The sequence below is a fragment of the Euprymna scolopes genome, chromosome 34 (assembly GCF_053919585.1).
Source record: "Euprymna scolopes isolate OS-2025 chromosome 34, ASM5391958v1, whole genome shotgun sequence".
NCBI classification, from domain to species: Eukaryota; Metazoa; Mollusca; class Cephalopoda; order Sepiida; family Sepiolidae; genus Euprymna; species Euprymna scolopes.
The window spans coordinates 890,312-1,027,811 of NC_136515.1; the positions used below are offsets into that span (position 1 = coordinate 890,312).

At 34.0% G+C, this 137,500-nt stretch overlaps 1 long non-coding RNA gene across 1 annotated transcript; it reads right to left on the minus strand.

Moving 5' to 3' along the window:
- Positions 1-45,113: 45,113 nt before the first annotated feature.
- LOC145259069 (uncharacterized) lies at positions 45,114-107,863 on the minus strand. The gene is made up of 3 exons (XR_013864115.1): positions 102,634-107,863; positions 57,519-57,717; positions 45,114-45,491 (listed from the first exon to the last, which is right to left on the minus strand). It is a non-coding gene; the product is annotated as an uncharacterized LOC145259069 (long non-coding RNA).
- Positions 107,864-137,500: the final 29,637 nt, after the last annotated feature.

Consider the following 137,500-nt stretch of genomic DNA (forward strand, 5'->3'; position numbering starts at 1 on the left):
ACAGTATGAACTAGGAATGCATCATCCTATGATCTGGAAAATTATAGATGCCTTTTAAAAAAATTCAGAGGAGATGAGATGCATTTCTCAAAAGGTTAATCGCTGGATATAACCCCTCTATGAAAACTTAAAAAATCAAATAAAAAGGCTAATGAACAAACAGAAAGAATCATAATGGAAGTTTAATAAATTATTGAACTTCCATTATGATTCTTTCTGTCTGTTCATTTGCATTTTTATTTGATTTTGATTTTTTTTAATTAATTTCCTGAAAGGTGTTGCAAATAATTACGAAATAAATAATTAATTAAAAAAAAAACAGTATTTTCGGTTTATGTTTAAAAAAAACTCTTGCCAAAATTCTTTTAAATTTGACTGAAAAATATTTTTTTCATTTTTGTATTCATTCTTTTTATTAATTCATAAATATGTTTTCGTGTTTAAAAAAAAAACAACTAAAAAGGTTTAAAGCTTAGAAAAGTTTAAAAATTGCTACGGTTTCTTTGAAATTTTTAAATATTTTATTCAAGAAAAAAAAACACTCTTTTTAAAAATATTAATAATAAGCAATGGAAAGTTACACATTTTTGAAAACATTTTTTATGAATTTAAATGAGAACATTTGAAAACTTGAAAATGTTGTGACATGATAAAATCATTTTTATTTACTTTGTTGTTGTTGTTGTTGTTGTTGTTGTTGTTGTTGTTGTTGTTGTTGTTGTTGTTGCTGCTGCTGTTGTTGTTGCTGCTGCTGCTGCTAAAGTCCGAATTTTCGCCAATAACCTGGCTTTATCAAGATGTCAGTCAGATTAAGTTTTTTTCTTCATAATGTTGTTATAAAGGGTCCAAGCCTCCCGAAGAGAAAATACGTCTTGTCTCGGTGCTGTTTGAGTCCGTGTGTGGTCGCTTAGTTCAAGTTTATTATTAATAATAAATTAATTCAAATATTTTTTTTAGAAATTATTATATTTAATGAGTCTTTTTTTTTTTTTTTACTTTAAACAATTTAGCTCGAGTTTAAATTTTAAAACACTTGGAAAATTACCGTATTTAATTTTCATTTTTTAATTCAGACAGTTTTTTCTTTTAATAATTTTTCTTTTAATTTTATTTAAAGAAAATAATATTCGTTTGTTGAATTCATTTTTAAAATATAAACAAAGCGTTTGACTATAACGACGAAGCGCTAATTTGACGCCGAATCGGCCACATGCCGAATCGGCCACATGCCGAATCGGCCACATGCCGAATCGGCGAAACGCCGAATTAGCTGTGCCGGATCGGCCAAGCCGAAACGGCAACGCCGACTCAGCAACGCCGAATCGGCCACACCGAAACATACCAAACCCTATTCAGTGACATGCAATGTGGCTTCCGTTCTGAGAGATCAACAGCCGATGTGCTGACGGTAATATCACACAGAATCACTAAATCTATTGACAATGGCTCTCGAAATTTCTAAAGCATTTGATAGGGTCTGGCACAAAGGGCTAATTCATAAGATTTCTAGCAACGAAATAGCTGGAGAAGTCTTCTCAACCGTAAAATCTCCTTTTTCTCTGAAAGGTCTACTAAAGTAGTCGTTGATGGGCAGAAATCCGAAACTTTAACTCTGGGAAATATCCTGAGCCAACTCTTTTCCTGATCTTTATAAACAACTTCCCCAATCACTAGGTGTATCAGAATCGGCCATTAAAAATGCCGTATATCAACTTACTATTTTTCGAAGCTTATAACTACTTGAAAAATGTAATTCAAACCCTAATTTTTTTTCAATTGAAGGAGTAAAGATCAAATTTTTTAAAAATAACAAGTTTAATAGCAAATTATGCAATATTTGTTTTTGTTTAATCGGTTTTCTTTTAAAATTTTTTTAAAGAAAATCAACGAAACTTTACTTAGTTCGATTATAAAAAATATATATAAATTCCAAAAAAACTCACTTACCTATAAAAAATGCTATTCAATGTTTACTTCCATTATTCATTGTTAAGAATTTATCCATATTTATACTTATATTCCATGTCATTTTTAAATAAAATACTTTTTTAAACAAGGATTAAAAAAAAAACGCGAACTCAGATTTATTGACTGTTCAAATAAAGGGAGAGAAATCTCTGATTTTTTCGCGATTATCTTACGGTGACTTATAAACGCCATGATTAATATCTCTTTTTATTGCGTGCTGTTTTGGGGCCTCCGTAGGTGAAAAAAGCACGCATTCACTTATAAGATTTGCCGTTAAAGAAAAAATCCAGTCGACCGATTTTTTTTTTTAATTCTCTTAATGAAATACACGAGTTTTTGATTATTATATGTTATTTCTACTTTATCGGGTGATTTTTTTTAAATATCTAAAAAAAAGAAAACATTGGATAAAATAGAAAAAATTGCCGTCAGCGTCCGGTATTTACTTTACGATATAAGCATAACATGAGCTCAATTAAAAAAAATCAACGTGGTTTTAAAAGAAAGGTTTTACACTTTGGACTTTACAGGTAAATTTCCAAAAAACACTTTTTTTTAATTAGAATATTTTATTTATTGATCTTTTATCTTCAATTTGTGATGTATAAAACTTTGATGAGTAAATTAATTATTTAAATTTTAATAGACATCTCAAAATGGGGGGGGTGAATTTTAATAGATATCTCAAAATGGAGGGGTGAATAATATTATATTCGGTTTATTGGAGAGAGTATAAAATTTCCCATTGACCCTGAAAATATCGTAAAAATTGAACGAATAGAAAAATTTTGATAGATTTTTAAAGTTTAAAAATTGAAAATATTTCACTCGTAAAATTCAATTGATTTCATACGTAAAAAAAAAATGGTTGGTTGAACGCGCGCCGGCATTTTGTAAACACTGTTTTTTTAATAAAAAAATAATATTTCTATTATTTTTTAAACAACTTTAATAGTTTATTTTGGAAGTATATTCCATACGGAAAATGAACAACCCGATTTAAAAAGAGAAATTATGAGTTTTTATATTTTATTCGCAGTTTTCTGTTAGGGGTGTCAAAAATTGCCCCCCAAATTCTGATACAGTTATCCAATCACATCTTTCGTTCATTCGTCTACAGCTATGCAGAAGATCCTACCATCTTTGACAACACTTTGAATACCGATGAAGATAAGGATCTCTTTGATTCTCTCGCATACGATCTGGAGTAAAAAAAAAAATGACTACTTAATTTTAATGCATCTAAAATCAAACCATCTTTTCACGACCAGCAATGATATCTCCACTCTGCCCCAGTTGAAATGAATGGATCTCGCACTGAAGAAGCACCCTGCTTCGACAAACTTCTGGTACTGACCTTTATCCCTGACCTGAAATGGAAGATCTACATCAGAAACGCTGAAAAAATGGTTGGATCGTTCTGGGTAGTAACCCAGAAATTATCTCCCGACGCAATCCTCTGCCTCGTCCTAAAATGCACTGCTGCCACATCTGGGGTGGAGCTCCTAAGAGCACCCTTTCACGCCTTGACAAGAATCAAAATCGTCTGCGAAATTTAATGAGCGATTACCTTTTCGCCTCCATACTTGTTCAAATGTTGTTATTATAATAATTGTTGTTATTATTATCATTATTGCTATTATTATCATGGTTGTTATTCTTATAATTATCATTATTCTTATTATTATAATTGCTGTTGTTGTTATTATTATTATAATTATTATCATCGCTGTTCTTATTATCATTATTATTATTATTATTATCATCATTATTATTATTATTATTATTATTATTATTATCATTATTATTATTATTATTATTATTATTATTATCATTATTATTATTATTATTATTATTAAGATTAATGTTATTCTTATTGTTGTTGTTATTATTAAAATTATTGTTATTATTATTGTAGTCATGAATAACATTATTGTTATTATTACCTTTGTTGTAAGTGGTATCATTATTGTTATCATTGTTGTTGTTGTTGTTGTTGTTGTTGTTGTAGGTGGTATAAGAACTATTATTATCATTGTTGTTTTAATAAATATCAATTTTATCATCACCAGTGTTGTTGTTTTTAGCATTATTATTATTATTATTATTATTATTATTATTATTATTATTATTATTATTATTATTGTTGTTGTTGTTGTTATTCTTATCGATTTTTTATTATCATTGTTGTTGTTATTAACATTATTGTTATTATTGTAATTGTTGTTGTTATAACATTATTTTAATATCATTGTTTTGGTTTAACAAATCTGTTATTATTATGATTGTTGTTGTTATTATAATAATTCTTTTATAATTATAATCGTTGTTTTTTATAATTTTGTTATTATTTTTATGATTATTGAAGTTATTTACACTACACTCATTGTTATAATTGTTGTTGTTTTTATCATTATTTTTGTTAATATTATCATTTTATTTTATTATCATTATTATTTTTTTACTTATAATTGTTATTTTTATAATTTTGTTATTATCATTTTTGTTATTGTTATAATTGTTGCTTTTGTTATTATAAATATTGATTTATTTTTTAATATTATTATCATTGATTTTATTATAATTGTAGTTGTTATTTTTGTAATTTTGTTTTATTATGATTATTGTTATTGTAATTATTTTATTTTATCATGTTGTTGTGATTAACAGTAAGGTTATTGTTACCATTATTGGTGTTATTATTGTAATTATTTTCATTCTTGTTTGAATTTATTATTATTGGTGTAATTACTATCATTACTGTTATGATAATTATTTTTATCATTGTTGTTGTTATTATCATCTTTTTTCAAATTATTATCATTATTGTTATTATATTATTGTTTTTATGATAATTACTGTTATAATTATCATTGCTGTTATAGTTATCATTATTGTTAGTAAAATAATTGTTATTATTATCATTAATTTTATCATAAGGATTATTTTGGTTATCATTTTTGTTATTTCATCATTTTTGTTATCATTATTGTTATTTTTATCATTATCGTTATTATAAAAATTATTATTGTCATTGTTGTTTTTAACATTTTTGTTATTATTAGCATTGATGTTGTTATTATTATTATTGTTATCATTATTGGTGTTCTTTTTATTTATTGTTATTATTATAATTTGTGTTATCAGCATTATTGTTTATATTTTTGTTATTATTATCGTTTTTGTTGTTGTTATTGTTATTATTATTATTGTTGTTGTTGCTGTTGTTGTTGTTGCTATTATTATAATTGGTGTTTTTAACATTATTGTTAAAATTTTGTTATCATTATCGTTGTCGTTGTTGTTATTATTATCATTAAAGTTATTATCGTTGTTTCTTTTAAATTTATTGTTATTATTACAATTGATTTTATTATTATTAATTATTATAATTATTGCTATTATTATAATTGTTGTTATTAACATTATTGTTAATATTATTGTTATTATTATCGTTATCCTTATTATTATTATTATTATCATTTTTATTTTTCATGGTTTTTGATATTCTTACTGTTGTTTATTATTTGGTTTACTTGTATTTATTCCACGATTTATTTGATCTTTTCTAAGCATTTCATTTTACATTTCGTTTGGTTCGTCCATAAATTATGACGAGGTCAAACGGATCCACGGTTTATATTCCCCGACAGAAATTCGCAGTCAGTAAGAAACGCGTAATTCGTGAGTCATTTTTGTAGAGAGCAAACTCGACCTGGCAGAGTGTAGGGTAAGTTGTCTGGCACAGGTTTTTATGGTTGAGGTCAAGGATTATTGTCTGGGGCACCAAGATAATAAAGGTGGGTAGCAAGTGTTTCAGGAGTTTACACCTCGCATGATCACACACACACACACACACACACACACACATATATATATATATATATATATATATATATATATATATATATATATATATATATATATATATATATTCGTGCGTGCCTGTGTGTATATATATGTGTATATATATGTGTGTGTATGTAGTAAGTTAGAAAAATATATATGGCAATTAAGCTACACAGAATATTCCGCGTTTCATCCACACTAGAATTCGTCAGGCATAAGCAGGTATAAGCCTGAAGAATTCTAGTGTGGATAAAACGCGGAATATTCTGTGTAGCTTAATTGCCATATATATTTTTCTAACTTACTACCTAGCTCTACCTATGTATTGAGCACTGTTGTGGTGGGTTTTTTTTTGGGGGGGGGCAGGACAGCAATCATCTGCAAAGATGAAACAATCATCATATTACCGACAATACCTTTCAAGAAATATGGAAATATGGTAATCATTGCAAACTTTTAAAAAATGAAAAGAATAGTTAACAGTCCTAAAACGGTAGAATCATTCTACGTTGAATTTATATGCAAAACTGATCCCCACTCTAAATATCTAAAATAAATGTTTTATTATTCTTGTTTGCATAAACTTAGGTTCTTCCTCGTTATTCAGAAAATTGAAATATTGCATTTCAAGTGAAATTAATAACATTTACGAAATTGTCATGTCGCAGTAATAAAAAATATCCAGAAATTACGGAAAACGATGAGTTAGAAAATTAATTATTAATGAAAATATATTTTGAAAACAATTAGTGAAAATTAGGTTTTGCTAAATTGGTTAAAGATTTTTAGTTTTCAGAAAATATTTACCTCCCTTTTGTTACAATTAGAACTCTCCGTTTTATTTTTTTTTTTGTCTTGTTTTTGTTGTTGATGTTTTTTTGTTGTTTGTTTGTTTGTTTTTTTCTTGGCAAAACTCAATTTTCGCTAATTGTCTTCAAAACTGTTTTCATAAATAATTAATTTTTAATGTATCGTTTTTTGTAATTTTTGGATATGTTTATTACTGTAGCATAACAATTCAGTAGACACCATGGATTTCATTTGTAATTCAATATTTCAGTTTTCGAATTTTGCTACAATAACGGGACAAGATCAAAGTGTAGTATCTGTTCTTCAGATGCTGCACTTCTATTTCTTGTTCTCTTTCGGTGGAGGAGAAATCCTTCACTACTAAGACAATTTTTATTTTTGTACCTTTTCTCCACGTTAAAAAACGACCCTGGTGTCTAACTCTGTCCCGTGGGGAGGCATTGTAAATAGGTACAATAACGTAGACGAACCTAAACGTTACAAAGAAACCACACGTAATTGCCTGAGAAAAACGCATATCTCGTTTTTAAGAGGCGAGCGACTGGTTTACTTAAGGGTATTAATCGACAATAATACAAAAAAAAAAAAAAATCGAGTACCTAAAATTATTCTTTCTCCCCTTAAAAATAACTAGGTAATCAGTGCGGGTTTGTATTACTGTACACATAGATTCGAAAAAGTTGTCAAAAAACAAATATATAACAAATAAATGTTATCAAAGGCAAGATAAGTTACTTTTCTACCAAACTGGATATATTTTTTGTGTTTTTATTCAAGGTAACATATTTATTCAGCTCGAAAAACATACAGTGTTTACCGATGTATTCGAAAATTCAAGATGGCGTCTCACACCCTCTTTAACACCGTAAGTATGAAAAAAGGTGTTATAAATAAAAAACTATACAAAATACTATAAAAACCCGCCGAATATATGTCAGCCTATGTCACGGTAACATATATTGAGCGAGTTTTTAACAGTATTTTATCCGGTTTTTTATTTATAACATCTTTTTCCATACTTACCGTGTTAAAGAGAAAATAAGACGCCATCTTGAATGTTCCATTACATCGGTAAACACTGTATGTATTTCGAGCTGAATAAACATGTTACACTGAATAAAAACACAAAAAATATATCCAGTTAGGTAGAAAAGTAACTTATCTTGCCTTTGATAACATTTATTTGTTATACATTTGTTTTTTGACAACTTTTTCGAATCTATGTGTACAGTAATACAAACCCATCATTGCAATCAACGATATGGGTTATTTAAAAAAAATACAATTAGGAAATTAGTCAGAAACGATTTTTACCTACTCGTCTGTGACCTAATTGCGTTAAAAGAAATATAATCTATTATATAACTGGCAATTGTACGTGTATCTGTGCGTATGTATATCCAGCTAAAAGTAAAAAACTATGAAACAAAGATTCACAAAGTTGGAATATTCTTAGTCAGCATTGCCCCATATGAATTATATCTAAAATTTAGAAAAAAATATTCATTCTTTGGAGGGTCAACTGGACAAGGTTTAGTAAAGATGTTCAGTGTTATTATGTACTAATTTGGAAAAACTGTCTCTCTTTGAGCGGAACGGTCTCTATTGATTTACTCTGTTAATTTTTGGTCTACGGACTTGAAACTTAATATATAGGGGATTCGGACCTGTGGAACAGATTCAATTTGGTTTTTAGCTGGTAAAATAGCGGTTATGGGGACAAGGTTAATAAAATTGGATCTTGGCAAGCAGAAATAAACTTAAAAAGCTTCTCTACGCATGCGTAAATATACATTTATGCGTTAAGGTCGGTTAAATTTTAGAGTTTTTGGTATCCTTCTAGTGATGATAACGATTAACGCTGGAGCGCTATATGCTTCGGTTTTGAATCTAGCTGATGGCACCCAAATCATATTTTTTAAAAAAACTTTGGAACTCTCTACGATATAATAATAAATAGAGTAATGGCTCTATAATAATAAATATGAAATCTGCATAAACTAAAATATCATATTAAAGCGTATTTTACGTCCGACCACGCTAGGAAGCCACTAATATATATTGGGTACAATATAATAATCAAGAGAAATTTGGTTCTATAATAATAAGTAAGAAAAGTGCATAAATTAAAATATATTTAATCGTATTTAATATACTGTTTCGGACAATGTCAAAACATCGTTTATTCACAACTCGCACAGCAGCCGTCGATTAGCGTAATTGTTAGGAGCCTTGACTGTCGTACAGGCGGCGGGGTTACGATCCTGACTTGAGGTAGTTTCATGGCTAGCCGCATTGATGAGCTGCGAAACAGTACTGTATGTGAATGACTATATATATATATATATATATATATATATATATATATATATATAGTCATTATATACTATATATATATATATATATATATATATATATAGTAGGGCGATAAATTTGTCGCCCAAAAGAAAACTTTATTTTTAAACTTTTATTGAAAAAATCAATTCAGGTACCTTGATTATGTAGTAGAGCTGACATCTAGTCAATGTAGCCGCCTTCGGCTTCAATCACCGCCTCGATACGGATCCGGAACTGGGAGCATGCTTTTACCACGCCCCTGTAATATCAAAGAAACTGCTGTTAATTTTATACGCTGTTTAACGTGGTAGTTACAAACAAAGTAAAGAAATAAATAAAAATCCGGGTCGGCACATACTCCCTAATTTGCATATGCGCTTTTTTAAGCTGCTGCTAATCTCTTTGTAAGCTAGCTATCCTTCGTTGCTGCTGATATTTTATCACACGCTCATATACACTATGTTACAGCCGGACCTTTCTACTTCTGCGGTAATAATGAGTCGAATTTAAGTTTAAAATGAAAAAGTCAAGTATCATTGTTCGATTTTGCTCTTAGCAGAAACAATAATTTTAAACGCGCCCCTGTCATATCAAAGCACCTACTGTTGATTTTATATGTCGGGCCTTTCTAATTGTGCGGTAACAAAACTTCTTAAATGCACTTCTGATGCTAGGCTGTATACGGTGTTAACTTTAGTCAAAATCATTAGTTCCTTCTTTATCGGACTTTTTTTTATTGCTGATTATCGATACTTATCGAAGACATTCCAATACAAAACCTATCTAAGAACACTTACAGGCACGTAAAGTACATTCGTGTAAAATTTCAAAAAAATATCGGCCCAACCGTTTATGAATCTATAGGGAATTAATTCACACACACGCACACACGCACGCACACACACACACACACACACACACACACACACACACACGCATGCACACACACGCATACAGACAAAGTTTCATTCAGGACTTTGCGTTGCAAGCGAAACAGTCGCATCTGCGAGTGATTTTTCCAAAATGGCGACTAGAAATGATAAAACGCTTATCTTTTGGCGATTGTGTTTTTTTTTCACCGGCAATCTCCCAAAAACCTCATTAGAAAAAAAAAAAAAATGTCTTTCTAACTTTTTTTTTTTTTTTTTTAATTAAACGAACAAAGTCAAATTAGTTAAACAATAAAACGTTTAATATAGCAATATACTTTTTTTATATACGAAGGTTGTTTAGAAAATATCTGAAGAAATTTGAATGTTTATACCATCATATCTTAACATAAAATTTGGTGTATATTTAGAATTACACTTAAAAAAGAAAATACAAATAAATCTTTATGATGTATGTACTCGTCCCAGAACGAAGATGTCATATTCCAAAAATCACGTGCATTTGGCTAGTAACTTTTCTATTTGGCTAGTAAATGAAAATCTTTAGTTGTCAAAGGTCAACTAAAGACAAATTTGCCTGTAGAGCCCTGCTTTTATATAATAGTATAGTATAGTATAGTATAGTATAGATAGATAGATAGATAGATAGATAGATAGATAGATAGATAGATAGATAGATAGATAGATTTAAAAAGAATCGGAATCAGATTCGGTAATTATATTTGTTGTTTAAAAGAATTCGGTAATTATATTGTAGTTTAAAAGAATTCGGTAATTATATTTAAATGTTTAAAAGAATAACGGGAAACTCGGAAATAGTAAAGTGAATAAAATATTAACAGAAATACAGACATATATGTTAGTTGAGTGGGAACTTCACCCAACTGAATGGCAAGTAATGTTACAACTCTTTCCCTCTTGGACTTGGTTCCAGACTGACTGGAAAGCAAGACCTGCTTACCGGAAATGACGTCAGGAATAGTCCATCGCCAGAATCTGTAGGGGCACCGCCCCCAAAATATCATAATTGGGAATTTGGAACAGAATCTGTAATTATATCGGAATCAGGGAAAATATCGGAATCGTCCCATCACTAAATATTGCATTAAATTTCCTTTCAATTTTATAACCGCTTTCTTTTCTCCCAACACCAGTGTCACGAAGGGGTTAGGGTTTGGGTTAGAGTTAGGGTTAGGATTGTCATCGTCTTGTCAAACACGAATCAAACAATGCATGTACTGTCGTACGTACGTAAGTCACCGACAACATGTGACAATCTCGACAAAAGTACGGATTTAGATAATCCCTAGTTTTGATTCGATAATCCCATTTTTATTATTTCAGTTAATATAAATTATTGTAAATCTTTTATCCTATTATCGATGCGATCAGATAGATGATTAACAAGTATTTTAGGTGGTGCGTGTTGAGTGTAATTGATACCGTTACGGATTATGGGATCAGGTGAAGCGAATTCGAATCATGTTGGATCTAATTTATTCAATTACGTCGAGGCAAGTTTGAAAATCAGTTTTATAAAAGTCAGCATGTAAAAGGGATGTTAAACCAAATATGATAAGGAAGATTACTCGCATCTGAGAGTATCTTGTACCTCTAAAATTCACCCATGCATGGAGTATTGTTGCCATATTTGGGCTGCTTCATCTGCCAGCAGTCTTTTGCTGTATATTTATATCCATTTCTACTAAACATTAGACTAATAAACAGGTTGTAAAAAATGGGGATTAGAACTGTAGTGATTGTAAATATTAACATTTATTTCTACTGACGGAGAACAATCCCTGCGAAGTGATTTGGTCACATGAGAATCAAACAACCTCTAGGGTGCTTTAATTACATCTGACCCACGAAAGACTAGTTTCGTAACCATATGATGTTAACAGCAGCCCAGTCCCAGAGAGTTTCCTGGCATCAAAGTAGAAAGGCGTTCTCTCTCCACGCTCCTACCTTTTTCCCCCGGACATACGAGCATTGACATTGTCCATACAATTCGAAGAAAAGTGGCCGCCAACGAACTTTCCTAATTTACTAGCACATCGCAATGCGCTGCCCGCTCGTAAGATACGCTTAAATATGATATTTTAATTCGTGCAGATTACGTATCTATTATTACAGAGACAATTTTCTATCGATTATTATATTGAACCTAATATATAGTATTGAGATCAAAACTATATATATATATATATATATATATATATAGAGAGAGAGAGAGAGAGAGAGAGAGAGAGAGAAATAAAAAGGAACAAACCGTATTATGTGTTCATCAACGTTTCGTCTTTATTTCGAGACTTCCTCTGGATGAATGAGATTAAGAAACAAAAAATACCAGTACAAAATATTTGAAAATGTTTCACGTGCACAGTGTGATGCAGTTCTATTTCAGAAAAACGGAAAAAGATGTTGGAAATTCAAAAAGGAGGGGGGAGGGTTGGCGCTGTTAAAGAGAGGGAAATCTTAGTGACGTCATATAGTCGTTAATGTAATTTTAAAAATATGAACGCAGTCAATATTCTTACTGGAAAAAAGATATATCTGTTGAAATTCAAATATAGGTTTGTAACAGAAATGAAATGAGTGTTTTTACAGGGGGTGTTTGAATGGTGTGAGTAGGTTAATCTGTGTCTACAGTTAAATAATGTTCTTTTAATAAAAGTTTACTTATTAATGGCGCTATGTTATAGAAACCTGCACGTTGTTTAATTGTGCTTGAATTTGCGATAAGCGCAGATTCAAGAAGTCTCCGGCGCGGTTTATTTGAAATAAATTTAACTACTTTTGCTTGTTTAAAGTCAAAGGTGTGATTATGTTGCAATGAATGAGAGAATAATGCACTTAAAGAATTGCTATTTTTATATCTCTTTTATGTTCACTGAGCTTTTTTTCCAATTTACGCTGGGTTTCACCAACGTATTTATGATAGCAATTTTGGCAAGGAATAGTGTATATACCTCCATTGAAAACTGGTTTGTTTTGGAGATGTTTCGTAGTTTTTAATATATGTCTTATGGTTAGTGATGTGGTTTGTACGATAGGAATTTCTTGTTTGTTTAGTGTGTTACAGCTTATTGCATTATTGCATCACACTGTGCACGTGAAACATTTTCAAATATTTTGTACTGGTATTTTTTTGTTTCTTAATCTGATTCATCCAGAGGAAGTCTCGAAATAAAGAAGAAACGTTGATGAACACATAATACGGTTTGTTCCTTTTTATTTCTCTATTTTGTCGGAATACTATTTCCATTATTTTCATCATATATATATATATATATATATATATATATATATATATATATATAACAGTAGCCGAATGCTAATGAAGCAAGACATGGCTTCTGTTGCTGGGTTCGAGTCTATCGACCTGTGTTAATCATTGCACTCTGCACTGATGATTCCCGAAAGGATAAAACACTAGAGTCTGCAGGTATTTAATAATTATTATAGTAAATAATTATATATATATGTGTGTGTGTGTGTGTGTGTGTGTGTGTGTGTGTGTGTGTGTGTGTGTGTGTGTGTGTGTGTGTGTGTGTGTGTGTGTGTGTGTGTGTGACTTGGGTGCTATCAGCTGGAATATATCATAAAATCAAATATGATCAAAATAGAAAAGATGCGAGTGCTTGTTTTAGTTGATGTAGCACAGTTGCCGTAGCAGGATCAGGGAAAGACTAAGAAAAACGTGAGAGGAAGTGATACGGATGGACTTGAGAGAAAGAGAGAAAAATAAAGGCCTGGCAGAGATAGCTTAGTTTGAAAGTCAATTATGCTACCAACTTGATTATGATTCGTTTTTTTTTTTCGTTTTTTTTTTCTTAATTTGCTAGACATACAAACATACACACAGATATAATATATAATTTAAGATATAATTAATCCGAATTCTTTGATGAATATTGATAATTCGTATTATTTGGATTTGAAAAAATTAGAAGGTGTGTTGATTGTCTCATTTTCCAGCAGAATTTCACACCGCCATTTTTAGAAGAGGAAGACCAAGGAAAACATGAGAAGAAAAAATAAGGATAGATTCGAGAGAAAGAGGGATGGATACAGACCTGGTCAGAGATAGATTGGTTTGATGTAAAATCGAATGTGATGAAGAAAGAAACAATGAAAGCGCTTCGTTTAGTTGATATAGCACAGTTTAGGTAGCAGAGTCTGTTGTCAGGGAAAGGACAAGAAAACACGGGAAGAAGTGATACAGATGGACTTGCAAGAAAGAGGGAAAAATACATACCTTGTCAGAGATAGGTTCTTATATTTCTGAATTTTTGAGATGAGGATTGACTATTCATATTGTTTGGGTTATTCGGACGACTGTTCTCATTTGGAGTGTTATTTTTAAAACGTTTCCGTCGATGTAACCTCTGACCTTTTCCGGGGTAATTTGGCGAACTCGAGAATCTTTCTGCCGAACTTGATGATTTGCATGGAGTTTCGAATGGAGCCGTTCATTAAATCCATAGCATGTTCTACGTAATTCAAAATTGTATCTTGAGTGTCGCCCGCACTGAGGTTTGAACTAGCAACCTTTAGAAGAGTGTAACTCACAATTGAGGGTAATTCTAGTATGGATTTTGGAAGCCTTAAATCTATTTTTGTTTTTAGATGTACATTCTTATTATTTATCATTATGCATCAACATTTATTACTACATATTATTATTATTATTATTATTATTATTATTACTACTACTACTACTACTACTACTACTATTAATACATATTATTATTATATGTGCATTTTCTATTTACTATGTATTACTATCTCTCTCTCTCTCTCTCTCTCTCTCTCTATATATATATATATATATATAGATAGATAGATAGATAGATAGATAGATAGATACGTATATATATCTATATATATATATATGTATATGTATATAAGAACAAGTAGTTAATAAAACATGTTAAAAACACATTGAAAAAGAGTTAAAAGCATATTTAATTTGAAAAAGGAAGCACAAAATAAGTGGATAGTCCTTAATTCGCAGAGTTTTGAAGAAATACTTTCCTTCTCATCAGAGGGTAGGAATTAGCAAAATGCGGGATCTGATTTTACATGCAAAAGTATTTGATGAAACTGCAAGTAAGTCAAAGATCTTACTTGATAACAAAAAGTGAAGCAGGGGGAATAGGGTGAAGAAAAATGTGATTTAACGTGAATGGATAGTCAGGTGAAAGGTAAAGTATCCAATGACGGAAAAATCCAAAAAAGTAATCCAAGAAAGTTAGTTAAATTTCTATTCGCATAAGTAAAATCCAAGGAAATCGCGTAATTGGATGATGGTCCAAAATAATCCAAAAGGCCGAAATCCATGGAATAATTCACAAATAGGTACAAGGAAAAGGGGAAAGAATTCCAATAATATTATTAAAAGAAAAATAAGATATGCGTTAGACTCGGCTGCCGAGGTAAGGCGTAATTAAGAAAAATGGATGAAGAAGAAGAGAGAAAAATGAGTGAAGAAGAAGAGAGAAAAAATGAGTGAAGAAGTAGAAGAGAAAAAAGAAAAAAGATTGAATGGTGATAGAATTAAATATAAAATAGAAAAGCAAATGTCAAAATGACCCAGACAAGACGACGTTAAAAGGCGCCAAAAATATAGGGCAAAAAAAGAGGTCAACTGAAGGGTACAGGTTATTACTTAAGAAATTATCAGCAGAAGTTATTAAAAGACACTAAAAAAATAAAGGGGAGAGTATGGCCGGTATCTGCAAATTCCGGATAAAGCAAGTAAGTATGTAAGTAAATGCATATAGTAAAATATAAGTAATTGTAAGTAAATATATACAGGATATGAAAGTGTAGGTAGATTGATATATTTGATAGATAGGAATATTTAAACACCAAAACGGATTTAAAAAAAAACGGCCAAACAAAGAAGAAATAAAGAATTAAAATAAAGGATTATTAAGTTAAAGTATTAAGAAAGTATGTAGAAAAAACGATAATGTTAAAGAAAAATTATATATATCTGAAAAGTTGAAGTAATAGTTATGTAATTTCAAAATTACCATAATTAAATTTGGACTTATGTTTACAGAAAGAGACCAGTTCGTTTTTAGAATTTATTATATTGTTACTTTGAGGGGAAGTAATTATAGTTATAGCTTCGGTTGTGCAGAGGCAAAATGATTTAGGGCCTGGAGTATAAGACTTAACTTTTTTATGATAGTCCATTTATATATATATATATATATATATATATTACTATAATAATTAAATACCTACAGACACTAGTGTTTCATTTTTTCATGAATCTTCAGTGCAGGGTGTCACGATTAATACCAGTCAAACGATTCGAACCCCGCAACACGAGAAATCTCTGGCTCGATTAGCGAAGAGCTAATCAATTCGGCTACCATTAACCGCGTGAAATAACGTTGAATTTAAACATTTTAATTTTAAATGTTCATTTACGTCAGTCAGACAGTGATCTAATCGTTATACGAGGATCTATGCATAAGAGCTAAATTGACCGACTTTAATTCAACTGAAAGTGCTCAATGATAAGAAACGAATTTCTTAAGGGGGCTGTCATAATTACTTTTTACTATGATAATTAAATATCTACAGACACTAGTGCTTTATCCTTTTGGGAATCTTCAGTGCGGGGTGTCAGAATTAATACCAGTCGAACGATTCGAACCACGCAACACGAGACATCTCTGGCTTGATTAGTGAAGACCTAATCAATTCGGCTACCATTAACCGCGTGAAATAGTGTTGAATTTAAGTATTTTAATTTTAAGAAATCAATGTAAGATTGTAATAATCGGAGCAAAGAAAAGTTATAACGAGTTGATCAGAGGACGCATTGAGTTGGAGAAAGTAGAGAACTGGTAGTTTCTGAGAAATCTACGGTCGTGTGTCGAACAAAAGGCAATCAACAGCTGTTCACATTGAACTTCACGTTGGACTTCACAAACAATTCCTTCGCAAACAATTCCTCCGCAAAAACTCCTTCCGCAAACGATTCCTCCGCAAAAAATTCCTCCGCAAACAATTCCTTCGCAAACAATTCCTTCACAAACAATTTCTTCACAAACAATTCCTTCACAAAACAATTCCTTCACAAACAATTTCTTGAAAGACAATTCCTTCACAAACAATTCCTTCACAAACAATTCATTCGCAAACAATTCCTTGAAAGACAATTCCGTCACAAACGATTCCTTCACAAAACAATTCCTTCGCAAACAATTCCTTGAAAGACAATTCCTTCACAAACAATTACTTCACAAAGCAATTCCTTCGCAAACAATTCCTTCAGAAAAACAATTCCTTCAAAAACAATTCCTTCACAAACAATTCCTTCAGAAAAACAATTCCTTCAAAAACAATTCCTTCAAAAAAACAATTCCTTCGCAAACAATTCCTTCAGAAAAACAATTCCTTCACAAACAATTCCTTGAAAGACAATTCCTTCACAAACAATTCCTTGAAAGACAATTCCTTCACAAACAATTCCTTGAAAGACAATTCCTTCGCAAACAATTCCTTCACAAACAATTCCTTCACAAACAATTCTTTCACAAACAATTCCTTCACAAACCATTCCTTCGCAAACAATTCCATCACAAACAATTCCTTCACAAACAATTCCTTCACAAACAATTCCTTCGCAAACAATTCATCCGCAAACAATTCCTTCACAAAACAATTCCTCCGCAAACAATTCCTTCACAGACAATTCCTTCACAAACAATTCCTTGAAAGACAATTCCTTCAGAAACAATTTCTTCAGAAACAATTCCTTCACAAAACAATTCCTCCGCAAACAATTCCTTCACAGACAATTCCTTCACAAACAATTCCTTGAAAGACAATTCCTTCAGAAACAATTTCTTCAGAAACAATTCCTTCACAAACAATTCCTTCATAAACAATTCCTTCACAAACAATTCCTTCACAAACAATTCCTTGAAAGACAATTCCTTCACAAACAATTCCTTCACAAACAATTCCTTCACAAACAATTCCTTCGCAAACAATTCCTTCGCAAATAATTCCTTGAAAGACAATTCCTTCACAAAACAATGCCTCCGCAAACAATTCCTTCACAGACAATTCCTTCACAAATAATTCCTTGAAAGACAATTCCTTCACAAAACAATTCCTTCACAAACAATTCCTTCGCAAACAATTCCTTCACAAACAATTCCTTAGCAAACAATTCCTTCGCAAACAATTCCTTCATAACCAATTTCTCCGCAAACAATTCTTCCGCAAACAATTCCTTCATAACCAATTCCTCCGCAAACAATTCCTCCGCAAACAATTCCTTCATAACCAATTCCTACGCAAACAATTCCTTCACAAACAATTCCTTTGAACAATTCCTTCACAAACAATTCCTTCACAAACAATTTCTGCAAACTAAAGCCACACTCAATTATTATGAAACTGCTTTTTAATTTCGATCTCCCTCTTGGTTGTTCACGGTCAGATAAGTGATGTTTTCTGTCAGCTTCCTGTTTCTTTTTTTGAATACTCACTTGAGCATCCCTTCGGATATAGGGAAGTTCCATGCCAGTCATCATCTGCACGGTTAGTAGTAGATGTCGACAAACGCTGGCAGGAGCTCGGCGAATACTCGGCGGATGGCGGCGATCAAGCTGGCGTTGGTGTTGTTAGTGGTCATGTTGGTGACTCGATGTATGACCAAACGAAGTAGTCCAGCGGGTCCAGGTCAGTGGAGAAGGGAGATATCAAATGAGAGAAGAGTACAAAGTCGTAGCACTCCTTCTGAAACCAAGTCTGTGTCTTTTTGGAATTGTGAGCTGGCGCAGAGTCCTGCTGCCACACTCGGGGTGTGCTAACGGTCACCTGATTCTTAAGTACATCCAGGTACACTTTGGTGTTAAGTTTCAAGCCAACTTCGGAAATGTGAGTTGGCAGGGTGTGACCCTCACTTAAAACCACACCAAAGACCATAACCAAGGCCGGAAATGTTGTTTTCATCACCCTGGGCACGCCCCTGTTACTCGTAGAAATCCAACAATGCATTTTCAGGGTGCTGTCAATGGTCCTGTTGTCATAACTTGAATCGGTAGAGAGCATGAGTTGTACAGTGGCACATCTCTGATCTCACTCGTTGAACATTGTGTCACTTTCAAACATGATAGAAGGCTCCTATCGCTCTTGGGATTTGTACACAACTTGCCAATTGGTAGATGGTCTGTAACAAAAAAACGAAAACCGGTTTTCATCAAACGGAAATGGAATAATGTCTTCTCTGTGGCGATAATTTTATCATTCCACCCTGTACTTGTGAACCCGTGCACGTCCCCCTCGGCAGCCGCCAATGTAAGAGATAACGACACGGCGAGTAAAGAAGATGAAAGAGGAGAAATGGGCGGTGTTTGTTGTCTAGCACACTGGTAAACATATCTTTTAGTCGCCTTTCAAAATGCAAATATTTGACAGACCGTTTCGTTGCTACATGAGCAACCATATTATAGTTATTCTACAACATGCATTATTTCGTTCTAGCTTGATTGATTTGGTATGGCACCATCCACATGAAACTAAGAACTTTAATGCCTACTGCAGAGAACCTGAACGCCTACTATACGCAGCCTTATGGATCTCTCTCTACAGGCGTTTGTTAGGAAAACATGGCATGAGGATACTTTCTTCAACGAGTAAACTCTAACGAAATAGCGCAGTATTCGAAACCCAAATAAGACCTCCTCGGTAAGGATACCTGTTAAGTTTTGAGACATTGTGTTGAACAAAGATGGCGGCGTAGTTCAGATCAGTAACCAAGATGGCGGCTAAGAATCAAATGCGGTCCGTGGCGTAGTAAACGGACAACTGATTGAATCCAAAGTTCGACAATTTTTATAATAATTTTGGGACGTTTTCATTGGTTGTTTAGCAAAGCCGTTGGTTATAAAAAGGATTGGCGAATCAATTCGTCTCATACCCCCATTAGGAGTCAAAAACATTTTACAATACCTTACACTGACTTATACAAGAATTAGTGCATCTTCTTCTAGCGATGTTGTCTATAATAACAACACCAAGTTTACTACTCCACCAGATTAGATGAATTCTCGTCCTGGAATCCGATAAAAGGAAGAGACCAAAAGAAAGAGAGACGTAGTTTACTGGTTAATAAATGAGAGGAAAATTAATATTCCTAACTTCTTTAATAACGCAACGTTTGAGAGATAAAAAAAAAAAAACTTTAATAGAATATTCGAATATCTATGCATCTCATATGGAGATCAAGGTTTGTCACCAGGAAGGGGGCCCTTGATTTCTGAGAACTTCAACTGAAGTAAAATGAAACAAATAAAAACAACTTTAGTAAAAGTTAGCGTCCACCATGATGATGGGTTAAACAGAACTGAAAGGGAAAAGAAAACGAAATACCGAAGTCTTATGTATGAGATGAAAAGAAACTGTAAGCTTGGGAAGATCTTCAGCATTCCAGTAATTAGGAGCAACTGGACTCATGAAAAAGAATTTCAAGAACTACCCGACGAATATACCCGGTTAACCAAGTACAAGAAAGATACAAACAATTTCACTTTTAAGGGATTGTTAGAATCTTTAAAAGATGTCTCGGTTGGAATGTATGAGCATTCTTTAGGATACTTCATCCACAGCTAGAACAAAAATAAGAAAATTGAAAAAAAAAACGAACTATTTAGTGGCGTAGTAAAAGGGGGGGGCAATTTATTGTAGGTAAATGATTAAGATATTTGACCACATTAATCAAGTACTTTCTCGTATTGACTTTTTACGATTTTCTTTTTTTTGCAAAACATTCGCCATTTTGTTTTATTTTTTGTGGATAGGCTTTGCGCATGCGTATCTGTGTGTAGTATTTTCTTTCTTTTATCGCGAACGGATCTTTGTATGCCTGTTTGAAAGTCAATGCACAGTGTTCACTCATTTCTAAGCATACTGTCTGGGTGTTCTGACTCGCTCTTATACTACGCCGGTTTGGTGGATGTGCAATGCGGACTCTTATCTGATGCAGACGAAAACTTTTGTATTTTTGTATTTATTTTTATTCACGTAACATCCTCTTAATGAATACTACCATTAAATAAAATTAATGTAGAAAATAATGAAATGTTATATTTTTAAAAAATATTTAAAATAAATGATTAGTTATTAGAACTGAAATAGAAATTAAAATATAGTTTCGAACATTAAAATATTACATATTCTAATCTAACCGTAATGAATTGTTGGATAGAACACCAGAAGGAACTCATCTGATATGAAAAAGGAGTTTAATTTCTGACATACATTAATATGAAAGCATATAATGTAACGGACCAGGATATAATACCCTAGCTTTTTTTTTTTTTTTTTTTTTACACAGTGATCACCACTTATCAAGGCCCGGAAGCCACTCAGGGATAAGGGTTATTGCAAGTACATTACGTTAGTGAGGAGATTTGCTGAAATGTTTACTTAAGGGGCGGTTCATTAGGAATTTGTTAACATTGGACTTGAATACAACCAAGTTGTAGTCCGGAGGGAAGCAGGCAGACGGAACAGAGTTCCACAGGCGTGCAGTTCTAAGAAAGAAGCTTTGTTCATGGAATCCGCGTTTCGATTTAGGCACAGATATGGAGTGGTTAGGGTTAGGGTTAGGGTTAGGGGATCAGAGCGTTGATGATGTAAGGATGATGTAAGCTCGCTACAAGAAAATAATGAAACGAATGGAATTGAAGGAAACAAAGACTCAATTGATGGATAAGATAAACGTCGTTTATTTACTGTTGAAAGAATGTTTTAGTTGTAACATGTGTTCATGTCCGCGCGTGTGTAACCAATGTTCGTTCCGGGGCTGGTGTTGTAGAAAGAGTAGGAAATGTGTGTTCATCTCAAGTTCGGGTTACTATCGTTTGTTCGCGCGTGGGAAGAGAAATGAGTGTTGTAATGAAAATGAGAATGATAGTCCAGCGTGTAGACAAAGACAAAGAATGGAGAGTTGACATCAGTTAGTAGTCAGCTACGCAGTGGTGTTCTCAGGGACCAGTAGTAGATAGAGAAAGAGAAAGAGTAGGAATGTGTACATACGGTCTGTTAGCTCGTGCCCCATACATAGTAGTAACTGGGCGTGAACGCGCACGAGCGTGCGCCTCCCTTTCGGGAGGCGGCTGGTTAACCCAACCTCTCTGGTCGAAAGTTGGTTCTAAAAGAAGGAGCCGCTTGTTGCTCTTTGTTTTATACTCGTTTCCGGTGGTCATTTGCGCATGTGTATATTTCCTTAGAAATCGGAAGTGACGTCGTCCATGTGTGCGTTCGTGTGCGCGTGTGTGAGTACATATGTGTGCGTTAGCGTGTGTGTATATACACGTGAATGTGAGTGTATGTACGCGAACGTGAATATATGTATGTGTGTGGACGTGGGCGCGTATGTTTGCGTGTGCGTATGTATATGACATAGCTTGAAATGTGAATGTGTGTTTTGTGCGGGACTAGAAAAGGCTCGCACAATAAGTAAGCACAGTGACAAAGCATTAGAAATAGATATGCATTAAGTTTGAATAAAATACACACTACCTTAATCTAATCAATTCTAAACAACAAATGTGTAGCAATTCGTTATTCAAAAAACAGGTTCGCTATATGCATTCAAAGGGAAATAACTCAATTGAAATTATTTAAATTTTTAAAATAGACGCTAGATCTAAAAGAACACCGGTTCGCCCACGCAAACAGATGCCTGCTTCGTCCCAAAGTCATGTAAATTCTGCGGGAACTATTTTTTGTCTTTTCGCACGTGGGTACAGTAAACAGGCTGAGAGCGTTGTAATTTCGTTTATACATATAGTACGCGGGAAAAATAAAATCAGTTTAGTAAGAAACCAGTCCTCCTAACTCTATCGCAAGATGTAAAAATTATGTACCAGGAAATACGTATGCTAAAGTGACTCCCGCCAATGGATAAATACCTTATCAAGAGATTTCTATTTACGCAAATAGCGATGAATTACTTTCTTTAAACCTTTCTTTTTTATCCATACATATGGATTTATACGTAGCTGTTTACATCAAAACGTTTCTAAGCCTGCTTTAATAAAAAAAATATAATAGATTTTAATTCCATGTTGAGGAATATCAACCTTCTTAATTTCGTAACAGATTACCAGATAAGACAGAGTTAATACTCCACACCACTAATAAAAGAAATTACTGTGTTAAATAAAACTATTTTTAATATATTTTTATTTTTAATAATTTAAAAAGGGGTGTTCCAAAAGTCTTGGCCACATTTTGACATTGAATATCTCGAGAACTATTAAGTATAAGGATCTGAAAAGAAATAAAAAAAAAAAAACATTAATAGCAAAATTACAAAAAAACTTAATGCATTTAGCTTTAAAATGGCAACACTTTCATCTTACTAGCATTCATAGTTAAGCAAATATGAGGACTTGAAATGTGTCCAAAACTTTCGGAATACCAAATATTTCTTTCTTAGAACTGCACGCCTGTAGAACTCTCTGCCGCTTGCCTGTCCCCCACCGACTTCAACTTGGATGTCTTCAAGTCCAACACAAACAAATTCCTGATGGACCGCCCCCCCTTAAGTAATGACACTTTATCAAATCTCCAATTCTAACTATTACTACGATACTATCCCATTGATTACTGTACACACAATAACCCTTATCCCCGAGTGGCTTCTGGGCCTTGATGATTGGTGACCTCCATGTAAAAAAAAAATACCTTGCATTTAGATTTTTTTTATTTTTCTGTTTTATTTATTTTTATTTATTTTTTATTTATTTTTTATGTATTTTTATTTATTTATTTATTTATTTATTTTTGTTCAAATACATTGTGTCCCAAAAGCCTTGTGAACATTTTGACATTGAATATCATCTCAAACTATTAAAAATATAAAAACGCATCTGGTACATTCAGAAAGCTTGTAATCTTCAAAGATGTTCAATGGGAGCACCATTAATGACACGACGCACAACAAGCTGATAGTCAAACTCTTGCCAAATGCGTACCAGCATTGTGTTGGTCAACCACATCTTCTGAAGTTGAGGGGGATCCTGTTCTCTTAGCTATGGACTTCTTTTCTGGTGGATGTTTTTTTTTGTAAAATGAACGGTGAATAAGTGTCCATGATTCAGTTTTTGAACATTCATTGATTTATAAAGTTTTTTTTTATTTAAAAAAAATTTTTTCTGATTGATTTAAAAAAAATTTTTGTTTTTTGATTTAAAAATTTTTTTTGTTTTTGATTTAAAATTTTTTTTTGTTTTTTATTCAAAAAAATTTTTTTCTGATTGATTTAAAAAAAAAATTTGTTTTTTGATTTAAAAATTTTTTTTGTTTTTTGATTTAAAAATTTTTTTTGTTTTTTATTTAGAAATTTTTTTTTTGTTTTTTGATTTAAAAATTTTTTTGTTTTTTGATTAAAAAATTTTTTTTTGAATAAAAAAAATTCAAAAGAAATTTCTTTTATTTTATTTATTTATTTTTAAAAAAAATTTTTATTTATGTATTTTATTTATTTTTGGATTTTATTTTTTGGGGGGGATTATTTTTTTTTTTTTCTTTTCAAATACATGGTGTTCCAAACGCCTTGTGAACATTTTGATATTGAATATCATCTCAAACTATTAAAAATATAAAAACGCATCTGGTACATTAAGAAAGCTTGTAATCTCCGGTTTTTCATGGAATGTTCAAAGATGTTCAATGGGAGTACCATTAATCACACGACACACATCAAGCTGATAGTCCAATTCTTGCCAAATGCGTACCAGGGGCATCTCGTCCTCTTAGCTAAGCATAAACACCCATAAACACCCATCTGCCATGAATTTACTTTATGGACGTCTTTTGTGGTGGCTGTTTTTCAAATGTTTTGTGAAATGTACGTTGAACAAGTGTCCATGATTCAGTTTTTGCAACTTCAATCACACAAAACGCTTCTTTTTTTTTTTTTTTTTTGGGCTGAGTGAACGTTATTACTGGATTTGAAAAGAAATTTTTAAAAAATAATTAATTAATTAATTAATTAATTAAAAAAAAAACTTAATGCATTTAGCTTTAAAATGGCACAGTTTTTGCAACTTCAATCACACAAAACGCTTCTTTTTTTTTTTTTTTTGGTTGAGTGAACGTTATTACTGGATTTGAAAAGAAATTAAAAAAATAGTAATAAATTAATTAATTAATTAATTAAAAAAAAAACTTAATGCATTTAGCTTTAAAATGGCACCACTTTCATCTTAGTATCATCCATAGTTAAGCAGATATGAAGACTTGAAATGTGTCCAAGACTTTTCGAATACCTTGTATATAAATGCCGTGTGCGAGTTGATTGCTATTTATTGGTGTTCTTCTTGAGTGTTGCATTTTATTAATTTATTTTTAATTATAAAGGAGTCTATATTTAAATGAATATTTAAATGTAATTCATAATACATCCCTTTATAGGTGGCTTTAAATGTTTACATAGAAATAGGGGAACGGTTTTTGTTTGTTCGGCTGCCATTAGATGTCATAGAGTGACATTACACCGGAAGTTTGTAATTTTTTGGAAGCGCATGGTCGAGTAGCAGTAAATCAAAACAAATAATGTTATACCTAGGAAAAGGAACATACTTTATAATATTTAAATTATTTAAAAAAAAAATAACTAGTAATAAGAACTTAAACAGAAGTTAAAATACTATTTTTAACATAAAAATATTACATTTCATTATTTAATTAACCGTAATGAACGATGGATTGAATACCGGAAGTAATACAGCGGATCTAAACAGAATTTCAATTATATAATTTAATTATAAACAAGGGAAAAAAATCCTGTGAAGTAGAAATGTATTAACTTTTAATCAAATATTAATTCTTGTATTTAATTTTATAAATAGTAGGTGCGTCTAAGTGTTTACATAGAACAGGGAAACTTTTTTACCTTACTGCTATAAACTTCGGAATAGCAACAATAAACCGGAAGATCTATCTTTCTAACTTCCTGTTAGTTGATCGATAAAAAAAAAACAGAAAAAGAAGTGAAAAAAGAAGAAATGAAACCCCGATTTCAAAATAACGTATAAGAGCGAATACCCCCTCCCCCTCCGTCTGAAGAGAAAAAAAAAGAAGAAAAAAGAACGCACGGAAGAGAAATTAACAAAGCCGTTATTAAGCGTGCAATCTTTTGTTATTTTTGTTTTTTTGTTTTGTTTTTTTTTTTGCTATTGACTGTTTTTCTTTCTTGTTATCTATTGTTGATTGCTTCAGCGACCTGAACTACGACATTAGTTAAAATATAAATATCTGAAAGATCAAAGAACGGCTTGTGTCATTATTTTTTCCTTTGTCGCTCTCGCAGCGAGTGTCGCTTCTGGTTGTTTTGTTTTGCTTTTTTTCTCTTTGTCTTCTCGCCAAAATAACGATACATCAACCTGTTGAGCGAAGAACTCCTGTGTGATACGTACAATAATTTTATCACATTTTCACACCGTGAAGTCCAGAATATTAGAACTTTCCTCTCCATTGATGAGAGTCCCGTTACGTTTATATAAACTTCTGTTTTTATGGAAATCGCTTCATCCACTTGATGCAAAAAAAACTAACAAAAATGAAAAGTGATTATTGTAAAGACAATAGATGCCTATTGACCTTAGTCTTAAAAAGACAGAGGTTACAGGTAGAAGAAAAACAGCGAGCAGGAAGAGAGTTCTACAACCTTGCAGTTATTAGAAAGAAGCTACTGGAATAGGAAGCTGTATTACAATGGGTTATTAAAACAACGACTTGATGAAGATTGCATTACCAACGAGCTAAATGGGCTGGGACAAAAGAAACAAGGAACAGATCAGACAATTCTGAGAAACATATGCCATTATAATATTTTAATATAATATTTTATCATTTATAATATTTTAAACATATATTAATCTATATTTATATATCTTTTTATTATTATTATTTATGTCTCTGAATTCTTCATTTTGATTGTGTTTGTCGTATAACATGTTTCTCTTTTTCTCACATCTTCTATGATATAAATCTGACCTGTCTGTCTGTCTGTCTGTCTGTCTGTATGTACGTATGTATGTATGTATGTATGTATGTATGTATGTATATATGTATGTATGTATGTTTGTATATCTCGCAAACACTTCCGACAGATGCGTCGGAACGTGACAACATTGGTATCATTTTAAAGTTTAGTCTCTCAGCCGAGTAATATAAAAAAAATCGGCCAAAAACATTAATTCCTTTACTCCCAACTGGGTAGTTTTCTACAAGGAAGGTCGGTTTTTCGTCGACATTTTTGCAAGTCATCGTTTCCTTTCGATTAACTACCCTTAATTCCAACGCTCGCGACGTCCAGTTTCGTGATGAACGCATTAGCTAAGACGTTAGTTTGTTTGGTTTTTTTTTTGCCTTCTTTTCCTCCTTCGTGTTGCGGGTTCAAACCTCTTTGCCTATTACCACTTTTTTTACACCTCTCTCAACCCAGGCTGGCACTGTTGTTTTAATTCTCTCCCCCCCCCACCTCTACACACCCGGGCATCCCGCCACTTTTTTAACACTTCACTCCACCCAGGATGCCTACCGAGGTTCCTTACTGCACCATCTCTCCATACCCTGGCAACGGCGAGTACCCCCCGCAAGTCTATTATATAAAGAAAAGTCGTCTGTGTGTTTGTGTGTGTTTGTTTGTATGTCTGCTAAAAACTTCTGTCGTCCGCATTCGACCGGATCGAAACTGGTACCATCGGAAAGAGCAATGCCTCGGGTGCATAATATGTGAAAATTAAAAAAATATAATAATTCTGTGGTAGTTAACTGGACCACTTTTTGGAGGGAGGTCCGTTTTCATGTCGCGTTTTTCGCACGTCACGCACGCATATCAACCTAAGACTGTTCAAAAAGCTTATATTGCAATGTCATAACGTTATAAGCATACGTGGTTGTGTGAACAAATGTAACTTTTTGTCTTCTTCCCTCCTTTCGCGTTTCATGTTTGAGCCCGGTCGCTGCGGTTAATTTTTTTTTTTTTTTTTTTTTTTTTGCAGCCGCACGGACACTCCCTGGTATTTTGATTGAAAGAAAATTTGTTTTGATTCGTTTATTTTTATTTATTTATTCTAACGCACAAGCAACAAGAAGTGCTCAATATCCGGAAAATAGCTACTTCTCTTCGTATCCCTTCTGCCGAAATATCTAGTAAGGAGATTGTTTTTTCTTTTTTGTTAGGGGGTAGGGCATTACACTTTCATGTTTTTATACGCTCTTTTATTTTTGAAATTGTCGTGGGGGTAACGATGGACTTGACATATAATGATGAAAAACTGTTCAATATTCTTAGTATAGCAGCCGTGTCCAAACGGAACTTCATGTCGACCCGGGCAACGCCGGGCATTCATGATAGTTTAATTACAAACATAAAAAAAACTTTTTCAATGAAAATATTTCTCTGAAATCGGCTCATCCAAAAGACACTTCTCCCGTTACAAAACACCAACGATAAACAAAAAAACAAAATAATGAGACCAAAAGGTCATTTTGAATAAATTCAGAAAATCATCTAATTCGTCCAAAATGTAATTATTTGTTTTTTATTAATTCATGTGCAGAAACGAGTTAAAACATTTTCATTTTTTAGACGCCGAAGGGTAAACTGAATTTGTCATAATTTTGGCTCAACTCTTCATTGAAGGAAAATCTGGCTTTTTATACATTTCATGTTGGATCAAAACGAAAAATGCGTCCGATTGGCTTAAAATGTTTTTTGTTTGTTTTTGTACTAATTCATGCGAATACATGCGTCAAACCAGTTGCGCAGAAACGTGTTTAAGCATTTTCATTTTGGAAGCCAAAGACTAAACTTCGCTAGCTAAAGATGATCGCCTCTAAAAGATGATAGGAAGCGATAGGTGATATGGGCAGAAGATTACATAACAGATATTAATTATTCAAGAGCACACCTAAAAAATGTGGAGTTTTTTCACGTTGTCTTTTTATAAATTCAGTGTGGATCAAAATGACAAATTTGATAACTTCAGGGAAATGCGTCTGATTGGCTTAAAATATTTTTTTAATTTTTTTCTATGTTTTATTTTTATTTTTATTCTTTTTTTTTACTAATTCAAGCGAGTGCATTTGTTTGTAGAAAAAGAGTTCAGGGAGAAATTTAAGGTCCGTGAATTATTCACGTGTCTGAAAATCATAATTAAAACTTCCTACTCAATTATACAAATTGCATTTGTCTTCGTTATAGAACTAAAGTTCAGTGAGAAATGTTAGGAGGATTAAAATGAATAAGTTTATACATTTGTTTTTGATAAGCAGATGATAATGAGAAAAGTTAATGCGTTGTGTGTATGTGTATTCGTTAATGCCCGTATGTGTATGCTTATGACTGTGTATGTGTGAGTTAAGCCCAACAAAGGGATGGGGGGGCTGAGGAAAGCTCTGTTCTGGATTTTGGCTCAATTGTCTTTTTATGGATTTCAGGTTGGGTCAAAACGTCAAATTTTATAAGTTAAGAAAGGTGCATCTGATTGGCTTAGAATGTTTTATTTATTTTTATTTATTTTTGTTATTTTTTTTACTAATTCATGCGAGTACATGCGCCGAACCAGTTGCGCAGAAACGAGTTCAAGCAATTTCATTTTGGACGCCGAATTATGCTTATAACGTTATGACATTGCAATATAAGCTTTTTAAACAGTCTTAGTTTGATATGCGTACGTGACGTGCGAAAAACGCGACATGAAAACGGACCTCCCTCCAAAAAGTGGTCCAGTTAACTACCACAGAATTATTATATTTTTTTAATTTTCACATATTATGCACCCGAGGCATTGCTCTTCGCTAGCCACAGATGATCGCCCCAACAAGATGACAGGAAACAATGGATGATATGGACATAAGATTACATAACATGAATTAATTATGCAAGAAGACAGCTCTATGGTTATACTCGAAGGCGCCCATGCTGTAGTCAGTTGGGAAGCAGACTCGTGTTAAATTTCATAGATTGGGTTGTTCTAGGAAAGAAACTTTGTTCATAGACGTTTTGATTAGTTGTTGGTAAAAAGACAGAAAGAAATAAAAGTTTGTAGCTAGACGAGTTCTTGTTGTGAGTGTTTTACAGTGATATCGGTGATTAGAGCTCAGTCGATCACCTATCATGAATATAGCCACACTGTAGAAAGAAACTATGGATAACTCTTTTGTGTGAAAGGAGGCTGTAAGGAAGAGAAGAAAATATCTCTCTTACTAGATTACGAAGTCGATTTTAGACTTTGTTAAGACAGGAGGAAAAGTGCTCCTGTAATGTCGCACGTATGTATATGCATGTGAAATGACGTCACCAAGAAAGAAAAATAGAGAAAAACAGAGAAAGAGAATGATCATGAGAGAGATGTGGATAATGTTCGTGATCACGCATGAGGCATGAAGAACGCTCGAGAAGACGATCACGCGAGGAACGTCACAACGCTAAAGAGAGAAAATAAATGTTGTTGCTACAAAGAACAAGTGAGTTAGAGTTATTTCCTATTCTTTGGTTTGGTTTTCTTTGCGACTGAAACTGGACACGACGTGTGTTGATTTCCAGATAACGTTATAATCCAAGCACCCCTCCTTTTGATATGATAGTAGTTCTCTATCTTAGTACGTATCTGGCTTTTATACAGGTAGAGGATTGTATTTGGCGTGAGGTAATTTCTGAAACGGTAGTATGGTCGAACTATTTTTCAGCAACCTGAAAAATGACCATCTTGCACTTATTCACTGATTCTGCATGTGTTCATAAATGGGTCCCGAATACCCTTACCGGCAGAGTCAGAGTATGGACTAAAGCTACAAGTGAGACGCTCATCCGACGGCGTCTTGATACAATAATGAAACTGGTGAAGGAACATGCACTGCAAATGGATGTAGTCTTTATCAAATCTAGCGCAAAAGCCACGAAGAGGGCTCGTTTTACTTGCTTCAAATCCACCCTTTGGTCATGAGTTAATCTCTGGTATACAGACAGCACACTACCTCTTAGCCTGAGTGGTAAAACACGCTAAACATTGTCAACCCCACATATTTCACACACCAGTTCCATCTGTTCCAACCATTCGGACACTGTGTGATCAGGTGAGATGCCATGAAATTCAGGGAAAAAACAAATATCAAATGCTTTGCCTGCCATTTATAAGCCGAAATAGCTTGAAAACTGGTCCTCTAGCCTCACTTTCTTTCTTACTTTGAGCTGGAACTTTCTTTAGGAAGGGACTTTCCTCTCCTCTCACCGTTTTTTCTGCTTGAGCAAAAGCACAGTCGCATATCCGTCCGAGTTCAGTCTTTTATTCCTCTGAAATCTTGGGAATTCTCGCGGTTAGTCTTGCCCTCTTTCCCATAAACCAACCACGCCTATCGCTTCCTTCTTCTTTTTCTTCTTCTTCTTCTTCTTCTTCTTCTTCTTCTTCTTCTTCTTCTCTCAGCCCCTGTATATTGGCAGCAATTAGAACAGACTTTCTGTCTTTTGGAGGTGAGTGCATTAGAGGAATTACTACTACAAAAAGACAAGAAAATTTAGGTTAATCTGCATTCAATTCGCTTGATCATAGAAAAAGTCAACACTGAAGCCGTGCTGAATAATTTAGATCAGTCCAAAGCCTTCGATAGGGTGGACCATTGTTACTTGGTTTTGGCCTGCAGTTTTGCTCATGGGTTCACCTCCTTTATGCCAATCCCGCGGTGTTGGTAGAAGTGAATGGAAGGAGATCGATGCCATTCAGTTATTATGATCCATTCGTAAGGATTGTCCATTATCACCGATGCTCTATATGCTTGCGTTGGAGCCTTTCCTGCATAGGCTGAGGATGAATCCGGCCCTACACAGTATCATTTTGCCTGCAATTTATAAGCTGAATAGCTTCAAATCTGCTGGGTCCTTCGGCTTCACTTTCTCACTTCGAGCCAGAACTTCTCTGCTTGAGCAAAAGCACAGGCGCCTATCCATCTGAGTTTGGTCTTTTATTACTCTCAAATCTCGGGAATTCTCGCGGCTAGTCTCACTCTCTTTCCCATAAAACCAACCACGTCTACCGCTTCTTCTTCTTCTTCTTCTTCTTCTTCTTCTTCTTCTTCTTCTTCTTCTTCTTCTTCTTCTCCCAGCCCCTGTGTGTTGATAACAAACAGAGCAGACTTTCTGTCTTTTGGAGGTGAGTGCCTTAGAAGAATTACTACTACAAAGGACAAAATATTTAACAATGCCCCCTCCATCGTTACAATCGAATTTCTAAATAATAATGTTACTATTTAGAAAAACATTTTAACATGGGGAGGGAATGTGCTTTGGTAACTATTCTGTGCCTTCTCTGTATGAATGAAGTTAAAGTTTTATTTTAATTATAAAAATTTGGTGGGGTATTAAATTGATTTGCTTTGCTGTAAAAAACAAAATAAAAAACAAAATGCAAATAATAATAATAATAATTCTGATTTCGTTTATGAAAGTCTCTCTGGAAAGGAATGAGATTCATTTCCAGAGAATTTCCCTTAATCCCAGCTTCAAACCAGGAGCTTCAAAGATCAAGGGTTTTTCTAAGGATGTTGGCGGTACCTATGATTGCAGAGGTTTGAAGGCCTCCTAAAATATCGGGGATTTGTAGTTTTTTCAATTGTCCTTCCAGACGACTTGGTACTACTCCTAGCGTACCAACTACGACCAGGATTATTTGTGTTTTAACCCCGTGTATACGTCTTATCTCCAAGGCCAATGGAGCATAATTGCTCCACTTCTCATTCTCCTTTTCTCTCACATTCCTGTCCCAGGGTACTGAGAAGTCTACAATCTGCCAGTTTTTGAAACTTTGTCAATGACGACCAAATCCGGACGATTATGTTCCAATTGCTTGGTCGTTATGACACTTTTGTCCCACCATACCTCTACCTTGCCATCCTCACTTGTTCTCACTTCATCAGACACCTCCTCAAACCATTTTCCAACATACTTCACTCCAACCCTTTTACACACTTCCCAATATATCCGGAGTCCGATGTGATCGTGTCTTTTGCGGTACTCTCTCTGGGCCAATCCATTACACCCTGCTGCAAGGCACGCAATTGACTCTGAGGTCTTACCACAAATCCGGCATTTTGCAGCAACTTCCTCTCCTAGAACCACTTTTTTGAACAATCGTGTTCCTAATGCCTGCTCGTGTGCTGCACAAATAAAAGCTTCATTACTCTTAGCCAGATACCCAGCTCTAAGCCATTGCCATGAACTTTCATCAGCCACTTCTGCTATATCCTGGAAGAACCTTCCATGCATTTTCTTCCTAGCCAGTTCCTCTGCCCTTTCTCTATCCATACGTTTCACATAATCAGCCTTGGTCTCACATACCTCCACTTCATTGGCCACAACCTTAAGCATCCACTCCTGACTTCTAACCACATGCTCCTTCAATGACATCTTCTCGGTTCTAACACAATCTTTTAAACTTTTCAATCCTCTCCCACCATCTTTCCTCTTTTGATACAGCCTTGCTACGCTACTTCAAATGTGAAATATACCAAACATTGCTAAAACTTTTCTTGTTTTGATATCCATGGCATGCAAATCCTTGTCAGACCGGCCCTGTCGGTGGGGCATTAGAATACGCCGACTGCCCCCCTGCAGAGGGTAAAAGTCCCTCAATGGGGGGTCCTGGATATGACCTTAAACTATATCCAGTGGTGAGGCCCTAGCTTGCGGGCTTTGTGGAGTGTGGAGCCACCCTTTAATTACCATTGCTCCCAGGTCCACTCTGACCCGGAGTGGTAGTAACTATGGGTTAAATAGAAACCGACTTGAAAACAACAAATATATTCTATTAAAAAAATTTTCTTCAAAATCTTTGGATTCGGCATTAAATAACCCGAAAAGGGTTGATATGCCGTAAAACAAAAATAACCAACCAATCTTATCAGACCATTCTAAAATTCACGCACTGTATTTCAAAACACTGACTGCCCATGCATTTACTGCTTTCATTAGTTTTCCTCCGTACAGTTTCGACTTTGCAATTAGTTTCACTCTTCTAAAATACTCCTTCCTGACTTTTTCCTTCATTTCTCTGTTCATGATGCCTACACCCTCCAGCACTCCCAAATACTTATACCCTGTATCTTCTATTTCTTTCCTGATTTCTCCATTTGGCAGCACTATTCCATTAGAATGAACCTTTACTCCTCTTTTCATCACTAGCACCGCACATTTACTAATCCCAAACTCCATCCCAATGTCTTCTAAGTATGTCCCCACAAGTTCTACCAGTCTCTCCATTTCCTTTTCATTTCTACCGAATCTTTTCAAATCATCCATAAACAGTAGATGGTTGAGGCGTCTGTCACCAGATCCAAAGTTATACCCCAGTTTTTCTCTCTTCAAGAGGATGCTCAGTGGCATCATTATCATTACAAAAAGAAGTAGCGATAAGGAATCTCCTTGAAATATCCCACGTTTAATGTCAACCTTCCATATCTCCTCTCTGTTTGCTGTCAGCACCGTTTTCCATTGAGCCATACTTGTCTCCAAAAGCCCTACCACATTCTCAGCAACCTTCATCTTCAATAGTGTTTCACGTATCCATGAATGAGAAACCATGTCATAAGCTTTTCTGTAATCGATCCATGCTACGCTCAGATTCCTGTTCTTCTTCTTTGCATCCTGCATTAATGCTTTATCAATTAGTAGTTGCTCTTTGGTACCTCTCGAGCCTTTCCGGCACCCCTTTTGTTTGTCAGGAAAAACACCATTACTCTCTAGATGTTCATAATTTTTTTCCGCAAATATTGCAGTCAACAGTTTCCACATCAATGGCAGACATGTAATTGGTCTATAATTATCGGCATATGTTCCTTTTGCAGGATCTTTCCTAATCAGTGTTGTTCTTCCCTTCACAAGCCAATCAGGGACATCTCCCGACTCTACAACCCTTTGCAGAGCAGCAGCTATAAGTGGATAAAGGCATGGAAACTGTTTAAACCAGAAGCCCATCACTCCATCTGGACCAGGTGCCTTCCAGTTTGTCATCCTTCATATGCCAGTCTTAACGTCATCGATGGTTATCTCAACGTTCTTCATCTGTTGCATTTCTGATAGTCTTTCTCTGACCTCTCCAACCAGCTAGGCTTCTCATTATATCTCCCTTCGACAGACCAAATCCCACTCCAGAACTTCCTTGCATCTTTTGCATTTGGAGTGTTGTTATTTCCTGTCTGTTTACTACCATTTAATTCTTTATACAGCTGAGACTGTTTGTTCCAGAAAAGGTTGTTCTGCCGAAATGCAACACTTTTTCCAACAAAGTTCCTAATTTTCATACCACTAGTGTGGACCAATAATAATAATAATAATAATAATAATAATAATAATAATAATAATAATAATAATGACAAATTTATAGATTAATACTCTCAGTTAAGTCCCCATTCCAAAATGAAATATTGAAACCCTAAAAAAAACTTGACGGAAAGAATAACTATCATTTTAGTATTTAGAAGGTAAGATCAGGTTTGAATATAAATTTAACGTAAAATAATCTGTAATTCTTTTTTGGGACGCCAGAACGCCAGGACGTTAGATTTCAATCGGCCACTTTGTTTCGCACAAAAAATATGCCAGTGAACCAAATTAAATTCCGCCATAAAACAAATTTCTACAGAAAAAAAATTATTGTATTATTTGTACATTTTTATCTCGCGAATAAACATAACATTACATTTAAAAACTATGTTTATTATTTTTTTAATTCCAACAACAAAGCTGAAGTCGATGTTTTGCTGAGAGTCGCAAATCTGATAGGCCCTGAACTGGCATCTAAGCTTCAGCCTTTGTCCCATCGACGCAATGTTGCATCCCTCTGCCTTTTCTACAAGTATTTTAATGCTGAATGCTCTGACGAACTGCAAACACTTGTACCCCCACACTGTAGAGATCTCTAGATGTAAAAGATCTTTCTACTCCAGTAGTTTCTTCCCCAGAACCGTTAGACTTTGGAATTCCATTCCAGGTCCCTGCTTCTCCAACTGTACTGATGTGCAGAAGTTCAAGTGCAACGTGAACCGACATCTTGCTGCCCAAATCCCTACATAGTACCCCAGTAGTTGTTGCCCCTGATAGTAGCCCCCTACACCTAAGTGGCAATGTGTCTTATTTGGGGTGAAAATGTAATAATAAAAAAAAAATTTAAATTAAAAAAAACTAACTTTTTTGATAAATCTCTGCGTGGCGTAACGAAATTTTTTTTTTCTTAAGAATAAAAATAAATAAAGTTTATTTTACAAGAAGCTTGATGCATTTATCTAGCCAATAAACATAAAATTAAGTATGAAAACCTACTTCTTTTTTTAAATCCAACTTGTATTCTAAAAGAAAAACACTATTCTCCATTTTTAGGTGATTAAATCTATAAACTTGTTCTGGCTGATAGTAAATTGAAGTTTCATGAGTAGCAGAAGAGTTGAAGGTAACATACGATCACCATTTTGCATGAACATTTACCAATGAGAATGCTGTGTTCAAAGTGGGTGCCGCGTTTGCTCACAGTCATTCTGCCCGGATGTGGCTCGAACACACAACTATAATTTACGGATATTTAAACAGAGTAAAACTGTTAGATGTAAGTTGAAACCGTGAGTTGGGAGTTCGAACTCATAGCGAACCCTTAGCAGTTTACTTACTCAGTTATCAATTGTTGCTACCTGACACGGACGTCTATTATTGTACCTATCGAAATAAATCTATTCTATATTATTTATATATGTGGGCATTGCTTTGCATTAAATAATACAAAATATTGTTTAAAACATAATGCGTCAAATACCCAGAACATTGTTTGCAACAGTTTCAACGTAACAAAAAATGGATGAAACATGGATCAACCATCAGCTGAATAAAACTAAACAAGTGAAAGCCGACAAAAGTATCCACGGACACATAGCTAAATATCCAATCAGTTAACTCCAAACGATAATCTGGGAAGTTAAAATCTGAAACTGAAATACATGTAAACAATACAAGTGGTGACTATAATACTCCCTATCCTAGGTTGAGCAGTTGGGAAGTGATATACAAATTACCATTAGCATATGAAGCGATGCTCTTTGTGTAAATTGAAACTGTGAGTTGGAAGTTTGAATTCATAGCGAAGCCTTAGCAGTTTACTTACTCAGTTATCAGTTGTTGCTACCCAACACGGACGTCTATTATTGTACCTATCGAAATATTCTGTATTATGTATATATGTGGGTATTGCTTTGAACTAAATAATACAAAATATTTTTTAAAACATAATGCGTCGAATACCCAGAATATTGTTTGCAACAATTTCAATATAACAAAAAAAAAAGGTTATATATCCGAAAATGGATGAAACATGGGTGAACCGTCAGCTGAATAAAACTAAACAATTGAAAGCGGACAAAAGTATCAGCGGACACACAACTAAATGCCCGATCAATTAACAATAATCTGGAAGGCCAAAAGCTGAAACTTAAATCCACGTAAACAATACAAGTGTGAAATGTTGCATAAAAAATTCCTTAAATTCTGAAACATCCAATAATTGCTGATATATTATTCAGTGATATCTTAAATATTTGATATTTCCAAATTGATATATCAATAAATGTTATAATTTGTTCAATTTTATTTACATAATCTATTTTTCGCATACTCTCTCTCTCTCTCTCTCTCTCTCTTTATATATATATAACGTAGATATATATATATATTCATCTATCTATTTATCTCTCTCTCTCTCTATATATATATATATATATATATATATATATATATATATATTTATATAAAGAGAGAGAGCGAGAGAGCCAGAAACGCGTTTCTTCTATGTTCGTTCATTTAGCATTAGTTCCAGATTTTTCTTTGTCGCCGAAGAGATTATACCGATTTTCCACAGTATATTATTACTGTTTTCGGTGTATCGAAACCAATGGTACGACCTTGAAATATGTATATATAGTGTCATAATAAATATTGTATATCTATATCTATATTTTTATAAAGTAATAGGGTTCGTGTGTTTCTGTCTGTGTGTACAGCTCTCCATCATCAACGAAATATAAAGGAGGTAAGAGGGTAGATCTCTCCTGGTAGAGAAACATTAGAACCCATTTTAGGATGTTTCTGTTATAGGAGACATAAGAATCTATGCCTAATTTCTTTATATACTAGTCTACAAACCACCCCCATATCGAATGACTTATGCTCATTTGCATATCACATTATATTAAATCTCTTTAACTAATTACCTCGACCTTATTACATATTGGAAATATTCTAATCATTTCAACTGTACTATTTACAAAATCTATTTAACATTTAATTATTTAATATATTTTCATTTAATTTTATATTCGATTTATTTCACTTTACGTATATTATCAAAACAATTCATTGGCGAGGAAAGCTTTATGTTTTGGGATTGTATTGAAAATGTAATGGAAATTTCAATTTCGTTCCGTTTTAATCTTTTATATTTTACTTGCCAATATAATTGAAAGAATACAATTCAACTATCGAAATTTTATATAAATAAACAAAAACAAATATTTTAAAATAAAACTTTATTAAAAAAGAAATAATTTTATTTTTAAATGAAAAAAATCAATTTAGTAAAATAATTGTATTAAACACCCCCAGCCTTGTCAGCAAACCTGTAAACCTATAAAAGTTAACATTTCGAATGTAAACAGTGATTTTTCGATTTTGTTAGCGCTTGCCGCAATTAAACACAATTAAAACGGAACTAACTTTATTTCCATTCTATTTTTTAAACAACCCCCAAAACATAACGCTCTCTTCCAGTTATAGCCAATTTTTTTTTAATTAAATAAAACAGGTCAAAATAAACAGATAAGCGCATTTTCTTTTACATTTTTCTTACAACCATTGTCATTTAACCAACTGCAGGATACCGTTACTTTTGTGGGGTTGTTTTGAAAATGGCACGGAGATTATAATTTCGTTCCAATTTAATCTTTCTGGTCGAGCCTATTTCGAAAGCCTGTCTTATCATAGATTTGAACTACAAATAATTTATTACATTTTGATTATTACTATCTTAAGACTTAAAGCTTATATTTATTTCATTTTTCTATTTATATATTGAATTAGTTATTTCCAGTCTTATTTAAACTTAGTGCTTTCTTTAAACCGGATGAACCTTTTATAAAAATATGAGTTTAACGTAAAGAACACGAACAAGGTTTTATTCAACTGAATTTCTTCCAGTTTACTAACAAAATATATAAATTTAAAATAATAAAATAAAAAGGTTATGTAATTTAAAAGAAATACACGTACTCACAAAAGCAGAACTTTTTTTACACATTTTTTTCTTTAAAACCATAACAATGAGACTAACAATTACCTAGATCTTAGTAATTATTTGTTTTAATAGAACTGTTTTAATTGTACTGTTTACTTAGTTAACCTAAGTTGGTATTACATTTATTTTACATTTACTTTTTTTTTTTAATTATTACTTTTAGACTGTGACGTTTACACCCGGAAGTAATGAGTCACACGTAGGTCGCTTTTATTCATTCCTTTTGGTCAAGATCAAAGTGTAGTATCTGTTCTTCAGATGCTGCACTTCATTTTCTTGTTCTCTTTCGGTGGAGGAGAAATCCTTCACGACTGAGATAATTTTTATTTTTGTACCTTTTCTCCACGTTAAAAAACGACCCTGGTGTCTAACTCTGTCCCGTGGGGAGGCATAGTAAATAGGTACAATATAATTGTTTATAATTGTACTATTCAGAAATATTATTTATAGTTCGTCCATTTCAGTTAGTATACATTTCCTTTACGCTTAATTAATTTACAATCATTAATATCGTTAAACAATTCCGTTTAAAACCGAAATTATGCCACCCAAACGAAGTAGAAACGAAAGTGAGGAAGAAAGAATGGAAAGATTGGAAGCTAATAGACTAAGAGTTGCTGCAATTCGCTCCAATGAAAACAATTCAGATAGAGAAAGACGTCTAGAACTTAACAGGATACGTCAAAGAGAAAGGAGAGCAAGACTGTCAGATTTGGAAAGAGAACCCCAACGTGAAGCTGACAGAACTAGACATGCTGTAAGGCGGTTAAATTCATCACAAGATGAAATTCAAGAAAGGCAAAGATATGCACTGGAAAGAGAAGCAATATTACGATCGAATGAATTATATGAGGTAAGTAGACGTACACAAGGTCAGTTGAGAGTGGCTCAACGACATCAGAATGAATCGGAAACCCAACGAAGCTTTCGCCTATACCAAGGGCAACGAGAGGCTGCATGGAGAGAGAGTATGACTTTGCCCCAGCAATTGACAGAAAACGAGGCAGCTAGACAACGAATGAATGCTTTGAGACACCATGAAATAGAACACTGCAATAGAAAAGGATTGCTCTACAACAAAAATGACTCTCTCACTACAGCTGATATAGGAAAAATGGACAAAGTATGTCAACATTGCTCAGCTGTAAAATTTAAAGGAGAAACCCCTGGTTGTTGTTGTTCTTCTGGCAAAGTTGTGCTTGTAGCTTTCCACCACTGCCTCAGTTGCTTCAAGATTTGCTCTCCGGCAATGATCCCATCTCTAAAGATTTTCTGCAAAATCTACGCAGTTATAACAATTGTTTTGCAATGACATCATTTGGTCACAAAATTGCGGCAGTACATGGGTGGAATCCTTCTTTTAGAATTCGAGGCCAGGTTTGCCACCAGATTGGGAGTCTTTTACCACCTGAAGATGAAACAGCAAAGTTTATTCAAGTCTACTTCTTGGATAGTCTGGAAGAGGAACTACATAATCGGGGACGTGACAGTAGACTCAATAGAGACATTCTCCAAAGTCTGACTGAATTTTTACATGAGAACAACAGCTTCATTTGTCAGCTGAAAACAACAAAGGAGAGGATTGAAGAAGAACACTTGGTAGAACATAAAGTTGTCATAAGGGAAGACCGAAGGCCGCAAGAAGAGCATCCACGGCGATTCAATGCTCCAACAATAACGTATGAGATTGGAATATTAATGGAGAATGAACCAACAGCTAACCGGGATATTGTCTTGCGTTTTAGAAATGATACATTAAAATGGATCTCCGAACTACATCCCCTCTACGATACTTTAATGTACCCGTTAATGTACCCCTATGGTTCTCCATCTTACAACATCTACATGAAGGCATCCAATGGGCGAAAAGTTACCCAACAGCAATTTTATTCGTACCATTTAATGACTCGGCCTGGAAACTATTTTCTCTGGTACCGAAGGCTATTTCAACAATGGCTGGTGGATGTGTACTGCAAGATTGAAACAGAACGTTTACAGTTCCTGAGGCGTGAGCAACAGACCCTGAGAGCTGACAATTATAGCAACTTGAGAGATTCAATTCTTAGGGAGGATGGGAATCCAGAACAGTTTGGTCAACGAGTTGTACTTCCGGCAACTTATACAGGAGGCCCTCGATACATGTTTGAGCGTCAAAGTGATGCCATGGCATATGTTCGGCGAATGGGCCGAGCCGACCTCTTCATCACGTTCACAACAAATCCAAAGTGGACAGAAATTACAGAAAATTGTCTTCAAGGACAAGACTCTCAGGATCGTCCAGATATTGTTGCCAGGGTTTTCAGGCAGAAGCTAAAAAAGTTACTTGAATTTATTAAAAAGGGAGGATTTGGCAGGTTGAGGGCTTTCTTGTACAGTATTGAATATCAAAAAAGAGGACTGCCGCATGCACACATCCTCACCTGGCAGGCCCCAGAGGACAAACTTCTACCAGAAAAAATGGATCTCTGCATATCTGCAGAGATCCCTGACAAAGAGGAAGATCCTGATCTTCATGCTAAAGTGATGGCACATATGGTGTATGGACCTTGTGGACCATTTAATCCAAATTGTCCATGTATGATTGACAACAAATGTTCCAAAAAATACCCAAAAGAATTTCTTCAGTGTACCGAGCAAGGCCAAGACTCTTACCCCAAGTACAGGCGAAGAAAACCAGAAGATGGAGGCCAGACTGGTACAATAAGGATGAAGAGAAATGGTCGGTATGTTAATCAAGAAATAACAAACCAGTGGATTGTTCCGTACAACAAGGTCCTCCTTCAGCAGTTCAACGCTCACATTAACGTAGAAATTTGCAGCTCGATCCAAAGCATCAAATATGTCCTCAAATACGCGAATAAAGGATGTGATCAAGCAGTGTTTGAACTACAAAGAACTGATGGAGCAGCTAACCAACAAGGCCAAGTACAAAGTCACATTGTGGATGAGATCCAGCAGTTCCAGAATGCAAGGTATGTCGGCAGTTCAGAGGCGGCCTGGAGGATATTGGAACATCCCATCCATGAACATTTCCCCCCAATTGTACAACTTTCTGTTCATCTTGAAAATGGGCAGCATGTCATGTTCTCAGCTGATACTGCTCTGGAACGAACCCAAGGTCCACCGCCTGCCACAACTTTGACAGCATTTTTTCAACTCTGCCATGAGGATGACTTTGCAAGGGGTCTCAAATACGTAGAAGTCCCTGAGTTTTACACTTGGAACAAATCGACAAAGAAATGGATGAGAAGAATGCGTGGGGTACAAGTTGAAGGTACTGAAAATGATGATGTATGGAAGGCACCATGCATTGGGAGAATCTACACGATTAGTCCAAAAGCAGGGGAGTGTTATTTCTTACGCCTGTTGCTCAATGAGGTTGCTGGTCCAACTTCATTTCAAAATTTGCGAGCATACAATGGTCAGGTGTTTGAAACATACAGAGCGGCGTTCCTTGCTCAAGGCCTTCTAGAAAATGACCATCACTTGCATCAAGCAGTAGGAGAGGCAAGTGCCACTCAATCACCTTCAAATTTGCGAAGCCTATTTGTGATAATTTTAACAGCCTGTGAGCCAAGAAATCCTCTTGAGATCTGGATGGCTTTTCGTGATGTAATATCTGAAGACATTCTTCACAGATACAGGCAAGAAGTTAACAATCCAGAAGCAGATTTTAATGAGGACATCTACAATAAAACTCTTTGTCTAATTGAAGAAAAAGTTCTCCTTATGTGCGGTCAACCATTGGCAAGCTATAGATTACCTGCACCAACGCAAGGGAGAGATGAAAGACTCGCGAGAGAGTATCAACGTGAAGTTACTTATAATCTTGAAGAACTTTCCCTACAAGCAGAAAATATGCAAGAAAAACTGACCGATTCTCAAAGAGAAGTTTACAATTCATTCATGGCAATGTTGGAAGCACAAGGTGAAATGAACAAAAACATGATGTTTCTTGATGCTCCAGGTGGTACGGGCAAGACTTTTGTGATCAATTTGATCCTTGCAAAGATTAGATCCATGAGAAAGATTGTGCTTGCAACAGCATCCAGTGGCATTGCTGCTACTCTACTACAAGGTGGCCGCACTCTTCACAGCACTTTTAAAGTACCCTTGGATACTCATCGAATGGATCAGCCAGTTTGCAAAATTACTGGTAACTCAGCCTTGGCAAATGTAATTAGAGACACCTCTGCAATCATTGTAGACGAAGCCCCAATGACGCACAAGAGTGCTTATGAAGCAATTGACCGAACACTTCAAGACATCACAGGAAACAAGAATCCCATGGGTGGCATTCCAACCTTATTTTGCGGTGATTTCCGTCAAATCCTCCCAGTGGTTAAAAATGGCACAAGGGCTAACATTGTCAATGCAAGTTTGAAACAATCCTATCTCTGGAGGCACGTTATAGTGAAGAGACTGACTACTAATATGAGAGCCTATATCTCTGATAACACAGCTGCAGCAGACTTCTCAAAATTGCTTCTCCAAATCGGTAATGGTCAGTTTCCTATCACTTCTTCACCTGACACAATTAAGATTCCAACTGCGCTTGGTAAATGTGTCGGTAATCAGAAGCAACTGAAAGACAAAGTGTACCCAGACCTGCAAAACAATGGAAAATCACCGGATTGGCTTGCTGAGAGGGCTATTATTTCGCCATTAAACAGCAATGTGAATCATTTGAACAATTCAATAATGGATGAATTTCCAGGAGACACAAAGCAATACAAGTCAGTTGATTCGGCTACTAATGAATATGAAGCTGTTCACTACCCTGTGGAGTTTTTAAACTCTTTGGAGATATCTGGAATGCCTCCACACATTTTAAATCTCAAAATTGGATCGCCAATCATGATTCTTCGATCCTTGGAACCGCCAAAAACAACAAACGGAACCAGATGTGTTATCACCAGATTGCACACCAATGTACTTGAGGCCACCATTTCCTGTGGTCCCTACAAAGGCGAAACCGTTCTACTGCCAAGGATCCCCTTAGTTCCATCGGACTCAGAACTTCCATTTAAATTCCGGAGACTCCAATTTTCTGTGAAGGTGTGTTTTGCAATGAGCATAAACAAAAGTCAAGGTCAGACATTTAACACCATTGGCGTAGACTTGACATCAGACTGCTTCAGTCACGGTATGTTCTACGTCTTCATCAGCCGGACAGGAAGTTCAGAAAAACTCTACATTCTGGCTCCAAATCAAAGCAGCAGAAATGTAGTTTACCCTGAGGCTCTTCAGTGAAAAGTTCGAGAAATGGATATGAGGAAAAACTGACATGATCTGATTGTGGTAAGTTTTTAGTATTGAATGTGCAAGATAAAATTTAAGCAAGAGTTGAAAATTACTTCAATGAAAAATTTACTATGTAACATCAAGTAACCTTCCTTTTTGATGAAAATGTTTTGTGAAGTTCCTGATTGAATTTCAGTCACTACAAGAGGTAGTTAAAATGTTAATCACCTTATGCAATCGTTGCTCTTACAACATCAACTTACTGGAAAGGTGCCCACAGATTTTGGTACCCGAGTGCGCAACAAAGCTCCGTGCGAAGCACGGGTATCTTTGCTAGTATATATATATATATATGTATATATATATATATATATATATATATATATATATGCGTAGCTTAATTGCCATATATATTTATAACTTACTACCTAGCTCTACCTACGTATTGAGCACTGTTGAAGTAAATACTTAAAGTTTCCGCATGAATTTATACTTTCGTATATTAATTTATGTTATTAAATAAAGTAATTATATATATATATATATATATATATATATATATATATATATATATATATATATATATATATGTATATGAACAAATGATTAATAAAACATGTTAAAAGACATCTTGAAAAAGAGTTAAAAACATATTTAATTTTAAAAAGGAAGCACAAGATAAGTGGATAGTCCTTAATCCGCGGAGTTTCGAAGAAATACTCTCCTTCTCATCAGAGGGCAGGAATTAGCAAAATGCGGGATCGGATTTTGCATGCAAAAATATTTAGTGAAACTACAATTAAGTCACAGATCTTACTTGGTTAAAAAAAAAGTGAAGTAAGGGGAGTAGGACGTAAAAGAAAAATGATAACAAGATTTCACATGAACGGATAGTCCGGTGAAGGGTAAAAAATCCAAGAATGTTGAAATCCAAACATGGTCGAATCAAAAATTTCCAATCCAACAGGTAAGTTCCAAATGGTCGAAAATGATCCAAAAGGCAGAATTCCTTGGAAAAAATAACAAATAGAATGAGTTCAAAATCATTAAAATCATTAAATTAATCATATATATATATATATATATATATATATATATATATATATATATATATATATATATATATATATATATATATATATATATATATATAAGTGGTTTTTGCTTTGATTTTTTTAAACGATAGTAATGTTTATGTCTCCGCCTCGGAAAACTGGTGTTTTTCTTAGAAAGTCGCCCATTTTTTATTTGGGCATATTATTTATTTATTTATTTATTATTTTTTAAAAATAGTATCAAATCAAAACAAAAACCACTTAAACAGATGAACGATAAAAACGAATCCTACCAACAGTCAAGCTACGCTGATGAGGAGTAGGGATCTGAAATACGCGTGTCCGTAGATTACTGTTTTTAAAAAATAATATATATATATATATATATATATATATATATATATATATATATATATATATATATATATATACGGGCTTTTTCAAGAGGGATGGTCATCCCTCTTGAAAAAGCCTCCATAAATATAAATCGGGCGAAACGTTGAGTGTTCAGGTCCTTCCACCTCCAATCTATATATATATATATATATATATATATATATATATATATATATATATATATATATATATATACATATATATATATATATATGTATGTATTACACAGTGATCACCACTTATCAAGGCCCGGAAGACACTCAGGGATAAAGGTTATTGCAAGTACATTACGTTAGTGTGGAGATTTGATGAAGCGTTTACTTAAGGGGGCGGTTCATTAGGAATTTGTTAACGTTGGACTTGAACACATCCAAGTTGTAGCCCGGTGGGAAGCAGGCAGACGGAACAGAGTTCCACAGGCGTGCAGTTCTAGGAAAGAAGCCTTGTTCATGGAATCCGCGTTTTGATTTAGGCACAGATATAGAGTGGGGGAAATTTTTCACAGCGGATTCAGCTAGACGGGTGTTTTTCGTGAAAGATTGGCGAGGGGACGACCAAAGATTGGAGTTCAGACGAGCACCTGCCATGGAAATAACGATAAAACAAGGATAGGCCGCAACGTCTCTTCTGTGGGAGAGAGGTTGCAGGGTAGAGAAAAGGGCATCCCCCACTAAGCCACGAAGTCTATTTTGTACTCTGTCAAGGCAGGATAGGCAACAGTATTCCATCCTTGGACGTACTTGGCTTTTATATAGATAGAGAATTGCATCAGTAGTGAGATATTTTCTGGGGCGGTAGAAGGATCCCACTATCTTTCCAGCGACCTTAGCAACAGACTTGATGTACGTGTTCCATTTCAGATCAGGAGTAAAGGTCAAACCCAGAAGCTTGTCAAAACACGGGGCCTCACCCAGACGAGAGCCATCCATCACAATTGATGCCAGATGGGGATCAGAGCGCTGATGATGTAAGGATAGGAGTTTGGTTTTAGATGCATTAAAGGTAACCAGCCACATCTTCCCCCACTGAACCACGCGCTCGAGATCAGAGGAGAGAGAATCAGAGAGAACTTTGTCATTTACAGCCTTTGATGTGTTGCCGTAGATGGTCGTGTCATCAGCATAGATGTCAACGAATGATTTATATATATATATATATATATATATATATATATATATATATATACTAGACCCACCCCGTGACCCGTTGGGTCAGTATGTTATATTAGCTTTGGAATTCATGTATGAGCGTGACACTTGTGACCTAAAAAAAAAGTTTTTTTTTGACATAACAGAAACATTTCTATGAAAGTATATTAAAATGAATATGCACAGGCGGATCACTCAAACATGAAAAAAAAATCCTACCTATTCATGTAAAGTTACATGTTTTTCCGAATAATCGCTCAAAAATCGAAAATTAAACATGATTTTCCTACGAATCGAACGCCGACGAAAGTCATTTAGCAACAAGAACGCACATGAACCTACCGATGAGAAATAGAAGAATGAAAAAGCCATATTGGAATCCTTCAACCAAGTTATAGAAACTTAAAATCTAAAAAAAAAAAAAATATATAAAACCTGAAACAAAAAAATGAAACCTAAATAAATAAAATAAAATAAAATAAAACTAATAAAACAGATTAGTAAATGTGTCAACAAATTCGCCGTTCCCACACAACTATTTTGTATATAGAAATGTAAACAAAGAATAAAAAAAGAAGGATGGAAGGAAGGAAAAGGGACGGATAGAGAGTATTAGTAGTAGTAGTAGTAGTAGTAGTAGTAGTAGTAGTAGTAGTAGTCTTGGCTTTACTACAATTGTTCTTATGTTTGTCAACGGGTAAAAGTTGTTTAGTTGTAAGAAAATAGCGACAGTATAGTTGTAATAAAGAATAGTTGCAAAACGCCCCCACTCTTCCCATGTTAAATAATAATTTCGAAATAATAACGTTAATATTTCAGTGCGCAGGTCAAAATCTGCAAAAGAAGCGATTTATGTTTATTTGTTTATGTTGTTATGGTTGATGTTTATGCGCGCATTCGCAACCGGGTGTCGTAAACCGGAAAGTAGTTACATCACTCGTTACAAGGTCATTTGAGGTGTATATATATATATATATATATACATATATATATATATATATATATTCGTTCAGCAGCGTGTCGTCTTTATTTCGAGATTCCTCTGGATGAAATAAAGACGAAACGTTGATGAACACATAACTCGGTTTGTTCCTTTTCATTTCACTCTCTCTCTCTCTCTCTCTATATATATATATATATATATATATATATATATATATATATATATATCGAACATTTTCTGTTTTTAAACGTGCGCATTTGTTTATATTTTGATATGTAAACAACATCTTCAAGTATTTTGTAAGCACTTCATATTACTTCGTGTTGTTCTCTCCGATTCAAAGTTTAACATTGATAAAATATTTACTATTTTTAAAGTGGTTGCATCGTTTGTTTATCAACAAATGCCAACGATATATATATATATGTGTGTGTGTGTGTGTGTGTGTGTGTGTGTGTGTGTGTGTGTGTGTGTGTCTATACGTATATATATATATATATATACATATATGTATGTATGTATGTATAGATATATGGATATATAGATATATATATATATGTATGTATAAGTATATATGTATGTGTGTGTATTTATATAGATATATAGATATATATATATGTATGTATATGTATATATGTGTGTGTGCATTAATATATATATATATATATATATATATATATATATATATATATATATATATATATATACATACACACACGTGTGTGTTATAATTGTTTGTGTGTTTTATATATATATGGGTTATAATGTCTGAATATGTCATCAATGTGTGCGTAATATTATGAGTATTATATGTGTGCATGTTTTATGCGTGTATTTTTTTTCTTTCATGCGAAGTTCTCAGAAATCAATGGACCCCCTTACCTGGGGCTAACACTTGAACTCTATATGAGATACATAGATATTCGAATACTCCATTAAAGTCTTTATCTCTCAAAATCTAAATTAGTAAAGAAATTGAGAACATAATTTTCCTCTCCCCAATTAACCATTTAAATATATTATAGTGTATCTTCTAAGAATTTATCTAGTTTGGTGGAGTATCCAGCTTCGGGCTATAACTATTATTATTATCGATAGTGAGGAGATCTTATTTGGGCTGCGAATACTGTGGGATTTTTAATATTTTGTCAGGTTTACTTGTAGGGAAAAGTATCCTAATGGCAGTTTCTGATAAATCCCTGTACAGTGAGGCCTTAGCCACTCGAGGAGAGAATCTAGTAGACATTCAAGTTCTCTCTTTTTTGTATGTAAGACTGTGTGTTATATAAATATGTGTGTTCTATTTCACGTGTTGCTTTTATACATGTGTGAGTTTCATATGTGTAAGCGTGTATGTTACATGTATATGTGCGTGTTTAGATATGTAAATATGCTTATGATTTGTGAGTGTTATACGTGTGCGTTATACGTGTGTGTTATGTGTGTGTGTATCTTATATGCATAATTTCATGTGTTATATGTGTGTGTGTTTTATGTGTGTGTGTTATATAATGTACATTATGTGTGGGTTCTATACGTGTTTTTTCTGTTGTTTTTTTTTACATGGAGTCACCACTTATCAAGGCCCGAAGGCCACTCAGGGATAAGGGTTATTGCGTGTACAGTCATGATTGAGGCTTTGGGGTTTGTGGAGCAGGTCGGTAGACTTGGTTCGAGCAGGACAGAGAGGGAAAATAAGAGAGAAAAAGACAAGAATTTTCTTTTTTTTTTTGTGTGTGTGTGGCACGTGATAAGGTAAAGCCGAAACAATTACCCACTAGTATGGCATCGAGAGGTCCTACCAGAAACTCCTGTATGGTCCAGAATCCATTCACCAAATGGCAATACAGCAGCCCCAGTACTTTGCATCTGCTGATAGGACAGCCTCCTTAGTGGTTAATCCAAGGTTCGGGTCCCTGACTATCAGGCGGGTAACGTCAGCCCAGATGAAACGTTTACCGTCAGCACCCTTACTAGTGACATGACCACAAGGATAGACATAGAAACAGACATTTTGCGACATCTCAGGCTACTCTTTACAAAGTACTACCGACCTAGAAAGCAGCTTTTTCTTCACCCTTTGTCAGAAAAATCACTCATTGGAAATGGGGACTGTGCGCGCGCGCACGCGCGTGTGTGTGTGTGTGCGCGCGCACGCGCGCGTGTGGGTGTGTGTGCGTGTGCGTGTGTGCCTACGCGATACATATACGCGTGTTATTTTACTTATCTTCTTCCTAAGAGGTTGGACGCAAGATCACGCGTGAGTTTGATGTACCTATTTACTATGCCTCCCCACGGGACAGAGTTAGACACCAGGGGCGTTTTTTAACGTGGAGAAAAGGTACAAAAATAAAAATTGTCTCAGTCGTGAAGGATTTCTCCTCCACCGAAAGAGAACAAGAAATAGAAGTGCAGCATCTGAAGAACAGATGGTATTTATTTGCTCCCCCACTGAGCAAATTAGGCACAAGGCCGTTTTTAATGTGAGGTAAAAACCAGCTCCCCTAAAAGTAGGCAAAAAGGGGGCACTCTGGTTACCAAAAATAATAATTGTCCCAGTATAGAGGGTTTCCCCTCCATTGACTGGCACAAATCATCCTAAGTGCAGCATCTGCCGGAACAGATGGTATTTATTTGCTCCCCCACCGAGAAAATTAGGCACAAGGCCAATTTTTAATGTGAGGAGTGAAGGGAGGGGGAAGGGAAAAAGGGGACCAGCTCCTGAGAGGTGGGAAATGGGAGCTGGTTAAAGGTCAGGCATGTGGGGTTGCCCCCACATCTGGTCTTTGCTAGTCATAGCTAGTCATAGCTTGCAGCATCTGCCGGAACAGATGGTATTTATTTGCTCCCCCACCGAGCAAATTAGGCACAAGGCCGATTTTTAATGTGAGGAATGAAGGGGAAATGGGGACCAACTCCCCGGGGAGTAGGGGAGCTGGATAGTGACAATTGGTATGAAGGGTTGCCCCTACATTGACCAAGGTCTTATATGTGGGGTTGCCCCCACATATGGTCTTTGCTTGCAGTATCTGCCGGAACAGATGGTATTTATTTGCTCCCCCACTGAGCAAATTAGGCACAAGGCCGTTTTTAATGTGAGGTAAAAACCAGCTCCCCTAAAAGTAGGCAAAAAGGGGGCACTCTGGTTACCAAAAATAATAATTGTCCCAGTATAGAGGGTTTCCCCTCCATTGACTGGTACAAATTATCTTAAGTGCAGTATCTGCCGGAACAGATGGTATTTATTTGCTCCCCCACCGAGGCCAATTTTTAATGTGAGGAGTGAGGGGAGGGGGAAGGGAAAAAGGGGACCAGCTCCCGAGAGGTGGGAAATGGGAGCTGGTTAAAGGTCAGGCATGTGGGGTTGCCCCCACATCTGGTCTTTGCTAGTCATAGCTAGTCATAGCTAGTCATAGCTTGCAGTATCTGCCGTAACAGATGGTATTTATTTGCTCCCCCACCGAGCAAATTAGGCACAAGGCCGATTTTTAATGTGAGGAGTGAAGGGAGGGGGAAGAGAAAAAGGGGACCAGCTCCTGAGAGGTGGGAAATGGGAGCTGGTTAAAGGTCAGGCATGTGGGGTTGCCCCCACATCTGGTCTTTGCTAGTCATAGCTAGTCCTAGCTAGTCATAGCTTGCAGTATCTGCCGGAACAGATGGTATTTATTTGCTCCCCCACTGAGCAAATTAGGCACAAGGCCGTTTTTAATGTGAGGTAAAAACCAGCTCCCCTAAAAGGGGTCACTCTGGTTACCAAAAATAATAATTGTCCCAGTATAGAGGGTTTCCCCTCCATTGACTGGTACAAATTATCTTAAGTGCAGTATCTGCCGGAACAGATGGTATTTATTTGCTCCCCCACTGAGCAAATTAGGCACAAGGCCGTTTTTAATGTGAGGTAAAAACCAGCTCCCCTAAAAGGGGTCACTCTGGTTACCAAAAATAATAATTGTCCCAGTATAGAGGGTTTCCCCTCCATTGACTGGTACAAAGTATCTTAAGTGCAGTATCTGCCGGAACAGATGGTGTTTATTTGCTCCCCCACTGAGCAAATTAGGCACAAGGCCGTTTTTAATGTGAGGTAAAAACCAGCTCCCCTAAAAGGGGTCACTCTGGTTACCAAAAATAATAATTGTCCCAGTATAGAGGGTTTCCCCTCCATTGACTGGTACAAATTATCTTAAGTGCAGCATCTGCCGGAACAGATACTACACTTTGATCTTGACCAAAAGGCCAATAAAAGTGAGTTTGATGTAATTGCTTCTGTGGAACGAAATGGATTCGAACTTGGCACAATACTTTTCAATCAATGTCATTAGCCACAGCCGCCATGACATACTTACGTGTGTTATATGTTTGTGTTTTTCTTTTTTGTTTCAGTTTTCTTCCGTCAATGTTTTCAGAAATCAAGGGAACCTCATCCTAGGGCTAACACTTGATCTCCACATGAGATGCATAGATAGTCGAATCTTCTATTACAGTTTTCTTTTATCCTTCAAACGTTGAGCTCTTATTTACTTGCTTCCCCACGAGGGCAGAGTTAGACACAAGGTCGGGGTTTTTTTTATGTGGGGAGAATCCAGCTCTCCAAAAATGGGCACTCTGGATAGGAACAAAAATAAAAATTGTCTCAGTCATAAAAGATTTATTCTCCACTGACCAAGGACAGAAAAGGTAGCATCAGAACAGATACTACACTGTGATCTTGGCCCGAAGGCCAAGTTAGGAATATTACTTTTCCTCTCACTTATTGACCGGTTAACTACATGATAGTCTATCTTTCTTTTGGTCACTTGACCTTACTGGATTCCAGACCCATTTAAATATAGTATATCTTTTGTTTTTGGTCTATTGGTCTTACTGGATTCCAGAACAAGAATTCATCTAGTCTAGTTGAGTAACCACTTTAGTGTTGTTTCTATTAGCAACATGACTTAGAGAAGGTGCATCAACCCTCGTATAAGTCAGTGTAGGATAAACGTACCGAGGGGGTGTTCTTTGCGTTTCTAATACGATGCTATTTGGAATATTTAGTCAGGATTTACTTGTAGAGGGAAAACTATCCTCATGCCAGGTTTTCATGACAAACCTCTGTACAGATAGATCTTGGACATTCGAGGACAGTATCTAGTAAACATTCAAGTCCTCTCCAGTAGGCATTCAAGTTCTTTTTAGTAGGAATTCAAGTTCTTTCCAGTAAGCATTCAAGTTCTGGCCAGTAGGCATTAAATCTATCTTTAGCAAGCATACAAGTTCTCTCCAGTAGGCATTCAAGTTCTGGTCAGTAGGTATTCAAGTTCTCTCCAGTAAGCATTCAATCTATCTTCAGTAAGCATACAAGTTCACTCCAGTAAGCATTCAAGTTCTGGCCAGTAGGCATTCAAGTTCTGGTCAGTAGGCATTCAAATTCTCTCCAGTAAGCATTCAATCTATCTTCAGTAAGCATACAAGTTCACTCCAGTAAGCATTCAAGTTCTGGCCAGTAGGCATTCAAGTTCTGGTCAGTAGGCATTCAAGTTCTCTCCAGTAAGCATTCAATCTATCTTCAGTAAGCATACAAGTTCACTCCAGTAAGCATTCAAGTTCTGGCCAGTAGACATTCAAGTTCTGGTCAGTAGGCATTCAAGTTCTCTCCAGTAAGCATTCAATCTATCTTCAGTAAGCATACAAATTCACTCCAGTAAGCATTCAAGTTCTGGCCAGTAGGCATTCAAGTTCTGGTCAGTAGGCATTCAAGTTCTCTCCAGTAAGCATTCAATCTATCTTCAGTAAGCATACAAGTTCACTCCAGTAAGCATTCAAGTTCTGGCCAGTAGACATTCAAGTTCTGGTCAGTAGGCATTCAAGTTCTCTCCAGTAAGCATTCAATCTATCTTCAGTAAGCATACAAGTTCACTCCAGTAAGCATTCAAGTTCTGGCCAGTAGGCATTCAAGTTCTGGTCAGTAGGCATTCAAGTTCTCTCCAGTAAGCATTCAATCTATCTTCAGTAAGCATACAAGTTCACTCCAGTAAGCATTCAAGTTCTGGCCAGTAGGCATTCAAGTTCTGGTCAGTAGGCATTCAAGTTCTCTCCAGTAAGCATTCAATCTATCTTCAGTAAGCATACAAGTTCACTCCAGTAAGCATTCAAGTTCTGGCCAATAGACATTCAAGTTCTCTCAAGTGGGCATTCAAATTTTCGAAGATAGTATAGCATAGCGATACCTAAGGGAGTTTGTTTGGGCTTCGAATACTATGTAACATTTAATATTTAATCAGGGTTTACTTGTAGAGGGAACAATTCTCATGCAAGATTGTCTTGACAAACTCCTGTACAGAGAGACCCTAGAAACTCGAAGATAGAGTTTCTAGTATGCATTCAAGTTCTCTCCAGTAGACATTCAAGTTCTCTCCTTGTAAGTGTGTGCGTTGTATAACAGTATGCGTTCTAATCTGCGTATATGTGTGTATTTCATATACGTAAGTATATCTGTACTTTGTGGTTTCCAATGAACGAATTCATGTTTGCACGAATAAATATTTGTACACACTCCGCCTTAGTGTGTGTGTATATCTCCCGGGTTTGCTAATACTGTTGATGTTTATAAAATATTCGCTGACCGATATATGAGCTGCACATTTTACAAATGTCATGAATTTTTTGTTTACAATTAAAATTACGTAAACGTTTACAGATAATTTTTTTTTTCAAATATATTCGAAATTAAAATCGTCGACTTACAGTGTGACGAAACCAGTTCGAACAATATAAGTTTACTATTCTGAAAGCATGTGGTCATTTGGTGAACTGGTAAGGGATAAAGGGTACACACGCTCTAAAAGCATCATTTTTCATCTTCGTTATAACCCTGCTCGGTGACGAGCAACCTTCCTCTTTTGTATGGCCTGTTGATAGAAACGTCTATGTAGCAAATACCACTGGATATATAATGCTATTTATCGAGCAACTTGAAACATATCAATATGAATCGACAAATTCAAGCATACATACAAAAGTGTGTGTGTGTGTGTGTGCGCGCGCACACATGCACACACGCGCGTGTGTATTATTTTCGAATTTAATAAAATTCGGATGCAATCGAAAAAATAAAAAACAAAAATAAAATAGAAAAATGGTATAGAGGTGAGTCCAACTGCTTAATCGCTTAAAATAGGGATTATGAACATAATCATATATATATATATATATATATATATGTAGTCATCGACATACATTCAGTGCCGCTAGACTAGCATCTCTCCCAACCCAAGGATTGAACCTAGAACCGTCGTGTTGACGGTTGGCGGTTCTCCCACTCGACCATGGAATTGACGCCCATAAATAACTCGTCGGAATGTCTATTTAAATAGACACCCGCCACCACCTTTATAGTGCTCAAATCGCATGTTCGTAGACAAACAAACAACGAGCTTCGCATTTTCAGTCAGTTAAGTAGCGGGTGAGATTATTTACGACAGTGCTCTACCCAAAGAGGGGGGCTTAAATATATATATATATATATATATATATATATATATATATATATATATATATATATATATATATGTATTGTATTTCGCCGTCTGAAGAGTAGCTATTTTGGAATATTTATCCAAATAGTTACGAAACAATTGTAACGCATGAGAAAATACACGATATGATGTTCTTATTTTATATTTTATTGTCTTGATTTTGTGAAAATATATGCATGCTCAATTATGAAAAATGAAAATCATGAAGCTAAGTTAATTGAGTCAATTAATTTTGACTTTCATTTTATTGGTAAATGAATATTACCGAAATTTTAATATATTAAATATTTTTGTTTAAAAAAATTTAAGGCATATATATATATATATATATATATATATATATATATATATGTATGTATATATATATATATATATATATATATATATATATATATATATATATATACGGAATCTACGTTTTGATTTAGGCACAGATAAAGAGTGGGGAAAATATATTTAAATATGTGTGTGTGTGTGTGTGTGTGTGTGTGTGTGTGTGTGTGTGTGTGTGTGTGTGTGTGTGTGTGTGTGTGGAAATTGGAAATTGGACATTTTAAATTTCGCGAAATCAATGCAAAGTAGATATTACAAGATTTATTGTTTGAGACAAGGGACACAAATGAAAAGTTTTCCTCGCTCTACAGAGTTGTGAAGTATGGCTCTTTTCTTCAGAGGAAAAACATGTTGTTTTTTTTTTTCTTTTCTTAACAATCAAAATTAGAAAATACATTGTCCCATTAATCTGATTAAGCTATTTATGGTGGCTTTTCGTTAAAATCCCAAACGTTCAAATTTCGATGACTTATTTACATTTTCATAGTTTAATTGCAATTTCAGATCCGGATATTTATTCATTTTTTTTTTCATGTTTTTTTCTCGGGCAATGTCAATGATTGAGCAATTTCACTTGTCTGTGTTTTAGAAAAATTATGTCAGGTTTATAATGTTCAACGACCGTATCAGCTTGTATGCGCATGTCCTTAAGTAGTTTGACATTGTTGTTTTCTTGCACCACTTCTGGTTTATGCTCATACCACTTCTCATTGTCATCTAATTCTATAACGTTGCAAGAATAAACAAATATAAATAAATATAAATATCACCTGTCTGTTTAAATGTATGTATGTATGTATGTATGTATGTATCTTCTTGTATGTATGTATGTATGTATGTATGTATCTTCTTGTATGTATGTATGTATGTATGTATGTATGTATGCTTAAAACTTTCGACAGAGGCGATGGATTTTCACGAGATCAGTATCGTTTTGACGCTCGACCCTTTGGACGACAAATATCAAAAAATTGGCTAAAACACCAATGCCTTCACCCTCAACTAGGCACCTTTCTACAAGGAGGGGTCGCTTTTTTTGCTGATATTTTCGAAAGTCATCCTTTCTTTTCCATTAACTAGCCTTGCCTTAATTTAAACCTTCGCCACTTCAGGTTTGGCGATGGACGCAACGGCAAAGACGTTACGTTTTTTTTTTTTCACGTTCTTTTCCTCCTTCACGGTACGGGTTCGAGCCTGTCTGCCTGCTACCACTTTTTTTTTTTTTTTTTTTTTTTTGCTCAACACCCGGGAAACGCCGGGCACCCAGGATAGTAAGTAAATAAATCCGATTTGGCTTTTCTTTCTTTTTTTTTTTAACGAGTCGTTTATTGCCGTTTTGTTTTTCTTTCTTCTCGTCTCGACGCCATCTTAAAAATCCCTCTCTCTGCGTGGTCACATGTCCATCTTACCTGACTGCATTTTTCATTTTTCTTCCTTCTCCAACCTCAAGCTGGCATTAGCCAGCCGTTTCTGGCCTTTGACTTTACATTTTCTCAACGCACACTTTGCTTACCCCCGATCACGTGGTGTCCTTTTTTTCTTTTTCTTCAGACGCAAGCTCGAGCACACTTGTTAATTTGCATACGCGTTCAAACGCTGCTGCTGCTGCTGCTGCTGCTGCTACTAATATAATTGCTTTCCACTTACCTTTCGGCTGCCTCTGATATTTTCATACATGCTCATATGCACTCTATTACAAATCATAGTTTGCATATGTTTCAGTGTAGGACTTGAGTGACTTTGTCGTGCCTCCAATTTTTTATATTGATGTTGAGCTAGCATAAGCATTCGGTTATAATATGCGCTAATGTTTTTCCCTTCCATTACACGTTGCACATCGCTAGTTCTCCAGTTTTGTAAGAAAAGAAGAAAATAAGCGATTATTTTTCTTTTACACAAGAAGACTTCTGTTTCAATTATTTTATTTCGTGTAAAATAGTTTATAACTATATAAAAAAGAAAAAGAAAGTAGGTCTTAACATTTTATTTCGTGTAAAATAGTTTATAACTATATAAAAAAGAAAAAGAAAGTAGGTTTTAACATTTTATTTCGTGTAAAATAGTTTATAACTGTATAAGAAAAGAAAAAGAAAGTAGGTTTTAGCATTTTATTTCGTGTAAAATAGTTTATAACTATATAAAAAAGAAAAAGAAAGTAGGTTTTAACATTTTATTTCGTGTAAAATAGTTTATAACTATATAAAAAAGAAAAAGAAAGTAGGTTTTAACATTTTATTTCGTGTAAAATAGTTTATAACTATATAAAAAAAAAGAAAAAGAAAGTAGGTTTTAACATTTTATTTCGTGTAAAATAGTTTATAACTATATAAAAAAAGAAAAAGAAAGTAGGTTTTAACATTTTATTTCGTGTAAAACAGTTTATAACTATATAAAAAAAAAGAAAAAGAAAGTAGGTTTTAACATTTTATTTCGTGTAAAATAGTTTATAACTATATAAAAAAGAAAAAGAAAGTAGGTGTTAACATTTTATTTCGTGTAAAATAGTTTATAACTATATAAAAAAAAGAAAAAGAAAGTAGGTTTTAACATTTTATTTCGTGTAAAATAGTTTATAACTATATAAAAAAAAGAAAAAGAAAGTAGGTTTTAACATTTTATTTCGTGTAAAATAGTTTATAACTATATAAAAAAAAAGAAAAAGAAAGTAGGTTTTAACATTTTATTTCGTGTAAAATAGTTTATAACTATATAAAAAAAAGAAAAAGAAAGTAGGTTTTAACATTTTATTTCGTGTAAAATAGTTTATAACTATATAAAAAAAAGAAAAAGAAAGTAGGTTTTAACATTTTATTTCGTGTAAAATAGTTTATAACTATATAAAAAAGAAAAAGAAAGTAGGTTTTAGCATTTTATTTCGTGTAAAATAGTTTATAACTATATAAAAAAGAAAAAGAAAGTAGGTTTTAACATTTTATTTCGTGTAAAATAGTTTATAACTATATAAAAAAGAAAAAGAAAGTAGGTTTTAGCATTTTATTTCGTGTAAAATAGTTTATAACTATATAAAAAAGAAAAAGAAAGCAGGTTTTAGCATTTTATTTCGTGTAAAATAGTTTATAACTATATAAAAAAGAAAAAGAAAGTAGGTTTTAACATTTTATTTCGTGTAAAATAGTTTATAACTATATAAAAAAGAAAAAGAAAGTAGGTTTTAACATTTTATTTCGTGTAAAATAGTTTATAACTATATAAAACAGAAAAAGAAAGTAGGTTTTAATATTTTATTTCGTGTAAAATAGTTTATAACTATATAAAAGAGAAAAAGAAAGTAGGTTTTAACATTTTATTTCGTGTAAAATAGTTTATAACTATATAAAAAAGAAAAAGAAAGTAGGTTTTAACATTTTATTTCGTGTAAAATAGTTTATAACTATATAAAACAGAAAAAGAAAGTAGGTTTTAACATTTTATTTCGTGTAAAATAGTTTATAACTATATAAAAAAAGAAAAAGAAAGTAGGTTTTAATATTTTATTTCGTGTAAAATAGTTTATAACTATATAAAACAGAAAAAGAAAGTAGGTTTTAACATTTTATTTCGTGTAAAATAGTTTATAACTATATAAAAAAAGAAAAAGAAAGTAGGTTTTAATATTTTATTTCGTGTAAAATAGTTTATAACTATATAAAAGAGAAAAAGAAAGTAGGTTTTAACATTTTATTTCGTGTAAAATAGTTTATAACTATATAAAAAAAAAGAAAAAGAAAGTAGGTTTTAGCATTTTATTTCGTGTAAAATAGTTTATAACTATATAAAAAAAGAAAAAGAAAGTAGGTTTTAACATTTTATTTCGTGTAAAATAGTTTATAACTATATAAAAAAGAAAAGGAAAGTAGGTTTTAACATTTTATTTCGTGTAAAATAGTTTATAACTATATAAAAGAGAAAAAGAATGTAGGTTTTAACATTTTATTTCGTGTAAAATAGTTTATAACTATATAAAAAAAAGAAAAAGAAAGTAGGTTTTAGCATTTTATTTCGTGTAAAATAGTTTATAACTATATAAAAAAAAGAAAAAGAAAGTAGGTTTTAACATTTTATTTCGTGTAAAACAGTTTATAACTATATAAAAAAGAAAAAGAAAGTAGGTTTTAGCATTTTATTTCGTGTAAAATAGTTTATAACTATATAAAAAAGAAAAAGAAAGTAGGTTTTAACATTTTATTTCGTGTAAAATAGTTTATAACTATATAAAAAAGAAAAAGAAAGTAGGTTTTAACATTTTATTTCGTGTAAAATAGTTTATAACTATATAAAAAAGAAAAAGAAAGTAGGTTTTAACATTTTATTTCGTGTAAAATAGTTTATAACTATATAAAAAAAAAAGAAAAAGAAAGTAGGTTTTAACATTTTATTTCGTGTAAAATAGTTTATAACTATATAAAAAAAGAAAAAGAAAGTAGGTTTTAACATTTTATTTCGTGTAAAATAGTTTATTACTATATAAAAAAAAGAAAAAGAAAGTAGGTTTTAACATTTTATTTCGTGTAAAATAGTTTATAACTATATAAAAAAAGAAAAAGAAAGTAGGTTTTAGCATTTTATTTCGTGTAAAATAGTTTATAATTATATAAAAAAAAGAAAAAGAAAGTAGGTTTTAACATTACACAAAAAAGGACGAAGCAAAACTGTAGGTGTCAGATGAAAACTTTGAATGTTTCACTAGCTAAACCGGACTTCCTGTTTTAGTTTTAAAGAAATAAGCAACTTGCCATGAAAGAAAATATGTGTTTAAATTTTGCATTTTATATTTTACCGAAATAAGTAATACTTGATTATATTTCATATAAATGTGTTTTTGTTGATGTTGTTGTTTATTTTTTGTTTTGTTTTTTTTTTTGTTTTGTTTTTCAATAGTTTAAATTGTCTTTTAGTATTATAAAAGTACTAGCAGGTAGCCCGGCGTTGCCTGGTCGTAAGATACGCTTAACTATAAGTCATCCAGATTACGTATTTATTATTATAGAGACAATTCTCTGTCGATAATTCTATTGAACCTTATATAGAGTATTGAGATCAAAGCTAATATATATATATATATATATATATATATATATATATATATATACATATATACATAAATTTATATATATGTATACAAATATATATATATGCATACAAATATATATATACAAATATATATATATATATATGTCTATAATATAAAGCTGAACGTCTGTGTGTGTGTGTCTGATCACGAATATACTCCTATATGGTTGACTATTATAGAAAACTGATCACATATAATGATAGAAGATGTATCGAGACACAGGAATGGGTATGTTTGATCTGGCATAATGATGATTCATTAAAATTGTGGGGTCTGCGTACGCGCCTGGTCCACAAAGTATGGAAATAAAAAATTTAAAAATTAAAAAAAAAAAACATTTACAAGTGTTTTTGATATAGATATACATAATAATACTTTGATAAGTATGTGTGACATAAGAGCAAAGCGAACATTCAATCTCTCTACCTCTCTATCTATCTGACGTTAATACTTACTCTCTATATATCTCGCTATCTCTCTCTCTTCCTAAGACCTAATCAGCCAGACAACCTCCTCTCTCTGTGAAGATATGTCGTGGCAGTCACTTGGCTGGGGGAAGTGGGCAGAGGTTGGGTGTGACAATCGCGGCAACGAACGGAAATACGTCGTCATGGCAACCAGACAGCGAACATTTGAGGCGGGAAAGTTGAACACGAGGGGACTTGAAAATAGGAAGATATACGGCAGTTGGCGTAAAGAAAGCGGCACAGCCCGGTGTGTAAACATTATCTCCGAGAATCGAACCTCATCGAAGACTGAGATTTGAATTAATTGAATTGCTGATTATTATTCAAATACGATCGTATTGCCGATTGAACTCAACATTTATTCTTCTTTGGAATTATGATTCGAGGAAAAGATAGACTTTCGCCATCTCAACTTTTGTTGTTTTTGGTTATCGTGTTTGTGAACTTATGATCCGTTTTTACCCTAACGGACAAAACAGCTAAGTTTGGCCTATCTCATGCCAATATCTTATCCACAAACTTTTCTACATATTATATTGTAATTGCATGTCGCATACATCTGGCAAACATTCCAAAGATACGTCTATCTCACTCATTCTTTTTATCGTGGCTTCTTCTTTCTTTTTGTATATAAAAGTCTTTATTGAATTTTAAACTTTGATTGGGTGTTTGTTTCGTCATTCATTGCTCTGTTGTTCCTTTCCCCTTAATGATATATTTCGCTGGTTGATCCGACATCCGACGATTAACCGAAGATAAGTGATGAGCCATTGGATATCAAATAAAATAAATTTATGTGTCTCGATCTGATCGCCAATCAAGTCGGTCATCCATTAACCGGGTCGTGACATATGTTTTATCTTAAATAGGGATGGTATAATAAAATTGTGGGGTCTGCGTTCGCACCTGGCCTCCATAGAATGGAAATAAGCACAAGCTTTATAATGACTTTTCATATCTATCTGCGTAAGTATACTTTGATAATTATGTTTTAGTTTGAAGAAATATTGTATAATAAAATTATGGGGTGTTCGTTCGCGCCTCACCTCCATAGAATGGAAATATGTTACAAAGTTTAACAAGGATTTTTAATATAAATCCACAGAATATTGTGATAAGTGTTTCAGTGTGAACAGGTATGGTATAATAAATTATGGGGTCTATCTATTTTATTTTTACTTTCATCATATTTTGCTTTGGTTTTTATACCCCCAAATTTGAAGCTATCTCTTTACACCCCTTCCTTTTCATAACCTATCATACTTTCATAAATCAGAGTCCATTTTCTGTAGGCTATTTTTTAACCCAGTCAACGACGGGTACTTTTGCTAGTAGCTTAATTTCGGCCACCGATTCCGTAGTCAGGGGGTAGGACTGCCGACTGTCATCACGACGGTTCTAGGTTCGATCCTCGGCTTGGGAGAGGTGTTAGTCTAGCGGCACTGATGAGTTGTGAAACAACGAAACAGGTCTGTATGTCGATGACTAAAATATATTTTATATATATATATATATATATATATATATATATATATGTTATTTATTTGTTTTTGTTCGCGATAATTTCTGAATGAATTATATTATACATAAGTGCATTTTTACCTATATGCAAGTAGGAATTAATTTTCCCTTTCACCAATTTGGTACCCCCAACCCAGCAGTAACGTGAGATGGGACAGTGGTAGAGGTTTAGGCTTCTTTCTATGGAGTCCCGATTTCGCATCTAGATTCAGCCACTCCGATGAGTCATAGACGACGAAACACGTGTCAGTGGATAATTATATTTTTAAAAAACAATATATATATATATATATATATATATATATATATATATATATAAGACTGAATTCGGGCATAAGCCTGATGAATTCTCACGAGAATGAAACGCAGAATATTCTGTGTAGCTAAGTTGCCAATTTATAACTTACTACCTAGCTCTACATATGTATTGAGCACTATTGAAGTAAATACTGAAAATTGATGCATAAAATTATATTCTCGTATTTAAATTTATTTGATTAAATGAAGTAGTCATATATATATATATATATATATATATATATATATATATATATATATATATATATATATATATATATATATATATATATATATATATATATAGCCACGGGTTTGTTCTCTTCTTAATTCTTCAGACTTCCCTGAAACGCATGGATATTGCTCGATGTGTTTAGATATGTTTGTTTATATTTTTATTTATATTAGTTAAGATTAATCTTCTTCTATTTCTTCTTCTTCTTCTTCTTCTTCTTCTTCTTATTATTATTATTATTATTATTATTATTATTATTATCATCATCATCATCATCGTCATTATTATAAACGTATATTTATTAATTTTGTCCATTAAAAGATAATCATGTTCCAAATGAGTGTGCTTAGATATGTTTGTTTACATTTTTAATTATATTAGTAAAAATTGATATTATTATTATTATTATTATTATTATTATTATTATTATTATTATATACATATATTCATCAATTTTGTCTATTAAAGGTGGCCGTGTTTTAACTGAGTGTGCTTAGATACGTTTGTTTATATTTTTGTTTTAAAGAATTAGAGTTGGAATACAAGTCAACCTTTGCCTGAGGAAAGCGCAACCATTGGTTGGTGTTAATGTTTATGATCTTGAGTTCAACTCGGGGAAAACCCAGCACGCATGCGCGATAGTTCATTTTGTTTCATCTGAAAAATCAGGTTCGTTTTTTTTCTATATGTTTTCAATAATTCTTTTGTTCATCAAATTTTCATCTTTGTCCTACAAAAGATGATGAATGACATGATGTATTGTTTCCGTTGAGGGTTATCCCCGGGGGACACGGGATTTGTCACCTATTGATAAAATGACAAACCTATTCTATCGGATTAGTAATTATTAATCTCATTCTATCTATCTATAGATCTATTTACCTCTCTCTCTCTCTCTCTCTCTCTCATATATATATATATATATATATATATATATATATATATATATATATATATATATATATATATATATATATGTATATTAATTGATTAATTAGGTTCAGGTATATTGCTAACATGAACTAAAACCAAAACTATATATATATGTGTGTGTGTGTGTGTGTGTGTGTGTGTGTGTGTTATATATATATATATATATATATATATATATATATATATATAGAGAGAGAGAGAGAGGGGGGAGGGGGAGACAGACAGACAGACAGACAGACAGACAGAGACAAAAAGTTATATTTCAAAACTGAATTAAAGGAATAAATTATAAGATTGTCAACATCATGAATTTTGGAATATAACTTTTTGTTATTCACTCTCTATATTGCTCTGTACTTACTTTGAGCTTCTTAAATAAGGATTGATATATATTATAAGCAAATATATTTCTACAGAAATAAAAATATGTTATATATATGTTATACACACACACACATTATATATATATATATATATATATATATATATATATAACAAATAAATGCCAAAAGTCTATATTTTTAATTTCAAGACGTTGTCCATCTTACAATTTACTCACTCACGTTGATCTGACAGCACCTGTTTCGTAGCGCAAAATCATTCATTTAAGTATTATATCAATCAGCACACTTATTGCGCATATCAACATACTTGAATAAATAAATTGTAAGATGGTCAAGATCTTGAAATTTTAATGTAAGTTTTTGTTATTATTTTGTTATATTCTCTGTAATTACATTCATAAATTAAAGGTAAATATAATTGGGAAAAACATTTACACCCCCCCCCACACACACATATATATATATATATATATATATATATATATATATATATATATATATATATATATATATATTGTTTTTTTTTAATAGAATTTTCCACTGACACGTGTTTCGTCGTCCACGACTCATAAGAGTGGCTGAATCTAATGAAATTCGAAATGCATCTGATTGACAAGAAATTTACTGCGGTTTTTAACTTTTAAATTCAGATGAACATATCTCAGCCCAAACAAAAATTTATAGATCGAAATAAGCACCATCAGAATTAACACATTTTGCCAACGCAAAACAAGAGTATTTATGCCAGTAACGTCAAACCTTTACGTTCTGATGGCGATGAAGTTGCTGAAGGTGTTTTTGTATCGCTTATGTTTTTTAAGCATTTCTCACGCAGAACGTTGTCGAGATGCTTTAAAAATTGATAATTGGTAAGTGAGAGGTCTGGATAACATGAAGGATGAGGCAGACGTTCGTAGCCCAATACGTTCAACTTTAGCAGGGTCAGCTTAGCAACGTGCGGTCGGGCATTGTCGTGGAGGAGAATTGGGCCTTTTCTGTTGACTAATGTTGGGTGTTGTTGTCGAAGTTTCTGATGTATTTCATCCATTTATTGACAGTACTTCACTGTTTTAATGGTTTCGATTGCATTAAAAAAAACTGTAATGAATGAAATCGGTTGCAGACCATCAAACAGTCAGCATGATCTTCTTTTGGTGCAACTCTGGTTTCGAGAAGTGTTGTGGAGCTTTGTCGGCATCTAATCACTGGCCTGAGTGTCGCCGGTTGCCGTAAAAACCCAACTTTCAATCGCAAGTCACAACCTGGTCGAGAAACGGGTCGTTCTTGCTGCGTAAAGGAAGGAAAGATGACACTTCATAACGGCGTTTCTTTGGTTGCTGTTCAATTCGTGAGTCACCCATTCATCAAGTTCTTTTGTCTTATCAATCTCTCTCTTTCTCAAGTAGTTGGAAATCGTCTAATTCAGAAGTAAGTTCTCAGACAGTCGTGCATGGAGGGGCTTTGACTAAGCTTCTTAATTGATCGTTGCTTACATTCGATGGCCGACCACTTCGTTCATAATCTTCAAGATTCTCGTTGCCGCCGCGAAATTTCTTAAGCCACCATTGAGCCAAAGACTTCGTTGATATGGCACGCTGTTTCAGCAGCTTTTCGACCTACCTTGAATTGAAATAAGAAAATTGCGCGAATTTGCTTTTTCCCCCGTTCTGAAAAGGAGACATAATTATTCCCCGGTCGTAAAAAAATAAATAAATAAATAAATAAAAAATAAACTGCCATCAACCAAACGCGAAACCGAAAACAAAATTTTATAAGAAAAAAAGAAAAAGAAAAAAATGACGTGTGTTTGGTGCGAACTCGCAGAAGTTAGTAAGTAAACGCATCGATGGGCCTACCAGAACACATATGTTATAACGTCACAAATTTAGCTATTTAAAAGGAAAAAACGTAACGACCGTCCGCGCATGCATGGTTTGTAAACTGTGTCGAAAGCAAAGTTTTTATCTGCCCTCCTCTTCGTCTAACAAAACGACATTTCTACACGGAAATTAACGAATTTTTCCAATTTATGTTTGCGCAAATCTTCTGCATCTTCAGTTATAATTGAATAATTGGGTGTACCGTTCTACACAGACATCCAACTTATGCCACTCAAAAACTGATGTTCGCTTCATGCAAGATGGTCCAAAAGCAGTCTGAAGTATTCCATATGTTTCTGTGGCATTTTTCAAGTTTAAAACTGAATTTTATTGCATATTGTTCTTCTAAAGTGTCCTCACATTCAGATTGTATTTTTAAAATTCACCAGATGTTACAATCAGGCTTTAGTAGGGTGTATTCCAATTCGTTCTGTAGCTGTTCAATTGAACTTGAAATCATAAAAATTGTTCGGTCATCTCATAAGATGTATAGCAATAACATATGTAATTTATAAGAGTCTACGACAATTAGAAATGCCTGTACAAAAAAAGTCTGGAAATTTATTGAACGCACCTCGTATGTTAGCCATACGGGGGTGGGGGATTATATACATCCACGGGTCTACCATATAAGCCACTTCATCACAAATAATCCCGAGGAAAAAAAAGGATTAAGGTGGTGTGGTGTGCCTTTTGTATACGAATTCTAATAAATAATTAATTCCGTGTTACTTAATTGCGGAAATGTTGGATTTCAGATTAATTTAATTTTAAAAAAAGGGGGGGGGGATTATCAGGGATTTTTTAAAAGGGTATTCACCGGAGTATAAGTCAACTGTTGATATACATAAGCCGCTAGAAAGTAGTGTTTTTTAGGGGGGGGGGTCTTTTTTCAGCTATACACAGGTACCGACTTTTATTGTCCCCTTAAAATGGTGCACACACGTGTCTTTATTATTTAGTCATTAATTGCTTGTTTGTTTTTTTATTTATTTTTTTTGTTTTTTTTTAATTTTATGCGTTTTCCTTAGTGTTATGGGGATTCACGAATAATGGACACTGCTAACCATTATAAAAACTGCGAGGTTAATACTTTCGAGGGGGTGGGATATCGCGACTTAACGTGAGTTTACAAAGTGTCTTATTAGCAGTCGGGAAATACTGACAATCTTTCTTTATTTTCTTTTTTTTGGGGGGGGGGGAGGTACAATATATTCTTTTTACTTCACCCTGTTGCGTTTCTCTTTCTTAATGACCTTTTCTTATGACCACGACACTTTGCTATATACACCGAACTAGTTTTGGAACGATTAATCGGGAATCGGAAAAAAAACCGGAACTTTTGAGGGATATCGGAATCGGAAATATTTGAGTATTTTACGATAACAAAAAAATTCTTTCACTTGATTTTTGTTTGTTTGTTTAAAACAAGAGAGAAAGAGAGAGAGAGAGAGGGAGAGAGAGATCAACAGATAGAAATTAAGAGAGAGGGGAGGTTAAAAACGAGAAAGAACAAATGGGGAAATGGAGAGAAAGTCAGATAGATTGATAAATTGATAGATAAATTGATAGATAAATAGATAGATAGAGAGAGAGAGAGAGAGAGAGAGAGAGAGAGAGCATAAAATGACAGGGTTCAAAAGAGAGTCGCCAACCTAATAGGTCCCACACTGTCAGTTAGGCTTCAACCACTGTCCCATCAACGAAATATTGCATCCTTCTGTCTGTTTTGCAAGTATTTTTTAATGGTAGGTGCTTCGACGAACTACAAGCCCTTGTACTTTCTTGGCGTAAAATACCCCTGACATACCCGACCAGCAGCAAAATCTCACCCCTACACAGTAGAAATCCCTAGATGTAAGAAAGCCTTCTACTCTAATAGTTTCTTCCCCAGGACTGTTAGACTTTGGAATTCCCTTTCGAATGCCAGCTTCACTGATTGTACTGACATGCAGAAGTTCAAGTGTAATGTAATTACTGTTCAATTCTCTGCATTTTATGTCCATGATAGTAATTCCCTGCATCAAAGTGGCGCTGTGTCTTGTTTGGGGTGAAAATGCAATACAAAAAATGAGAGAGCGAGAAATAAGGAAAGAGACATTTTTTGATCTACATCAATGATCTTCCAAATCACATCCTTACATCATTCGTAGAAATATGCTGATGACACTACAATCTATGGTAGCACATGAAAGGCCGTAAACGACCAAGTTCTCTTTGATTCTCTCTTCTCTGATCTTGAGCACGTGGTACAATGGGGAAAGAGGTGGCTGGTTAATTTTAATGCATCTAAAATCAATCTTCTATTTTTACATCATCAACGCTCTGATCCCCATCTGGCAGCAGTTGAAATGAATGACTCTCGTCTTGGGGAGGCTCCATGTTTTGACAAGCTTCTGGAATTGACTTTTACTCCTGATCTGAAATGGAACATATACATCAAATCCGTTGCCGAGGTCGCTGGAAAAATGATGGGATCCTTCTATCGATCCAGTAGATACCTCACTGCTGATGCAATTCTCTGCCTATATAAGAGCCAAGTACGTCCAAGAATGAAGTACTGTTGCCACACCTGGGCAGGAGCTGCTAGAAAGGGCTAATCAAAATAGATTCGTAGCTTAGTTAGGGATGCCCTTTTCTCTTCCCTGCAACCTCTTTCTCACAGAAGAGAGGTTGCGAGTTTGTTTCTGCTTTATCGTTTGTTCATGGCAAGTGCTCGACTGAGCTCCAATCTATGCCCTCTTCACCAAACTTTCACGAAAAACACTCTAGCTAAAAACACTATCAATAATTTCCCAAACTCTTTATCTGTGCCTATACCTAAACATAAATTCTATGAACAAAGTTTCTTTCTTAGAACTGTGCGCCTGTGGAACTGTCTTCCGTTTACCTACTTTCCAGCTGACTACAATATAGTTGTCTTCAAGTCCAACGTAAACAAGTTCTTGTTGAGCCGTTCCACTTAAGTTAACTAATTTACCGAATTTCCATTACTAACGATTACTATATTGTCCAATTAACTACTGTACACTCTTTAACCCTTATCCTCGAGTGGCTTCTGTGCCTTGATAAGTGGTGATGCCTATGTAAAAAAAAGAGAAAGAGAAATAGAGGGACGTAAGAAAGGGCAAAAAAAAAAACGAAACTAGACGAAAACACGTAGTGTCTGCAAATCGAGGAATGCATATCTAGGCACCTACATTACCCAGATAAAAAAAGACAACAACCCCCTTTTTAATCGACGATGGGGCTTCGTTCAACCGCCACTCCTCAAACTCCGCCCTAACCTAACGCCCTCAAATGCGCAATAATAATAACAACCGCTTCTCATTTCCTGTTCTCAGAAGCGCGACATTTAACATTTCTCAGATATCCCGCCAACCGGAAGTGTTCGCTTGGAATGTCAACTTGGAATACATAGAATATTTGGGGAGAATTTTTCCAAACCCGGATGAAATATTTTAACCCCACCCACCTGTACCCTTACTCTGCTGCTGCTCTTATTCACTGTCAAAAGTAGAGATTAATATCTAATGCCGTTTCCAGCTATGGTTAACTTAATTGTTAAGCCTATGAAATTTGTCTCTCAATGTCAACAATTACGAGGTACCGTCAATACGTTTCCAGACTTTTTTGTAGAGGCATTTAAAATTGTCATAGACTCTTGAAAATTCAGTATGTTATTGCTATATATCTTATGACTGGCCTATTTCTATGATTTCAGGTTCAAATGAACAGTTACAGCAGGAATAAGAATACACCCTACTAAAGCCTGATTGTCACACGGTGAATTTAAAAAATGCGATCTGGATGTGAGGACACTTTAGAAACACGATATGCAAAAAAAAAATTCTATTTAAAACTTGAAAAAAAAATGCCACAGAAACGTATGGAATGCTTCAGACTGCTTTGGGGCCATCTTGCATGAGTCGGGCATCAGTTTTGAAGTGGCATAAGAGATTCAAGAAAGGCAGGGATATTGTAGGGAATGATGATGTGTGGAAGGAGTAAAAAAAGTCAGGACACCAGAGTTGATTGGTCAAATAAAGACTTTCATGGATGAGCGCCATCGTGGGTCAATAAGTGCACAGTTTGATGTCAGTGTGGGAACTGTACACACAATTATTCGCGAGAAACTAAAGATGCGTAAGATTTGCGTGAATGCACCCGGCCACAGCTCCATCCTTGTCACAGACTCTTTGACCAAGATGGGCATTAAGACAGTTTCTCACTCTCCTTACAGTCCAGCTCTTGCTGTCTGTCACTTTTGGTTATTCCCTAAGCTCAAGGAAAATATTATGAGACAATTGAGATGAAAGAGGCTGAGATTCTCTCTTCTCTGATCTTGAGCACGCTCACACAAAAAGACTTCCATTAGACCTTCCAGAAGTTGTTGGAACGGTACAACAAGTGCATTACAGCCGGAGGAGATTACTTCGAAGGGGACTAAAGTTTCATATGTATACTAACAATAAAAGTGTTTATATGTAAAAGTCTGGAAACTTATTGAAGACACTTCGTACAATTACTTTCCAGTTGGTTCTTCACTAAAATTAGGGATTCAGATATTTTAACTCTGCGCCCCCCCCCCCACTGTCCTTCTTCACTAGCAAAATTAAGGTTTAACTGTTCATTCGTCTATCGTTGCGATGAAGACCACGAACATCACTGATAATGCTGTGACTTGTGCATGAAATATTTTTTGGCATGGGTTGCGCAATCCCTAACCACACCTCTCCTGAGTCGGTATTCTTTTATTCCAGTGGCAGGTAGAAATTCAGGATGACTGGAAACTGTGCTATATAAGCAGAGAGCACATACAACGCCTACTATTCCCAAATGGTCACTCATCTTGTACTGGCCAGGCTCAACATTGCTTAACTTCGCTGATCTGATGAAAACCGGAGTACCAACGTTATTATGTCGTAAATGTTTAGCGTGGACATCGCGTGTGAATTTCTGAATTTTAAAATATTTAGGATTTTTTTATGGCAATCACACCAGACAAGGTGTGCAGCCACTTGATATAAGAATCTAACTAGAACGGTTTTAAAGTATGATTGTGTTTTAATGTGATATAAATAAGTTAGTGTGTGTGTGTGTGTGTGTGTGTGTGTGTGTGTGTGTGTGTGTGTGTGTGTGATACCGTCACGTAACGTAGAAATCAGAACCCCAACGTTGTACATTGATAACTAGGGATATGACAACAGCATATTCTTCTTATTGTTTTGACTCTCGGGTATATATCCCACACAGTTAGACAGAGTTAATCAACCGAGAACCACATCACTCTGTATAAAGGTATATGAGATATCAACAGATACACACTCGAGAGTCAAAACAATGAAAAGAATATGCTGTTGTCATAGCCCTGTTGATAACTGTCTGGTCGCGTCAGTTCCTAGTAATATTATTTTCGGCCTGATCTACTCTCGTTCAATTTCGACTCAAATCTCTCCAATCCCTTTCGGGAATTCGGGATACTTCCGATCCACCAACTGTCACAAACTGGGCACTATTCACAACTGTCGTTAGCTGTCACAAACTGTCCCCAACTGTTTCTAGCTGCCGAAAATACTGTCGCTAAATTCACGGCCACGCATAAAACCGCCTGCACATCAACTCTAGATATATCAACATTTAATTTCCGGGCTTTTGGCAACCACATCCTGACTAACAATTCCATTCAGCTTCTTCGCCAACTGTCCTAAACTGGACAGTCACTATCCAAAGTGCTTCTAAACCAACTCTAAAAATATATCCGGTTCTTTTTTGCTCTCGTCATATGCCACACGTGTATTACGACCCCGCTTCAGCTCTTCTTTGTCTACCTCGGTGTCGTTACGCCACCCTGATCCCATGCTTGACCCGGAGAAGGATGTCAAGGACCGTTTCTATGACAATCTCACGGCTACCATCAGGAGCACCCCAGGCAGCAATAAGATCATTCTGCTGGGCGATTTTAATGCCAGAGTTTGCAAAATCCATGAGATATGGAAAGGAGTCATTGGACGACAGGGAGTCGGAAATGTATACAGAAAAGGTCAGAAATTATCTCCGACTTCTGTCCCTCTGTACAGGGCTGGGTCTCACCATTACCAACGCCATCTTTCAGCTACGTGACATGTACAAGACGTCTTGGATGCACCCAAGGGCCAAACACTGGCACCTTATCGATTTCGTCATCGTTAAACACTGCGATTTGCGTTACGTGCTCTTGGCTCGTGTCATGGGTGGTGCTGAATGCTCAACTGATCACCGCCTGATTCGCTCAAGTCTCCGGCTAAACGTACTTCCACCTGCCCGTCGACAGAAGCCAAAACGGCGACTCAACTTGTCTTCTCTACGGGATCTGGCAACCAGCCAAATTGTGTGATGCCATCGCCGTCCCTCCCTGCCCTCGCTGCTGTCTCAGCAATGACCACTACTACTCTCACAGCAGAATGGCAAGAAATCTCAACCGCTCTTCATTTTGCCTCAGAATCCATATTTAGCTACTCTGAGAGGTAACGCAAGGACTGGTTCGACGATTGTGCAATGGACATCGGTCCCCTCATGTGAGAAAACTATCACTCATGATGCCTTTCTTAGAAATCCAGCATCTTCCAGACTCCGCGAGCGTTTCTCCTCCCTCCGTACCATGATACAACGAGAATTGCGTTTGATGGAAAATCAATGGTAGCTGAAGAAGGCTACGGATATCCAAAGGCGTGCAGACCTTGGTGACACTTACGGTTTCTACGAGGCAGTAAAGATGGTCCATGGCCCAAAGCAACGCTCCATGCACCATGTGCGTAGTAAGGATAGTGCTCTCATTAAAGAGACGAGCGGTGTCCTGGAAAGAAGAGCTGAACACCTGCGGGAGCTGCTTAATAAGATCAATGTCATCGATCCCTCGATTGTTGATGATCCCCCAACTCTGCCATCCATTCCCGTGCTGGACAACCCACCATCCATCAGCGAAGTGAAGAAGGCCATTCACAGCCTACAAAAAACATCAAGACAGCTGATCCCGACAGCATACTCGCTGTGGCGGAACTGATTGGAAATTAGGAAAAGATTTGTTTTAAGTATTCTATTTAGAACTATTATATAAAGTTGATATATTTTTAATTTACGTTTACTGCAATTTATTTTTGATTATTATTATAACCAAAATCAGCTGCGTTTAAAAACGGAAGAATTTTTCATTTAATCTATGAGTTATTTCCCTTTAAGCTATGGGGTTTTATTTTCCTGTTTGATTTTCATAGATTAAGATGGCTATGTTTTATGCTTCCAAAAACAGAGTAAACTTTTTGAAAAATTGTAACAACGTAGGATATTTGGTGTATCTTAAAAAGTATGTAACTAAACCGTCTGTCCGTTAATATATTATTTTTTTATCTGGCAACACCGGATATGTACAGCTAGTTAAATAATACATAAATATTTATTCATGAAACTTTTCTTTATTGTATTTCCATCTTTCTTTTTTTTAATTACTATAAGATAATTATCGTTTTCATCAACAGTCTGGCTGTTCGACAGATTTTGCTTGCTAGGACCTCAGCGATAGGTGTATCAGAATTTTTGTAGGAATTTTTGACACCCCTAACACGAAACTGCGAATAAAATATAAAAAACTCGTAATTTCTCTTTTAAAAGTGGGTTGTTTATTTTATTTATGGATTATATTTCCAAAATAAACTATTAAAGTTGTTTTAAAAGTAATAGAAATATTTTTTTTATTTTTTAAAAAACAGTAATGAATTTTACAAACTCAATATTTTTCAATTTTTAAACTTTAAAAATCTATCAAAATTTTTCTATTGATTCTATTTTTACGATATTTTCAGGGTCAATGTGAAATTTTATGCTCTTTCCAATAAACCGAATACAATATTTTAGACAAACGTTTTTTTTAATTCACCCCCCCCCCATTTTCAAGTGTCTATTAAAAAGTAAATAATTAATTTACGCACCAAAGTTTTATATATCACAAATTGGAGAAAAAATGTCAATAAATAATATATTCAAATTTAAAACAAAAAAAAGTAGTGTTTTTTAGAAATTTACCTGTAAAGTTCGAAGTTTAAAACCTTTTTTTTTTAAACCACGTTGTTTGTTTGTTGTTTTTTTTTGTTTTTTTTTAATGAAACCTTGGTTCTTGCTCCTTTAATTGAAAAAAATTAGAGCTTGAATTACATTTTTCGAGTAGTTATAAGCTTGGAAAGACAGGGGTCGAATAATTCACGCCTCCCATTTTGAAATGTCTATTAAAAAGTAAATAATTAATTTACTCACCAAAGTGTTATATATCACAAATTGAAGAGAAAAGGTCAATAAATAATATATTCAAATTTAAAACAAAAAAGTTGTGTTTTTTAGAAATTTACCTGTAAAGTCCGAAGTTTAAAACTTTAAAAAAAAAAAACACGTTGTTTGTTTGTTTGTTTTTTTTTTTGTTTGTTTGTTTTTTTTCAATGAAACCTTGGTCCTTGCTCCTTTAATTGAAAAAAATTAGGGCTTGAATTACATTTTTCGAGGAGTTATAAGCTTGGAAAGACGGGGTGGAATTATTCACTATTTTTCACGAAATTTCTGACACACCTACCCCAGCGATGACGTCATTTTTCAGATCACGGGCCTTAATGATAAATACTACGAAGGCCACAGTAGTATGCTCTGATTTTGTCAGTCATGACCGGGTAGAAGTTTTAAATAATTCGCAATTATATTTTTGGTATCGCCCGCGATGAGGATTGAACCTTCAACGTCGAGAAGAGTGCCACTTAGAATTTATTTTTCCTTTATTTTAGTAAACGGTGTGAACGGCGTCCGAATAGAGTTTTACGTCTTGTTACTGGATTTGAAAAAGTCTCATTTAGCTAGTCATTATATGCGGCTTTCCTGGCCGAAGGCAATAACTTGTTAAATTAGGTTTCGGATTAAAAGATGGCACCACTGATAATAAAGATAATTATCAGTGTTGCATGGGCCCAAGAAGAGACAGTAAAAAAACGGAGATGTAAAGGTACTATGTTGAGCTTTATGTAAGAAGAATATATTGTCTTAATTTTTTTTTTTTTTTACACAGGAATCACCACTTATCATAGCCCGGAGTCCGCTCGAGGATAAGGGTTAATGGGTACACATTAATCAATGGGATTATAGTGTAGTAAACATAAACGGGAATTTTGTAAATTGGATTATTTAGGGGGACGGTTCATCAAGAACTTGTTTACGTTGGACTTGAAGACAGTCAGATTGTGGTCAGCTGGAAAGCAGGCAAACGGAAAGCAGTTCCACAGGCGTGCAGTTCTATGAAATAAGCTTTGTTTATGGAATCTACATTTAGGTTTAGGCACAGATAAAGAGTGGGGGAAATTATTGATAGTGGTTTTGGCTAGACGAGTGTTTTTCGTGAAAGTTTGGCGAGAGGGGACCATAGATTGAAGCTCAGACGAGCACTTGCCATGAAAATAACGATAAAATGTGAGTAAGAATTAGACTGAACGTTACTTAGAACTTTATCAGTTACGCAAGAGCACGTGCGTAACAGATCCGCTAGCGCTTGTAGCAGCAGCAGCAGACGTATGACACATATGCAAATAACCAAACCGGTGCGCGGTGTGACGTCACAGGGGAAGAAGAAAAGTGAAGGAAATAAATAGAGAAAAAATGCACCACGTGACGAGAGCAGAAAATGCACGTGCCGGCATGAGGTGGACATGTGGCCCCGTGGATGCGTGAGAGACTTTTAAGCCCGTGTCGAGAAGGCAGGGTTTTGTTAACTACATGGCAAACGAGATGAACAAATGATACCTTTGATATGGTGGAAGATTCTGGCAACCTCTGAGAATGGATTACTCAGTTTATAAAAAACGCTTGAAAGCGGTAACTACGCGGGGAGTTAATTAATCTTGAAGCTACGGCATTCGAGATACGTTCTAGTGTTAATCTCTTATTTGTTATGTTGTACCTTTGTACAATAAACTTCTTATAAATTACTATGTGCGTTGAGTCTCATTATTTTATACTGATTATATTCACCCAAGGATATATAAACCTTTAACGCAAGATGCAATGGGTTAGTTTGAAATGTATCATGAATAAATGTCTTCCGTTTCAACTGAAAAAAAAGCCGAGTCGAATTTCTTCCTTTTGTTTGTTTCCTTGCAACTGTCTCTGCATATGACGTGTGTGTCCGCGTTCACATGTCATGACTACGTTAAATGTGGTCTAAAGGATAAAGTATTAACAAAGGCTAAAAAGATTTCCATGTTCGACAAGATACACCTGAAGAAAGTCGAGGGTTACATCGGACGAAAGTTGTAAGAATGACAGTCAAGATGTGGACAATAGTCCGAATAATCCAAACTATCGATCCTCTTCTCAAAAATTGAAAAACATAATACGGCCCCAAAGTAACGTAGTTTTTATATCAAAGAAACAAAGGTAAGGAAGAAACTCGGGTTTGTTTTTGTTGTTTTTTTTTTGTTTTTTGTTTTTTTTTTTTTTTTTTCTTTTTTCAATTTTAAACAAAGCCTTCATTGATTGAGATTGTCGGACTGACTTCCTCATCTTGGTTGTAAATAGTCACAACGTTTCGGCCGTTTTGCCCTCCGGCCTTCATCAGGTGTTTTGTATCGAACTGGGGAACCGTTTGTTAAGAGTCTTGAGGCCGAGTGGTCCTAGACGTTGTATCAAAGTTTACAGTTACACAAACGTGCTGAGTTCAATCCTGAACGAAGGCAGTGAAAAGTAACATTCAAAACAGAGAATCAACAACTATATCCCAGAGCCTAGCTGGAGTCCGAACACGGTACCCCCGTAGTAATAATAATAAAGAGTTGGGTTCGAGACTCTTAACAAACGGTTCCCCAGTTCGATACAAAACACCTGATGAAGGCCGGAGGGCAAAACGGCTGAAACGTTGTGACTATAACAACCAAGATGAGGAAGTCAGTCCGACAATCTCAATCAATGAAAACATCTCATCTCAAAAATACAGACAATTACAAAAGCCTTCCTATCCGGTATTTCCACAACGTATGTTTTTGTAAATATTTAAACAGTTCGTTTCTCCTTCTGTGACTTTTCGTCCCTGCTGTGACGTCACCCACATGTCTTGAACACGTGCTTTTCCGTATACCGGCTTCGTCTTGAACACGTGCTTCCCTCGTTACGTCGCGGACACATTCCTCCTAATACAGCTCCTCCAAACACCACTGCTTCTCCAGTTACACGTCCTTTTGTCACCGCTATGACGTCACTTCGTATACCCGGTTTAATCATTTGCATATCTTTATGCGGCTGTTGCTGCATTGTTACCCGGGAAGTTGTCACTCATCGCCGGGTAACCTGATCTTTCGTTTCATGAACCAATCCTTCAGCTCACCTGATAAGTACAGAATCCGGTTGCAGTACAAAATTATTTTGAGATCAAACATCCCCTCCCTGCTACCTTTTTCTCATAGAAAAGACGTTGCAAGCCAATCACTGCTTTATCGCCATTTTTATGGCAGGTGCTCGACTGAGCTTCACTCTATGGTTCCCACTACACTTTAAACATTCACAGCAAGCACTCGTCTTGCGATAACCACTATTAGCAATTTCCCTTACTCTCTATCTCTACCTACCCCCGCCCCCAAAAAATTGCATGAGCAGAGCTTTTTTGCAGAACTGATTGTCTGTAGAACATAGTGCCAGGGAGCTGCTTCTCAGTTGACTATAACTTGGTCCAATGTAAACAAGTTTTTGATGAGCAATCCTCTAAAATAAGTTAAATCATCTAATTTCCACTATCACTGATCATCACGATGTTGTCTCAGTTGACTCCCATTGACCAGTATCCTTGAATGGCCTCCGGGCCTTGATAAGCGGCGACTATATATAATTTATTTTTACATAAGTCAGTTTTACTCCTGACAACGTAAGGATGGGTCAAAGTCTTATCTGGTTAATCTTTGCGCTTTGTGATGTGAATTAAGCTTTTTTATGGAAAATCAAAACGAAAAGTATCTAACACAGACACGTGCTAAATACTATACCGTCATAATAGTCAGTCAAAATATCTGCTAATGCCGGTGCTAAAGGACTTCCCATAGAAACTTCATAAATTTGACTAGGTTTGGCACAATTGGCCAAGCTTCACAATATTGAATCTCTGTGGTTATTTTGCAAGTACTTTAATTTTGTCTCGCATTTTCATTATTTTTGTAAGCTGTGAGAATGTTTAAAAATATTAAGTTTATTTGAAGCTTCTTTTAAATGGTAAAAAGTTAGGATGATAATATTAAATTATATTACAATTTTATAAATTATATTAAATCATATTACAATTTTATAAATTATATTAAATCATATTACAATTTTATAAATTATATTAAATCATATTACAATTTTATAAATTATATTAAATTATATTACAATTTTATAAATTATATTAAATCATATTACAATTTTATAAATTATATTAAATCATATTACAATTTTATAAATTATATTAAATCATATTACAATTTTATAAATTATATTAAATCATATTACAATTTTATAAATTATATTAAATCATATTACAATTTTATAAATTATATTAAATCATATTACAATTTTATAAATTATATTAAATCATATTACAATTTTATAAATTATATTAAATCATATTACAATTTTCAAACAGTGGTAACATTGTATGATAATTTGTTTGAACATTTTTTTAAATGGAGATACGAAAATAGGTAAATATATAAATCTTTAAAAAAATACTTTGCAAAGATGAGATATAGATAAAATATTTTCGCTTGTTTTCTTTTCCTTATAAGGGAAATGGTTTCCATAATGTTTTATTGTTAAAGTGTTTGTTTTTTTTTATTCAATAAGTCTGAAGAAAGGCTGTTCTTGTGAAAATTTTCAAACGATATAATGTTTGGATTTGTCCGAATAGTCTTGAAGCAATTGCAAACTAACGATGAAATAAACTTTTTGTTGCTATCAACCCATTCTTTGAAGTCTTGGTTTTTGTTAAAACAATATATGAATGCTTAATTATGAAATATGATAATTTTGAAGCTTATTGTTTAAGTCATCTTTTTTTTCTTTTTTTTTTTTTTTTGGCTTAAAATTTATTGGAAAGATTACTGAATTATATAAACCCAGTAAAATTCGGAATACTACAAATAAGACTATATATATATATATATATATATATATATATATATATATATATATATATATATATATATATATATATATTACATGGAGGTCACCACTTATCAAGGCCTGGAGGCCACTCAGGGATAAGGGTTATTGCGTGTACAGTAATCAATGAGATAGTATTGTAGTAATCATTAGTATTGGAGATTTGATAGAGTGTCTTACTTAAGAGGGCGGTTTGTCCGGAATTTGTTTATGTTGGACTTGAAGACGTTCAAGTTGTAGTCAGGTGGGAAACAGGCAAACAGAAGAGAGTTGCACCGTCGTGCACTTCTGATAAAGAAGCTCTGCTCATGGAATCTACGTTTGTATTTAGGCACAGACAAAGAGTGGGGAAACTTATTGACAGTAGTTTCAGCCAGACGGGTGTTTCTCGTGAAAGATTGGCGAGGGGGGACGAGAGATTGGAGCTCAGACGAGCACTTGCCATGGAAATAACGATAAAACAAAGATATGCTCGCAACGTCTCTTCTATGGGAGAGAGGCTGCAGGGAAGAGAAAATGGCATCCACCACTAAGCTACGAAGTCTATTTTGTACTCTGTCAAGGCAGGATAGGCAGTTTTTAGCAGCTCCTGCCCAGATGTGGCAGCAGTACTCCATCCTTGGGCGTACTTGGCTTTTATACAGATAGAGAATTGTATCAGTAGTTAGATATCTTCTGGAGCGGTAGAAGAATCCCACCATTTTTCCAGCGACCTTGGCAACAGACCTGATGTATGTGTTCCTTGTCTGATTCTGACGAGATGACCTCAGGTCTATTTATAATGGTTGGGATAGAATGCACACTTCCGTTCATATATATATATATATATATATATATATATATATATATATATATATATATATATGACACATGAACATATATCTAAAGAAATGGCAGAAACACTAAAGGATGACCTCCAATCAGTAGTGGAATGGGGACAAAAATGGATGGTTACGTTCAATGCCGCCAAGACTAAACTAGTATCATTCAATAATTACAAGAAACCTTCCCTACCACCGATAGCAATGGCCAACGACTCTTTATCTGAGAGTACGTCTTTCAAGCTCCTTGGCCTAACGTTCACAGAAACATGAGTTGAAACAATTACATCGAGGGCATTGCCAGGGCCGCTGTAAGGAAGGTGGGCTCTCTCTATCGTGCTAGAAAACTACTAACACCCGAAAGTATCCTGTACCTCTATAAGGCAACCATTCGCCCATGTATGGAGTATTGCTGTCATATTTGGGCTGGTGCATCGGCTACTAGTCTCTCGCTCCTAGACAAGGTTCAAAAGAGAGTCGCAAATCTGATAGGCCCTAAACTGGCATCTAAGCTTCATCCTCTGTCCCATCGACGAAACGTTGCATACCTCTGCCTGTTCTACAAGTATTTTAATGGTAAATGCTCTGATGAACTGCAAGCACTTGTGCCCCCACAACGTGAACACCCTCGACAGACCCGACAAGCTGCAAAATCCCACCCCTACACTGTAGAGATCCCTAGATGTAAAAGATCTTTATACTCCAGTAGTTTCTTTCCCAGAACCCCTAGACTTTGGAATTCCTATCCAGGTCACTGCTTCCCCAACTGTACTGACATGCAGAAGTTGAAGTGCAACGTGAACCAACATCTTGCTGGCAAATCCCTATATAGTACCCCAGTAGTGGCTTCCCCTGATAGTAGCCCCCTACACCAAAGTGGCAATTTGCCTTGTTTGGGGTGAAAATGTAATAAAGAAAATATATATATATATATGTATATATATACATATATATATACATATATATATATACATATATATATACATATATATATATATATATACATATATATATATACATATATATATATATATGTATATATATACATATATATATATATGTATATATATATATATACATATATATATACATATATATATATATATATACATATATATATATATGTATATATATATTCAAGCACGTCTGATTGAACACGACAGAGTTCTTTTTTTCCCTATTTTGTTGGATATCTTTTCGATTCGCCGAGTGATCTTTTCTTTTTATATCAGCTGGCCTGTTGTATATTATGGCGCATGGAAGCTGTTGTCCGGCCATATTCTTCTCAAGCGATTGTTGTTGTTGTCGTTTTTCTTTCTCTTTTGAGATTTGGTGTATTAGTTTATTTTTTTTACACCAAACCTCAATAAAGAAAAAGAAAACAACAACAGCAACAACAACAACAACAACAATCACTCCTGACGACAATCGGATGTACCGATAGAAAGCGCTTGAGAAGAATAAGGCCCTATCGGAGACATAACTTGGAGGGATACTACGTAGGGAGTTGAACAGCAAGATATCTGTTTACGTTACACTTGAACTTCTGAACGTCATTTCAGTTTGGAAAGCAGGAACTGGAAAGAGAGTTCCAAAGTCTAGCAGTTCTGGGGAAGGCTTTCTTACATCTTGGTATCTCTATTGAGATTTTGCTTCTTGTCAAGTTTGTCGCGGGTATTTATCTCGAGGAGATACAAGAGCTTGTACTTCGTCAGAGCATCCGCCATTAAAATACTTGTAGAACAGGCAGAGGGATGCAACATTTCGTTGATAGAACATGGCGAAGTTTTTTTTTTTTTTTTGTTTTTTTTTTTCTGAAATCCAACATGGCGGATTTTTTTTTCTGAAATCCAACATGGCGGATTTTTTTTTCTGAAATCCAACATGGCGGATTTTTTTTTTCTGAAATCCAACATGGCGGATTTTTTTTTCTGAAATCCAACATGGCGGATTTTTTTTTTCTGAAATCCAACATGGCGGATTTTTTTTTCTGAAATCCAACATGGCGGATTTTTTTTTCTGAAATCCAACATGGCGGATTTTTTTTTTCTGAAATCCAACATGGCGGATTTTTTTTTTCTGAAATCCAACATGGCGGATTTTTTTTTTCTGAAATCCAACATGGCGGATTTTTTTTTCTGAAATCCAACATGGCGGATTTTTTTTTCTGAAATCCAACATGGCGGATTTTTTTTTCTGAAATCCAACATGGCGGATTTTTTTTTCTGAAATCCAACATGGCGGATTTTTTTTTCTGAGATCTATCTTGCTGGATAAAAATCTGAAATCCAACATGGCGGCGTAAAACCTAGGTTGTTTTGAATTTAATTATTTTGGGGGATGGGAGATCATTAAGAACACAACATTAAATAAGTATTTTATAATTTATGGGGTTTTTTTTTTGTTTGTTTGTTTTTTGATTTTTTTTAGACTTTAAATACTTCCATATTTTTTTCTTGTTCTTCAAATGCTTTTTTCCTTCCATATATCATAAAACTTTCTAATTTTTTTTCGGAATATCCATCCATCTCAAAGAATAGTTTAGTAATATTTCGTTATCAACTAAATGCGTGTAAGACCTAATTAATGAGAATTCAATCGTTTGCCTAAAAAATATAATAACAACTAATAAAAATCGTCTCTTGGATTTTTCGAATAAGTAATGATTCTCTCTCTCTCTCTCTCTCTCTCTCTCTCTCTCACACACACACACACACACACACACACATATATATATATATATATATATATATATATATATATATATATATATATATATATATATATATATATATATATATGAGCAAACAGTTAATAAAATATGTCAAAAAAACACTTTTAAATGAGTTAAAAACATATTTAATCTAAAAAGGAAACACTAGATAAATGGTTAGTCCTTAATCCGCGGAGTTTCGAAGAAATACTCTCCTTCTTTTCAGAGGGTAGGAATTAGCAAAATGCGGGATTGGATTTTGCATGCAGAAGTATTTGATGAAACAACAAGTAAGTCAAAGATCTTACTTGAAAACAAAATAAGTTAAGCAGAGGGAATATGGTAAAGAAAAAGGTGATTACACATGAATGGACAGTCTGGTGGAAGATAAAAAATCCAGTGACGGTAAAATCCAAATGTAAAACTTCAAGAAAGCTAAAAGAATTTCCATTTGTACAAGTAGAATCCAAGGGATTCCACCAGACTTTGAATTTATTATCGCTGGACCCAAAACAAATTTAAACAAGCACTTGCCCGATTCGGATATATACACAGCTATGCGGATTACCCAGTATACAGTAGCTTGGAAATTGTTACCAAACGGATGTAAAGAACGTATAATATGGATTTTACCAAGCAAGTTGGATCAACAAAAACATTCATATCCTTTTTCTACAAATCCTCCGGCTACAGGACTTCTGATAAATGTATTATTTTCACTTTGACTTTCCATGTCTCACTGACTTTAGCAAATAGGGTGCATACCTTTATAACTATTTGCTAATATTTTCTCTCCTCTGATGAGATGGTAGACATCGAAACCCTATAGGTTAAGGAGATTAATTTTCTAAAACATTCTTTGTCTTGCTTAGAATAATAAAAATTCTTTGATGTGAAACTCAACCACTTCATTTCATTTCAATGAGAGTTTTTTTGAAATTCATTGAATTACAATTTAATATATATATATATATATATATATATATATATATATATATATATATATATATATATATATACTAGCAGTTCCGCCCGGCTTTGCTCGAGCCCTATGTACTTTTCATAACTTTATGTGCGTATGACTGTATCAAAAAGTATCAATATGTACGGTAATGCCTTTATCTATAATAGGCTTCCTTAACTACCATAAAGAAAATTTGGTAGAGACCGCAAACGTCGATTTTTTTAAAATTGACCCCAATTATGACCCCTGAACATTCATTGTTTTGGGCTCAAATTAAATAAAAATTTTGGACCCATGTCCAAGTAACCTATAATCGAAAATTTCAAGTGTTAGACCTAAAATTGGCGGAGGAATTTGATAGAGTTATCAAAGGTCAAATCCTTGAACTTTGGCCCCTTAACAGCTAAATTTCTGTCCGAAAACCGATTAAAAAGATTTTTCCAAGTCTCAATACCCCTTATATCAGATCTCGAGTCTGTAGATCGAAAATTTACAGTGTTATTTGGTATGGAAATGTACACTGACAGACAGACAGACACACACACACACACATTTTCACTTTTATAGATATATAGATATACCATCTCCTGGCCCGCTGCAACACCATTTTTATCTACAAACTTTGACAATTTTATTTCTATCAATAATTTGTGAAGTTCGATATAATGACATAGCATATAACACATAAATGACAAAAGTCCATATTCCAAATTTAAAGATGTTGGCCATCTTACCGTTTATTCCTTTAAGTAAATTGACAAGACATATACACTTTTGTCATTTATTTATATATATATATATATATATATATATATATATATATATATATATATATATATATATATATATTCGTGACTAGATTCGAATCTTTCATTTATGACTAGGTTCGAATCTTTCGATTGACAGTAAATATCACTTTCTGCACTGATGATCATGTAAGCATGAAACGTTAGTATCTGTGGGTAGAAATAATTAATATTTATTTATATATATATATATATATATAGAGAGAGAGAGAGAGAGAGACAGAGAGAGAGAGAGACATACAGACAGACAGACAGACAGACGGACAGAGAGAGAGATCATTACTTACCATTTTCGAAGTCCAAGAGACGAGATAATTCGCACTTTTTTATTAGTTATTATTTTATTTTTTAGGCAAACAGTTGAATTTTCATTAAATTACGTCTTACATAAGTTTCGTTGGATAGCGAAAGATAACCAAACCACTTTTAGAAATGAATGATTACTCCGAAAAAAACATTTAGAAAGTTTTATATTATACGGAATGAAAAAAAAAAGCATTTGGAGAAGAAAAAGAATTTGAATATATATCAAAGTCTGAAAAAGAAATTATAAAGTACTTAATGTAGTGTTCATAATGATCTCCCACCCTCCACCGCCACAGAAAAAATAATAATTGACTTCAAAACAACGTTTGTAATGTTTTACGCCGTTATGTTAGATTTAAAAAAAAAAAAAAAAATCCGCCATGTTGGATTTCAGAAAAAAAAAAACTTCGCCATGTTGGATTTCAGAAAGAAAATACCACCTTATTGGATTTCAGAAAAATAAATACGCCATGTTGGATTTCAGAAGAAAAGAAAAAATATATTTTGCAGATTTCATATTTAGAGTTTAAACTCATGCAAAAAAATAAAAGATACGCAATATACTGTTCAATTCCTACAGCTACGTACCTAGAAAACAGACGCGCTCTTGCGTTCATTCTCAGTTACGAATATACTCTTCATAACTGAGAACGAACAGCAGAGTGTGCCGGTTGCATGAACCATTAAGTTGTCCAAAATGGTGTTTTTATAAGTTTTTCTAAGGTAAACATCTGAAGAGTACGTGACTAAGTGTGCAGCAATAACATAATTTTGTAGACTTGTTTGTTGCAATAAGAAACAATATTGTAGTGGATACTTTTTGAAAAGCAATAATAAACCGAGAAAACTTGATATTTGGAACTTTTAAGAATTATGATAGTACACTATATATATATATATATATATATATATATATATATACACACACACACACACAAGCACACACTTATTCTACCATGTCTCCATAGAGGCGGTGGTCGTGTAGAAAAAGCAAAGCAGTTTATACAACGCTCAAAAAACAATGGCGATATTATACAATCGAAAGATAATGGATCAACATTTAACTGAGCAACGCATTCATCCCATCCTTCCGCTCTCAACCGGATGTTATGCTTGATATACCGATTAGACAATAAACAATTCTATCCCGGGGCTCTGTCACGTGACCGAACCATATTAAAAGTCATTGGCAAGCCTTAAGGATGGTTGGCATGTAAAATATATAAGTCAAGATAAATGAAAAACGCCTATTGTTCTGAGAACAGTCCTTACTTATGAACGGCAAGTCAAGGTGATTGGACCGTCACGAAAAACATTCAAGCTAGTATGACCTTCAACTTTTAAGAAAGTTCCCGCCTTTGTTTTGTTTAGTATTTGATGGTTGTAGTCTTGAGTAGTATTCCTTGTGCGTAAACTTGCTTTGAAAATCAGAGACTCCATTTATACTATATCGACGGTTCGTTCTCGACGCGATGTAGCGTATTTACCTATCCAAGTGACTTCCGGTTTTGAAACTATACGGAAGTAAACGGTATTGCTTAATCTGAAGAACATGAGGAAAATATAGGCCAATACATAAGAATATTCGAAAACAATTTAATTGAAATTACGTTTATTTATAAGAAAAAATATTTTAATAGATATTTGTATTTATGTTATAATAGAATATATTCTTAATAGGAAATATGTATATTTACAGAATATTTTGAATATGTTTATTTACATAATATTTTTGAATATGTTTATTTACAGAAAATATTTTTGAATATGTTTATTTACATAATATTTTTGAATATGTATATTTACAGAATATTTTTGAATATGTTTATTTAAAGAAAATATTTGCACAAGTAATTAATATTGTAACTAAAATATTTTTAATCTGTATAATTATAAAACTCTGTGGACTTTGTTTGCTTTGTTGCTTGCTTGTACCGTGTCTTCGACGATCGGGCGATTCCATCTTTTAAAAAAGGATTACAGGTGAATATATATATATATATATATATATATATATATATATATATATATATATGTATATATATACGAGCAAACAGTTAATAATATATATATATATATATATATATATATATATATATATACGAGCAAACAGTTAATAAAACATGTTAAAAAACACTTTGAAAAAAGAGTTAAAAACATATTTATTATATATATACATATATATATATATATATATATATATATATATATATATATATATATATAATGTTTAAATATACATATATATATATATATATATATATGGGGGGGGTGAATGAGACTAAGGAATGCGTATGGAGAGATGTATGTTTTGGTTTCGATTCTAGCTGATGGCAACCAAGTCATATATATATATATATATATATATATATATATATATATATATATATATATATATATATATATATATATATAAAATGGGTTAAGAAATTCCAACGAAAGAAAGATGTATATTTAAATAAGGGAGTAGTCACCAACAATGTGTATTTTTTAACATTATTTTATTATAATAAAATAATGTTAAAAAATACACTCTGTTGGTGACTACTCCCTTATTTAAATATATATATATATATATATATATATATATTGATTTTACTATTATATATTATTAAGTTTAATATAATAATCGATATATATATATATATATATATATATATATATATATATATATATATATATAGAGAGAGAGAGAGAGAGAGAGAGAGAGAGAGAGAGAGAGATGACTGCCGGGTTGCTTAATATATATATATATATATATATATATATATATATATATATATATATATGAGTTAAGTATATTTAAGCGTATGAAATAAACGTAATGAAAACAATATATCAAAATATAATAAAACTACATGATAAATACGAATGTAGGCTCGTTATCGATTAAGTAGAAGAACATAATAGCGGGATATTTGGATATGTTGTATATAACAATTCGTCGTCGTCGTTGTCGGCGGCGGTGACCAATTTCTCGTATCTGAGTATTTCAGTTTTCTCTTCCCTCGGTATTTGGATCGCAGATGGCTTCTCAGACCAATCTGAGCATGGAATTTGCTTGGCAGGGGACGGGGTTGTTCAGCACGATTTTTTCTTGCCTGCCTCTTGATCTCCACCAGTCTTCTTCTTTCTGCTTTTTATCCTTTGGTACGGTGTATGATGGATTGGCACCACAGGCACCGATCCTGAGCTGTTGTTTCCCAGATGTGAAGATCAAATCCGGTGTTTTTTAGGATGGACCTTAGTTGGTCCTTGTATCGCTGTAGAGGGTGGCCAATAGGTCTTTTCCCCGTGGCTCGCTCCGCGCACAGGGTTTGTCGATATAGCAATTAGACAATACAGAATTCTACACCTCGGTTCCGTCACGTGACATATCCCTATAAGTAGCCATTGGCCAGTCTAAAAGATGTTGGAATTTTTTTTGTACAAATAATAGTACACCTCTCCCCCGTTTAATTTATTATTTTTTATCTGGTTCTTGTATTTGATTTTTTGTATTTCGTATCCTTTATCATTCTTAGTTTCGTATATTTTGGGTTTGTACGAAACTCCCTTTAATTTGGAGAAAGAGGAAATGCTAGCTCCTTGATGACGTCACGAGCCCAGCGCGAGATTCGCCTCTGTTTTGGTTCCAGCGACGTGGAGATTGGATGCGTTCATTGCCCGCCGCAGACAAGGAATTTTGGAGCCTCCTTCAAAGAAGAAACCCCGGCAATATCCTGTGCATGCGACGAGGCATGCTTCTGAAAAATATCTACGTGGCTGCGGTTTTGCACGTATTTTTGAAGGAGTGTAATTATTTTTAAAAAGACATTATTTTACGTGACAAGGAATTTTGGAACCTCCTACAAAGAAGAAAACCTGGCAAGAATACCCCGGACATGTGACGCGGCATGCTTCTGAAATCCATCTGTGTGTCTACGGTTTACACGCAAATATGGAAGGAGACAAATTTCTAAAAGGACTTTAAACGAGAGAAAAAAAGGAAAAAGGCACGTGCCTGACTGGCTTTCAATTTGTGAGTACGCTCCTAAACTTTACTACATATGCGAGTGTGAGAACTACTATTATACATCATATTATTGTATTCGTTCATGGATACGACATCTTCATTATAAGAACTAGTGTTATTTTTTTTCATTATATGTTACCTTGGCGTTTTTTAAATTTAATGCCCGCAAAGGGAAAAATTTTCAGCTAATTTTATTGTGAATAAAATTTCTTCTTCGTTTCAAAGCAAGACCTTTATATTTTATTTTTAACCCCTCCCCCTCTTTTATTTCATGCTGTTATTTTTTTTTCAGGTTATTTACTTTAGCGTCGAATTTATCTGGAAGCAAGATAAATTTCCGACAAAGATGATCGGTGTGTCAAATATATACGAGGAGTCCAATTGAATGAAAAGTGTCTATTGTTCTGGAAAACAGTGGATACTTATGAGCACCTAGTTCCTATTTACAATGCCTCCCCACGGGACAGAGTTAGACATCAGGGTCGTTTTTTTTTTAATGTGAAGAACAGGAACAAAAATAGAAATTGTCTCAGTCGTAAAGGACTTCTCCACTGACAGAGAACAAGAAATTGAAGTACAGCATCTGAAGAACAGATACTATACTTTGATCTCGGCCCACGTTCAAGATACTGTGACCTTCAATTTTTAGAAATTCCAGGTGTAACCGCATATTTACCGATGCAAGCGACTTCCTGTTTTATAGCTAATCCGCACTAAATTTAATCTAAAGACTTCTGGCGAAAACGTAGATCCACCCATAAGAATTGATGATAATGATGATGACGACAACTATGATGATGGTAATGATGACGATGATGACAACGATGATGATGATAATGATGATGATGCCGATGACGACGATGATTATGACGATGAGAACTATGAGGATAATGATGATGAGGATGATGACAACAACAACGTTGATGATGATGATGATGATGATGATGATGATGATGATGATGATGATGATGACGACGACGACGACGACGACGACGACGACGACGACGACGACGACGATGATGATGATGATGATATTTTTACATCTTTTTTAATATAAGATCAGGCCATCATTATTATTTTTTTTTTTTTCAGGCGAGAATTTTGATATTTTAATTAGACTGGGCTCAGCAACAGATCCGAGAGAAAATGTCAGCCTCAGCTGTTGCCACCACCACCCTCGTCGGCCCCGCGCCACTGCACCATTTTACGTGCTGTGGCTGCGTTTTTACACCCCACCTAATCATACAAACCTTAACGCCAACGCCACCGCTTATATCTTTATTTATTTATTTATTTACTTTGTAATATGTCCTTGTGCTACCGACATTTACAGACTGCGAAAGAAGCAAAGATATCGGGTTGATATCGGATGAGTTGGCTCGGATGTCTCGCAGCTTTCCGATTCTCCCTCTTCCGACACGGTGCACGTGGTGCAATGGATGAGGGGTAAGGTATTAATTTTAATACCTCTAGAACCAAGATTCTATCCTTAAACCGCCAACACTCCTATATTGTTTTACCCTATTTGAAAAGAAGGTATCTATCTTTGAGGAAGCCCCTAGCTTTGGTAAGTTCTTAGGACTAATGTTCACTTCAGACATGTTAAGACTAGCTTGCTTAATGTTATTATTTTAGCACTGTCCGTAAACTGCACAAGTACCCTAACTCCTGATGCAATACTCTATGTGTATAAGATTTAGAGGTGCCACTCAGAGTACTCTAGAATGTATTGGGTACAAAACCGACTTTGAAATCTAGTGAGGAATGTCTTCTCTTCCCTACAGTCACTTTCTTATAGAATATACATTGCTAATCGTTCTCTGCTCTGGCATTGCTAATCGTTCTCTGCTTTGACATTGCTTTTATGGCAGGTTTAAAAATGAGCTCCAATCCTTGTAAAACATTTGCAGCCAAAATTCGTCCAATTGATTTTCCGGTTATATTCAGCTAACGTATTTCTTTGCCAGCCTAGCGATACCAGCTCTCTGGCTAGCACAATAAGTATCCCAAAATTATAAGAGAAAAGGGGCAATAGCCAGAGAAAGAAAAAGACTCACTTTGATTGAATAGACAGTACCTTATGAGAGCCGGATAAGAAAACAATATCAATACATCATGGAAAAATATGAATATCTAAGAGAGCTGACCTGCAATGTTATGTTGTAATCCTTTGAGCTGTTGAGATTTGAGCAAGGGGTATCCTTGCAGACTTTCTACATCAACTTTTAGACCAGCTTGGAATTAAAGGCCGAAAGAGTCACAGCCAGTAAACGCGTCATAAAAATAACCGAAGAATTGCAATATGGCTATAGGCTAAAATAATACTGCATGGTTGTTGGCAACCGTCCGTCTCGGAAGACAATAGTGTAGCAGGGGAGTTACATAGCCTGGGCAGAGTGAATGGGAGGATAGCTGTTGCCCGTGCAGCACCCCCCATCCCTCTCCGCAAAACCAAAGGGTCCAAGGAAAAGTCAGATTCGATACAGCTTGACTCTAACTGCGCCACAGGAGTTGCCGGTGATGACAATATAAAGTTAGGCCACTTTAGGGACTTCGTCTCTGGATTTTCTGTGAGGGTTTACTCTCTAACCTTTCTCCTGATGGGATAATCCTGAAAGGCAGCGGAGGTTTTGAATCAGAGTTGCCTTCTACTAGGTTAGGTACCAGCCAAATTTGACGCGCCTCATCTGCCCGAAACGACTGGTTTTAAGGCGCCAGTGAACCGTCTTTGCTCCTGCTCCCAGTTAATATAAACAGTTTCGCTTAGTAGCTAAATCACACAAGGAAACCAGGAGCTGTCAGAGGCTATTTGAATAATAATAATAATAATAATAATAATAATAATAATAATAATAATAATAATAATAATAATAATAATAATAATAATCTTTCTTGGTTAAATTTTAGCATTTCCACCTCTTATGAAATAACGGTATTTTTGGGCTGAACAGTTTTGTTAAAAGTTTTATGGTTTCAGAAAAGTTAAGTCACACGTTTTTCGCGCTCTAAAATATAAGGCGAATATACGTTCTAAAATATGAGATGAAAGTATTATCTTCGTCTGAAGTGTAAATGAAGTTGTCAGTAGCGTTTCAGACTGCGTTTGTGAGAACGCTATATTATTCTCCATGACTTGGCTTTTATTTGTTAAAGTTTGTAGTAATAAGTCTATTTTCACTTGTTGTTGCAGTAGCATCTGTCGTCGTCATTGTTGTTGTTGTTGTTGTTGTTGTTGTTGTTGTTGTTGTTGTTTCTTCTCCTCCTCCTCCTCCTCCTCCTCCTCCTCCTCCTCCTCCAGTAATAGTTTTTGAGATCTACCATTTTCTGTGGTTGTTCCTGAAATCTTTCCTCGCCTTTTTGGTGTTACCGCATTTGTTTTTCTTCGGGTTTTTTTTTTTTTTTTTTTTTTTGGAGAGAGGTGGTGCTGCGACCCCATTTGATATTACCACATTTATGTTAAAGTTGATTTTAAATCTTCCATCGTGTCTTATTCTTTTAAAAAGGAGGAAGAAAAAAAGTGGCATATGGATTTGAACGTGTTTTCAAAGTAGCCTTTTTTTTCTTAACGCTCAGCACAATGTAGGTAAAGAATAATAATTACAGTTCTCTCAATTAAAGTTCACCTTTTTCTTTTTTCTTTTCTCAGAAAAAAATGTTAAATCAAGTTATTTTTGTCACAACATTTAATTTTTTCTTCGAGACAAAATCAAATGGGAGATACGAAAAGCGAGAAGTAATAAAATAGCAAATTCAGAACATCAAACATTCATTCATTATAAACTGTTTTTTAAAAATGGTTTTGCAAAATAGATATATAAATTTGTGTGTGTTTTTTACAAAGGAGTCACCACTTATCAAGGCACAGAGGCCACTCGAGAATAAGAGTTAATGAGTGTACACTAGTCAATGGGATAATATCGTAGTAATCGTTAGTAGTGGAAATTTGGTAAATTAGATTACTTAAGGTAACGGTTCAACAAGAATTTGTTTACATTGGACTTGAAGACAACCATATTGTAGTCAGCTGGAAAACAGAAAAACAGAAGAGAGTTCTACAGGCGTGCAGTTCTAAGAAAGAAGCTTTGTTCATGGAATCTACATTTAGGTTTAGGCACAGATAAAGAGTGGGGGAAATTATTGATAGTGGTTTCAGCTAGGCGAGTGTTTTTCGTGAAAGTTTGGTGATGGGGAGAGATCATACATTGAAGCTCAGACGAGCACTTGCCATGAAAATAACGATAAAACAGAGACAGGTTCGAAACGGCTCTTTTGTGAGAAAGAGGTTGCAGGGAAGAAAAAAGGGCATCCCCCACTAGGCTACGAAGTCTATTTTGAACTCGATCAAGGCAAGATAAAGTCTTTCTAGCAGTTCCTGTCCAGATGTGGCAACAGTACTCTATCCTTGGACGTACCTGGCTCTTATATAAGTAGATAATCGCGTCAGCAATTAGATATCTACTGAAGCGGTAGAAGGATCCCACCATTTTTCCAGCAGTCTTGGCAATGGATTTGATGTACGTGTTTCATTTCAGATCAGGAGTAGAGGTCAAGCCCAGAAGCTTGTCAAAACATGGAGTCTCCCCAAGTCGAGAGCCATTCATTTTAATTGATGCCAGATGCCGTTGATGATGTAAGGATAGAAGCTTGGTTTCAGGTGCATTAATAATAACCAGCTACCTCTTTCCTCATTGTACCACTTGGACAAGATCAGAGGAGAGAGAATCAGAAAGAACTTGGTCATTTATTGCCTTTGCTGTGTTGCCATAGATGATAGTGCCATCAGCATAAATGTCTGCGAATGATCTTAAGGTGTGATTTGGAGGTTTTCCGTAAATACTAAGTATACGTGTTATTCGGATTATTTGAACCAGTATTTTTTTTCTTGACTGTTATTTTCACAATGTTGCAGTTGATGTAACCTCCGACTTTCTTTAGGTCGATCTTGTTTAATTACTTTACCTGTACCTTAAGTACAAGGACCTGTAGCATAGTGGATAAAGTACTTGGTGAAATTCAGTTGCAATGATACTTTTCTGGGGGTTGGAGGGGCAATCCTCAGTGCGGACAAGATTCAGAATACAATTGCGAATTACTGTAACGTTGTACACTTTTTTAAATGGTATCGTTATATTTTAACGAACCCAACACGTTGTAGACTCCGTCGCAAGGAAACAGAAGAAAGGAAAAAAAATTCAATGCACTTTTTTTTAACAAAAGCCTTTATATCTGGTATTTTCATCAGCGCATTTTTTTTCTAAATATTTAAACAGTTCATTTCTCTTTATCCGGCCGCGTGTGACTTTTCGTCCCTGCTGTGACATCACCCACGCCTTGAACACGTGCTTCTCCGAACCCATTTCAAATACATTTACTTCTCCGAACACTTCGAATACCTCTGCTTCTCTGAACACGCTTTAAACACATGCTTTTCTGAACATTCTTCTATGTCCAAGTGTGTTTTTTCTCTGTCCTGACGTTACATCGCATAGCCGGCTTAATCATTTGCATATGTTAGCTGCTGCTGCTGCTGCTGCTCCTGCTATCAGCGTCAGCAGCTCTGTTACATTACTTAGGATTTCTATCCAGTCATGGCTGATGGAACGAGAGCATGCTACCCCCCTGGATTAAATAAAGGCTTTCGTTCAAAATTTCATGCAGATTCCCGAGTACGACAAGATACAACTGAAGAAAGTCGGACGTTACATTAACCGAAACATTATGAAGATAACACTCAAGATGAGAACAGTAGTCCGAAGAATTCAAATAATACGAGTTATCAATCTTCATCCCCAAAAATATCAGGAAAGTGATATACCGTATTCCAAATTATTGTACATCTTTCTCGCAGAAGAGACGTTGCTCTATCGTAATTTTCATGACAGGTGCTGAACTGAACTTCAATTCGTGACCCACCCCACTGTAAAACATCTAAAACAAACACTCGTCTATCTACAACCACTGTCAATAAATTTCCTTACTCTCTACCTGTGGCTAAATCTAAATGCAAATTCCATGAACAAAGTTTCTTTCCTAGAACTACCTGCCTCTGAAACTCGATACTGCAGGATTGTTTCCCAGCTGACTACAACACGGCAGCTTTCAAGTTCAATGTAAACAAGTTCTTAAATAATCAATTTCTAACCAATTTCCACCACAACTGATCATTACGGTATTGCCTCGCCAACCACCTTATACTCATTAACCCTTATCCTCGATTGGTCTTCGGGCCTTGATAAACGGTGACTCTCTTGTAAAACACATCAAATTATTTTGTTGTATTATTGGTTTAAATAACCTGAACCTGTTTTGAGGAGTAATAAATGAAAAATAATGACGGCCATTTTTTCTTTTATTTTTTTTTTTGGGGGGGATAGCCAAGCACATGCGTACTTGTGTTGTTGAATAATGATACAAAAGATGGCGCTGGCATCAAATGTTTGCGTAATTTTTCCAAATTGATTTCAAATACAAATCGGAATTTGATGCCATGTGTTTATATTGTTGGCAAAATCGGGTCGTTTGTTAATTGAGCTAATGAGTATGCCACCTGTTGTCGGTACTAAAAATAGTCTTGGATGACGTCACAGGGCAACTCGGGTGGAATATTAAGCATGAACTAAAATTAAACGAGGCCTATTATTAAACGACTAGATTTGTTAGTCCATTAAAAACGTGCAAAAGTTATAGCCCGTTGGCATAGAATGAGTGCTTTACGCCAAATTGATGGTTAAATATGGTTACATTTGTGCTCATTTTTGCATTAAATACTAATTAATATAACCCCCGTATTAATTCCTAACTGTGGATCGAACGGATACCAAATTACTTAGTTCGCTGCACATTATCATAACGAAGGTCCATACAAAATTTTAGCCAGATCGGTCACATAGTTTTTGAAATATGTGAAACTTAAATACTAATATTAACCATTATTAATCTCTAGCTGTACATCGAACGGATACCATAATACTTAGTGCGCTGCACCTTATCATAGCAAAGATCCATACAAATTCCGGCCAGATCCGACCATAAGTTTCTAAGAAAAAGAAATGAAACTTAAATACTAATTTATATTAATCCCAACTGCGCATCGAACGGATAGCATACTACCTAGTTCGCTGAACCGTATCATAACAAAGATCTATACAAAACTTCAACCAGATCGGCCCAGTAGTTTGCAAGAAAAAGTGGAACAGATAAACAAACAGACAAACTAAGAAAAATATAATATAAAAAGCTGAGTCAATAAAGTTTCCCTAAGCTTTTTCGTATGCACTTTGATAACAAAAATGTATCCTAAAATATGCATTAGTGTTGGAATTGAGGTATGTTTGACAAAACTGTGTTTAATTGTTCGAATTAGCCATGATTTCTACATATATTATTTTATATTTATGATTTATATATATATATATATATATATATATATATATATATATATAGTAATTTATGAAAATATATATGGCAATTAAGCTACACAGAATATTCCGCGTTAAATTCTCGTGAGAATTCGTCAGGCTGATTCGTAAGCGTGACGAATTCTCACGAGAATTAAACGCGGAATAATCTGTGTAGCTTAATTGCCATATATATTTTTATAAATTACTACCTAGCTCTACCTATGTATTGAGCAGTGTTGAAGTAAATACTTAAAATTTAAGCATAAAATTATACTTTTGTATATTAATTTATGAATTTATGTGATTAAACGAAGTAGTCATATATATATATATATATATATATATATATATATATATATATATATATATATATATATATATATATATATATAGGGTGACCAAAAAAAAAAAAAAGCTAAATAGAGGTCATCTAGAACATATGCTGTAGAACAGAAAAAAAAAGGCCAAAGACCTTAGTGTTTTGATGTGATGTTTTGAATATAATAAACTAGTTATGACCAAAGTTTCATTTCATTCGGACAAAACACTAAGAAACGGGGCCTAATTAGAGTTGGAGCCCGTCTTTTTTTTTTTTTTTTTTTTGGAGGGGGGTCACCCTGTATACATATATGCGAAAAAAAAATTTCTACCTGTATTCAGTATATTAACATCAAAACAGTATAAAATGCGTTTCTAGGTAAGATTTTGAAATATCGTATATATACTAATCTGCAAACGTTTGAAATATTCATAATTTTAATATTCCATTTAAGTTTCTAATAAATTAATGACATAATGTACACGGTGAACCAAGTGCAAACGGGATCTAAATGATATCTATACACAACTTCAACCAGATCGGCCCAATAAAAGGACAATTAGAAACCATAAAAAGATCTCTCGGTTGGAGTGTTTGAAATAGCGGTGAATGTGTGGCATCCTACTGGATGCCACATTCCCTGCGAAAATAAAATAAAAAGAAACATTTTGAATGATTTAAAGTGTATATAATCATATGAAATAGACAACGCCAGTATTTTAATTAAATAATAAGACATAATTGTTTCTTTAAATGTTTCTTAATCATATTTCGAGACGAAAAAACGACTGCGACTAAAGAGGTCAAACTAAAAAAAAATAGAGTAAAGGCTAAGATTATTTTATCAAACATCAGGGATTTTGCTTATACAAATTCATTCTTCAAACCAAGAAAAACCGATCAGCTAAGTTCGTTAATGGCGATCATAATAGCGCAATTGTAAAACGTCATAACTGCTGACCAAATGATCATGTTTCGAAACACTGGTCAGCTAGAGTCCCTCATTAAAAGTATTGGTAACCTCATGGATTTAAAATATACACTATTCTATCGCCTTTCGTTCGACCTACAATATTCTCTCTCTCTCTCTCTCTCTCTCTCTCTCTCTCTCTCTCTCTCTCTCTCTCTATCTCTCTCTCTCTCTCTCTCTCTCTCACTCACTCACTCTCCCTCAATCAATCAATCGGTGAAATCGTCTATTTTTCAATCAAATCGACTGATTTACTCGAGGTGGGGACCCATCGCGGTGCACAGGGAAAAAAGCTCACATACCTTTCGCAGTGTTTGAGTTCACAATGCATTGTAATCTACATTGCACTGTAGAGAACTTCCTGTTGATTTTATAAAACTATTTTTTAATGTACAATAGCTTGAATTAAATTTTAAAATTTAAAAGTCAAGAATCATTGTTTCAATTGTGTTCTACACAGAAACATTCATTTCAACGGCGCTCCTGTCATATCAAAGACTCTGCTGTTGATTATATATATATATATATATATATATATATATATATATATATATATATATATATAGTAAGTTATGAAAATATATATGGTAATTAAGCTACACAGAATATTCCGTGTTTCATTCTCGTGAGAATTTGTCAGACTTATGCGAAAAGTTGTGGTTGTCGCGAGTTTATATATACGCACATGCTATTGAGTTTTTTATTAGCCAATCAGCTTTCTAGTTGCAACCGCGCCTATCCTAATCCGCCAATGGGCAGGCACTTTCAGGACAAAGGCACAGTTGACCTCTGGTTCACCTCTTCCTTTGTGTGTTTATGAAAAGGGTAGATATCCTTTCGTTGTAGTAACCTGGCCTACTTTCAACCTAGGTGTAGTTGGATATGTTATTTTGAGTTTTTTAATTTTTTTCCTATATTTCGGATATTATGTTAGTTTCATATATATGTGTGTGTGTGTATGTGTGCGTGTGTGTGTTGGCTGAGTAATTTGGTAGAGACCGCAGAGGTTAAATATTTTTTAACTTTGACCCCAATTTTGATCCCTTAACATTTTATGCTTTGAGCTCAAATCAAATTAAAAAGTTAGTAATAGACATTATGATATTGTAGAATTAAATTCACAATGTTTTATTCAAAAGAAAGAAAGAATAAGAAAACAAGTGAGTATATATATATATACATATATATATATGCATATTAATGGTGTCCATATATATATATATATATATATATATATATATATACATATACAGATATATACATATATATATATATGTATATGTATATATATATATGTATATATATATATGTATATATAGATGGACACCATTAACATGCATATATATATATGTATATGTATATATATGTATGTATATATATACATATATATATATGGACACCATTAATATGCATATATATATGTATATATCTATTTATATATATATATATAACTACTTAATTTACTCACATAAAATTAATATACGAAAGTATAGATTTATGCGTAAACTTTAACTATTTACTTCAAAAGTGCTCAATACGTAGGTAGAGCTAGTTAGTAATTTATAATATATATATATATATATATATATATATATATATATATATATATATATATATATATATATATATGTGTGTGGGGGGTGGATAAAAATAAAATATTTAAACAGTTAAATAAAGCATTTGTTCGTTATCCTGATGCTTTTGAATTGTTTAAGATTAACCGGACTATATTAATAAAGGAAATTCAAAACTATATTAGCAATGTATAAAATGTATTTATGACTACATATAATAAAAATTAAAAATTAAAAAATTAAAAATGTATATATGTATAAATATTTTTAACCTTTATATATTTAATTTTAAATTAATATGAATGTAAATATACAAAATACTAATCATAGTGAGGGTGATAAGTAGTTAAATGGATTAATCCTAATCTTATAAATACAAGACTGAAAAATTAAAAAATATATCCATTTTTAATTTGGAAATTAATTGATGAATCACACAGGTAAAAAATTCATTTTTATAGCATGAAAATGTTAGTAATTGCAATTAAGAATAGGAAACTGGATCAAATGTTTGTAACATGTATTCTTCCTAGGATTAAGGGAGGTGGTGTTTGATCAACACTGCTGGGGAGCCATGATGTAATATACTGTTTTGTTTTTAAATCCCCGAAACAGTGTTTCATGGTAAACAACTGATGATCCCTTGAAAATACATTATTAGTACTATAGTAAATCCGAGAGTGAGTTCATGAAGTGATTGCAGGTGATTAAATGACTTACTGACTAGATGGTTTTCTAACGAATGTTAAAAAAAAATTTTTGTATAGTTTTAAAGGTTAAAAACTTCAAAGGCTATATATATATATATATATATATATATATATATATATATATATATATATATATATATATATATATATATGCATATTGATTTGTTTGTAAACAAGCTGATGGTTAGAGTACTGTTGTGACGGGAGGGTGTCAATTTAATACACACTCGAGGAGAAATATTTACGGCACTGATTTGTTGCTTGATGGTGAGAGCTGTCGACTGTTAAAGTGACGGTTGTAGGCTTGATCCACAGCTGGGGAAAGGTGTATCTCGAGCCGCACTGATGAGTTGTGATACAAGGAAACAGTACCTTATGTGGATTACTATATAGATATACTAGCAAAAGTACCCGCCGTTGACTGGGTTCAAAAACAGCCTACAGAAAATGGTCTCTGATTTATGAATGTATGGTAGGTTATGAAAAGGAAGGGTTGTAAAGAGATAGCTTCGAATTTGGAGGTATCAAAACCAAAGAAAAATATGATGAAAGTAAAAATAAAATAGATAAACCCCATAATTTATTATACCATACCTGTTCACACTGAAACACTTATCACAATATTCTGTGGGTCTACATTAAAAAACCTTGTTAAACTTTGTGACATATTTCCATTCTATGGAGGTCAGGCGCGAATGAACACCCTATAATTTTATTATACCATATTACTTCAAACTGAAACATAATTATCAACGTGTACTTACGTACTTTATGAAAAGTCTTTATTAAAGTTTGTGCCTATTTTCATTCCATGGAGGCCAGGCGCAAACACAGACCCCAAAATTTTATTATACCATCCCTATTTAAGTTAAAACATACTTATCAAATATTATTATGAATAGCTATATCAAAAACACTTGTAAACGTTTTTTTTTTTAATTTTTAAATTTTTTATTTCCATACTTTGTGGACCAGGCGCGAACGCAGACCCCACAATTTTAATGAACCACCGTTCTGCCAGATCAAACATACCCATTCCTGTGTCTCGATATATCTACTATCATTATATGTAATCAGTTTTTAAAATAGTCAACCATATAGGCGCCTATTCGTGACCAGGCGCACACACACACACACACACACACATTCACACACACACACACACACACTCAGCTTTATATTATATATATATATATATATATATATATATATATATATATATATATATATATATACTCGGGGTTTTTTATTCAAAAGTAATGGACTAATGAATTCAACGAGGTTGTTAGATAGTGCTCAATAAAAAGAGCTGATAATACTTGTTTATTGTTATATAAACATGGTCACATCCTGCTGCTACAAATAGCCACTTGTTTCAATCAACTTGACTATTCAAAAGTTCAATGAATAATCTATTCATTGAACTTTTGAATAGTCAAGTCGCTGCCTGATGATATCTGTTGTTTGATTGAAACAAGTGGCTATTTGTAGCAGCAGGATGTGACCATGTTTATATAACAATAAACAAGTATATATATATATATATATATATATATATATATATATATATATATATATATATATATATAACTACTTCATTTACTCACATAACCCTAATATACGAAAGTATAGATTTATGCGTAAACTTTAAGTATTTACTTCAAAAGTGCTCAATACGTAGGTAGAGCTAGTTAGTAATTTATAAAATATATATGGCGATTAAGCTACACTGAATATTTTGCGTTTCATCCACTATAGGATTCGACAGGCATGCCTGAGTGTAGTGGATGAAACGCAGAATATTCAGTGTAGCTTAATCGCCATATATATTTTATATATATATATATATATATATATATATATATATATATATATATATATATATATACATATATATATATATATACATATATATATATATATATATATATATATATATATATATATATATATATATATATATATATATATATATATGCGTATTAATGGTGTCCATATTGTATCAAATAGTTTTACCAAGTCTAATTAGGAAGTCATTGTCACTGAACATATATGCTGCTTCTTGGAGTCGTCTTATTTTCTCTATAATACAAATTATCAATCCTCATATTAAAAATTTCGAAACGTAATATCCTATCAGTGTTATTGCCATGCACCACTAAGTAAGTCAGGGACGTCTGTGGTGCCGAGCATACCTGCACTTACCTGTTGTCTTTTGATGAAAAACTCACCTGATCTTTGTTTTGTGGCGTGTTTAGACGACACCTTCCCCCCCCCCCCATCGCCTGATCGTCTGGTTGCCATGACAGCTGCACGTAGACAGGTCGTAATTCAGAACGAGGCCCTGCCGGGTGTCATGGATTCAATTTCCTCGGAGAAGACAAATGAATACACATAAATAAAATTTACATTTTTCTTTTCTTTTTTTGTTTTTCTTCTTATTTTGTATACAATGAAGCAAAGAAAATGGTTAAAATATTCAATTCCACGCACGACAAAACATTTGAACTATCGGCACTCATTGTTACTTTTGACATTTTTTAAAAACTTTTTTAGAGCAGGGGAAGATAATTCAGGAAGACTTTATCCGAAAATGTTAACGTTTCGCGTAACTTTTAGTTAAAAAAAAATACTAAAGTAATACAAGAACACAAAAAAAAAACGTGCATTAATTTTTAATGATTTTTTATTTTATTTTATAATGTTACGAAAATTTAAATTTTGTAAAAAAAAAAAAAATCATTTTCTCAGATAGAAAATAATCACTCGCATTCCAATAATGATTGTTCAAAATTTTACAAGTTATACATTTTCATATAATGACAACTTTCATTAATTACAGAATGTTCTTAATTTAATTTAAATTCAATAAATGGTCAATTGCTTTACTGTATTTGTTTTGGTGGTTTAAATGGTCAATTGCTTTACTGTATTTGTTTTGGTGGTTATAGTCAGCAAACGTACTTCCTAACTTCCGGCGTGGCTGTAACCAGAGGCGGTAACAAGGTAAATTAGGTTCTTTCTTCTCTCACACTTATATCTCCTTTGTGCATGTACTCTTTGTTTTATTACGTTTTTCCATTTTTTTTTTTTTTTTTTAATTATTATTTAATAATCATTTTTTTTTTTCGGTCTTATTATTTGATAATCATTTTTTTTTTTTTCGGTCTTATTTTAATTAAGAATTATTAAAATTAGTTTTATTTATTTATTTATTTTAAGAATTATTGAAATTAGTTTTTTTTTTTTTTAAAGAATTTTATAAAACATCTTTTAAGATTTTTTTAAACTATTTGGGGGGATGCAAAAAAAAAATCCAGGAGAAAAATAATTACAAGAAAACCATTAGGTATCGATTAGGGATCTTTTAAACAAACGCATTTCAGGTGTAAATACTATTACGTACTTGCGTATAAAATCCAGAAATTGCGAAAAACGATCCCGGAGAAAAATAATTACAAGAAAACCATTAAGTGTTTGTATCGATCAGGGATCTTTTACACTAACGCATTTCAGGTGGAAACATTATTACGTACTTGCGTGTCATGGCGAAATTAGTATAAATTCCAAAAATTGCGAAAAACCATCCAGTAGGAAAATAATTAAAAGAAAACCTTTAGGTGTTTATGTCGATTAGGGATCTTTTAAACTAACGCATTTCAGGTGAAAACATTATTACTTACTTTTTTTTAAATCGCTCGAGAAAAGGCATGAAACCACTTGACATAAGGAGCTAACAAGTACGAAAGTTGATTATTGTAAATACAAGAAATGGCTATTGGCCTTTGTCTTGAAAAATCCAAGGCTTTAGGTAGAAGGAAAACAGTGAGCAGGAAGAGAGTTCCACAACCTTGCAGTCCGTGGTAAGAAGCTAATGTATATGAAGCTGTATTACAATGATGTATTCAAATTTGATATATAAAAGGCTATATGTCTGTCTGTCTCTTTCCATATTTTCAAACTCTATCTCTTCCGAAACTAAAAGGCGCAGAGAGGCACTAGGGGCCTCAAATGATTGGACTTTTTACGGACCCTTCTTTTATGGATCTTTAGCTGGTTAAAATAGTTTTTAAGTGGTCAAAAATGGTCAAAATTTAAAAAAAAAAAAAAAAAAAAAAAAAAACGTTATACATTTTGTACATTTATTTTAGTTTATTTTTAATTCTTAATTTTTAATCCGTTCATATGCGTGTCACGTTGGTAGAGTGGTAACTTCCCCAGCTTTGAATTCTACCGTTTCGATTTCGATTCTAGCTGATAGCACCAAAATACTTTTTTTTTATTATTTTACTTTTGAAATCCCGATTCTATAAAAATATATACGAAATCTGTACAAATTAAAATATCATATTTAAGCGTATTTTACGCCCGGCCAAAGCCGGGCGCCCCCGCCCCAAGCCGGGCGCCTCCGCCCCCGCTGGTTTTATATTAAATTATTATACTTACGTGTCATGGCAAAATTAGTATAAATTTTAAATATTATGAAAAATGGTCCAGTAGAAAAATAATCAAAGTAAAAATAAAATTGATTAAATTATCGATTTTTATCGTATGAGTTATGTGGAATCAAATGAGTATGACAAAAAAAGGGAGGTGATCTAGCTGAAACCAACAATTGTGCCAAACCCAAACGTAGATTCCATGAACAAAGCTCCTTTCTTAAAACTGCATGCCTGTGGGTGGAACTGTCTTCCGTTTGCCTGCTTTCAAGCTGACTAGAATATGGTCCGACGTAAACAAGTTCTTAATGAGGTGTTCCCCTAAAGTAATCCAATTTACCAAATTAACCCTTATCCTCGAATGGCCTTGAAAAGTAGTGACTCCTTTGTAAAAAAACAAACAAACAAACTCTTGACTTAAATTAACAAATCAAGGGTCCGCCATTTTAAACCGACCGTAATTGTGGATGATTTTTTGTTAAAAATACAGCTAGTACATCTTCTACTGGATCATTTTTCGTAATTTTTAGAAGTAATACTACTTTCGCCATGACAAGTAAGTACGTAGTAATGTTTTCGCCTGGAATGCGTTGGTTTAAGAAAAATCACCAATGCAAACAAGCACAAAAAAATATGATTTTTTTTTTTTTTTACAAAAAATGACGGAAAAATGAAGTCCTGTTTTTAAATACTGCGCAGTTTTTATGCTTACCTGACGCAGCTTGAATAGATTGTATTCATATTAGTCGAGGATACGTACTTGGCACTCGGTCTGACAGACTCCTAGCCATTTTTGGAGTACGGAATGACCTTGCATCTATTGGGCTGAGGTATGGCTCTGGGTAAACCCTCCTTGTCTGTGTATAACGTTGAGCACCTTTACACGCGTAGACCCAACACGTCGCAAAGAACAGTAGGGGCCGTCCCCTTAAATAATCCAAATTCTGTCCAATCTACATCATTAACGATCACTAAACTACCACCGTACATTCATTACCCCCCTTATCCTCGAGTGGCTTTCTGGCCTTTATAACTGGTGACTCCTTTGTAAAAAAAAAAAAGACAATAACTCGACTCCTTTTTCTGTGTAACAACGACGTTCATTTCCGAGAACTTTCCCGAATAAACCGTGATCGTGCTTCTCTCTGACCTCTGACCTCTGACCTCTCGAACGTCCTTCACGTCTCTTACGTGATCTCGGACGTGCTGAACGTGATCGCCGGTCTGTGTACACGCTCTTTTTTTATAGTCTTTTCCTTCGCACACGGCTCGGCATTTGCATACGCGCGTCCGCGCTCTGTCACACTTGCCTCACTTTCAGGCGGGGTAAGTTTATTACTTACTGCCTGAGGCGCACCTACCTGGGAATGCCAACGAGACTTCCTAGGCAATTTTTACAAGCCAGAGTGATCTACCTTTAGGGGCATAGGCTTCACTTTACCCACCTTCCGACCTTGTGTCACACCTTCCTAAGATGGGAAGGAAGTAAAACACTACACTTTTTTTTTTACGGATCTGAATTTTTAAAAGCATTTATAATAATTAGTGAGACCCATGAAAATTCCACAGTTGTATCTGTTGCATCAAGTCAATGTAAAAGGTTTTGCCGGTTTGTAGAAAGGGCAGTTAAAATCATTTCAATTAATTTTTTTATTTATTTTTTATTTATTTTTATTTTTTTAAATTTTATTATATTGTTATTATTGAAATAATATCACCATGATTAATATATAACTTTTTCTTTCAGATTTTTAAAGCATCATTCAGATTTTTCTGCAACGTTCTGATCTATGTTGACTCCTAGACGATATTCTTTAATCAACAGAAAGGGGGTCATCTTCCATCATGATAATGCTCGTTTTAACACAGCAATGATGAGAAAAGATATCCTAAGACAATTTGATTGGGAAATCTTGCACCATCCTGCATAATCTCCTGGCCTTGCTCCCTATGATTATCACTTACTACCTGGACGCCCGGCGTTGCCCTGTCGTACAATACTTTTAAACATGATATTTTAATCCATGCAGATTGCATATTTATACTTATAGAATCAATCCTCTATTGAATATTGTATATTACGAAGAATAATTTGCCGCCCAGTAGACTAATTCGCAGAAAAAAAATAATAATGATAATGTCGTTCATTAAATTCTGTCTGTGTTTGTCTACAATATCACGTCAGCTGATTTTTGGGCTTGACAATCTTAAAAATATTCTTTCTTTTCTTATAGATAAAAAGAATTGTCACAGGGGAATATTATAGGTTACACCAGCCAACGTTACACTAATCTAACGCAAAATATTCCCCTATAAAAATTCTTTTTATCTATAAGAGAAGAAAGACTATTTTTAGATCAAATTTTTTTCGCTATTCGATACTTATCGGATTAATTTCTGTACAAAACATATCTAAGAACACTGCCAGACATATAAATTAACTTTGTGTGAAGTTTGCAAAAGATAGGCTCAGCCGTTTCGGAACCTATAAAGAAGGAACTCACACACAAAATACCTTTTTTTTAGAATACACAATAGAGAGTGTAGCGAAAGAAATTTCGAGGATCACAAAACCATTTAGAAGACCTTAGGTTTTAACATCATGAGAGAAGATTAAGCAAAAGTTATATTCGTATTTCACATCAAACGCTGAAGAATTTCACAAGTGAGGCAATTTATAAGCTGGTTGACAGATGGAATCAAGTTATAGAAAACAAATATTTTTGGTGTTATTATAAAATAATGATTTAAAAAATCACACATTTTTAATCGGCAAAAACTTTTGCACCAATCTAATAGATATTGCTATCGTGCTTAAAGACGGGGCATTTTATTTACTTCACGTGGTTGCATGCTCTCGTTCCGTCAGCCATGATTGGATGGAATTCCAAAGTAATTCGCAATCATATGAATTGTATGAATGGATTAATCTTCAGAATTAAGGAGAATATCATTTTTATGGTTAATTTCTCCAAGTTTTCTAACCACTGCGCCACGGGTCCTTGACAGGTCGAGTGCGAATTTTGGGAACTTTACACCTATTTTATTTCTAAATATGTCGCTATTTATTACTAATATATATATATATATATATATATATATATATATATATATATATATATATATATATATATATGAGCAAACAGTTAATAAAATATGTTAAAAAACACTTTGAAATGAGTTAAAAACATATTTAATCGGAAAAGGAAACACTAGATAAATGGATAGTCCTTAATCCGCTGAGTTTCGAAGGAATACTTTCCTTCTCATCAGAGAATTCTAATAATAACCAAGGAACTTCTCTAACCACTTTAATTAAAAAACTTAACTCTAACAATACTTTCTTCTCAATCAAATGGAATATTATAAAAAAGTTAAGTCTTATACTCCAGGCTCTAAATCATGTCGCCTCTGCACAACCGAAACTATAACTATAATTACTTCCCCTCAAAGTAACAATATAATAAATTCTAAAAATGAACTGATCTCTTTCTGTAAACATAAGTCCAAATTTAATTATGGCAATTTTGAAATTAGATAGTTATTACTTTTACCCTTTATATAGATATAAAGATTTTTCTTTAACTTTATCGTTTTTTCGACATACTTCTTAATACTTTATAATTTAATAATCCTTTATTTTAATTCTTTATCTCTTTCATGGCTGGTTTTTTATCTGCATTTTTGTTTTATTCTTTAAACTTTCCTATCTATCTAATATATCAATCTACCTACACTTTCATTTTACTATATGCATTACTTACTTTTTTTTTCCTGAATTTGCAGATACCGGCCATCCTCTCCCCTTATATAATTTTTATTTTTTATTTTTATTCTTATCTTATTTTATTTTATATTTTATATTTTATTTTTTATTATATTATATTTTATTTTTTTATTTATCTATTCTTTATTTTCTATATATTTATTACTTATTTATTTATTTATTTTTATTTTCCTTTTAGTGTCGTTTACCAACTCTTGCTCTTTTTTTAAGTGATGACTTGTACATTTCAGTTGACCTATATTATTTTGCCCTATATATTTTTTCGCGCCTTTAACATTTCCTGTCTGGGTCATTTTTGACTTTTGTTTCCCCTTATTTTATATTTTATATTTAACATTATCATCATTTTTTTCTCTTCTTTCTCTTCCCAGATCTTTCTTATTTATATTTATGTTTCGGAAGTAGACTGAAAAGCACATCTTATTTTTCTTTTATTAATATTATTGGAATCTTTTCTTTTTTCCCCTTGTACACATTTTTGTGAATTATTCCATGGATTTCTGCCTTTGGATTATTATGGACCATCTTCTTCCATTTACGGGATCTCCTTGGATTTTACTTGTACAAATGGAAATTCTTTTAACTTTTTTGAAGTTTTACATTTGGATTTTACCGTCACTGGATTTTTTATCTTCCACCAGACTATCCATTCGTGTGTAATCACCTTTTTCTTTACCATATTCCCTCTACTTCACTTTTTTTGTTTTCAAGTAAGATCTTTAACTTACTTGTTGTTTCATCAAATACTTCTGCATGCAAAATCCGATCCCGCATTTTGCTAATTCCTACCCTCTGATGAGAAGGAAAGTATTTCTTCGAAACTCCGCGGATTAAGGACTATCCATTTATCTAGTGTTTCCTTTTCAGATTAAATATATTTTTAACTCATTTCAAAGTGTTTTTTAACATGTTTTATTAACTGTTTGCTCATATTATAAGCTCTATATCCTATTTGGTTTTATCGAGCTTTTTTATCTGGCTGAGATAATTTTATAAATATTAATTCTTTAATATTTATAGTTTACTTTAATTTTACCATCTTGGATCATTTTGGTAAATTCAATTGTAATTTTCATTTTATATATATATATATATATATATATATATATATATATATATATAGAGAGAGAGAGAGAGAGAGAGAGAGAGAAAGAGAGAGAGAGAGAGAGAGAGAAATAAAAAGAAGCAAACCGAGTTATCTGTTCATCAACGTTTCGTCTTAATTTCGCGACTTCATCGAAAGAAAGAAGAAATGTTGATGAACACATAACTCAGTTTGTTCCTCTCTCTCTTTCTTTCTCTCTCTCTCTCTCTCTCTCTCTCTCTCTATATATATATATATATATATATATATATATATATATATATATATATATATATATATATATACGAGCAAACAGTTAATAAAACATGTTAAAAACACTTTGAAATGAGTTAAAAACATATTTAATCTGAAAAGGAAACATTAAGCTCTATCTCCTATTTGATTTTATCGAGCTTTTACATCTGGCTGAGATAACTTTATAAATATTAATTCTTTAATATTTATAATCTACTTTAGTTTTACCATCTTGGATCATTTTGGTAAATTTAATTGTAATTTTTATTTTATATAGATATATATATATATATATATATATATGTGTGTGTGTGTGTGTGTGTGTGTGTGTGTGTGTGTGTGTGTGTGTGTGTGTGTGTGTGTACTTTTTATTTGTTTTTGCTTCAGCATTGATATGTCGCCACACATTCATGAGCATGTTTCAGTCAGATAGTTACTAATAACTAGAGACATCTTCGGGCGATATTGCTTTTTACAAAAGCTAAGTTAGAAATGAAAAGCTACGAAGTCTATTTTGAACTCTGTCAAGACAGGATAAGCTGCTTCTAGCTAGTATTCCATCGTTTGCCGAACCTGGCTTTTATATAAGTAGAAAATTGCATCAGGAGTGAGATATCTACTGGAGCGGTAGAAGGATCCCACCATCTTTCCAGCGACTTTGGCAATTGATTTGATATACGTGTTCCATTTCAGATCGGGAGTAAAGATGAAGCCCAGAAGCTTGTCAAAACATGAAGCCTCCCCAAGACGAGAGCCATTCATTTCGATTGATGGCAGCTGGGCAGGAGAGCGTTGATGATGTAAAGATAGAATCTTGGTTTTACACGATCGGTTTACAAAAATTGTTTTTTTGTTTGTTTGTTAGTTTTTTTTTAGGTGAGTATTTAATTATAGAATTTGTACAGTTTTTACCAGGTGCTCTTGTACTTTACTTAACCGCCTCCTAATGTAAACAGAATTTTTTGTGAAATGATAAACTGCAGAGGCACCTGTTAACTATACAAGTTCTATAATGAAAAAAGAACGAAAAACAAAAGTATGCTTTTGTAAACTTACTAACAGCATAATTAGCATCCTAAATTATGAGATGAAAAAATGAACGCATCTCTTAGTAAAAAGAAACAGCGCCAATTTTCGGGAGTGCTGAAAACGAATATCACAGTTAAATTTGTTTTATGATGTGAAAGAATTACTAGGTGACCAGAAAGTGGGTGCTCATTTTACGTTAAATTTATATAGGAAAGTGATCCCTCACTTTTTGAAAAAGTACTTTCTTCATATCATGAAAACTACTTATCTGCCCCAAATTTAAACGTAATATTCGTTTTCAGCACCACGGAAAACGATTAAAAGTCATCATTTTAAAGTTTTGGGGGAAGTTGGAAAGAAACTTGACATTGTCCAAAAAAATTAAGACCTGTTTTTTTTTTTTTTTTGTGGCCTAATACGTTTAAGCAGTCTTTATAAATAATATGAAAGAAGAAATTTTGAAAAAAAAAAATTAACATTTTGTGTTTCACTTGCCACTGGTATTTAACAATGCCGTCTCAGGAGAGGTGCGGTTGGAGATTGCACACCTCCTGCCACAAAACTTTCACGCGCAGGCAACCCTGGGTATCCTTAGTCTGTCCAAGACTGAAGGAGCCTTTTCCTGTTCTTTCCCCTTTCGTTCCTTTTTACATAAAGTCGGTCAGTATCGTCTTTCGGGTTTGATGCATTGTGCATTATCATTATTTCCCTTGTTTTCTGGTTAAGATGTCTAATTTCTTCTTTGGTTCAGCCCATGAACGGTTCAGAGTGCTTGATTAGCAATACTACCAACGTGTTTATTTATTCAACTAAATTTATATTGTATAGCTTTGTTTCTAAGAGTTTACTCCAAGCACACCTCTCATCACTCCTCACAGACTCCCTGCTTTCTTTGAATTTCTTATGCCACTCAAAAACTGATGTTTGATTCATGCAACATGGACCAAAAGCAGTCTGAAGCATTCCAGGGGTTTTTGTGACATTTTTTTTTTTTTTTCCAAATTTAAAAACAGAATTTTATTGCATATCGTTCTTCTAAAGTGTCCTCACGTCCAGAATTACATTTTTGAAATTCACCAGCTGTGACAATCAGGCTTTAGTAGGGTGTATTCCAATTCCTGGTGTAGCTAGTCATTTGAACCTGAAATCATAAAAATTGGTCAGTCATCTCATAAGATGTATAGCAATAACATGCTGGATTTTCAAGAGTCTACAAAAATTTTAAATGCCTGTACGAAAAATGTCTGGAAACTTATTGAAGACACCTCGAAATTCACCGTCATTCTAACAACTTGGTAGATTACATACAAGATTAAAAACCATTTGGTAGATTACGTTTGTGTAGATGATTAAATCATACTGCGTTTGTTATAAGTTATATGTTCTACTTGCGTTGTTGGTGTTGTATGTTTTTCTCTGAATTCGCCTTTTTACCAAATGTTCCAAGCAACATTAGTCTTATTAGTTTTTGATCGCATTTCGAACATCGCACATCGACAGAGTGAGAGAGACAGTCGAACAGACAGAGACGGAGGGGGCGAGAGAAAGTGGCGGCAGTGATGGTGGATGGATTGAGGGGGTGTGGAGAAGTAGATTGGGTGACGTCATAACTGACGTCATCGAACACGCCACCATCGGCGGTATCACGTGACAGAGAGGAACGCTTGCAAAGAGACGCCGCCGTTCGCCTGACTTGAAAAGAAAAAGAAGGCGAAAAAAAAAAAAAAAGAAGACGATGATGCAACACTTCTTACTGATCATAAAATGTCTTATCAGCTGGCGGAGGGGGGGGGGCAGGTACACGAACAGAAAAGAATGAACGAACGAATCTATAAACTGTGCGGAAGTAGATTTATATTTATATACTGGCAAGGTTATCCGACGTCGCCCGGAATACTAATGACTTTTAATTACATAGAAAATGGTTCTTATTTTCCACATTAGCGACTACCGAATGGGGGCAATTCTATTTACGTATGTATGTATAGGTGTATCAGAATCGGCCATTAAAAATGCCGTATATGAACTTGAATAATTCAACTTACTATCTTTCGAAGCTTATAACTACTTGAAAAATGTAATTCAAACCCTAATTTTTTTTTCAATTAAAGGAGCAAAGACTAAATTTAAAAAAAAAAAAAAGTTTAATAGCAAATCATGCAATATTTGTTTTTAAAATCGGTTTTCTTTCAAATAAAACATTGAATGAAATAGAAAAAATTATCGTCAGCGTCCGGTATTTACTTGACGATATAAGCATAACATAAGCTTTCATAAAAAAAAATCAATGCAGTTTAAAAAAAAAAAAGGTTTTACACTTTGGACTTTACCAGTAACTTTCCAAAAACACTTCTTTTTTTTAAATTAGAATATTTTATTTATTGATCTTTTACCTTCAATTTGTGATATATAAAACTTTGGTGAATAAATTAATTATTTAAATTTTAATAGACATTTACAAATGGGGGGGGTAAAAAAAACGTTTGTCTAAAATATTATATTCGGTTTATTAGAGCATAAAATTTCAAATTGACCCTGAAAATATCGTAAAAATTGAACCAATATAAAAATTTTGATAGATTTTGGAAGTTTAAAAAATGAAAAATATTTAACTCGTAAAATTCAATTGATTTCATACGTTCAAAAAATGGCTGGTTGAACGCGCACCGGCATTTTGTAAACACTGTTTTGTTTTTATGTTAATAAAAAATAGTATTTCTATTATTTTTAAACTTTGGAAGTATATTCAATACAGAAAATAAACAACCACTTTAAAAATAGAAATTACGAGTTTTTTATATTTCATCCGCAGTTTTTTGTTAGAGGTGTCAAAAATTCTGATACACCTAATGTATGCATATATATATATATATATATATATATATATATATATATATATATATATATATATATATATACTAGCATTTAAGCCCGGCGTTGCCCGGGTGTTTGAAGGTGTATGTTGAGCAAAACAAAAAAGCGGTGTATTTTTCTAATTTTGACCCGTATTATGACCGTTTAACATTTATTGTTTTGGGCTCAAATCAAGTTATTAAGTTAGATCCATGTCTAAGGAACCTATATCTAAAATATCAAGTGTTTAGACACCAAATTGTCATAGGAGTGTAGTAGAGTTCTCAAGGGTCAAATCGTTGACCTTTGACCCCTTAAAAGGTAAATTTCTGGCCGAAAACCGATCAAAGATTTTTCCAAATCTCAGTACCCTGTATACCAAATTTTGAGTCTGTAGACTTAAAATTGACAGAGTTATTGCGTAGGGAAATACACACGCACGCGCGCGTTCACTTTTATAGATATATAAATTATTATTAGATTATTAAAAAAGCAGCAGTTGCAAAAACTTTATCTAACTCACGAGATTTAAATATTATATTTAATTTGTCTGTATATTATCAGGAACTCTAAAAAAATGTGAATTTGCATAGAAGTTCATACTTTGAAAACTTATTTGTGGAAATACATGTATGAAATGTATAATTTTGTACATGTACATGCATGTATTAGATTTCAAAAGTGATTTTATAAAACCACTTTTAATATGATGATGTCTAAAACCACTTTTCGTTTGACAATCACTAAAACCACTTCTTATCTGATGATCACTAAAACCACTTTTTATTTGACGATCACTAAAACACTTTTTATTTGACGATCACTAAAACACTTTTTATTTGACGATAACTAAAACATTTTTTATTTGACGATCACTAAAACCACTTTTTATTTGACGATCACTAAAACCACTTTTTATTTGACGATCACTGAAACCACTTCTTATCTGATGATCACTAAAACCACTTTTTATTTGACGATCACTAAAACCACTTTTTATTTGACGATCACTGAAACCACTTCTTATCTGATGATCACTAAAACCACTTTTTATTTGACGATCACTAAAACAACTTTTTATTTGACGATCACTAAAACAACTTTTTATTTGACGATCACTGAAACCACTTTTTATTTGACGATCACTGAAACCACTTTTTATTTGCCGATCACTAAAACCACTTTTTATTTGCCGATCTCTGAAACCATGTTTTATTTGACGATCACTAAAACCACTTTTTATTTGACGATCACTAAAACCACTTTTTATTTGACGGTCACTAAAACACCTTTTTATTTGACGATCACTAAAACCACTTTTTATTTTACGATCACTAAAACAACTTTTAATTTGATGATCACTGAAACCATGTTTTATTTGACGATCACTAAAACCACTTTATATTTGACAATCATTAAAACAACTTTTTATTTGACGATCACTAAAACAACTTTTTATTTGACGATCACTGAAACCACTTTTTATTTGACGATCACTGAAACCACTTTTTATTTGACAATCATTAAAACCACTTTTTATTTGCCGATCTCTGAAACCATGTTTTATTTGACGATCACTAAAACCACTTTTTATTTGACGATCACTAAAACCACTTTTTATTTGACGGTCACTAAAACACCTTTTTATTTGACGATCACTAAAACCACTTTTTATTTTACGATCACTAAAACCACTTTTTATTTTACGATCACTAAAACAACTTTTTATTTGATGATCACTGAAACCATGTTTTATTTGACGATCACTAAAACCACTTTATATTTGACAATCATTAAAACCACTTTTTATTTGACGGTCACTAAAACAACTTTTTATTTGACGATAACTGAAACCACTTTATATTTGACGATCACTAAAACCACTTTTTATTTGACGATCACTAAAATCACTTTATATTTGACGATTACTAAAACCACTTTTAATGTCAATCACTTAAATCACTTTTTATTTGGCGATCACTAAAACCACTTTTTATTTGACGATTACTAAACCCACTTTTTATTTGACGATCACTAAAACCACTTTATATTTGACGATCACTAAAACCACTTTATATTTGACGATCACTAAAACCACTTTATATTTGACGATCACTAAAACCACTTTTTATTTTACGATCACTAAAACCACTTTATATTTGACGATCACTAAAACCACTTTTTAGTTGACGATGACTAAAACCACTTTTTATTTGACGATCACTGAAACCATGTTTTATTTGACGATCACTAAAACCACTTTATATTTGACAATCATTAAAACCACTTTTTATTTGACGATCACTAAAACACTTTTTATTTGACGATCACTAAAATCACTTTATATTTGACGATCACTAAAACCACTTTTTATGTCAATCACTAAAACCACTTTTTATTTGGCGATCACTAAAACCACTTTTTATTTGGCGATCACTAAACCACTTTTTATTTGACGATCACTAAAACCACTTTTTATTTGATGATCACTAAAATCACTTTATATTTGACGATTACTAAAACCACTTTTTATTTTACGATCACTAAAACAACTTTTCATACCAATCACTAAAACCACTTTTTATTTGGCGATCACTAAAACCATTTTCCATGACAATCATTAAAACAACTTTTTATTTGACGATTACTAAACCCACTTTTTATTTGACGATCACTAAAACCACTTTATATTTGACGATCACTAAAACCACTTTTTATTTGACGATCACTAAAACAACTTTTTATTTGACGATCACTAAAACACTTTTTATTTGACGATAACTAAAACACTTTTTATTTGACGATAACTAAAACACTTTTTATTTGACGATAACTAAAACACTTTTTATTTGACGATCACTAAAACCACTTTTTATTTGACGATCACTAAAACCACTTTTTATTTGACGATCACTAAAACCACTTATTATTTTACGATCACTAAAACCACTTTATATTTGACGATCCCTAAAACCACTTTTTATTATACGATCACTAAAACAACTTTTCATGACAATCACTAAACCCACTTTTTATTTGGCAATCACTAAACCCACTTTTTATTTGGCGATCACTTAAACCACTTTTTATTTGGCGATCACTAAAACACTTTTTATTTGACGATCACTAAAATCACTTTATATTTGACGATTACTAAAACCACTTTTCAGGTCAATCACTAAACCCACTTTTTATTTGTCGATCACTAAAACCACTTTTTATTTGGCGATCACTGAAACCATTTTCCATGACAATCACTAAAACTGCTTTTTATAATATTTTTTGGGTCACACTTGATGCAGGTAATATCGTTTTGATCCATATGTCTCTTTGAAGAAAGACACGCATTTTTTTTTTTTTTTTTTTTGCTTGTGAATTATCTGAAAAAATTTCTACTTTCAAATTGTCCGATAAAGTTTCTGCTTCTGAATTTGTAGTTATATTCTTATGGGGATCTCTGGCGCTACCCATTAAGAACGCTAGATGACTCATTACTATCATCATCATTATCCCCAGTTATTGATTGGTTCATCTCCAAAGCAAGGCAGAAATTTTATATGTTACTTTGAATTGTATCAGCTAGAACAGATTGTTGACTGACCATGTCATTCACTCATTGTTATTTGAATTTGGTGATACGTCAACAACCTGGCGGTTTCACCTAGATGTGATCTCTCACCGATCTTCTCATCATCAAATGACTACACAATTGTTTTTCTTTGAAGACATATCATTGTAATGTCAACCAATCAACCTTTTGCTAGAAGAATGTTGTCTGTTTCATTGAAATTAATTTCAACATGTCAGCTATCACCTTTTTGATATTGTAAATCAGTTCAGGGGCTGAGGGCTGAGGTAGTGTCTGTTCTATGGTCATGATAATATCCACTCAGGAATTATTATCTTTTTTTTTATTGGAGGAGTAGTGTAGTATCTGTTTGTTATCATAAGACCATCTTCCCAGACATTACCTCCTCCTTTACAGGGGGAAGGCAATGTCTGTTCATAATGTGCACTAGTCAAAACATGCCTTGCTTGCAATCAGTGTACAGTACTTAATGATTTGCAAAGTTGCCTTTGTTATGTTTTCATTTTAAATTGATATTCCTATCCAGTGTTGCATGGGAGTCTTTGTACTTTAATTTTTGTTTGCTTTTTTATTTTTTTTCAATTGCATATATACACTAGCTGTACCCTGCCACGCGTTGCTGTGGCTCAATTTGGTGCAATGGAAAAATCTAATAAAAAGAGAAAATGCATGTTTATTATATTGTTAGTATAGCAATCCACTCCAAAAGTGTAAAAAAAAAAATTACAAAAATGGGGAAAAAAAAACGGTACTCTTGCAGAATCTGACTCCGTTCCTAAGGAGTTTCCATCAATCATGGCTTGGGCTCGACCAGCAGGCAATGGATTACGCCGAACGTTGCTGAAAGGTTGGAATGGTTAATCGATTTTGTGTGTGTGTGTGTGTGTGTGTGTGTGTGTGTGTGTGTGTGTGTGTGTGTGTGTTTGTGTGTGTGTGTGTGTGTGTGTTTGTGTGTGTGTGTGTTTGTGTGTTTGTGTGTGTGTGTGTGTGTGTGTGTGTGCGTGCGTGCGTGCGTGTGTGTGTGTGTGTGTGTGTGTGTGTGTGTGTTTGTGTGTGTGTGTGTGTTTGTGTGTGTGTGTGTGCGTGCGTGCGTGCGTGCGTGTGTGTGTGTGTGTGTGTTTGTGTGTGTGTTTGTGTGTGTGTGTGTTTGTGTGTGTGTTTGTGTGTGTTTGTGTGTGTGTGTGTTTGTGTGTGTGTGTGTGTGTTTGTGTGTGTGTGTGTGTGTGTGTGTGTGGCTTTTGTAATCAAAAATCTTACTTTTCAATTAATATTTTGGTGAGGGGGGTACTATACACAGAAATGTAAGCAAATGTAAGGTAAATTACATTTCTACATAACTGGATAATTTTTTAGTGTTTTTATTTAATGTAAAAGGTTTAATCAGCTCGAAAAATCACACAGTGTTTATCAATGTATTTGAAAAAGACAAATGGTCGTGGACTCTGTTGGATATGTTAAGTTTGGGAAAATAAGTAAAAAACTAAAAAAAAAACTATACATAACCCACCTATATATGTGACCGTGACATAGGCTGACATATCTGGTGGGTTTCTGACAGTATATTGTATAGTTTTTTAGTTTTAACTCATTTTCCAAAACAACGTAATCAACAGTGTCCGTCACCATTTGTATTTTTCAAATACACTGATGAACACTGGTTTTCGAGTCGACTAAACGTTACATTAAATCAAACGGGTTTGTATTACTAAACACAGAAAAAGTTGTCGAAAAATAAATATATAACAAATAAATGTTATCTAAGGCAAGATAAGTTACTTTTCTACCTAACTGGATAAGCCAGTTTAGCAGAAAAGTAACATCTTGCCTTTGATATTTGTTATACATTTGTTTTTTGGCAACTTTTTCGGATCTATGTGTACAGTAATACAAAACAAATAAAAACACAAAAAAATATCCAGTTAGGTAGAAAAGTAACTTATCCTGCCTTAGAGGTCCACCTACACAATTTGTTTTAAAATTACTACTTTTAAACGTTTTCGACGATGCTGAATAAGAAAATCTTATTTACAGTTTGCAGAGGAAAGTAGTTTTCGAGATATAAAAACCTGTGCTATAATTCACTGGCGGCCATGAATAAACACCTCCACCTCCCAATAATAAGAACGGCTTTCAGAATAAATAACGGCTACCTACCCATGTTAAAAATTGTGGAGGTGGACGTAAAGTAAAAATTTATCTTTTTTTAATAAAATTTTAGTTTAAAGCACCACGCTATTGTGTACCACGGTTTTAATAAAGGAAAAGCATTCATATTATCTTATATAGAAACAACTCCGAAAAAAAGGCGTAATTTCAAGTTTGTTGGAATAAGTCTTATCGAAAAAAAAACATTTTTTTACTTATGCTTTATTTCATAAATATAATAATTTCTTTTCTACGCTTTTAACGAACGTAAATTTCACGGTGTCTGTTATTTTATTTATTTATTTATTTATTTATTTTTGGTATTTTGTTACATTAGGTCCCTCTCCACGATTTGTTTTGTAATTACTACTCTTAACGGTTTTCGACGATTCTGAATAAGAAAAGCTTATTTACAATTTGCAGAGGCAAGTAGTTTTCGAGATATAAAGACCTGTGCTATGCACTATAATTCACTGGCGGCCATAAATAAACACCCCAACCTCCCAATATTAAGAACGGCTTTTGGAATGAAAACCGACAATCTCCCGATGTTAAGAATGGCTTTAGGAATAAACACCCTCAATATTCCAATGTTAAGAATGGCTTTCAGAATAAACACCCCTAACCTCCCCATGTAAAAAACGGCTTTTGAAATAAATACATCCACCCTCCCCATGTTAAGAACGGCTTTCAGAATAAACAACGTCTACCCACCCATGTTAAAAATTGTGGAGGTGGAGCTAAAGTAATTTTTTTTTTTTAAATAAATTGTTAGTTTAAAGCACAATGCTACCACGGTTTTAATAAAGGAAAAGCATTCATATTTGCTTATATAAAAACAACTCGGGGGGGTGTTTAACTGTACACATAGATTCGAAAAAGTTGGCACAAAACAAATATAGAACAAATAAATGTTATCAAAGGCAAGATAAGTTACTTTTCTACCTAACTGGATATGTTTTTAGTGTTTATATTTAATGTAATATGTCTATTCGCTCGAAAAGCATAGTGTTTATCGATGTATTGGAAAATTTAAAATGGCGGCCGACTCTCTCTCTCTCTCTCTCTCTCTCTCTCTCTCTCTCTCTCTCTCTCTCTCTCTCTCTATCTCTCTCTCTCTCTCTCTGAGACGGTAAGTTTGGGAAAATGAGTTATAAATAAAAAAAAACAGTCAAAATACTGTTAAAACCCCGCCGAATATATGTCAACCTATGTCACGGTAACATATATTTAGCGAGTTCCTATCAGTATTTTGTCTGATTTTTTATTTATAACTCATTTTCCCAAACTTACCGCCTCAAAGGGAGAGTCGGTCGCCATTTTAAATTTTCCAATACATCGGTAAACACTATGTTTTTCGAGCTGAATAAACATGCTACATTTATTTGTTCTATAATTGTCTTGTATCAACTTTTTCGAATCTATGTGTACAGTAAAACAAACCCAAAAGCGTATTTTCAAGTTTGGTAAAATAAGTTTTATCGAAAGGAAAAAAAAAATACTTATGCTTTATTTCTTAAATGTAACTATAATTGTTAGTTTTAAACACATCGCTAATGTGTACCACGGTTTTAATAAAGGAAAATCATTCATAAAAACAACTCGGGGGGGGTGTACTTTCAAGTTTGGGCGGAGTTGTACAACCATCACTCCTCTGCGTAATTTGTATACTGACAGATTTTTTTTTTAATTTTGTCACTGGATTATTATTGATTGGACACTAATTAACCAGATTAAGAAAAAAAAATTGGAAAAAAAAATCATTTCGACATTTGAAAGAGGGGCTCACTTTTTAGTTACAACATTATGGTAAATCAGTCCCCCATTTTGTAACCAATAAAAACGCGGGTACATCAAAACCATAGAAAAAAAAAGGAAAGAATGAACAGGATCTTTTTTTTATTATTTTATATAAAAAAAAAGTTTCGGGTTTTTTGGGGGGGATGTTGTTTTTTTTTACTTATTTAGTTTTTAGGGTTTGTCTTACTATACACAAAGATTCGAAAAAGTTGTCAAAAAACAAATATATAACAAATAAATGTTACCAAAGGCAAGATAAGTGGGTTTGTATTACTGTACACAAAGATTCGAAAAAGTTGTCAAAAAACAAATATATAACAAATAAATGTTATCAAAGGCAAGATAAGTTACTTTTCAACCTAACTGGATATGTTTTTAGTGTTTTTATTTAATGTAACATGTTTATGCAGCTGGAAAAACAGTGTTTACCGATGTATTGTAAAGTTAAAAATGGCGCTCGACTCTCTTTGATACGGTAAGTTTGGATTATTATATATATATTGGGGGGGGGGTTAAGTATCCCCGATACATTGCTTCGTCAACATGGGACCATTTCATATCTCCCGAAGACACTTCCATATTTAGAAAAAAAAAATGAGTGACCGATTTATCCGAATGTTTAACTAAAAAGTGAGCACCCCTTTCAAATGTCGAAATGTTTTGCTTTTTTTTCATAATCTGGTTAATTAGTATCCAATCAATAATCCAGTGAAAAAATTTCAAAAAAACCTATCAGTATACAAATTACGCATGGGGGGGTACAACTCTGCCCAAGTTTGTTAAAATAAGTTTTATCAAAAAAAAACATTTTTTCACTTATGCTTTATTTCTTAAACAATTTGTGTTTTACGCTTTTAATGATTGTTAAAAAAAGGGGGGGTTATACGTGTATTCAGAATTGTTATTTTTCGTTATTTCAAAATGGTATAATTTTATCGCAAGGACCGCCACAATAAATTTGAATAAAAAAAAATAGGGAATTTATTTTTTGTATACTTATCGATTAAACAGATAATGAAATATTGTAATTTGGAAGTCTTCAACTCGTGGACCGCTCATTTCTACCGGAAATAAAATGGCGAAAATAGTTCCGCATTACGAGAAATGTTTTTATTTTATTTAATATTAATTTCTGTGTTACTATTTTAACGATTTAAAAAAGAAAAAGTGTGCTATAGTCAGAATCGTATTTAATATCAATTTCTGTGTTACTGTTTTAACGATTTTTTTAAAGTGTGTTATATTCAGAATCGTTATTTTTCGTCATTTCAAAATGGTAAACCGAAAATATTTCCGCTAATCGGCTAATATCAGTAAATTTTTCCCGACGAATAAAAAAAACTTTTTTAAAAGGTAATATTTACTTTTTAATACTAAAAAACACAGTTAGATTATAAACACTCACTGTTATAAAATTTCACAGAAAACGGGTTTGTAAATTTCTAGTTTATCGACTTTGAACAAAGCAGACGTTGGATTTTTATATATGTATATATATATATATATATATATATATATATATATATATATATATATATATATATATATATAGATATATTAGAAGGTATATTTCGTAAAACACATTTGTTAATAAACACACACACACACACACTTATATATATATATATATATATATATTTATATATATATATATATATATATGTATATGTATATAAGGACTATCCACTTATTAAGTGTTTCCTTTTCAGATTAAATATGTTTTTAACTCTTTTTCAAAGTGTTTTTAACATGTTTTATAAACTATTTGCTCTTATATATATATATATATATATATATATATATATAAGATAAAGCTGAACGTCTGTGTGTGTGTGTGTGTGTGTGTGTGTGTGTGTGTGTGTGTGTGTGTGTGTGTGTGTGTGTGTGTGGTCACGAATAGGTTCCTATATGGTTTACTATTATAGAAAACTGATTACATATAATGATAGATGTATCGAGCACAGAAATGGGTATGTTTGATCCTACAGAACGGTGGTTCATTAAAATTGTGGGGTCTGCGTTCGCACCTGGTCCACAAAGTATGGCAATAAAAAAATTAAAAATTAAAAAAAAAAACGTTTACAAGGGTTTTTGATATAGATGTACATAATAATACTTTGATAAGTATGTTTTAACTTAAATAGGGATGATATAATAAAATTGTGGGGTCTGCGTTCGCACCTGGCCTCCATAGAATGGAAATAGGCACACACTTTAATAAAGTCTTTTCATATCTATCTGCGAAAGTATACTTTGATAATTATGTTTCAGTTTGAAGAAATATGGTATAATAAAATTATGGGGTGTTCGTTCGCACCTGACCTCCATAGAATGGAAATATGTCACAAAGTTTAACAAGGTTTTTTAATATAGATCCACAGAATATTGTGATAAGTGTTTCGGTGTGAACAGGTATGGTATAATAAATTATGGTGTTTATCTATTTTATTTTTACTTTCATTATATTTTGCTTTGGTTTTGATACCCCCAAGTTCGAAGCTATCTCTTTACAACCCTTCCTTTTCATAACCTATCATACTTTCATAAACCAGAGTCCATTTTCTGTACGCTGTTTTTGAACACAGTCAACGACGGGTACTTTTGCTAGTATATATATATAATTCCAGGTTAATATTTTTTAGTAACAAAGTAAACAGTGAAATTTTAAGTTAATAGGTTAATACAAGAGTACTCAATGCCGAAGTAGGGTAAGATATACTTTTTATGTATTTTTACTTAAGCATTAATATGTCGCTACTCAACCATGAGCATGTTTCGGTCAGCTAGTTATTAGTGACTAGAGACGTCCTCAGGCGATATAGCTTATACAAAAACTTAATCCGTCCAGTGAAAAGATTTCAGAAAACATATAAGTATACAAAATATTTCCGCTAATCGGCTAAAATCGGTAAATTTTTCACGACGAATAAAAGTTTTTTTTAAAAAAGAAATATTTACTTTTTAATACTAAAAATACAGTTAGATTATAAACACTCAGTGTTATAAAATTTCACAGAAAACGGGTATGTAAATTTCTAGTTTATCGACTTTGAACAAAGCAGACGTTTGATTTATATATATATAAAGATATATTAGAAGGTATATTTAGTAAAAAACATATTTGGTAATAAACGCACACACAGAGACACACACACACACACACACACACACACACATATATATATATATATATATATATATATATATATATATATATATATATATATATATATATAAGGACTATCCACTTATTAAATGTTTCCTTTTCAGATTAAATATGTTTTTAACTCTTTTTCAACGCGTTTTTTAACGTTTTATTAACTATTTGCTCATATATATATATATATATATATATATATATATATATATATATAAAGCTGAACGTCTGTCTGTGTGTCTGTGTTTGTGTGTGTGTGTGTGTGGTAACGAATAGGCTCCTATATGGTTGATTGTTAAAGAAAACTGGTCACATATAATGATAGATGTATAGAGACACAGGAATGGGTATGTTTGGTCTGGCAGAACGGTGGTTCATTAAAATTGTGGGGTCTGCGTTCGCGCCTGGTCCACAAAGTATGGAAATAAAAAAATTAAAAATTAAAAAATACGTTTACAAGTGTTTTTAATATAGATGTACATAATAATACTTTGATAAGTATGTTTTAACTTAAATAGGGATGGTATAATAAAATTGTGGGGTCTGCGTTCGAACCTGGCCTCCATAGAATGGAAATAGGCACAAACTTTAATAGAGTCTTTTCATATCTATCTGCGTAAGTATACTTTGATAATTATGCTTCAGTGTGAAGAAATATTGTATAATAAAAATATGGGTGTTCGTTCGCGCCTGACATCCATAATTAGGCAGCAATTATCTTAGGCAGCCATTATCTTAGGCAGAAATTATCTAAGACAGGCATTATCTTAGCCATTATCTCAGGCAGCCATTATCTTAGACAGCCATTATCTTAGACATCCATTATCTTAGGCAGCCATTATCTAAGGCCGCCATTATCTTGGACAGCCATTATCTTAGGCGGCTATTATCTTAGACGGCCGTATCTTAGCCATTATCTTAGGCAGACATTATCTTAGGTAGCCATTATCTTAGGTAGCCATTATATTAGTCAGCCATTATCTAAGCCATTATCTTAGGAAGCCATTGTCTTAGACAGACATTATCTTAGACAGCGATTATCTGAGACAGCTATTATCTTAGGCAGTCATTATCGTAGGCAGCCATTTATCTTAGACAGCTATTATCTTAGGAATTATCTTAGGAAGTCATTATCTTTGCCATTATCTTAGGCAGACATTATCATAGACATCCATTATCTTAGGCAGTCATTATCTTAGGCAGCTATAAACTTAGACAGCTTCTATCTAAGCCATAGACAATCATTATCTTAGCCATTATCTTGGGCAGCCATTATCTTAGACATCCATTATCTTAAGCAGGCATTATCTTAGGCAGCCATTATCTTAGACACTCATTATCTATGAAAGGTGTTATCTTAGGCAGCCATTATCTTAGGCGGCCATTATCTTAGATAGCTATTATCTTAGGAAGCTTTTATTTAGACAGCTATTATCTACGGCAGTCATTAGCTTCGACAGCTTTTATCTTAGGGAGCAATTATCTAAGGCAGACATTATCTTAGACAGCCATTATCTTAGGCAGCATTATCTTAGACAGCCATTATCTTAGACAGCCATTATCTTAGGCAGCCATTATCTTAGACAGCCATTATCTTAGACAGCCATTATCTTAGACAGCCATTATCTTAGGCAGCCATTATCTTAGACAGCCATTATCTTAGGCAGCATTATCTTAGGCAGCCATTATCTTAGACAGCATTATCTTAGACAGCCATTATCTTAGACAGCCATTATCTTAGGCAGCCATTATCTTAGACAGCTTTTATCTTAGGCAGCATTATCTTAGGCAGCATTATCTTAGGCAGCCATTTTCTTAGACAGCAATTATCTTAGACAGCCATTATCTTAGACAGCCATTATCTTAGGCAGCCATTATCTTAGGCAGCTTTTATCTTAGGGAGCCATTATCTTAGGCAGACATTATCTCAGACAGCCATTATCTAAGGCAGCCATTATGTTAGACAGCCATTATATTAGGCATCCATTATCTTAGGCAGCTATTATCTAAACATCTATTTTCTCAGGCCGCAATTATCTTGGGCAGCTATTATCTTAGGCGGCCATTATCTTAGACATCAATTATCTTAGACCTCAATTATCTTAGACAGCCATTATCTTAGACGGCCATTATCTTAGACGGCCATTATCTTAGCCATTATCTTAGGAAGCCATTATCTTAGGCAGCCATTATCTTAGACATCAATTATCTTAGACCTCAATTATCTTAGACAGCCATTATCTTAGACAGCCATTATCTTAAGCCATTATCTTAAGAAGCCATTATCTTAGCAGCCATTATCTTATGCATTCATTATCTAGGCCATTATCTTAGGAAGCCATTGTCTTAGACAACCATTATCTTAGACAACGATTATCTGAGACAGCTATTATCTTTGGCAGTGTTATCGTAGGCAGCTATTATCTTCGCCATTATCTTAGGCAGACATTATCTTAGATATCCATTATCTTAAGCAGCCATTATCTTAGGCAGCCATTAACTTATACAGCTATTATCTAAGACATTATCTTAGGCAGCCATTATCTTAGGCAGTCATTATCTTAGGCAGCCATTATCTTAGCTAATATCTTAGACATCCATTACCTTAAGCAGCCATTATCTTAGGCAGCCATTATCTTAGGCAGCCATTATCTTAGGCAATCATTATCTTAGACAGTTATTATCTTAGGCAGCCATTTTATTAGGAAGCATTAACTTAGAAAGCTATTATCTTAGGCAGACATTATCTTAGGCAGCCATTATCTTAGACAACTATTATCTTAGGCAGTCATTATCTTAGACAGCTTTTATCTTAGGGAGCCATAATCTTTGGAAGACATTATCTTAGACGGCCATTATCTTAGGCAGCCATTATCTTAGACAGCAATTATCTTTGGCAGCCATTATCTTAGCCATTATCTTAGGCAGCCATTATCGTAGGCAGCCATTATTTTAGAAAGCAATTATCTTAGGCAACAATAATCTTAGGCAGCCATTTCCTTAGGCGGCCATTATCTTAGGCAGCCATTATCTTAGGCAGCCATTCTCTTAGCAATTTCCTTAGACGGCTATTAATTTAGACGGCCATCATCTTAGACAGTCATTATCTTAGACAGCTATTAACTTAGACAGATATTATCTTAGACAGCCAATGTCTTAGGCGGCTATTATCTTAGACAGCCATTATCTTAGACAGCACTTTTTCTTAGGAAGCTATTAACTTAGACAGCTATTATCTTAGCAGCCATTATCTTAGGCAGTCATTATCTTAGACAGCCAATATCTTAGGCAGCTATTATCTTAGACAGCCATTATTTTAGACAGCTATTAACTTAGACAGCCATTATCTTAGGCAGCCATTATCTTAGGCAAGCATTCCCTTAGAAAACCATTATCTTAGACAGCTATTTAGACAGCTATTATGTTTGACAGCCATTATCTTAGACAGCCATTATCTAATACACTATTATCTAAAACATCCATTATCTTGGACAGCTAGTATCTTAGACAGCCATTATCTTAGACAGCTATTAACTTAGACAGGAATTATCTTAGACACTATTATCTTAGAGAGCCATTATCTTAGACAGCCATTATCTAATACAGCTATTAACTTAGACAGCCATTATCATAGGCAGATAATTATCTTAAACAGCTATTACCTTAGAAAGCCTTTATTTTAGACAGCCATCATTTAGGCAGCCATTATCTTAGGCAGCCATTATCTTAGGCAGTGATTATCTTAGACAACCATTATCTTAGACAGCCATTATCTTGGACAGCTATCATCTTAGGCAGCCATTATCTTAGGCACCCATTATCTTAGGCAGCCATGATCTTGGACAGCTATTATCTCAGGCAGCCATTATCTTAGGCAGCCATTATCATAAGCAGCTATTATCTTAGGCAGCCATTATCTTAGCAATTATCTTAGGCAGCCATTATCTTAGTTATTATCTTTGGCAGCCATTATCTTAGACATCCATTATCTTAAGAAGCAATTATCTTAGGCAGCCATTATTTTAAGCAGCCATTATCTTAAGCAGCTATTATCTTAAGCAGCCATTATCTTAGGCAGCTATTATCTTAGGAAGCCAGTGTCTTAGGTAGCCATTATCTTAGACATCCATTATCTTAAGCAGCCATTTTCTTAGACAGCCATTATCTTAGGAAGCCAATGTCTTAGGCTGCCGTTATCTTAGCCAGCCATTATTTTAAGTAGCCATTATTATAGACATCCATTATCCTAGGCAGCCATTATCTTAGGCAGCCATTATCTTGGCCATTATCTTAGACATCCATTATCTTAAGCAGCCATTATCTTAGGCAGCCATTATCTTAGGCAGCTAGTGTCTTAGGTAGCCATTATCTTAGACATCCATTATCTTAAGCAGCCATTTTCTTAGACAGCCATTATCTTAGGAAGCCAATGTCTTAGGCTGCCATTATCTTAGCCATTATTTCAGACATCTATTATCTTAGCCATTATCTTAGGCAGACATTATCTTAGCAATTATCTTAGCCATGATCTTAGCCATTATCTTAGGCAGTCATTATCTTAGGCAGCCATTATCTAAAGCAGCCATTATCTTAGGAAGCTATTATCTTAGGCAGCCATTATCTTAAGCAGCCATTATCTTAGGCAGCTATTATCTTAGGAAGCCAGTGTCTTAGGTAGCCATTATCTTAGACATCCATTATCTTAAGCAGCCATTTTCTTAGACAGCCATTATCTTAGGAAGCCAATGTCTTAGCCTGCCATTATCTTAGCCAGCCATTATTTTAAGCAGCCATTATTATAGACATCCATTATCCTAGGCAGCCATTATCTTAGGCAGCCATTATCTTGGCCATTATCTTAGACATCCATTATCTTAAGCAGCCATTATCTTAGGCAGCCATTATCTTAGGCAGCTAGTGTCTTAGGTAGCCATTATCTTAGACATCCATTATCTTAAGCAGCCATTTTCTTAGACAGCCATTATCTTAGGAAGCCAATGTCTTAGGCAGCCATTATCTTAGGCAGCTAGTGTCTTAGGTAGCCATTATCTTAGACATCCATTATCTTAAGCAGCCATTTTCTTAGACAGCCATTATCTTAGGAAGCCAATGTCTTAGGCTGCCATTATCTTAGCCATTATTTCAGACATCTATTATCTTAGCCTTTATCTTAGGCAGACATTATCTTAGCAATTATCTTAGCCATGATCTTAGCCATTATCTTAGGCAGTCATTATCTTAGGCAGCATTATCTTTGCAATTATCTTAGACAGCCATCATCTTAAGCAGCCATTATCTTAAGCAGACATTATCTTAGGCAGCCATTTTCTTAGGCAGCCATTATCTTGGCCATTATCTTAGCCATTATCTTAGGCAGCCATTATCTTAGCCATTATCTTAGACATCTAGTATCTGAAGCAGTCATTATCTTAGGCAGCCATTATCTTAGGCAGCCATTATCTTAGGCAGCCCTTATCCTCGGCGGTATTATGTTAGACAGCTATTATCTTTGGCAGCCATTATTTTAAGCAGCCTTTATCTTAGGCAGCATTATCTTAGGCAGCCATTATCTTAGGCAGTCATTGTCTTAGGCAGCCATTATCTAAGACAGCTATTATCTTAGGCAGTCATTATCTTAGACAGCTATTATCTTAGGCAGCCATTATCTTAGGCAGCCTGTATCTTAGACAGCTGTTATCTTAGGCAACAATTTTCTTTGGCAGCCATTATCGTAGATAGCTATTATCTTAGGCAGCCATGATCTTAGACTGCCATTATATTAAACAGCTATTATCTTAGGCGGCCATAATCTTTGACAGCCATTATCTTAGACAGTTATTATCTTAGCCATTATCTTAGGCAGCCATGATTTTGGACAGCCATTATCTTTGACAGCCATTATCTTAGGCGGCCATAATCTTTGACAGCCATTATCTCAGACAGCTATTATTTTAGTCAGCCATTATCTTAGGCAGCTATTATCTTAGGCAGCCATTGTCTTAGGCGATCATTATCTTAGATAGCTTTTATCTTCGACAGCCATTATCTTTGACAGCCATTATCTTAGGCAGCCATTATTTTAGGCAGCCATTATCTTAGGCAGCCATTATCTTAAATAGCCATTATCTTAGGCAGCCATTATCTTAGACAGCCATTATCTTAGGCAGCCATTATCTTAGACAGGCATTATCCTAGGCAGATATTATCTTAGGCGGCCATTATCTTAGACCGCCATTATCTTAGGCAGCCATTATCTTAGGCAGCCATTATCTTAGGCAGCCATTATCCTAGACAGCCATTATCCTAGACAGCCATTATCTTAGGCAGCCATTATCTTAGACAGCCATTATCTTAGGCGGCCATTATAATCCTCTCTTCATAGCGGAGCGATCCTATTTTCGAGTCAGACTACAAAGTTTTCTATTATCGATATTTTCCCGGGATAGTTGTTGGTTGACTCATTCTTCCAGTTTTCCGCAATGAAAGGTCTTGGTGTATTTCTGCCGGCTCTTTTGAACTATGTCTGTGACAGACTTGAGACAATCATCAACAAAGAATAATATACACACACACACACACATATATATATATATATGTATATATATTTATATATATAATAGCAAATAGTTAATAAAACATGTGAAAAACACTTTGAAAAAGAGTGAAAAACATATTTAATATGAAAAGGAAACACTAAATAAGTGTATAGTCCTTAATCCGCAGAGTTTCGAAAAAATACTTTCCTTCTCATCAGAGAGTAGGATTTAGCAAAATGCGGGATCGGATTTTGCTTGTAAGAAGTATTTGATGAAACTGCAAGTAAGTCAACGATCTTACTTGGTAACAATCCAAAGGAATCACGTTAATGGAAGATGGTTCGAAGCAATCCAAAATGCAGAATTCCGTAGAATAATTCACAAATGGGTACAAGGAAAATACACACACACACACACACACACACACACACACACACACACACACACACACACACATATATATATATTAGGAGATAATGGACACCCTTTGTAAGGTTAGTTCCACGTGTAATTGTGACACAAGCTAACATCATATGTGCATTTAAGAAGTTTTATTATCACACAAGTTGAAAGCGTCGACATATAAAATCAATAGTATGTTCTTTGATATGACAGGGGCGCTTCGAAGTGAATATTTCTATTTAAATTGCACCATGATTCTTTACTTTTTGTATTTTAAACTTAGATTCAAGGCACCGCACGAGAAATAAGGCTAGACATATAAAATCAACAGTAGGTTCTTTGATATGACAGGGGCGCGTTCGAAATGAATGTTTCTGTTCAGAGCACAACTGAAACCTGACAATTAACTTTTGCATTTTAAAATGTAATTTGGGCCGTTATATATGATTCATAAAATTAACAGTAGGTTCTCTACAGAGCAACGTAACCTACAATGTATTGTGAATCACTGCGGGGAGACATGTGAAGCTTCCTCTTGGTGCACTGCCATGGGTCCTCAACTAGAGCAGATAATCAATCGCTTTTATTGAAAAATGGGCGATTTCCCGATTTCGATGACAATAAAAATATGGGAGTGTGAAAAATTCGTTGCTTATCATTTAATCCACAGCAACATGGGATCTCCCTGCTAGTATATATATATATATATATATATATATATATATATATATATATATATGTGTGTGTGTGTGTGTGTGTGTGTGTGTGTGTGTGTGTTTTAAAATATGTATATATGATATATACGGAATAATCACATCGACACACCGAAGTTAAGCAACGTTTAACCTGGTCAATACTAAATGGGTGGCCATTTGGGTGCTGTATGTGCTCTCCGTTTATCTTAGCATTGTTTCCAGTCATTGTACATTTCTCCTTTCCAGTGGAATCAAGCAGTGCTGACTCAGAAGTGCGTGGTCGGGACTGCGCAACCCTTGCGTCACAATTACACGTGGAACTAACCTTACAAAGGGTGTCCATTATCTCCTAATACTGAACGGAACGGATGTCATGATGATTTAACTAACAACAAATGGTGACACATAATTTGCCGGTAAATGTACAACAACAAACGTAACCATAGCAACCGAAAGTTATGCCTTTATTTATTTATTTTTTTATTTTTTTTTTTTTTTTTAATCGCAACACCAGGAAAAGGTTTTATAATTTGAGCCGGATATAATAATAGGCGATATAAGATAGTGGGAGATAAATCTGAATGCTAGGTACTTTAGCGTGATTCCTACCCTCGTTTTCTGTTTCTACTTCAATATGGGTGATTCAAAAATAAAAAATTTTTAACAAAAAAAATAATGTAATATTCTCCCTCCAAATTTATTCGATCGGAAGTGTTAGTTGCACAGTAAGAAACGGCAACACAATATATCCTTCAACATGGTCTCCTGGTTGAGGAAAATTCTTGCCTCAAGTGCGATGGGCCAGTGATTTTAACTAACAAGAGGGTTCGTGGACAGAATGTATAAAGGTGCAGAAGAAAAGGTTGCCAGTAAATTCGGTCAGTTAGAAAAGGAAAAGAATTCTTCAATTATACTAATTTGAATGAAAGGCTCCACTGTAATTTGAAGCTTTGTGAAGAAGAAAAAGTGAGGAGTTCGACAGCGTTTACTCTAATCGCAATATTGACGACCGAAGTTTATTCTGACTGTTAAAAGTTTGTTTTATGGATTTTTGCAGCATGTTTTATAGAATAAAATAGTGTCAAGAAATATGTTTTTCTATCCTCCTTTATTAGGAATCAACTTAGGCCCGGAAAATAGTAGCACTAAATAACCTGCCGTATTGTTGCCACATCTGGGCTGGTGCACAAAACCCTAGCCTCTTCCTCTTGAAAACGTTAAAAAAAAATAATTTCTAACCTAGGACTCGCAATGCCTGTCGGTTTTAGTTTGTATATTCTTATATCTGTATAATGTCGGCTTTTGTCTTCTGCTTGTTGTATATTTGGCAGGTGACTGCGGAAAGAGCGCATTGAACACAGGCAGATCGATTTTTTTTTTTTACATGAAGGTCACCACGTATCAATGCCCGAAAGTCACTCGGGGATAAGGGTTATTGCGTGTACAGTAATCAATGGGATAGTGTCATACTAATCGTTAGTATTGGAGATTTGTAAAGTGTCTTAAGGGGGGCGGTTCATCGGGATTTTGTTTATGTTGGACTTGAAGACATCCAAGTTGTAGTTAGGTGGGAAACAGGCAAACGGAAGAGAGTTCCACTGGCGTGTACTTCTAAGAAAGAAGCTTTGTTCATGGAATCTACGTTTGGATTTAGGCACAGATAAAGAGTGGGGAAAATTATTGACAGTGGTTTCAGCTAAACGGGTGTTTATCGTGAAAGATTGGCGAGGGGGGACCAGACATTGGAGCTCAGACAAGCACTTGCCATGGAAGTAACGATAAAACAAAGACAGGCTCGCAACGTCTCTTCTGTGGGAGGGAGGTTGCAGGGAAGAGAAAAGAGCATCCACCACTAAGCCACAAAGTCTATTTTGTACTCTGTCAAGGCAGGATAGGCTGTTTTTAGCAGCTCCCGCCCAGATGTGGCAACAGTACTCCATCCTTGGACGTACTTGGCTTTTATATAGAAAGAGAATTACATTAGTAGTGATATATCTTCTGGAGCGATAGAAGGATCTCACTATTTTCCCAGCGACCTTGGCAACAGATTTGATGTACGTGTTCCATTTCAGATCAGGAGTAAAGGTCAAACCCAAAAGCTTGTCAAAACATGGAGCCTCCCCAAGACGAGAGCCATCCATTTCAATTGATGCCAGATGGGGATCAGAGTGTTAATGATGTAAAGATGGGAGCTTAGTTTTAGATGCATTAAAAGTAACCAGCCACCTCTTCCCCCACTGAACCATGCGCTCAAGATCAGATGAGAGAGATTCAGTGAGAACTTTGTCATTTACGGCTTTGTTGTGTTCCTTCTTATGAAACTGAATTTAATTTTAATAATCACCTTACCAGATATAAAAGTAGCTCTAGGATATTTGCCTATTGAGCTTTGATACATCGGCTTTACTAAGAGCATTATTCTTTTCCTGTATTTTAATTAAATTAGTAATTTTACTATAGCATTAAAATACACTCTGCTTTATAGAAAATTGCTCTAACCCCCTTTATATATATATATATATATATATATATATATATATATATATATATATATATATATATATATAACTACTTCATTTACTCATATAAAATTAATATATGAAAGTATAGATTTATGCGTAAACTTTAAGTATTTACTTCAAAAGTGCTCAATACGTAGGTAGAGCTAGTTAGTAATTTATAAAATATATATGGCGATTAAGCTACACTGAATATTCGGCGTTTCATCCACTCTAGCTTAGCCTGACGAATCCTAGAGTGGATGAAACGCCGAATATTCAGTATAGCTTAATTACCATATATATTTTATAAATTACTATATATATATATATATATATATATATATATATATATATATATTATGGCTGTATAGCTTAGTTTCCTGGAAGTAAATCCACTGAAACTACATGTGTCTACCAAAAAGTGCTCAATGAGTTAACAGAGCAGGTATATTTAATTTATTTATACAAATATTGATGGCTACATATGTGCATACATGTTTCTGTAATCACCAGTTATTGGTGAGATTACGTCTTCAGGCCAAGAATTTCCCTCGAAAACTCAAACTCAAGATACAAAAATATTTTCTTATATGACTTACAAAAATAGAATCTTGTCTTAGAATAGGGGTGGGGTTGGTATGTGTGTGTGTGTGTGTGGGGGTGCAATTGTACCGTTCCAACAACCTCTTGAAGGCCCCTTTCGAAGTCCTCTTGTGTGAGCGTGTCAATGATCCTGGTCACAGTCTCTTCCATATCCTCAACTATCTCATAATGCCAGCTTCTCCTTGGGCTTAGGGGATAACCAAAAGTCACAGAGAGCGAGGTCTGAACTATAAGGAGGGGGTCGGGCAGTCTTGATGCCCATATTAGTCAAATAGTGTGTGACAAGGATGGAGTTGTGGACGGGTGCATTCACGCAAATCTTCCGCCTCTTCAGTTCCTTACGAATAATTGTGTGTGCAGTTCGCACACTGACATCAAACTGCGCACTTATTGTCTCTATAGACACACGACGATCTTTATCCATGAAATTCTTTATTTGGCCAATCAACTCTGGTGTTCTGATTTCCTTACTTTTCCCACACTTCTAATCATTTCTTACAGACTCCCTGCCTTTCTTGAATCTCTTATGCCACTCAAAAAGTTATTTTCGATTCATGCAAGATAGCCCAGAAGCAGTCTGAAGCATTCCATAGTTTCTGTGGCATTTTTTTCAAGTTTAAAACATAATTTTATTGCCTATCGTTTCTAAAGTGTCCTCACATCCAGATTGCATTTTTTAAATTTCCCAGCTGTGAAAATCAGGCTTATATTTCAATTCCTGCTGTAGGTATTCATTTGAACCTGAAATCATAAAAATTACTCATAACATGTATAACAATGACATTCTGAATTTTCAATCATCTACAATAATTTTAAATGCCTGTACAAAAAAGTCTGGAAACTTATATAAGGTACATCGTATTTATTTCAAAATGTCAAAAATGTCAATTTTTTTACAGCACTGTTTCGTGTCGATGCAATTCCAATTTTTCTGATGAGTCAACGTGGAAAAAAATCAATATTGACATACTAATAACTGATTGTTTCAGCGTTATGAAACAGATACTGTAAAAAAAAAATTGTAAATTTTGACATGTTAAACAAAAAGAAATGATAAAATGAATAAAATCTTGGAATTCGGAATCTAGCGGTTTTGTCATCCATTGGTTAAATTTAACACACATCGAGCTTCATAAATAAAAGGATTGGCATAAATGAAGGGTGAAATATAACTGAAAAAGTATATTTTCTATTTTCTTATAAACACACACACAGATACATACACACACATTTATATATAAACACGAAGGAAAACGGAAAAAATCGACAATACAAAAATATATAGTAATTTAATCATCATTCAATAAGAAAATTACATAATTCGACAAAGGATGGAGATGTTCTTTATACTTATATGCATTAGTATATATTTTTGTATTGTCCATTTTGCCGTTTTCCTTTTTGTATCTAAGCTTCACCTTACATGTTGAGCTTTTTATTATTCGGATAAGTTTTTTTTTGTTTTTTTTTTGTTTTTTTTTTTACATTTTCACCCCAAACAAGGCACATTGCCACTTTGGTGTAGGGGGCTACTATCAGGGGCAGCAACTACTGGGGCACTATGTTGGGATTTGGGCAGCAAAATGTCAGTTCATGTTGCACTTGAACTTCTGCATGTTAGTACAGTTAGGGAAGCAGGAACCTGGAATGGAATTCCAGAGTCTAGCGGTTCTGGGGAAGAAACTACTGGAGTAGAAAGATCTTTTACATCTAGGGATCTCTACTGTGTGGGCATGGGATTTAGCTGCAAGTCGGGTTTGTCGAGGGTGATACGTCGTGGGGGCACAAGTGTCTGCAGTTCGTCAGAGCATTCACCATTAAACTACTTGTAGAACAGGCAGAGGGATGCAATGTTTCGTCGATGGCACAGAGGCTGAAGCTTAGATGCCAGTTCAGGGCTTATCAGATTGGCGACTCTTTTTTTAACCTTATCTAGGAGCAAGAGACTAGTAGCAGATGCACCAGCCCAAATGTGACAGCAATACTCCATACATGGGCGAATGGTGGCCTTATAGAGGTACAGGATACTTTCAGGTGTTAGTAGTTTTCTAGCACAGTAGAGAGAGCCTACCTTTTTCGCAGCGGCCCTGGCAATGCTCTCGATGTAATTGTTCCAACTCATGTTTTCTGTGAACGTTAGGCCAAGCAGTTTGAAAGATGTACTCTCAGACAGGGAGTAACTGGCCATTGCTATTGGTGGCAGAGAAGGTTTCTTGTAATTAT